The sequence below is a fragment of the Vicugna pacos genome, unplaced genomic scaffold, assembly GCF_048564905.1.
Source record: "Vicugna pacos unplaced genomic scaffold, VicPac4 scaffold_20, whole genome shotgun sequence".
In the NCBI taxonomy this organism is placed as follows: domain Eukaryota; kingdom Metazoa; phylum Chordata; class Mammalia; order Artiodactyla; family Camelidae; genus Vicugna; species Vicugna pacos.
The window spans coordinates 98667281-98811459 of record NW_027328741.1 but is presented as its reverse complement, the minus strand read 5'-3'; positions in this window follow the sequence as shown (position 1 = coordinate 98811459).

The following is a 144179-nucleotide window of genomic DNA, read 5'->3' as shown; positions in this document are numbered from 1 at the left end:
AAGCCATTCAGACCAAAATTCACCAAGCCCAGGTAAGCCTTTTCCCAGGTTTGGGCCTAGCTAGCAAGCACTTGCCCATCCCTCCCCTCCACTCACGCATCCATTTTGAAGTTTCAGTACCTGAGCGGCAATGAAGCCATTAGGAGAAGGGCAAGTCCCTCCTAGAACCAGAGTTCCTCCAGCTTCACACTCTGTGAACAACAGTGAACTCCTTAAAGGTCAAATAGTCTCGGCTGAAATAGATAGGAATTGAATAGTTAGCTCACACCTAGAAACGATGGCCTTCCGCTAGATTCAGCAAATGTTGTGTTTATGTCTTCCCTGGGGTGAAGGGAGTGTGGTAAGTGAGGGGAATCTTTGACTGAACTTGAATCTGTATTAGGCCTCAGTTTTTCAAGACAGTATAGGTAAATAGTACAAGTCAGAAAGTGAAGTGTACTGTAAAAGTCGCCAATGACATTAAAGACACAGCTTATGTGGATCGTCTTTCACTTGAGTCAAGCCCCCGGGGGCACTATATCATGTGGGTGCAGACTTGGTTGCGTTAAATGGCTTTACCCAACATGATCGGAAGATTAACTGTTCTCATCACTGATAGAAGAACACCTGGTTCTCCATAGACAAGCATAAGTGCAGCAGGGTTCTCCTAGCTATAATGCCTCTAGGTGCTTTTGGATTCAAACCTAAATGTATATATTTGGTTTGTTTCCTCTTGTATTTTCCTAGAGAGGGATGTTACCCCTTGAAATGCCAACATTGGCCAGTAGGTGACAAATAGGACTAAAGGGCACCACATGCCCAAGTGTATCCAAGGTTGGGGGTTATTTTATGTTTCCAATAATTATTTCATGGTTCCTGTTGGTCTCGGAGGCTTCAACCGTAAAGAGCTGACATGACCCCTTTAACAGTTTGGACTGCTAGTTTGCATTCTATCTGTCTAGGTTTTCCGTAGAGCTGACACAATGTTACCAAAATTGACAAGTCTGGCTTCTAGGTCGATTTAGTGTGTTTCAAAAAATAACTTCATTTTCGTATAACTCCCAAAACATGGAAATGAATTCTGTTAAAATTATTAAAGACTGCAAATGAGATATCAACACAATGTCAAAACAGGTTTCTTTGGACAACCCCTCCCACCACGGCTGTATAGAAACCAAGAGCTAAGCAAATATCACATTTCTGTGAAATGTATCTGGATAGTGTTGATTCATCGATGCCCAGTTGGCAGAGAAGAAGTGCAACCTGCACTCACGCGCTCGCTTGTACAGAGAAATGTAAAACTCCACTCACCCAGCCTTTGGCACAGGACACTTGCCGAAGAGAGGTCTGTTACTTCCAAAGACAGGATGAGGCCTCAGGACACCTGGAAGCAGGAGAAGGCAAAGCAGGGAATGGAAACCAGTGCAGGGTCTGACCAACAAGGGTGAAACCCTGTTTAACTTGGACGCACCCTCTCAAGCGGACAGGAGGCATGAGATTGAAGGTGATGTGCTGAGATTTACAAGAGTGCACAGCAGATGCTTGGCTGACAGAACTCAAAGAAAGCAGCGCAAAATATCCCCACAGTTGATTCTGAGACCAAGATCCGTGATGCCAAATTACAGTTAGCAGGAGCATCGGTAAGTGAGGTATAGGGCTACGGTTGATGGCATACGCTGAGTCTCAGGGATCTGGAGTGCATTGTGGGATGTCGTGGGTCTAATCAAGAGAGCAAACCGAACAGTGTACCAATGATAAATCAACCACACTGATCGCGCGGTTGAGATTACCGATATGTCCCATGGCCACACCCAGTGCATCTGCAGGACAAGGGACCAATTGGGCATTTTGCCAATAGAGCACGTGTGGGGCTGAATCAGAGCTATCGTGCATCTGGTCTGAGGGATCCAGGGGGCCTTGGGTTTGAAATCAGAATGAAAAGCCTTAGGATCTGCTACATTCATAACCTGGGCTGGGATTATGGTTTGGTTTGAGGCACAGGATGCGCAACAGCTCTGTGGTGGCCTTCGTGCACCCGTGCCACAAGGATGATAAGACAAGGTAGAGTGGTCCAAGTCCACAGCGTGAGAAGAGGAAGCATTTCCTTCAGCACTATCTCCCAAAATCGGATGCTACATTTTGGATGGCACCGGCACGGTACGGCAGCGAGGACACCAAGGTCGGTCTGCGGGATCATTCCAGCAAGCCCTGATTTGTGACATCCATGGATGTGCTTCCACTGGTGTTTCAGTAGACAGAGAAGCTCTGGGAAGAACTGCTTTCATTGGGACATTCCCGTGGCACTACAAAGCACAAGCGCACTCTCAGTTTGCTGTTTTGGAAACACTCCAAAATGAGATAGAGCAGAATGCAGAGCTGAGAACTTTTAGAATCCTCATTTCCACAAGAGGCCGTGTCCTGCACACTTTCAGAATTGTGAGATAAGCGTAATCAAAATGAAGTTATGCTAATCGAAATAGTATGGGTTGTTCATCACAACAAATGCAACACCAGCAATTGGAGATATACCAGTCAACACACACAGGAAGAGAATATGGCATCAATGTCTAGGAGAAATTGTCCTCACAGAAATCCCTTGGAATTGCGTAGAGACAAGAGTCTAAAATTTTCACTTAACATAGCCCTAAAAATCTACATTATATACCTGATATTACCTGACCAGTAGAGATGAAGAAGTACAGTAAAAGAAATAGGAAGTACCATTTTCAGTTCCAAAGATATTGAAGGCCCAAAAGATAAGCTTTCAAACAACTAGACTTCAAAACGCTATGCAGACCAAGTGTTGAAAATAGAGGTCAGGAAAACACTGAAGAACAAAAGGGTCTCAGAATCACAAAAGGCAGAATACCAGAAAAGGGGAAGGGAAAGTCTAAAGACGAGCCAAAAGATATCAGAAAACTCAGTGGATGTGATAATATCAGGGCTAAAATTCAGTCCTTAGCAGACTAGATAATGCAGAGGGACACATGAATGACTGTGAAGACAGGGGAACAGAAATCCCTCGGTCAGATTCAGACATAGGAAAGCAAGTGCAAAACAATGAAAATATTGCTGTTGTATCCTGGGTTAAGACAGGGCATGAAAGACTAGAATTCATAAGAGTCCCAGATGGAAAAGCAAGAGATAAAGAAATAAAATATGTCTGAAAATTTATCTGTAGAAATATCAGACTGAAACTTGTTGAAAGCCAAGAAAAAATCATCTATGCGAATTCAGGAATTACACAGCATCCAAAGGAGGTGGAATCCCAATAGACCTACAAGCAGCTGTATGATTCCAATCAACAAAGTTCACGAATATCACAGTGATTTAAAATGCACCTGGAGGAAACAACATAGTCACAAGGGAACCTCCAGAGGGGTTTCAGCTTATAACTCGGCAGCAATATTGCAGGACAGGGAGGAGTGCCAGGACACAGACCATATCCTGAATGGCCAAATGCTGCCACCTAGGGTAGCCTATGCCACATGACCACCATTTCTAATAACGGCAGAGCTAGAGCAATCCACAGACCGGCAAATCATAAAAGAATTCAGCAGTTCAAAACTTCTTCTAAAAGGAAGGTTGAGAATACTCCCCGGAATAGAAAAGCAGCAAGATGAAATGGAAAGAAGAAAACCATTATTGGAAATGCAAGAAGAGCATGAGTGGCAAAGAAGAAACAAGAAGAAGGCAAGGAGGACATCAAAACCTTAAAGATTGGAGAGGGAAGCAGGAAATCATAGGTGATTGGAAGCACTCTCTTAAGTGAATCAGCTTATTTGACTCTCTGTTTGAAGCGAAAGGAGAGATGCATGTCCTGACGTGTTTGCAAAACAAGCGAGAAGCAGACCAACAAAGAATCAAACCAACAAACATGCACCAAAATGGTACGGTTGGCTGACATATACCATGGGAAACATGATTATTCAAAAGAAAATACTCAAGGTGATGTCAAGGATCATTCAGCACGCATCGACCCAGTATCGCGGCTTGCATGTATTCAGCACACTTGTATTCGGAAATCAGAGGCGCGCATTCATATTCGTAAATATAGATTCATAAGAGCATATCGTGACCTCACCCAAATGCCGATTTGGAATCCAATGGATTCCTAGTCCGTGATGTAGTCTTGTATGTCTTCCAACAGGATGAAGGAATGCCATATTCTACGCTACGTAGAGAAGAATTGTAAGAAGCCTATAACAAAGGCAAGTAGCTCTGCCAAAGTGTACTAAGAGCAAAAGAGACAGACAGTAAAGTGCACATTGGGGTTGGTTTCATTTCTTGGAATTTCAGCCCCCATGAAACCAATAGATCCATGTCCTGAGATTGTGGGTTTTTCAGCAGAAATCATGCGACGCATATGTATTCCGGTTGTACGGATATTATAGGAACATAAGTCTCCTTTACTGGATCTCTGTGTACTGTGAACTCTTAGAAAGTTTAAAGACGTGTGAAACCTTCAACTGAAAAGGGACACACTTCTCTCCATTGGTACTGTGCATACAGATCTGAACAAAAGGAAAGAGGGAAGAAGAAAGGCCCATGGGACACTAGTGGGCAGAACCACATTTACTTTAGGAACCTCTCGTCGGATGCAGCCCCTCCCCCAACACTGACAAGATGCAGCAGCCATTGGGGATGGCAGTTACTGGTTGGATTCCAGGTGGAATGTTGGTGTGTTCCACGAGGCTTGTTGTGGCTGTTGGATCCTAGGTAACCGGGCCGAGTTCTGTGGGTGGATCAGTTTGATGGAGGGGCTGCAGGCCTCTGTGGAGCTTGGCTTAGGTGTTTGGTCCGGGAAGCTGTGTAAGTTCGAGATACTTCTGCTGCCCAAAGACCTGAGTTCACAGGTCAGTTTCCAGAACCTGAAAGGGCAGACAGTGGAAGATCTGCCTGTCATCAGCTTACTGGTGAGGCTCCGAGGTACTTTCAGACTTGCCCAGTCCTGGTGAAGTCGACTTTAGGGGAGTCACGAAGAGAAGCTGGCCGAAAAGCTGGCTGCACGGATTGAGGAGAGATGCGAACACATGGATGAGAGATGTTCTGCTACAATGGAGAATACTGGCGTGGAGACAGCTGTAGAGGATACCAGGCTCAAAAGACATTCAGGAGACATATTGAACCTCGCTGATACTGGCAGAAACATACGGAGTGCCAACGTGGACTTGAGGAAGTTCCTCAATTCTCTTCTCCAAGAACGGGTCCAAGGTCCCTGACGTGTGCAAGAGAAGAGATGGCAGAGATGATCAAAACGCTCCTGTTCTTGGAAGAGGTCGTGAGAATCCACACGTCCCAAGGGGCCTTCCCAAGCCATTCAGACCAAAATTCACCAAGCCCAGGTAAGCCTTTTCCCAGGTTTGGGCCTAGCTAGCAAGCACTTGCCCATCCCTCCCCTCCACTCACGCATCCATTTTGAAGTTTCAGTACCTGAGCGGCAATGAAGCCATTAGGAGAAGGGCAAGTCCCTCCTAGAACCAGAGTTCCTCCAGCTTCACACTCTGTGAACAACAGTGAACTCCTTAAAGGTCAAATAGTCTCGGCTGAAATAGATAGGAATTGAATACTTAGCTCACACCTAGAAACGATGGCCTTCCGCTAGATTCAGCAAATGTTGTGTTTATGTCTTCCCTGGGGTGAAGGGAGTGTGGTAAGTGAGGGGAATCTTTGACTGAACTTGAATCTGTATTAGGCCTCAGTTTTTCAAGACAGTATAGGTAAATAGTACAAGTCAGAAAGTGAAGTGTACTGTAAAAGTCGCCAATGACATTAAAGACACAGCTTATGTGGATCGTCTTTCACTTGAGTCAAGCCCCCGGGGGCACTATATCATGTGGGTGCAGACTTGGTTGCGTTAAATGGCTTTACCCAACATGATCGGAAGATTAACTGTTCTCATCACTGATAGAAGAACACCTGGTTCTCCATAGACAAGCATAACTGCAGCAGGGTTCTCCTAGCTATAATGCCTCTAGGTGCTTTTGGATTCAAACCTAAATGTATATATTTGGTTTGTTTCCTCTTGTATTTTCCTAGAGAGGGATGTTACCCCTTGAAAAGCCAACATTGGCCAGTAGGTGACAAATAGGACTAAAGGGCACCACATGCCCAAGTGTATCCAAGGTTGGGGGTTATTTCATGTTTCCAATAGTTATTTCATGGTTCCTGTTGGTCTCGGAGGCTTCAACCGTAAAGAGCTGACATGTCCCCTTTAACAGTTTGGACTGCTAGTTTGCATTCTATCTGTCTAGGTTTTCCGTAGAGCTGACAAAATGTTACCAAAATTGACAAGTCTGGCTTCTAGGTCGATTTAGTGTGTTTCAAAATATAACTTCATTTTCGTATAACTCCCAAAACATGGAAATGAATTCTGTTAAAATTCTTAAAGACTGCAAATGAGATATCAACACAATGTCAAAACAGGTTTCTTTGGACAACCCCTCCCACCACGGCTGTATAGAAACCAAGAGCTAAGCAAATATCACATTTCTGTGAAATGTATCTGGATAGTGTTGATTCATCGATGCCCAGTTGGCAGAGAAGAAGTGCAACCTGCACTCACGCGCTCGCTTGTACAGAGAAATGTAAAACTCCACTCACCCAGCCTTTGGCACAGGACACTTGCCGAAGAGAGGTCTGTTACTTCCAAAGACAGGATGAGGCCTCAGGACACCTGGAAGCAGGAGAAGGCAAAGCAGGGAATGGAAACCAGTGCAGGGTCTGACCAACAAGGGTGAAACCCTGTTTAACTTGGACGCACCCTCTCAAGCGGACAGGAGGCATGAGATTGAAGGTGATGTGCTGAGATTTACAAGAGTGCACAGCAGATGCTTGGCTGACAGAACTCAAAGAAACCAGCGCAAAATATCCCCACAGTTGATTCTGAGACCAAGATCCGTGATGCCAAATTACAGTTAGCAGGGGCATCGGTAAGTGAGGTATTGGGCTACGTTTGATGGCATACGCTGAGTCTCAGGGATCTGGAGTGCATTGTGGGATGTGGTGGGTCTAATCAAGAGAGCAAACCGAACAGTGTACCAATGATAAATCAACCACACTGGTCGCGCGGTTGAGATTACCGATATGTCCCATGGCCACACCCATTCCATCTGCAGGACCAGGGACCAATTGTGCATTTTGCCAATAGAGCACGTGTGGGGCTGAATTAGAGCTATCGTGCATCTGGTCTGAGGGATCCAGGGGGCCTTGGGTTTGAAATCAGAATGAAAAGCCTTAGGATCTGCTACATTCATAACCTGGGCTGGGATTATGGTTTGGTTTGAGGCACAGGATGCGCAACAGCTCTGTGGTGGCCTTCGTGCACACGTGCCACAAGGATGATAGAACAAGGTAGAGTGGTCCAAGTCCACAGCGTGAGAAGAGGAAGCATTTCCTTCAGCACTATCTCCCAAAATCGGATGCTACATTTTGGATGGCACCGGCACGGTACGGCAGCGAGGACACCCAGGTCGGTCTGCGGGATCATTCCAGCAGGCCCTGATGTGTGACATCCATGGATGTGCTTCCACAGGTGTTTCAGTAGACAGAGAAGCTCTGGGAAGAACTGCTTTCATTGGGACATTCCCGTGGCACTACAAAGCACAAGCGCACTCTCAGTTTGCTGTTTTGGAAACACTCCAAAATGACATAGAGCAGAATGCAGAGATGAGAACCTTTAGAATCCTCATTTCCACAAGAGGCCGTGTCCTGCGCACTTTCAGAATTGTGAGATAAGCGTAATCAAAATGAAGTTATGCTAATCGAAATAGTATGGGTTGTTCACCACAACAAATGCAACACCAGCAATTGGAGATATACCAGACAACACACACAGGAAGAGAATATGGCATCAATGTCTAGGAGAAATTGTCCTCACAGAAATCCCTTGGAATTGCGTAGAGACAAGAGTCTAAAATTTTCACTTAACATAGCCCTAAAAATCTACATTAGATACCTGATATTACCTGACCAGTAGAGATGAAGAAGTACAGTAAAAGAAATAGGAAGTACCATTTTCAGTTCCAAAGATATTGAAGGCCCAAAAGATAAGCTTTCATACAACTAGACGGCAAAACGCTATGCAGTCCAAGTGTTGAAAATGGAGGTCAGGAAAACACTGAATAACAAAAGAGTCTCAGAATCACAAAAGGCAGAATACCAGAAAAGGGGAAGAGAAAGTCTAAAGACGAGCCAAAACATATCAGAAAACTCAGTGGATGTGATAATATCAGTTCTAAAATTCAGTCCTTAGCAGACTAGATAATGCAGAGGGACGCGTGAATGACTGTGAAGACAGGGGAACAGAAATCCCTCGGTCAGATTCGGACATAGGAAAGCAAGTGCAAAACAATGAAGATATTGCTGTTGTATCCTGGGTTAAGACAGGGCATGAAAGACTAGAATTCATAAGAGTCCCAGATGGAAAAGCAAGAGATAAAGAAATAAAATATGTCTGAAAATTTATCTGTAGAAATATCAGACTGAAACTTGTTGAAAGCCAAGAAAAAATCATCTATGCGAATTCAGAAATTACACAGCATCCAAAGGAGGTGGAATCCCAATAGACCTACCAGCAGCTGTATGATTCCATTCAACAAAGTTCACGAATATCACAGTGATTTAAAATGCACCTGGAGGAAACAACATAGTCACAAGGGAACCTCCAGAGGGGTTTCAGCTTATAACTCGGCAGCAATATTGCAGGACAGGGAGGAGTGCCAGGACACAGACCATATCCTGAATGGCCAAAGGCTGCCACCTTGGGTAGCCTATGCCACATGACCACCATTTCTAATAACGGCAGAGCTAGAGCAATCCACAGACCGGCAAATCATAAAAGAATTCAGCAGTTCAAAACTTCTTCTAAAAGGAAGGTTGAGAACACTCCCCGGAATAGAAAAGCAGCAAGATGAAATGGAAAGAAGAAAACCATTTTTGGAAATGCAAGAAGAGCATGAGTGGCAAAGAAGAAACAAGAAGAAGGCAAGGAGGACATCAAAACCTTAAAGATTGGAGAGGGAAGCAGGAAATCTTAGGTGATTGGAAGCACTCTCTTAAGTGAATCAGCTTATTTGACTCTCTGTTTGAAGCGAAAGGAGAGATGCATGTCCTGACGTGTTTGCAAAACAAGCGAGAAGCAGACCAACAAAGAATCAAACCAACAAACATGCACCAAAATGGTACGGTTGGCTGACATATACCATGGGAAACATGATTATTCAAAAGAAAATACTCAAGGTGATGTCAAGGATCATTCAGCACGCATCGACCCAGTATCGCGGCTTGCATGTACTCAGCACACTTGTATTCGGAAATCAGAGGCGTGCATTCATATTCGTAAATATAGATTCATAAGAGCATATCGTGACCTCACCCAAATGCCGATTTGGAATCCAATGGATTCCTAGTCCGTGATGTAGTCTTGTATGTCTTCCAACAGGATGAAGGAATGCCATATTCTACGCTACGTAGAGAAGAATTGTAAGAAGCCTATAACAAAGGCAAGTAGCTCTGCCAAAGTGTACTAAGAGCAAAAGAGACAGACAGTAAAGTGCACATTGGGGTTGGTTTCATTTCTTGGAAATTCAGCCCCCATGAAACCAATAGATCCATGTCCTGAGAGTGTGGGTTTTTCAGCAGAAATCATGTGACGCATATGTATTCCGGTTGTATGGATATTATAGGAACATAAGTCTCTTTACTGGGTCTCTGTGTACTGTGAACTCTTAGAAAGTTTAAAGACGTGTGAAACCTTCAACTGAAAAGGGACACACTTCTCTCCATTGGTACTGTGCATACAGATCTGAACAAAAGGAAAGAGGGAAGAAGAAAGGCCCATGGGATGCTAGTGGGCAGAACCACATTTACTTTAGGAACCTCTCGTCGGATGCAGCCCCTCCCCCAACACTGACAAGATGCAGCAGCCATTGGGATGGCAGTTACCGGTTGGATTCCAGGTGGAATGTTGGTGTGTTCCACGAGGCTTGTTGTGGCTGTTGGATCCTAGGTAACCGGGCCGAGTTCTGTGGGTGGATCAGTGTGATGGAGGGGCTGCAGGCCTCTGTGGAGCTTGGCTTAGGTGTTTGGTCCGGGAAGCTGTGTAAGTTCGAGATACTTCTGCTGCCCAAAGACCTGAGTTCACAGGTCAGTTTCCAGAACCTGAAAGGGCAGACAGTGGAAGATCTGCCTGTCATCAGCTTACTGGTGTGGCTCTGAGGTACTTTCCGACTTGCCCAGTCCTGGTGAAGTCGACTTTAGGGGAGTCACGAGGAGAAGCTGGCCGAAAAGCTGGCTGCACGGATTGAGGAGAGATGCGAACACATGGATGAGAGATGTTCTGCTACAATGGAGAATACTGGCGTGGAGACAGCTGTAGAGGATACCAGGCTCAAAAGACATTCAGGAGACATATTGAACCTCGCTGATACTGGCAGAAACATACGAAGTGCCAACGTGGACTTGAGGAAGTTCCTCAATTCTCTTCTCCAAGAACGGGTCCAAGGTCCCTGACGTGTGCAAGAGAAGAGATGGCAGAGATGATCAAAACGCTCCTGTTCTTGGAAGAGGTCGTGAGAATCCACACGTCCCAAGGGGCCTTCCCAAGCCATTCAGACCAAAATTCACCAAGCCCAGGTAAGCCTTTTCCCAGGTTTGGGCCTAGCTAGCAAGCACTTGCCCTTCCCTCCCCTCCACTCACGCATCCATTTTGAAGGTTCAGTACCTGAGCGGCAATGAAGCCATTAGGAGAAGGGCAAGTCCCTCCTAGAACCAGAGTTCCTCCAGCTTCACACTCTGTGAACAACAGTGAACTCCTTAAAGGTCAAATATTCTCGGCTGAAATAGATAGGAATTGAATACTTAGCTCACACCTAGAAACGATGGCCTTCCGCTAGATTCAGCAAATGTTGTGTTTATGTCTTCCCTGGGGTGAAGGGAGTGTGGTAAGTGAGGGGAATATTTGACTGAACTTGAATCTGTATTAGGCCTCAGTTTTTCAAGACAGTATAGGTAAATAGTACAAGTCAGAAAGTGAAGTGTACTGTAAAAGTCGCCAATGACATTAAAGACACAGCTTATGTGGATCGTCTTTCACTTGAGTCAAGCCCCCGGGGGCACTATATCATGTGGGTGCAGACTTGGTTGCGTTAAATGGCTTTACCCAACATGATCGGAAGATTAACTGTTCTCATCACTGATAGAAGAACACCTGGTTCTCCATAGACAAGCATAACTGCAGCAGGGTTCTACTAGCTATAATGGCTCTAGGTGCTTTTGGATTCAAACCTAAATGTATATATTTGGTTTGTTTCCTCTTGTATTTTCCTAGAGAGGGATGTTACCCCTTGAAATTCCAACATTGGCCAGTAGGTGACAAATAGGACTAAAGGGCACCACATGCCCAATTGTATCCAAGGTTGGGGGTTATTTCATGTTTCCAATAGTTATTTCATGGTTCCTGTTGGTCTCGGAGGCTTCAACCGTAAAGAGCTGACATGACCCCTTTAACAGTTTGGACTGCTAGATTGCATTCTATCTGTCTAGGTTTTCCGTAGAGCTGACCAAATGTTACCAAAATTGACAAGTCTGGCTTCTAGGTCGATTTAGTGTGTTTCAAAAAATAACTTCATTTTCGTATAACTCCCAAAACATGGAAATGAATTCTGTTAAAATTCTTAAAGACTGCAAATGAGATATCAACACAATGTCAAAACAGGTTTCTTTGGACAACCCCTCCCACCACGGCTGTATAGAAACCAAGAGCTAAGCAAATATCACATTTCTGTGAAATGTATCTGGATAGTGTTGATTAATCGATGCCCAGTTGGCAGAGAAGAAGTGCAACCTGCACTCACGTGCTCCCTTGTACAGAGAAATGTAAAATTCCACTCACCCAGCCTTTGGCACAGGACAGTTGCCGAACAGAGGTCTGTTACTTTCAAAGACAGGATGAGGCCTCAGGACACCTGGAAGCAGGAGAAGGCAAAGCAGGGAAGGGAAACCAGGGCAGGGTCTGACCAACAATGGTGAAACCCTGTTTAACTTGGACGCACCCTCTCAAGCGGACAGGAGGCATGAGATTGAAGGTGATGTGCTGAGATTTACAAGAGTGCACAGCAGATGCTTGGCTGACAGAACTCAAAGAAACCAGCGCAAAATATCCCCACAGTTGATTCTGAGACCAAGATCCGTGATGCCAACTTACAGTTAGCAGGGGCATCGGTAAGTGAGGTATAGGGCTACGGTTGATGGCATACGCTGAGTCTCAGGGATCTGGAGTGCGTTGTGGGATGTGGTGGGTCTAAACAAGAGAGCAAACCGAACAGTGTACCAATGATAAATCAACCACACTGGTCGCGCGGTTGAGATTACCGATATGTCCCATGGCCACACTCAGTGCATCTGCAGGACCAGGGACCAATTGGGCATTTTGCCAATAGAGCACGTGTGGGGCTGAATCAGAGCTATCGTGCATCTGGTCTGAGGGATCCAGGGGGCCTTGGGTTTGAAATCAGAATGAAAAGCCTTAGGATCTGCTACATTCATAACCTGGGCTGGGATTATGGTTTGGTTTGAGGCACAGGATGCGCAACAGCTCTGTGGTGGCCTTCGTGCACCCGTGCCACAAGGATGATAGGACAAGGTAGAGTGGTCCAAGTCCACAGCGTGAGAAGAGGAAGCATTTCCTTCAGCACTATCTCCCAAAATCGGATGCTACATTTTGGATGGCACCGGCACGGTACGGCAGCGAGGACACCCAGGTCGGTCTGCGGGATCATTCCAGCAGGCCCTGATGTGTGACATCCATGGATGTGCTTCCACAGGTGTTTCAGTAGACAGAGAAGCTCTGGGAAGAACTGCTTTCATTGGGACATTCCCGTGGCACTACAAAGCACAAGCGCACTCTCAGTTTGCTGGTTTGGAAACACTCCAAAATGACATAGAGCAGAATGCAGAGCTGAGAACCTTTAGAATCCTCATTTCCACAAGAGGCCGTGTCCTGCGCACTTTCAGAATTGTGAGATAAGCGTAATCAAAATGAAGTTATGCTAATCGAAATAGTATGGTTTGTTCATCACAACAAATGCAACACCAGCAATTGGAGATATACCAGACAACACACACAGGAAGAGAATATGGCATCAATGTCTAGGAGAAATTGTCCTCACAGAAATCCCTTGGAATTGCGTAGAGACAAGAGTCTAAAATTTTCACTTAACATAGCCCTAAAAATCTACATTAGATACCTGATATTACCTGACCAGTAGAGATGAAGAAGTACAGTAAAAGAAATAGGAAGTACCATTTTCAGTTCCAAAGATATTGAAGGCCCAAAAGATAAGCTTTCAAACAACTAGACTGCAAAACGCTATGCAGTCCAAGTGTTGAAAATGGAGGTCAGGAAAACACTGAAGAACAAAAGGGTCTCAGAATCACAAAAGGCAGAATACCAGAAAAGGGGAAGAGAAAGTCTAAAGACGAGCCAAAAGATATCAGAAAACTCAGTGGATGTGATAATATCAGGGCTAAAATTCAGTCCTTAGCAGACTAGATAATGCAGAGGGACGCGTGAATGACTGTGAAGACAGGGGAACAGAAATCCCTCGGTCAGATTCGGACATAGGAAAGCAAGTGCAAAACAATGAAAATATTGCTGTTGTATCCTGGGTTAAGACAGGGCATGAAAGACTAGAATTCATAAGAGTCCCAGATGGAAAAGCAAGAGATAAAGAAATAAAATATGTCTGAAAATTTATCTGTAGAAATATCAGAATGAAACTTGTTGAAAGCCAAGAAAAAATCATCTATGCGAATTCAGGAATTACACAGCATCCAAAGGAGGTGGAATCCCAATAGACCTACAAGCAGCTGTATGATTCCAATCAACAAAGTTCACGAATATCACAGTGATTTACAATGCACCTGGAGGAAACAACATAGTCACAAGGGAACCTCCAGAGGGGTTTCAGCTTATAACTCGGCAGCAATATTGCAGGACAGGGAGGAGTGCCAGGACACAGACCATATCCTGAATGGCCAAAGGCTGCCACCTAGGGTAGCCTATGCCATATGACCACCATTTCTAATAACGGCAGAGCTAGAGCAATCCACAGACCGGCAAATCATAAAAGAATTCAGCAGTTCAAAACTTCTTCTAAAAGGAAGGTTGAGAATACTCCCCGGAATAGAAAAGCATCAAGATGAAATGGAAAGAAGAAAGCCATTATTGGAAATGCAAGAAGAGCATGAGTGGCAAAGAAGAAACAAGAAGAAGGCAAGGAGGACATCAAAACCTTAAAGATTGGAGAGGGAAGCAGGAAATCATAGGTGATTGGAAGCACTCTCTTAAGTGAATCAGCTTATTTGACTCTCTGTTTGAAGCGAAAGGAGAGATGCATATCCTGACGTGTTTGCAAAACAAGCGAGAAGCAGACCAACAGAGAATCAAACCAACAAACATGCACCAAAATGGTACGGTTGGCTGACATATACCATGGGAAGCATGATTATTCAAAAGAAAATACTCAAGGTGATGTCAAGGATCATTCAGCACGCATCGACACAGTATTGCGGCTTGCATGTACTCAGAACACTTGTATTCGGAAATCAGAGGCGTGCATTCATATTCGTAAATATAGATTCATAAGAGCATATCGTGACCTCACCTAAATGCCGATTTGGAATCCAATGGTTTCCTAGTCCGTGATGTAGTCTTTTATGTATTCCAAAAGAATGAAGGAATGCCATATTATACGCTACGTAGAGAAGAATTGTAAGAAGCCTATAACAAAGGCAAGTAGCTCTGCCAAAGTGTACTAAGAGCAAAAGAGACAGACACTAACGTGCACATTGGGGTTGGTTTCATTTCTTGGAAATTCAGCTCCCATGAAACCAATAGATCCATGTCCTGAGAGTGTGGGTTTTTCAGCAGAAATCATGCGACGCATATGTATTCCGGTTGTACGGATATTATAGGAACATAAGTCTCCTTTACTGGGTCTCTGTGTACTGTGAACTCTTAGAAAGTTTAAAGACGTGTGAAACCTTCAACTGAAAAGGGACACACTTCTCTCCATTGGTACTGTGCATACAGATCTGAACAAAAGGAAAGAGGGAAGAAGAAAGGCCCATGGGACGCTAGTGGGCAGAACCACATTGACTTTAGGAACCTCTCGTCGGATGCAGCCCCTCCCCCAACACTGACAAGCTGCAGCAGCCATTGGGGATGGCAGTTACCGGTTGGATTCCAGGTGGAATGTTGGTGTGTTCCACGAGGCTTGTTGTGGCTGTTGGATCCTAGGTAACCGGGCCGAGTTCTGTGGGTGGATCAGTGTGATGGAGGGGCTGCAGGCCTCTGTGGAGCTTGGCTTAGGTGTTTGGTCCGGGAAGCTGTGTAAGTTCGAGATACTTCTGCTGCCCAAAGACCTGAGTTCACAGGTCAGTTTCCAGAACCTGAAAGGGCAGACAGTGGAAGATCTGCCTGTCATCAGCTTACTGGTGAGGCTCCGAGGTACTTTCAGACTTGCCCAGTCCTGGTGAAGTCGACTTTAGGGGAGTCACGAAGAGAAGCTGGCCGAAAAGCTGGCTGCACGGATTGAGGAGAGATGCGAACACATGGATGAGAGATGTTCTGCTACAATGGAGAATACTGGCGTGGAGACAGCTGTAGAGGATACCAGGCTCAAAAGACATTCAGGAGACATATTGAACCTCGCTGATACTGGCAGAAACATACGGAGTGCCAACGTGGACTTGAGGAAGTTCCTCAATTCTCTTCTCCAAGAACGGGTCCAAGGTCCCTGACGTGTGCAAGAGAAGAGATGGCAGAGATGATCAAAACGCTCCTGTTCTTGGAAGAGGTCGTGAGAATCCACACGTCCCAAGGGGCCTTCCCAAGCCATTCAGACCAAAATTCACCAAGCCCAGGTAAGCCTTTTCCCAGGTTTGGGCCTAGCTAGCAAGCACTTGCCCTTCCCTCCCCTCCACTCACGCATCCATTTTGAAGGTTCAGTACCTGAGCGGCAATGAAGCCATTAGGAGAAGGGCAAGTCCCTCCTAGAATCAGAGTTCCTCCAGCTTCACACTCTGTGAACAACAGTGAACTCCTTAAAGGTCAAATAGTCTCGGCTGAAATAGATAGGAATTGAATACTTAGCTCACACCTAGAAACGATGGCCTTCCGCTAGATTCAGCAAATGTTGTGTTTATGTCTTCCCTGGGGTGAAGGGAGTGTGGTAAGTGAGGGGAATCTTTGACTGAACTTGAATCTGTATTAGGCCTCAGTTTTTCAAGACAGTATAGGTAAATAGTACAAGTCAGAAAGTGAAGTGTACTGTAAAAGTCGCCAATGACATTAAAGACACAGCTTATGTGGATCGTCTTTCACTTGAGTCAAGCCCCCGGGGGCACTATATCATGTGGGTGCAGACTTGGTTGCGTTAAATGTCTTTACCCAACATGATCGGAAGATTAACTGTTCTCATCACTGATAGAAGAACACCTGGTTCTCCATAGACAAGCATAACTGCAGCAGGGTTCTCCTAGCTATAATGCCTCTAGGTGCTTTTGGATTCAAACCTAAATGTATATATTTGGTTTGTTTCCTCTTGTATTTTCCTAGAGAGGGATGTTACCCCTTGAAAAGCCAACATTGGCCAGTAGGTGACAAATAGGACTAAAGGGCACCACATGCCCAAGTGTATCCAAGGTTGGGGGTTATTTCATGTTTCCAATAGTTATTTCATGGTTCCTGTTGGTCTCGGAGGCTTCAACCGTAAAGAGCTGACATGTCCCCTTTAACAGTTTGGACTGCTAGTTTGCATTCTATCTGTCTAGGTTTTCCGTAGAGCTGACAAAATGTTACCAAAATTGACAAGTCTGGCTTCTAGGTCGATTTAGTGTGTTTCAAAATATAACTTCATTTTCGTATAACTCCCAAAACATGGAAATGAATTCTGTTAAAATTCTTAAAGACTGCAAATGAGATATCAACACAATGTCAAAACAGGTTTCTTTGGACAACCCCTCCCACCACGGCTGTATAGAAACCAAGAGCTAAGCAAATATCACATTTCTGTGAAATGTATCTGGATAGTGTTGATTCATCGATGCCCAGTTGGCAGAGAAGAAGTGCAACCTGCACTCACGCGCTCGCTTGTACAGAGAAATGTAAAACTCCACTCACCCAGCCTTTGGCACAGGACACTTGCCGAAGAGAGGTCTGTTACTTCCAAAGACAGGATGAGGCCTCAGGACACCTGGAAGCAGGAGAAGGCAAAGCAGGGAATGGAAACCAGTGCAGGGTCTGACCAACAAGGGTGAAACCCTGTTTAACTTGGACGCACCCTCTCAAGCGGACAGGAGGCATGAGATTGAAGGTGATGTGCTGAGATTTACAAGAGTGCACAGCAGATGCTTGGCTGACAGAACTCAAAGAAACCAGCGCAAAATATCCCCACAGTTGATTCTGAGACCAAGATCCGTGATGCCAAATTACAGTTAGCAGGGGCATCGGTAAGTGAGGTATTGGGCTACGGTTGATGGCATACGCTGAGTCTCAGGGATCTGGAGTGCATTGTGGGATGTGGTGGGTCTAATCAAGAGAGCAAACCGAACAGTGTACCAATGATAAATCAACCACACTGGTCGCGCGGTTGAGATTACCGATATGTCCCATGGCCACACCCATTCCATCTGCAGGACCAGGGACCAATTGGGCATTTTGCCAATAGAGCACGTGTGGGGCTGAATCAGAGCTATCGTGCATCTGGTCTGAGGGATCCAGGGGGCCTTGGGTTTGAAATCAGAATGAAAAGCCTTAGGATCTGCTACATTCATAACCTGGGCTGGGATTATGGTTTGGTTTGAGGCACAGGATGCGCAACAGCTCTGTGGTGGCCTTCGTGCACACGTGCCACAAGGATGATAGAACAAGGTAGAGTGGTCCAAGTCCACAGCGTGAGAAGAGGAAGCATTTCCTTCAGCACTATCTCCCAAAATCGGATGCTACATTTTGGATGGCACCGGCACGGTACGGCAGCGAGGACACCCAGGTCGGTCTGCGGGATCATTCCAGCAGGCCCTGATGTGTGACATCCATGGATGTGCTTCCACAGGTGTTTCAGTAGACAGAGAAGCTCTGGGAAGAACTGCTTTCATTGGGACATTCCCGTGGCACTACAAAGCACAAGCGCACTCTCAGTTTGCTGTTTTGGAAACACTCCAAAATGACATAGAGCAGAATGCAGAGATGAGAACCTTTAGAATCCTCATTTCCACAAGAGGCCGTGTCCTGCGCACTTTCAGAATTGTGAGATAAGCGTAATCAAAATGAAGTTATGCTAATCGAAATAGTATGGGTTGTTCACCACAACAAATGCAACACCAGCAATTGGAGATATACCAGACAACACACACAGGAAGAGAATATGGCATCAATGTCTAGGAGAAATTGTCCTCACAGAAATCCCTTGGAATTGCGTAGAGACAAGAGTCTAAAATTTTCACTTAACATAGCCCTAAAAATCTACATTAGATACCTGATATTACCTGACCAGTAGAGATGAAGAAGTACAGTAAAAGAAATAGGAAGTACCATTTTCAGTTCCAAAGATATTGAAGGCCCAAAAGATAAGCTTTCATACAACTAGACGGCAAAACGCTATGCAGTCCAAGTGTTGAAAATGGAGGTCAGGAAAACACTGAATAACAAAAGAGTCTCAGAATCACAAAAGGCAGAATACCAGAAAAGGGGAAGAGAAAGTCTAAAGACGAGCCAAAACATATCAGAAAACTCAGTGGATGTGATAATATCAGTTCTAAAATTCAGTCCTTAGCAGACTAGATAATGCAGAGGGACGCGTGAATGACTGTGAAGACAGGGGAACAGAAATCCCTCGGTCAGATTCGGACATAGGAAAGCAAGTGCAAAACAATGAAGATATTGCTGTTGTATCCTGGGTTAAGACAGGGCATGAAAGACTAGAATTCATAAGAGTCCCAGATGGAAAAGCAAGAGATAAAGAAATAAAATATGTCTGAAAATTTATCTGTAGAAATATCAGACTGAAACTTGTTGAAAGCCAAGAAAAAATCATCTATGCGAATTCAGAAATTACACAGCATCCAAAGGAGGTGGAATCCCAATAGACCTACCAGCAGCTGTATGATTCCATTCAACAAAGTTCACGAATATCACAGTGATTTAAAATGCACCTGGAGGAAACAACATAGTCACAAGGGAACCTCCAGAGGGGTTTCAGCTTATAACTCGGCAGCAATATTGCAGGACAGGGAGGAGTGCCAGGACACAGACCATATCCTGAATGGCCAAAGGCTGCCACCTTGGGTAGCCTATGCCACATGACCACCATTTCTAATAACGGCAGAGCTAGAGCAATCCACAGACCGGCAAATCATAAAAGAATTCAGCAGTTCAAAACTTCTTCTAAAAGGAAGGTTGAGAACACTCCCCGGAATAGAAAAGCAGCAAGATGAAATGGAAAGAAGAAAACCATTTTTGGAAATGCAAGAAGAGCATGAGTGGCAAAGAAGAAACAAGAAGAAGGCAAGGAGGACATCAAAACCTTAAAGATTGGAGAGGGAAGCAGGAAATCTTAGGTGATTGGAAGCACTCTCTTAAGTGAATCAGCTTATTTGACTCTCTGTTTGAAGCGAAAGGAGAGATGCATGTCCTGACGTGTTTGCAAAACAAGCGAGAAGCAGACCAACAAAGAATCAAACCAACAAACATGCACCAAAATGGTACGGTTGGCTGACATATACCATGGGAAACATGATTATTCAAAAGAAAATACTCAAGGTGATGTCAAGGATCATTCAGCACGCATCGACCCAGTATCGCGGCTTGCATGTACTCAGCACACTTGTATTCGGAAATCAGAGGCGTGCATTCATATTCGTAAATATAGATTCATAAGAGCATATCGTGACCTCACCCAAATGCCGATTTGGAATCCAATGGATTCCTAGTCCGTGATGTAGTCTTGTATGTCTTCCAACAGGATGAAGGAATGCCATATTCTACGCTACGTAGAGAAGAATTGTAAGAAGCCTATAACAAAGGCAAGTAGCTCTGCCAAAGTGTACTAAGAGCAAAAGAGACAGACAGTAAAGTGCACATTGGGGTTGGTTTCATTTCTTGGAAATTCAGCCCCCATGAAACCAATAGATCCATGTCCTGAGAGTGTGGGTTTTTCAGCAGAAATCATGTGACGCATATGTATTCCGGTTGTATGGATATTATAGGAACATAAGTCTCTTTACTGGGTCTCTGTGTACTGTGAACTCTTAGAAAGTTTAAAGACGTGTGAAACCTTCAACTGAAAAGGGACACACTTCTCTCCATTGGTACTGTGCATACAGATCTGAACAAAAGGAAAGAGGGAAGAAGAAAGGCCCATGGGATGCTAGTGGGCAGAACCACATTTACTTTAGGAACCTCTCGTCGGATGCAGCCCCTCCCCCAACACTGACAAGATGCAGCAGCCATTGGGATGGCAGTTACCAGTTGGATTCCAGGTGGAATGTTGGTGTGTTCCACGAGGCTTGTTGTGGCTGTTGGATCCTAGGTAACCGGGCCGAGTTCTGTGGGTGGATCAGTGTGATGGAGGGGCTGCAGGCCTCTGTGGAGCTTGGCTTAGGTGTTTGGTCCGGGAAGCTGTGTAAGTTCGAGATACTTCTGCTGCCCAAAGACCTGAGTTCACAGGTCAGTTTCCAGAACCTGAAAGGGCAGACAGTGGAAGATCTGCCTGTCATCAGCTTACTGGTGTGGCTCTGAGGTACTTTCCGACTTGCCCAGTCCTGGTGAAGTCGACTTTAGGGGAGTCACGAGGAGAAGCTGGCCGAAAAGCTGGCTGCACGGATTGAGGAGAGATGCGAACACATGGATGAGAGATGTTCTGCTACAATGGAGAATACTGGCGTGGAGACAGCTGTAGAGGATACCAGGCTCTAAAGACATTCAGGAGACATATTGAACCTCGCTGATACTGGCAGAAACATACGAAGTGCCAACGTGGACTTGAGGAAGTTCCTCAATTCTCTTCTCCAAGAACGGGTCCAAGGTCCCTGACGTGTGCAAGAGAAGAGATGGCAGAGATGATCAAAACGCTCCTGTTCTTGGAAGAGGTCGTGAGAATCCACACGTCCCAAGGGGCCTTCCCAAGCCATTCAGACCAAAATTCACCAAGCCCAGGTAAGCCTTTTCCCAGGTTTGGGCCTAGCTAGCAAGCACTTGCCCTTCCCTCCCCTCCACTCACGCATCCATTTTGAAGGTTCAGTACCTGAGCGGCAATGAAGCCATTAGGAGAAGGGCAAGTCCCTCCTAGAACCAGAGTTCCTCCAGCTTCACACTCTGTGAACAACAGTGAACTCCTTAAAGGTCAAATATTCTCGGCTGAAATAGATAGGAATTGAATACTTAGCTCACACCTAGAAACGATGGCCTTCCGCTAGATTCAGCAAATGTTGTGTTTATGTCTTCCCTGGGGTGAAGGGAGTGTGGTAAGTGAGGGGAATATTTGACTGAACTTGAATCTGTATTAGGCCTCAGTTTTTCAAGACAGTATAGGTAAATAGTACAAGTCAGAAAGTGAAGTGTACTGTAAAAGTCGCCAATGACATTAAAGACACAGCTTATGTGGATCGTCTTTCACTTGAGTCAAGCCCCCGGGGGCACTATATCATGTGGGTGCAGACTTGGTTGCGTTAAATGGCTTTACCCAACATGATCGGAAGATTAACTGTTCTCATCACTGATAGAAGAACACCTGGTTCTCCATAGACAAGCATAACTGCAGCAGGGTTCTACTAGCTATAATGGCTCTAGGTGCTTTTGGATTCAAACCTAAATGTATATATTTGGTTTGTTTCCTCTTGTATTTTCCTAGAGAGGGATGTTACCCCTTGAAATTCCAACATTGGCCAGTAGGTGACAAATAGGACTAAAGGGCACCACATGCCCAATTGTATCCAAGGTTGGGGGTTATTTCATGTTTCCAATAGTTATTTCATGGTTCCTGTTGGTCTCGGAGGCTTCAACCGTAAAGAGCTGACATGACCCCTTTAACAGTTTGGACTGCTAGATTGCATTCTATCTGTCTAGGTTTTCCGTAGAGCTGACCAAATGTTACCAAAATTGACAAGTCTGGCTTCTAGGTCGATTTAGTGTGTTTCAAAAAATAACTTCATTTTCGTATAACTCCCAAAACATGGAAATGAATTCTGTTAAAATTCTTAAAGACTGCAAATGAGATATCAACACAATGTCAAAACAGGTTTCTTTGGACAACCCCTCCCACCACGGCTGTATAGAAACCAAGAGCTAAGCAAATATCACATTTCTGTGAAATGTATCTGGATAGTGTTGATTAATCGATGCCCAGTTGGCAGAGAAGAAGTGCAACCTGCACTCACGTGCTCCCTTGTACAGAGAAATGTAAAACTCCACTCACCCAGCCTTTGGCACAGGACAGTTGCCGAACAGAGGTCTGTTACTTTCAAAGACAGGATGAGGCCTCAGGACACCTGGAAGCAGGAGAAGGCAAAGCAGGGAAGGGAAACCAGGGCAGGGTCTGACCAACAATGGTGAAACCCTGTTTAACTTGGACGCACCCTCTCAAGCGGACAGGAGGCATGAGATTGAAGGTGATGTGCTGAGATTTACAAGAGTGCACAGCAGATGCTTGGCTGACAGAACTCAAAGAAACCAGCGCAAAATATCCCCACAGTTGATTCTGAGACCAAGATCCGTGATGCCAACTTACAGTTAGCAGGGGCATCGGTAAGTGAGGTATAGGGCTACGGTTGATGGCATACGCTGAGTCTCAGGGATCTGGAGTGCGTTGTGGGATGTGGTGGGTCTAATCAAGAGAGCAAACCGAACAGTGTACCAATGATAAATCAACCACACTGGTCGCGCGGTTGAGATTACCGATATGTCCCATGGCCACACCCAGTGCATCTGCAGGACCAGGGACCAATTGGGCATTTTGCCAATAGAGCACGTGTGGGGCTGAATCAGAGCTATCGTGCATCTGGTCTGAGGGATCCAGGGGGCCTTGGGTTTGAAATCAGAATGAAAAGCCTTAGGATCTGCTACATTCATAACCTGGGCTGGGATTATGGTTTGGTTTGAGGCACAGGATGCGCAACAGCTCTGTGGTGGCCTTCGTGCACCCGTGCCACAAGGATGATAGGACAAGGTAGAGTGGTCCAAGTCCACAGCGTGAGAAGAGGAAGCATTTCCTTCAGCACTATCTCCCAAAATCGGATGCTACATTTTGGATGGCACCGGCACGGTACGGCAGCGAGGACACCCAGGTCGGTCTGCGGGATCATTCCAGCAGGCCCTGATGTGTGACATCCATGGATGTGCTTCCACAGGTGTTTCAGTAGACAGAGAAGCTCTGGGAAGAACTGCTTTCATTGGGACATTCCCGTGGCACTACAAAGCACAAGCGCACTCTCAGTTTGCTGGTTTGGAAACACTCCAAAATGACATAGAGCAGAATGCAGAGCTGAGAACCTTTAGAATCCTCATTTCCACAAGAGGCCGTGTCCTGCGCACTTTCAGAATTGTGAGATAAGCGTAATCAAAATGAAGTTATGCTAATCGAAATAGTATGGTTTGTTCATCACAACAAATGCAACACCAGCAATTGGAGATATACCAGACAACACACACAGGAAGAGAATATGGCATCAATGTCTAGGAGAAATTGTCCTCACAGAAATCCCTTGGAATTGCGTAGAGACAAGAGTCTAAAATTTTCACTTAACATAGCCCTAAAAATCTACATTAGATACCTGATATTACCTGACCAGTAGAGATGAAGAAGTACAGTAAAAGAAATAGGAAGTACCATTTTCAGTTCCAAAGATATTGAAGGCCCAAAAGATAAGCTTTCAAACAACTAGACTGCAAAACGCTATGCAGTCCAAGTGTTGAAAATGGAGGTCAGGAAAACACTGAAGAACAAAAGGGTCTCAGAATCACAAAAGGCAGAATACCAGAAAAGGGGAAGAGAAAGTCTAAAGACGAGCCAAAAGATATCAGAAAACTCAGTGGATGTGATAATATCAGGGCTAAAATTCAGTCCTTAGCAGACTAGATAATGCAGAGGGACGCGTGAATGACTGTGAAGACAGGGGAACAGAAATCCCTCGGTCAGATTCGGACATAGGAAAGCAAGTGCAAAACAATGAAAATATTGCTGTTGTATCCTGGGTTAAGACAGGGCATGAAAGACTAGAATTCATGAGTCCCAGATGGAAAAGCAAGAGATAAAGAAATAAAATATGTCTGAAAATTTATCTGTAGAAATATCAGAATGAAACTTGTTGAAAGCCAAGAAAAAATCATCTATGCGAATTCAGGAATTACACAGCATCCAAAGGAGGTGGAATCCCAATAGACCTACAAGCAGCTGTATGATTCCAATCAACAAAGTTCACGAATATCACAGTGATTTACAATGCACCTGGAGGAAACAACATAGTCACAAGGGAACCTCCAGAGGGGTTTCAGCTTATAACTCGGCAGCAATATTGCAGGACAGGGAGGAGTGCCAGGACACAGACCATATCCTGAATGGCCAAAGGCTGCCACCTAGGGTAGCCTATGCCATATGACCACCATTTCTAATAACGGCAGAGCTAGAGCAATCCACAGACCGGCAAATCATAAAAGAATTCAGCAGTTCAAAACTTCTTCTAAAAGGAAGGTTGAGAATACTCCCCGGAATAGAAAAGCATCAAGATGAAATGGAAAGAAGAAAGCCATTATTGGAAATGCAAGAAGAGCATGAGTGGCAAAGAAGAAACAAGAAGAAGGCAAGGAGGACATCAAAACCTTAAAGATTGGAGAGGGAAGCAGGAAATCATAGGTGATTGGAAGCACTCTCTTAAGTGAATCAGCTTATTTGACTCTCTGTTTGAAGCGAAAGGAGAGATGCATATCCTGACGTGTTTGCAAAACAAGCGAGAAGCAGACCAACAGAGAATCAAACCAACAAACATGCACCAAAATGGTACGGTTGGCTGACATATACCATGGGAAGCATGATTATTCAAAAGAAAATACTCAAGGTGATGTCAAGGATCATTCAGCACGCATCGACACAGTATTGCGGCTTGCATGTACTCAGAACACTTGTATTCGGAAATCAGAGGCGTGCATTCATATTCGTAAATATAGATTCATAAGAGCATATCGTGACCTCACCTAAATGCCGATTTGGAATCCAATGGTTTCCTAGTCCGTGATGTAGTCTTTTATGTATTCCAAAAGAATGAAGGAATGCCATATTATACGCTACGTAGAGAAGAATTGTAAGAAGCCTATAACAAAGGCAAGTAGCTCTGCCAAAGTGTACTAAGAGCAAAAGAGACAGACACTAACGTGCACATTGGGGTTGGTTTCATTTCTTGGAAATTCAGCTCCCATGAAACCAATAGATCCATGTCCTGAGAGTGTGGGTTTTTCAGCAGAAATCATGCGACGCATATGTATTCCGGTTGTACGGATATTATAGGAACATAAGTCTCCTTTACTGGGTCTCTGTGTACTGTGAACTCTTAGAAAGTTTAAAGACGTGTGAAACCTTCAACTGAAAAGGGACACACTTCTCTCCATTGGTACTGTGCATACAGATCTGAACAAAAGGAAAGAGGGAAGAAGAAAGGCCCATGGGACGCTAGTGGGCAGAACCACATTGACTTTAGGAACCTCTCGTCGGATGCAGCCCCTCCCCCAACACTGACAAGCTGCAGCAGCCATTGGGGATGGCAGTTACCGGTTGGATTCCAGGTGGAATGTTGGTGTGTTCCACGAGGCTTGTTGTGGCTGTTGGATCCTAGGTAACCGGGCCGAGTTCTGTGGGTGGATCAGTGTGATGGAGGGGCTGCAGGCCTCTGTGGAGCTTGGCTTAGGTGTTTGGTCCGGGAAGCTGTGTAAGTTCGAGATACTTCTGCTTCCCAAAGACCTGAGTTCACAGGTCAGTTTCCAGAACCTGAAAGGGCAGACAGTGGAAGATCTGCCTGTCATCAGCTTACTGGTGAGGCTCCGAGGTACTTTCAGACTTGCCCAGTCCTGGTGAAGTCGACTTTAGGGGAGTCACGAAGAGAAGCTGGCCGAAAAGCTGGCTGCACGGATTGAGGAGAGATGCGAACACATGGATGAGAGATGTTCTGCTACAATGGAGAATACTGGCGTGGAGACAGCTGTAGAGGATACCAGGCTCAAAAGACATTCAGGAGACATATTGAACCTCGCTGATACTGGCAGAAACATACGGAGTGCCAACGTGGACTTGAGGAAGTTCCTCAATTCTCTTCTCCAAGAACGGGTCCAAGGTCCCTGACGTGTGCAAGAGAAGAGATGGCAGAGATGATCAAAACGCTCCTGTTCTTGGAAGAGGTCGTGAGAATCCACACGTCCCAAGGGGCCTTCCCAAGCCATTCAGACCAAAATTCACCAAGCCCAGGTAAGCCTTTTCCCAGGTTTGGGCCTAGCTAGCAAGCACTTGCCCTTCCCTCCCCTCCACTCACGCATCCATTTTGAAGGTTCAGTACCTGAGCGGCAATGAAGCCATTAGGAGAAGGGCAAGTCCCTCCTAGAATCAGAGTTCCTCCAGCTTCACACTCTGTGAACAACAGTGAACTCCTTAAAGGTCAAATAGTCTCGGCTGAAATAGATAGGAATTGAATACTTAGCTCACACCTAGAAACGATGGCCTTCCGCTAGATTCAGCAAATGTTGTGTTTATGTCTTCCCTGGGGTGAAGGGAGTGTGGTAAGTGAGGGGAATCTTTGACTGAACTTGAATCTGTATTAGGCCTCAGTTTTTCAAGACAGTATAGGTAAATAGTACAAGTCAGAAAGTGAAGTGTACTGTAAAAGTCGCCAATGACATTAAAGACACAGCTTATGTGGATCGTCTTTCACTTGAGTCAAGCCCCCGGGGGCACTATATCATGTGGGTGCAGACTTGGTTGCGTTAAATGTCTTTACCCAACATGATCGGAAGATTAACTGTTCTCATCACTGATAGAAGAACACCTGGTTCTCCATAGACAAGCATAACTGCAGCAGGGTTCTCCTAGCTATAATGCCTCTAGGTGCTTTTGGATTCAAACCTAAATGTATATATTTGGTTTGTTTCCTCTTGTATTTTCCTAGAGAGGGATGTTACCCCTTGAAATGCCAACATTGGCCAGTAGGTGACAAATAGGACTAAAGGGCACCACATGGCCAAGTGTATCCTAGGTTGGGGGTTATTTCATGTTTCCAATAGTTATTTCATGGTTCCTGTTGGTCTCAGAGGCTTCAATCGTAAAGAGCTGACATGACCCCTTTAATAGTTTTTACTGCTAGTTTGCATTCTATCTATCTAGGTTTTCCGTAGAGCTGACAAAATGTTACCAAAATTGACAAGTCTGGCTTCTATGTCCATTTAGTGTGTTTCAAAAAATAACTTCATTTTCGTATAACTCCCAAAACATGGAAATGAATTCTGTTAAAATTCTTAAAGACTGCAAATGAGATATCAACACAATGTCAAAACAGTTTTCTTTGGACATCCCCTCCCACCACGGCTGTATAGAAACCAAGAGCTTAGCAAATATCACATTTCTGTGAAATGTATCTGGATAGTGTTGATTCATCGATGCCCAGTTGGCAGAGAAGAAGTGCAACCTGCACTCACGTGCTCCCTTGTACAGAGAAATGTAAAATTCCACTCACCCAGCCTTTGGCACAGGACACTTGCCGAAGAGAGGTCTGTTACTTCCAAAGACAGGATGAGGCCTCAGGACACCTGGAAGCAGGAGAAGGCAAATCAGGGAATGGAAACCAGTGCAGGGTCTGACCAACAAGGGTGAAACCCTGTTTAACTTGGACGCACCCTCTCAAGCGGACAGGAGACATGAGATTGAAGGTGATGTGCTGAGATTTACAAGAGTGCACAGCAGATGCTTGGCTGACAGAACTCAAAGAAACCAGCGCAAAATATCCCCACAGTTGATTCTGAGACCAAGATCCGTGATGCCAACTTACAGTTAGCAGGGGCATCGGTAAGTGAGGTATAGGGCTACGGTTGATGGCATACGCTGAGTCTCAGGGATCTGGAGTGCGTTGTGGGATGTGGTGGGTCTAATCAAGAGAGCAAACCGAACAGTGTACCAATGATAAATCAACCACACTGGTCGCGCGGTTGAGTTTACCGATATGTCCCATGGCCACACCCAGTGCATCTGCAGGACCAGGGACCAATTGGGCATTTTGCCAATAGAGCACGTGTGGGGCTGAATCAGAGCTATCGTGCATCTGGTCTGAGGGATCCAGGGGGCCTTGGGTTTGAAATCAGAATGAAAAGCCTTAGGATCTGCTACATTCATAACCTGGGCTGGGATTATGGTTTGGTTTGAGGCACAGGATGCGCAACAGCTCTGTGGTGGCCTTCGTGCACCCGTGCCACAAGGATGATAGGACAAGGTAGAGTGGTCCAAGTCCACAGCGTGAGAAGAAGAAGCATTTCCTTCAGCACTATCTCCCAAAATCGGATGCTACATTTTGGATGGCACCGGCACGGTACGGCAGCGAGGACACCAAGGTCGGTCTGCGGGATCATTCCAGCAGGCCCTGATGTGTGACATCCATGGATGTGCTTCCACTGGTGTTTCAGTAGACAGAGAAGCTCTGGGAAGAACTGCTTTCATTGGGACATTCCCGTGGCACTACAAAGCACAAGCGCACTCTCAGTTTGCTGGTTTGGAAACACTCCAAAATGACATAGAGCAGAATGCAGAGATGAGAACCTTTAGAATCCTCATTTCCACAAGAGGCCGTGTCCTGCGCACTTTCAGAATTGTGAGATAAGCGTAATCAAAATGAAGTTATGCTAATCGAAATAGTATGGGTTGTTCATCACAACAAATGCAACACCAGCAATTGGAGATATACCAGACAACACACACAGGAACAGAATATGGCATCAATGTCTAGGAGAAATTGTCCTCACAGAAATCCCTTGGAATTGCGTAGAGACAAGAGTCTAAAATTTTCACTTAACATAGCCCTAAAAATCTACATTTGATACCTGATATTACCTGACCAGTAGAGATGAAGAAGTACAGTAAAAGAAATAGGAAGTACCATATTCAGTTCCAAAGATATTGAAGGCCCAAAAGATAAGCTTTCAAACAACTAGACTGCAAAACGCTATGCAGTCCAAATGTTGAAAATGGAGGTCAGGAATACACTGAAGAACAAAAGGGTCTCAGAATCACAAAAGGCAGAATACCAGAAAATGGGAAGAGAAAGTCTAAAGACGATCCAAAAGATATCAGAAAACTCAGTGGATGTGATAATATCAGGGCTAAAATTCAGTCCTTAGCAGACTAGATAATGCAGAGGGACGCGTGAATGACTGTGAAGACAGGGGAACAGAAATCCCTCGGTCAGATTCGGACATAGGAAAGCAAGTGCAAAACAATGAAAATATTGCTGTTGTATCCTGGGTTAAGACAGGGCATGAAAGACTAGAATTCATAAGAGTCCCAGATGGAAAAGCAAGAGATAAAGAAATAAAATATGTCTGAAAATTTATCTGTAGAAATATCAGACTGAAACTTGTTGAAAGCCAAGAAAAAATCATCTATGCGAATTCAGGAATTACACAGCATCCAAAGGAGGTGGAATCCCAATAGACCTACAAGCAGCTGTATGATTCCAATCAACAAAGTTCACGAATATCACAGTGATTTACAATGCACCTGGAGGAAACAACATAGTCACAAGGGAACCTCCAGAGGGGTTTCAGCTTATAACTCGGCAGCAATATTGCAGGACAGGGAGGAGTGCCAGGACACAGACCATATCCTGAATGGCCAAAGGCTGCCACCTAGGGTAGCCTATGCCATATGACCACCATTTCTAATAACGGCAGAGCTAGAGCAATCCACAGACCGGCAAATCATAAAAGAATTCAGCAGTTCAAAACTTCTTCTAAAAGGAAGGTTGAGAATACTCCCCGGAATAGAAAAGCATCAAGATGAAATGGAAAGAAGAAAGCCATTATTGGAAATGCAAGAAGAGCATGAGTGGCAAAGAAGAAACAAGAAGAAGGCAAGGAGGACATCAAAACCTTAAAGATTGGAGAGGGAAGCAGGAAATCATAGGTGATTGGAAGCACTCTCTTAAGTGAATCAGCTTATTTGACTCTCTGTTTGAAGCGAAAGGAGAGATGCATATCCTGACGTGTTTGCAAAACAAGCGAGAAGCAGACCAACAAAGAATCAAACCAACAAACATGCACCAAAATGGTACGGTTGGCTGACATATACCATGGGAAGCATGATTATTCAAAAGAAAATACTCAAGGTGATGTCAAGGATCATTCAGCACGCATCGACCCAGTATTGCGGCTTGCATGTACTCAGAACACTTGTATTCGGAAATCAGAGGCGTGCATTCATATTCGTAAATATAGATTCATAAGAGCATATCGTGACCTCACCTAAATGCCGATTTGGAATCCAATGGTTTCCTAGTCCGTGATGTAGACTTGTATGTCTTCCAACAGGATGAATGAATGCCATATTCTACGCTACGCAGAGAAGAATTGTAAGAAGCCTATAACAAAGGCAAGTAGCTCTGCCAAAGTGTACTAAGAGCAAAAGAGACAGACACTAACGTGCACATTGGGGTTGGTTTCATTTCTTGGAAATTCAGCTCCCATGAAACCAATAGATCCATGTCCTGAGAGTGTGGGTTTTTCAGCAGAAATCATGTGACGCATATGTATTCCGGTTGTACGGATATTATAGGAACATAAGTCTCCTTTACTGGGTCTCTGTGTACTGTGAACTCTTAGAAAGTTTAAAGACGTGTGAAACCTTCAACTGAAAAGGGACACACTTCTCTCCATTGGTACTGTGCATACAGATCTGAACAAAAGGAAAGAGGGAAGAAGAAAGGCCCATGGGACGCTAGTGGGCAGAACCACATTGACTTTAGGAACCTCTCGTCGGATGCAGCCCCTCCCCCAACACTGACAAGCTGCAGCAGCCATTGGGGATGGCAGTTACCGGTTGGATTCCAGGTGGAATGTTGGTGTGTTCCACGAGGCTTGTTGTGGCTGTTGGATCCTAGGTAACCGGGCCGAGTTCTGTGGGTGGATCAGTGTGATGGAGGGGCTGCAGGCCTCTGTGGAGCTTGGCTTAGGTGTTTGGTCCGGGAAGCTGTGTAAGTTCGAGATACTTCTGCTGCCCAAAGACCTGAGTTCACAGGTCAGTTTCCAGAACCTGAAAGGGCAGACAGTGGAAGATCTGCCTGTCATCAGCTTACTGGTGAGGCTCCGAGGTACTTTCAGACTTGCCCAGTCCTGGTGAAGTCGACTTTAGGGGAGTCACGAAGAGAAGCTGGCCGAAAAGCTGGCTGCACGGATTGAGGAGAGATGCGAACACATGGATGAGAGATGTTCTGCTACAATGGAGAATACTGGCGTGGAGACAGCTGTAGAGGATACCAGGCTCAAAAGACATTCAGGAGACATATTGAACCTCGCTGATACTGGCAGAAACATACGGAGTGCCAACGTGGACTTGAGGAAGTTCCTCAATTCTCTTCTCCAAGAACGGGTCCAAGGTCCCTGACGTGTGCAAGAGAAGAGATGGCAGAGATGATCAAAACGCTCCTGTTCTTGGAAGAGGTCGTGAGAATCCACACGTCCCAAGGGGCCTTCCCAAGCCATTCAGACCAAAATTCACCAAGCCCAGGTAAGCCTTTTCCCAGGTTTGGGCCTAGCTAGCAAGCACTTGCCCTTCCCTCCCCTCCACTCACGCATCCATTTTGAAGGTTCAGTACCTGAGCGGCAATGAAGCCATTAGGAGAAGGGCAAGTCCCTCCTAGAATCAGAGTTCCTCCAGCTTCACACTCTGTGAACAACAGTGAACTCCTTAAAGGTCAAATAGTCTCGGCTGAAATAGATAGGAATTGAATACTTAGCTCACACCTAGAAACGATGGCCTTCCGCTAGATTCAGCAAATGTTGTGTTTATGTCTTCCCTGGGGTGAAGGGAGTGTGGTAAGTGAGGGGAATCTTTGACTGAACTTGAATCTGTATTAGGCCTCAGTTTTTCAAGACAGTATAGGTAAATAGTACAAGTCAGAAATTGAAGTGTACTGTAAAAGTCGCCAATGACATTAAAGACACAGCTTATGTGGATCGTCTTTCACTTGAGTCAAGCCCCCGGGGGCACTATATCATGTGGGTGCAGACTTGGTTGCGTTAAATGGCTTTACCCAACATGATCGGAAGATTAACTGTTCTCATCACTGATAGAAGAACACCTGGTTCTCCATAGACAAGCATAACTGCAGCAGGGTTCTCCTAGCTATAATGCCTCTAGGTGCTTTTGGATTCAAACCTAAATGTATATATTTGGATTGTTTCCAATTGTATTTTCCTAGAGAGGGATGTTACCCCTTGAAATGCCAACATTAGCCAGTAGGTGACAAATAGGACTAAAGGGCACCACATGCCCAAGTGTATCCAAGGTTGGGGGTTATTTCAGGTTTCCAATAGTTATTTCATGGTTCCTGTTGGTCTCGGAGGCTTCAACCGTAAAGAGCTGACATGACCCCTTTAACAGTTTGGACTGTTAGTTTGCATTCTATCTGTCTAGGTTTTCCGTAGAGCTGACCAAATGTTACCAAAATTGACAAGTCTGGCTTCTAGGTCGATTTAGTGTGTTTCAAAAAATAACTTCATTTTCGTATAACTCCCAAAACATGGAAATGAATTCTGTTAAAATTCTTAAAGACTGCAAATGAGATATCAACACAATGTCAAAAGAGGTTTCTTTGGACAACCCCTCCCACCACGGCTGTATAGAAACCAAGAGCTAAGCAAATATCACATTTCTGTGAAATGTATCTGGATAGTGTTGATTCATCGATGCCCAGTTGGCAGAGAAGAAGTGCAACCTGCACTCACGCGATCCCTTGTACAGAGAAATGTAAAACTCCACTCACCCAGCCTTTGGCACAGGACACTTGCCGAAGAGAGGTCTGTTACTTCCAAAGACAGGATGAGGCCTCAGGACACCTGGAAGCAGGAGAAGGCAAAACAGGGAATGGAAACCAGTGCAGGGTCTGACCAACAAGGGTGAAACCCTGTTTAACTTGGACGCACCCTCTCAAGCGGACAGGAGGCATGAGATTGAAGGTGATGTGCTGAGATTTACAAGAGTGCACAGCAGATGCTTGGCTGACAGAACTCAAAGAAACCAGCGCAACATATCCCCACAGTTGATTCTGAGACCAAGATCCGTGATGCCAAATTACAGTTAGCAGGGGCATCGGTAAGTGAGGTATAGGGCTACGGTTGATGGCATACGCTGAGTCTCAGGGATCTGGAGTGCGTTGTGGGATGTGGTGGGTCTAAACAAGAGAGCAAACCGAACAATGTACCAATGATAAATCAACCACACTGGTCGCGCGGTTGAGATTACCGATATGTCCCATGGCCACACCCAGTGCATCTGCAGGACCAGGGACCAATTGGGCATTTTGCCAATAGAGCACTTGTGGGGCTGAATCAGAGCTATCGTGCATCTGGTCTGAGGGATCCAGGGGGCCTTGGGTTTGAAATCAGAATGAAAAGCCTTAGGATCTGCTACATTCATAACCTGGGCTGGGATTATGGTTTGGTTTGAGGCACAGGATGCGCAACAGCTCTGTGGTGGCCTTCGTGCACCCGTGCCACAAGGATGATAGGACAAGGTAGAGTGGTCCAAGTCCACAGCGTGAGAAGAGGAAGCATTTCCTTCAGCACTATCTCCCAAAATCGGATGCTACATTTTGGATGGCACAGGCACGGTACGGCAGCGAGGACACCAAGGTCGGTCTGCGGGATCATTCCAGCAGGCCCTGATGTGTGACATCCATTGATGTGCTTCCAATGGTGTTTTAGTAGACAGAGAAGCTCTGGGAAGAACTGCTTTCATTGGGACATTCCCGTGGCACTACAAAGCACAAGCGCACTCTCAGTTTGCTGTTTTGGAAACACTCCAAAATGACATAGAGCAGAATGCAGAGATGAGAACCTTTAGAATCCTCATTTCCACAAGAGGCCGTGTCCTGCGCACTTTCAGAATTGTGAGATAAGCCTAATCAAAATGAAGTTATGTTAATCGAAATAGTATGGGTTGTTCATCACAACAAATGCAACACCAGCCATTGGAGATATACCAGACAACACACACAGGAACAGAATATGGCATCAATGTCTAGGAGAAATTGTCCTCACAGAAATCCCTTGGAATTGCGTAGAGACAAGAGTCTAAAATTTTCACTTAACATAGCCCTAAAAATCTACATTAGATACCTGATATTACCTGACCAGTAGAGATGAAGAAGTACAGTAAAAGAAATAGGAAGTACCATTTTCAGTTCCAAAGATATTGAAGGCCCAAAAGATAAGCTTTCAAACAACTAGACTGCAAAACGCTATGCAGTCCAAGTGTTGAAAATCGAGGTCAGGAAAACACTGAAGAACAAAAGGGTCTCAGAATCACAAAAGGCAGAATACCAGAAAAGGGGAAGAGAAAGTCTAAAGACAAGCCAAAAGATATCACAAAACTCAGTGGATGTGATAATATCAGGGCTAATATTCAGTCCTTAGCAGACTAGATAATGCAGAGGGACGCGTGAATGACTGTGAAGACAGGGGAACAGAAATCCCTCGGTCATATTCGGACATAGGAAAGCAACTGCAAAACAATGAAAATATTGCTGTTGTATCCTGGGTTAAGACAGGGCATGAAAGACTAGAAATCATAAGAGTCCCAGATGGAAAAGCAAGAGATAAAGAAATAAAATATGTCTGAAAATTTATCTGTAGAAATATCAGACTGAAACTTGTTGAAAGCCAAGACAAAATCATCTATGCGAATTCAGGAATTACACAGCATCCAAAGGACGTTGAATCCCAATAGACCTACCAACAGCTGTATGATTCCTATCAACAAAGTTCACGAATATCAGAATGATTTAAAATGCACCTGGAGGAAACAACATAGTCACAAGGGAACCTCCAGAGGGGTTTCAGCTTATAACTCGGCAGCAATATTGCAGGACAGGGAGGAGTGCCAGGACACAGACCATATCCTGAATGGCCAAAGGCTGCCACCTAGGGTAGCCTATGCCACATGACCACCATTTCTAATAACGGCAGAGCTAGAGCAATCCACAGACCGGCAAATCATAAAAGAATTCAGCAGTTCAAAACTTCTTCTAAAAGGAAGGTTGAGAAAACTCCCCGGAATAGAAAAGCAGCAAGATGAAATGGAAAGAAGAAAACCATTATTGGAAATGCAAGAAGAGCATGAGTGGCAAAGAAGAAACAAGAAGAAGGCAAGGAGGACATCAAAACCTTAAAGATTGGAGAGGGAAGCAGGAAATCTTAGGTGATTGGAAGCACTCTCTTAAGTGAATCAGCTTATTTGACTCTCTGTTTGAAGCGAAAGGAGAGATGCATGTCCTGACGTGTTTGCAAAACAAGCGAGAAGCAGACCAACAAAGAATCAAACCAACAAACATGCACCAAAATGGTACGGTTGGCTGACATATACCATGGGAAACAAGATTATTCAAAAGAAAATACTCAAGGTGATGTCAAGGATCATTCAGCACGCATCGACCCAGTATCGCGGATTGCATGTACTCAGCACACTTGTATTCGGAAATCAGAGGCGTGCATTAATATTCGTAAATATAGATTCATAAGAGCATATCGTGACCTCACCCAAATGCCGATTTGGAATCCAATGGATTCCTAGTCCGTGATGTAGTCTTGTATGTCTTCCAACAGGATGAAGGAATGCCATATTCTACGCTACGTAGAGAAGAATTGTAAGAAGCCTATAACAAAGGCAAGTAGCTCTGCCAAAGTGTACTAAGAGCAAAAGAGACAGACAGTAAAGTGCACATTGGGGTTGGTTTCATTTCTTGGAAATTCAGCCCCCATGAAACCAATAGATCCATGTCCTGAGAGTGTGGGTTTTTCAGCAGAAATCATGTGACGCATATGTATTCCGGTTGTATGGATATTATAGGAACATAAGTCTCCTTTACTGGGTCTCTGTGTACTGTGAACTCTTAGAAAGTTTAAAGACGTGTGAAACCTTCAACTGAAAAGGGACACACTTCTCTCCATTGGTACTGTGCATACAGATCTGAACAAAAGGAAAGAGGGAAGAAGAAAGGCCCATGGGATGCTAGTGGGCAGAACCACATTTACTTTAGGAACCTCTCGTCGGATGCAGCCCCTCCCCCAACACTGACAAGATGCAGCAACCATTGGGATGGCAGTTACCGGTTGGATTCCAGGTGGAATGTTGGTGTGTTCCACGAGGCTTGTTGTGGCTGTTGGATCCTAGGTAACCGGGCCGAGTTCTGTGGGTGGATCAGTGTGATGGAGGGGCTGCAGGCCTCTGTGGAGCTTGGCTTAGGTGTTTGGTCCGGGAAGCTGTGTAAGTTCGAGATACTTCTGCTTCCCAAAGACCTGAGTTCACAGGTCAGTTTCCAGAACCTGAAAGGGCAGACAGTGGAAGATCTGCCTGTCATCAGCTTACTGGTGAGGCTCTGAGGTACTTTCCGTCTTGCCCAGTCCTGGTGAAGTCGACTTTAGTGGAGTCACGAAGAGAAGCTGGCCGAAAAGCTGGCTGCACGGATTGAGGAGAGATGCGAACACATGGATGAGAGATGTTCTGCTACAATGGAGAATACTGGCGTGGAGACAGCTGTAGAGGATACCAGGCTCAAAAGACATTCAGGAGACATATTGAACCTCGCTGATACTGGCAGAAACATACGGAGTGCCAACGTGGACTTGAGGAAGTTCCTCAATTCTCTTCTCCAAGAACGGGTCCAAGGTCCCTGACGTGTGCAAGAGAAGAGATGGCAGAGATGATCAAAACGCTCCTGTTCTTGGAAGAGGTCGTGAGAATCCACACGTCCCAAGGGGCCTTCCCAAGCCATTCAGACCAAAATTCACCAAGCCCAGGTAAGCCTTTTCCCAGGTTTGGGCCTAGCTAGCAAGCACTTGCCCTTCCCTCCCCTCCACTCACGCATCCATTTTGAAAGTTCAGTACCTGAGCGGCAATGAAGCCATTAGGAGAAGGGCAAGTCCCTCCTAGAATCAGAGTTCCTCCAGCTTCACACTCTGTGAACAACAGTGAACTCCTTAAAGGTCAAATAGTCTCGGCTGAAATAGATAGGAATTGAATACTTAGCTCACACCTAGAAACGATGGCCTTCCGCTAGATTCAGCAAATGTTGTGTTTATGTCTTCCCTGGGGTGAAGGGAGTGTGGTAAGTGAGGGGAATCTTTGACTGAACTTGAATCTGTATTAGGCCTCAGTTTTTCAAGACAGTATAGGTAAATAGTACAAGTCAGAAAGTGAAGTGTACTGTAAAAGTCGCCAATGACATTAAAGACACAGCTTATGTGGATCGTCTTTCACTTGAGTCAAGCCCCCGGGGGCACTATATCATGTGGGTGCAGACTTGGTTGCGTTAAATGGCTTTACCCAACATGATCGGAAGATTAACTGTTCTCATCACTGATAGAAGAACACCTGGTTCTCCATAGACAAGCATAACTGCAGCAGGGTTCTCCTAGCTATAATGCCTCTAGGTGCTTTTGGATTCAAACCTAAATGTATATATTTGGTTTGTTTCCTCTTGTATTTTCCTAGAGAGGGATGTTACCCCTTGAAATGCCAACATTGGCCAGTAGGTGACAAATAGGACTAAAGGGCACCACATGCCCAAGTGTATCCAAGGTTGGGGGTTATTTCATGTTTCCAATAGTTATTTCATGGTTCCTGTTGGTCTCGGAGGCTTCAACCGTAAAGAGCTGACATGACCCCTTTAACAGTTTGGACTGCTAGTTTGCATTCTATCTGTCTAGCTTTTCCGTAGAGCTGACAAAATGTTACCAAAATTGACAAGTCTGGCTTCTAGGTCGATTTAGTGTGTTTCAAAAAATAACTTCATTTTCGTATAACTCCCAAAACATGGAAATGAATTCTGTTAAAATTCTTAAAGACTGCAAATGAGATATCAACACAATGTCAAAACAGGTTTCTTTGGAAAACCCCTCCCACCACGGCTGTATAGAAACCAAGAGCTAAGCAAATATCACATTTCTGTGAAATGTATCTGGATAGTGTTGATTCATCGATGCCCAGTTGGCAGAGAAGAAGTGCAACCTGCACTCACGTGCTCCCTTGTACAGAGAAATGTAAAATTCCACTCACCCAGCCTTTGGCACAGGACACTTGCCGAACAGAGGTCTGTTACTTCCAAAGACAGGATGAGGCCTCAGGACACCTGGAAGCAGGAGAAGGCAAAGCAGGGAAGGGAAACCAGGGCAGGGTCTGACCAAAAAGTGTGAAACCCTGTTTAACTTGGACGCACCCTCTCAAGCGGACAGGAGGCATGAGATTGAAGGTGATGTGCTGAGATTTACAAGAGTGCACAGCAGATGCTTGGCTGACAGAACTCAAAGAAACCAGCGCAAAATAACCCCACAGTTGATTCTGAGACCAAGATCCGTGATGCCAACTTACAGTTAGCAGGGACATCGGTAAGTGAGGTATAGGGCTACGGTTGATGGCATACGCTGAGTCTCAGGGATCTGGAGTGCGTTGTGGGATGTGGTGGGTCTAATCAAGAGAGCAAACCGAACAGTGTACCAATGATAAATCAACCACACTGGTCGCGCGGTTGAGTTTACCGATATGTCCCATGGCCACACCCAGTGCATCTGCAGGACCAGGGACCAATTGGGCATTTTGCCAATAGAGCACGTGTGGGGCTGAATCAGAGCTATCGTGCATCTGGTCTGAGGGATCCAGGGGGCCTTGGGTTTGAAATCAGAATGAAAAGCCTTAGGATCTGCTACATTCATAACCTGGGCTGGGATTATGGTTTGGTTTGAGGCACAGGATGCGCAACAGCTCTGTGGTGGCCTTCGTGCACCCGTGCCACAAGGATGATAGAACAAGGTAGAGTGGTCCAAGTCCACAGCGTGAGAAGAGGAAGCATTTCCTTCAGCACTATCTCCCAAAATCGGATGCTACATTTTGGATGGCACCGGCACGGTACGGCAGCGAGGACACCAAGGTCGGTCTGCGGGATCATTCCAGCAGGCCCTGATGTGTGACATCCATGGATGTGCTTCCAATGGTGTTTTAGTAGACAGAGAAGCTCTGGGAAGAACTGCTTTCATTGGGACATTCCCGTGGCACTACAAAGCACAAGCGCACTCTCAGTTTGCTGTTTTGGAAACACTCCAAAATGACATAGAGCAGAATGCAGAGCTGAGAACCTTTAGAATCCTCATTTCCACAAGAGGCCGTGTCCTGTGCACTTTCAGAATTGTGAGATAAGCGTAATCAAAATGAACTTATGCTAATCGAAATAGTATCGGTTGTTCATCACAACAAATGCAACACCAGCAATTGGAGATATACCAGACAACACACACAGGAACAGAATATGGCATCAATGTCTAGGAGGAATTGTCCTCACAGAAATCCCTTGGAATTGCGTAGAGACAAGAGTCTAAAATTTTCACTTAACATAGCCCTAAAAATCTACATTAGATACCTGATATTACCTGACCAGTAGAGATGAAGAAGTACAGTAAAAGAAATAGGAAGTACCATTTTCAGTTCCAAAGATATTGAAGGCCCAAAAGATAAGCTTTCAAACAACTAGACTGCAAAACGCTATGCAGTCCAAGTGTTGAAAATGGAGGTCAGGAAATCACTGAAGAACAAAAGGATCTCAGAATCACAAAAGGCAGAATACCAGAAAAGGGGAAGAGAAAGTCTAAAGACGAGCCAAAACATATCAGAAAACTCAGTGGATGTGATAATATCAGGGCTAAAATTCAGTCCTTAGCAGACTAGATAATGCAGAGGGACGCGTGAATGACTGTGAAGACAGGGGAACAGAAATCCCTCGGTCAGATTCGGACATAGGAAAGCAAGTGCAAAACAATGAAAATATTGCTGTTGTATCCTGGGTTAAGACAGGGCATGAAAGACTAGAATTCATAAGAGTCCCAGATGGAAAAGCAAGAGATAAAGAAATAAAATATGTCTGAAAATTTATCTGTAGAAATATCAGACTGAAACTTGTTGAAAGCCAAGAAAATTCTTCTATGCGAATTCAGGTATTACACAGCATCCAAAGGAGTTGGAATCCCAATAGACCTACAAGCAGCTGTATGATTCCAATCAACAAAGTTCACGAATATCACAGTGATTTAAAATGCACCTGGAGGAAACAACATAGTCACAAGGGAACCTCCAGAGGGGTTTCAGCTTATAACTCGGCAGCAATATTGCAGGCCAGGGAGGAGTGCCAGGACACAGACCATATCCTGAATGGCCAAAGGCTGCCACCTAGGGTAGCCTATGCCACATGACCACCATTTCTAATAACGGCAGAGCTAGAGCAATCCACAGACCGGCAAATCATAAAAGAATTCAGCAGTTCAAAACTTCTTATAAAAGGAAGGTTGAGAACACTCCCCGGAATAGAAAAGCAGCAAGATGAAATGGAAAGAAGAAAACCATTATTGGAAATGCAAGAAGAGCATGAGTGGCAAAGAAGAAACAAGAAGAAGGCAAGGAGGACATCAAAACCTTAAAGATTGTAGAGGGAAGCAGGAAATCTTAGGTGATTGGAAGCACTCTCTTAAGTGAATCAGCTTATTTGACTCTCTGTTTGAAGCGAAAGGAGAGATGCATGTCCTGACGTGTTTGCAAAACAAGCGAGAAGCAGACCAACAAAGAATCAAACCAACAAACATGCACCAAAATGGTACGGTTGGCTGACATATACCATGGGAAACATGATTATTCAAAAGAAAATACTCAAGGTGATGTCAAGGATCATTCAGCACGCATCGACCCAGTATTGCGGCTTGCATGTACTCAGCACACTTGTATTCGGAAATCAGAGGCGTGCATTCATATTCGTAAATATAGATTCATAAGAGCATATCGTGACCTCACCCAAATGCCGATTTGGAATCCACTGGATTCCTAGTCCGTGATGTAGTCTTGTATGACTTCCAACAGGATGAAGGAATGCCATATTCTACGCTACGTAGAGAAGAATTGTAAGAAGCCTATAACAAAGGCAAGTAGCTCTGCCAAAGTGTACTAAGAGCAAAAGAGACAGACAGTAAAGTGCACATTGGGGTTGGTTAAATTTCTTGGAAATTCAGCCCCCATGAAACAAATAGATCCATGTCCTGAGAGTGTGGGTTTTTCAGCAGAAATCATGCGACGCATATGTATTCCGGTTGTACGGATATTATAAGAACATAAGTCTCCTTTACTGGGTCTCTGTGTACTGTGAACTCTTAGAAAGTTTAAAGACGTGTGAAACCTTCAACTGAAAAGGGACACACTTCTCTCCATTGGTACTGTGCATACAGATCTGAACAAAAGGAAAGAGGGAAGAAGAAAGGCCCATGGGACGCTAGTGGGCAGAACCACATTTACTTTAGGAACCTCTCGTCGGATGCAGCCCCTCCCCCAACACTGACAAGATGCAGCAGCCATTGGGGATGGCAGTTACCGGTTGGATTCCAGGTGGAATGTTGGTGTGTTCCACGAGGCTTGTTGTGGCTGTTGGATCCTAGGTAACCGGGCCGAGTTCTGTGGGTGGATCAGTGTGATGGAGGGGCTGCAGGCCTCTGTGGAGCTTGGCTTAGGTGTTTGGTCCGGGAAGCTGTGTAAGTTCGAGATACTTCTGCTGCCCAAAGACCTGAGTTCACAGGTCAGTTTCCAGAACCTGAAAGGGCAGACAGTGGAAGATCTGCCTGTCATCAGCTTACTGGTGAGGCTCCGAGGTACTTTCCGACTTGCCCAGTCCTGGTGAAGTCGACTTTAGGGGAGTCACGAAGAGAAGCTGGCCGAAAAGCTGGCTGCACGGATTGAGGAGAGATGCGAACACATGGATGAGAGATGTTCTGCTACAATGGAGAATACTGGCGTGGAGACAGCTGTAGAGGATACCAGGCTCAAAAGACATTCAGGAGACATATTGAACCTCGCTGATACTGGCAGAAACATACGGAGTGCCAACGTGGACTTGAGGAAGTTCCTCAATTCTCTTCTCCAAGAACGGGTCCAAGGTCCCTGACGTGTGCAAGAGAAGAGATGGCAGAGATGATCAAAACGCTCCTGTTCTTGGAAGAGGTCGTGAGAATCCACACGTCCCAAGGGGCCTTCCCAAGCCATTCAGACCAAAATTCACCAAGCCCAGGTAAGCCTTTTCCCAGGTTTGGGCCTAGCGAGCAAGCACTTGCCCTTCCCTCCCCTCCAATCACGCATCCATTTTGAAGGTTCAGTACCTGAGCGGCAATGAAGCCATTAGGAGAAGGGCAAGTCCCTCCTAGAATCAGAGTTCCTCCAGCTTCACACTCTGTGAACAACAGTGATCTCCTTAAAGGTCAAATAGTCTCGGCTGAAATAGATAGGAATTGAATAGTTAGCTCACACCTAGAAACGATGGCCTTCCGCTAGATTCAGCAAATGTTGTGTTTATGTCTTCCCTGGGGTGAAGGGAGTGTGGTAAGTGAGGGGAATCTTTGACTGAACTTGAATCTGTATTAGGCCTCAGTTTTTCAAGACAGTATAGGTAAATAGTACAAGTCAGAAAGTGAAGTGTACTGTAAAAGTCGCCAATGACTTTAAAGACACAGCTTTTGTGGATCGTCTTTCACTTGAATCAAGCCCCCGGGGGCACTATATCATGTGGGTGCAGACTTGGTTGCGTTAAATGGCTTTACCCAACATGATCGGAAGATTAACTGTTCTCATCACTGATAGAAGAACACCTGGTTCTCCATAGACAAGCATAACTGCAGCAGGGTTCTCCTAGCTATAATGCCTCTAGGTGCTTTTGGATTCAAACCTAAATGTATATATTTGGTTTGTTTCCTCTTGTATTTTCCTAGAGAGGGATGTTACCCCTTGAAATGCCAACATTGGCCAGTCAGTGACAAATAGGACTAAAGGGCACCACATGCCCAAGTGTATCCAAGGTTGGGGGTTATTTCATGTTTCCAATAGTTATTTCATGGTTCCTGTTGTTCTCGGAGGCTTCAACCGTAAAGAGCTGACATGACCCCTTTAACAGTTTGGACTGCTAGTTTGCATTCTATCTGTCTAGGTTTTCCGTAGAGCTGACCAAATGTTACCAAAATTGACAAGTCTGGCTTCTAGGTCGATTTAGTGTGTTTCAAAAAATAACTTCATTTTCGTATAACTCCCAAAACATGGAAATGAATTCTGTTAAAATTCTTAAAGACTGCAAATGAGATATCAACAGAATGTCAAAACAGGTTTCTTTGGACAACCCCTCCCACCACGGCTGTATAGAAACCAAGAGCTAAGCAAATATCACATTTCTGTGAAATGTATCTGGATAGTGTTGATTCATCGATGCCCAGTTGGCAGAGAAGAAGTGCAACCTGCACTCACGCGCTCCCTTGTACAGAGAAATGTAAAACTCCACTCACCCAGCCTTTGGCACAGGACACTTGCCGAAGAGAGGTCTGTTACTTCCAAAGACAGGATGAGGCCTCAGGACACCTGGAAGCAGGAGAAGGCAAAGCAGGGAATGGAAACCAGTGCAGGGTCTGACCAACAAGGGTGAAACCCTGTTTAACTTGGACGCACCCTCTCAAGCGGACAGGAGACATGAGATTGAAGGTGATGTGCTGAGATTTACAAGAGAGCACAGCAGATGCTTGGCTGACAGAACTCAAAGAAACCAGCGCAAAATATCCCCACAGTTGATTCTGAGACCAAGATCCGTGATGCCAAATTACAGTTAGCAGGAGCATCGGTAAGTGAGGAATAGGGCTATGGTTGATGGCATACGCTGAGTCTCAATGATCTGGAGTGCGTTGTGGGATGTGGTGGGTCTAATCAAGAGAGCAAACCGAACAGTGTACCAATGATAAATCAACCACACTGGTCGCGCGGTTGAGATTACCGATATGTCCCATGGCCACACCCAGTGCATCTGCAGGACCAGGGACCAATTGGGCATTTTGCCAATAGAGCACGTGTGGGGCTGAATCAGAGCTATCGTGCATCTGGTCTGAGGGATGCAGGGGGCCTTGGGTTTGAAATCAGAATGAAAAGCCTTAGGATCTGCTACATTCATAACCTGGGCTGGGATTATGGTTTGGTTTGAGGCACAGGATGCACAAGAGCTCTGAGGTGGCCTTCGTGCAACCGTGCCACAAGGATGATAGGACAAGGTAGAGTGGTCCAAGTCCACAGCGTGAGAAGAGGAAGCATTTTCTTCAGCACTATCTCCCAAAATCGGATGCTACATTTTGGATGGCACCGGCACGGTACGGCAGCGAGGACACCAAGGTCGGTCTGCGGGATCATTCCAGCAGGCCCTGATTTGTGACATCCATGGATGTGCTTCCACTGGTGTTTCAGTAGACACAGAAGCTCTGGGAAGAACTGCTTTCATTGGGACATTCCCGTGGCACTACAAAGCACAAGCGCACTCTCAGTTTGCTGTTCTGCAAACACTCCAAAATGACACAGAGCAGAATGCAGAGCTGAGAACCTTTAGAATCCTCATTTCCACAAGAGGCCGTGTCCTGCGCACTTTCAGAATTGTGAGATAAGCCTAATCAATATGAAGTTATGCTAATCGAAATACTATGGGTTGTTCATCACAACAAATGCAACACCAGCAATTGGAGATATACCAGACAACACACACAGGAACAGAATATGGCATCAATGTCTAGGAGAAATTGTCCTCACAGAAATGCCTTGGAATTCCGTAGAGACAAGAGTCTAAAATTTTCACTTAACATAGCCCTAAAATTCTACATTAGATACCTGATATTACCTGACCAGTAGAGATGAAGAAGTACAGTAAAAGAAATAGGAAGTACCATTTTCAGTTCCAAAGATATTGAAGGCCTAAAAGATAAGCTTTCAAACTACTAGAATGCAAAACGCTATGCAGTCCAAGTGTTGAAAATGGAGGTCAGGAAAACACTGAATAACAAAAGAGTCTCAGAATCACAAAAGGAAGAATACCAGAAAAGGGGAAGAGAAAGTCTAAAGACGAGCCAAAACATATCAGAAAACTCAGTGGATGTGATAATATCAGGGCTAAAATTCAGTACTCAGCAGACTAGATAATGCAGAGGGACGCGTGAATGACTGTGAAGACAGGGGAACAGAAATCCCTCGGTCAGATTCGGACATAGGAAAGCAAGTGCAAAACAATGAAAATATTGCTGTTGTATCCTGGGTTAAGACAGGGCATGAAAGACTAGAAATCATAAGAGTCCCAGATGGAAAAGCAAGAGATAAAGAAATAAAATATGTCTGAAAATTTATCTGTAGAAATATCAGTCTGAAAATTGTTGAAAGCCAAGAAAAAATCATCTATGCGAATTCAGGAATTACACAGCATCCAAAGGAGGTGGAATCCCAATAGACCTACCAGCAGCTGTATGATTTCATTCAACAAAGTTCACGAATATCACATTGATTTAAAATGCACCTGGAGGAAACAACATAGTCACAAGGGAACCTCCAGAGGGGTTTCAGCTTATAAATCGGCAGCAATATTGCAGGACAGGGAGGAGTGCCAGGACACAGACCATATCCTGAATGGCCAAATGCTGCCACCTAGTGTAGCCTATGCCTCATGACCACCATTTCTAATAACGGCAGAGCTAGAGCAATCCACAGACCGGCAAAACATAAAAGAATTCAGCAGTTCAAAACTTCTTCTAAAAGGAAGGTTGAGAATACTCCCTGGAATAGAAAAGCAGCAAGATGAAATGGAAAGAAGAAAACCATTATTGGAAATGCAAGAAGAGCATGAGTGGCAAAGAAGAAACAAGAAGAAGGCAAGGAGGACAGCAAAACCTTAAAGATTGGAGAGGGAAGCAGGAAATCTTAGGTGATTGGAAGCACTCTCTTAAGTGAATCAGCTTATTTGACTCTCTGTTTGAAGCGAAAGGAGAGATGCATGTCCTGACATGTTTGCAAAACAAGCGAGAAGCAGACCAACAAAGAATCAAACCAACAAACATGCACCAAAATGGTACGGTTGGCTGACATATACCATGGGAAACATGATTATTCAAAAGAAAATACTCAAGGTGATGTCAAGGATCATTCAGCACGCATCGACCCAGTATTGCGGCTTGCATGTACACAGCACACTTGTATTCGGAAATCAGAGGCGTGCATTAATATTCGTAAATATAGATTCATAAGAGCATATCGTGACCTCACCCAAATGCCGATTTGGAATCCAATGGATTCCTATTCCGTGATGTAGTCTTGTATGTCTTCCAAAAGAATGAATGAATGCCATATTCTACGCTACATAGAGAAAAATTGTAAGAAGCCTATAACAAAGGCAAGTAGCTCTGCCAAAATGTACTAAGAGCAAAAGAGACAGACACTAACGTGCACATTGGGGTTGGTTTCATTTCTTGGAAATTCAGCCCCCATGAAACCAATAGATCCATGTCCTGAGAGTGTGGGTTTTTCAGCAGAAATCATGCGACGCATATGTATTCCGGTTGTACGGATATTATAGGAACATAAGTCTCCTTTACTGGGTCTCTGTGTACTGTGAACTCTTAGAAAGTTTAAAGACGTGTGAAACCTTCAACTGAAAAGGGACACACTTCTCTCCATTGGTACTGTGCATACAGATCTGAACAAAAGGAAAGAGGGAAGAAGAAAGTCCCATGGGACGCTAGTGGGCAGAACCACATTGACTTTAGGAACCTCTCGTCGGATGCAGCCCCTCCCCCAACACTGACAAGATGCAGCAGCCATTGGGGATGGCAGTTACCGGTTGGATTCCAGGTGGAATGTTGGTGTGTTCCACGAGGCTTGTTATGGCTGTTGGATCCTAGGTAACCGGGCCGAGTTCTGTGGGTGGATCAGTGTGATGGAGGGTCTGCAGGCCTCTGTGGAACTTGGCTTAGGTGTTTGGTCCGGGAAGCTGTGTAAGTTCGAGATACTTCTGCTGCCCAAAGACCTGAGTTCACAGGTCAGTTTCCAGAACCTGAAAGGGCAGACAGTGGAAGATCTGCCTGTCATCAGCTTACTGGTGAGGCTCCGAGGTACTTTCAGACTTGCCCAGTCCTGGTGAAGTCGACTTTAGGGGAGTCACGAAGAGAAGCTGGCCGAAAAGCTGGCTGCACGGATTGAGGAGAGATGCGAACACATGGATGAGAGATGTTCTGCTACAATGGAGAATACTGGCGTGGAGACAGCTGTAGAGGATACCAGGCTCAAAAGACATTCAGGAGACATATTGAACCTCACTGATACTGGCAGAAACATACGGAGTGCCAACGTGGACTTGAGGAAGTTCCTCAATTCTCTTCTCCAAGAACGGGTCCAAGGTCCCTGACGTGTGCAAGAGAAGAGATGGCAGAGATGATCAAAACGCTCCTGTTCTTGGAAGAGGTCGTGAGAATCCACACGTCCCAAGGGGCCTTCCCAAGCCATTCAGACCAAAATTCACCAAGCCCAGGTAAGCCTTTTCCCAGGTTTGGGCCTAGCTAGCAAGCACTTGCCCTTCCCTCCCCTCCACTCACGCATCCATTTTGAAGGTTCAGTACCTGAGCGGCAATGAAGCCATTAGGAGAAGGGCAAGTCCCTCCTAGAATCAGAGTTCCTCCAGCTTCACACTCTGTGAACAACAGTGAACTCCTTAAAGGTCAAATAGTCTCGGCTGAAATAGATAGGAATTGAATAGTTAGCTCACACCTAGAAACGATGGCCTTCCGCTAGATTCAGCAAATGTTGTGTTTATGTCTTCCCTGGGGTGAAGGGAGTGTGGTAAGTGAGGGGAATCTTTGACTGAACTTGAATCTGTATTAGGCCTCAGTTTTTCAAGACAGTATAGGTAAATAGTACAAGTCAGAATGTGAAGAGTACTGTAAAAGTCACCAATGACATTAAAGACACAGCTTATGTGGATCGTCTTTCACTTGAGTCAAGCCCCCGGGGGCACTATATCATGTGGGTTCAGACTTGGTTGCGTTAAATGGCTTTACCCAACATGATCGGAAGATTAACTGTTCTCATCACTGATAGAAGAACACCTGGTTCTCCATAGACAAGCATAACTGCAGCAGGGTTCTCCTAGCTATAATGCCTCTAGGTGCTTTTGGATTCAAACCTAAATGTATATATTTGGTTTGTTTCCTCTTGTATTTTCCTAGAGAGGGATGTTACCCCTTGAAAAGCCAACATTGGCCAGTAGGTGACAAATAGGACTAAAGGGCACCACATGCCCAATTGTATCCAAGGTTGGGGGTTATTTCATGTTTCCAATAGTTATTTCATGGTTCCTGTTGGTCTCGGCGGCTTCAACCATAAAGAGCTGACATGACCCCTTTAACAGTTTGGACTGCTAGTTTGCATTTTATCTGTCTAGGTTTTCCGTAGAGCTGACAAAATTTTACCAAAATTGACAAGTCTGGCTTCTAGGTCGATTTAGTGTGTTTCAAATAATAAATTCATTTTCGTATAACTCCCAAAACATGGAAATGAATTCTTTTAAACTTCTTAAAGACTGCAAATGAGATATCAACACAATGTCAAAACAGGTTTCTTTGGACAAACCCTCCCACCACGGCTGTATAGAAACCAAGAGCTAAGCAAATATCACATTTCTGTGAAATGTATCTGGATAGTGTTGATTCATCGATGCCCAGTTGGCAGAGAAGAAGTGCAACCTGCACTCATGCGCTCCCTTGTACAGAGAAATGTAAAACTCCACTCACCCAGCCTTTGGCACAGGACACTTGCCGAAGAGAGGTCTGTTACTTCCAAAGACAGGATGAGGCCTCAGGACACCTGGAAGCAGGAGAAGGCAAAGCAGGGAATGGAAACCAGTGCAGGGTCTGACCAACAAGGGTGAAACCCTGTTTAACTTGGACGCACCCTCTCAAGCGGACAGGAGACATGAGATTGAAAGTGATGTGCTGAGATTTACAAGAGTGCACAGCAGATGCTTGGCTGACAGAACTCAAAGAAACCAGCGCAAAATATCCCCACAGTAGATTCTGAGACCAAGATCCGTGATGCCAAATTACAGTTAGCAGGGGCATCGGTAAGTGAGGTATAGGGCTACGGTTGATGGCATACGCTGAGTCTCAGGGATCTGGAGTGCGTTGTGGGATGTGGTGGGTCTAATCAAGAGAGCAAACCGAACAGTGTACCAATGATAAATCAACCACACTGTTCGCGTGGTTGAGATTACCGATATGTCCCATGGCCACACCCAGTGCATCTGCAGGACCAGGGACCAATTGGGCATTTTGCCAATAGAGCACGTGTGGGGCTGAATCAGAGCTTTCGTGCATCTGGTCTGAGGGATCCAGAGGGCCTTGGGTTTGAAATCAGAATGAAAAGCCTTAGGATCTGCTACATTCATAACCTGGGCTGGGATTATGGTTTGGTTTGAGGCGCAGGATGCGCAACAGCTCTGTGGTGGCCTTCGTGCACCCGTGCCACAAGGATGATAGGACAAGGTAGAGTGGTCCAAGTCCACAGCGTGAGAAGGGGAAGCATTTCTTTCAGCACTATCTCCCAAAATCGGATGCTACATTTTGGATGGCACCGGCACGGTACGGCAGCGAGGACACCAAGGTCGGTCTGCGGGATCATTCCAGCAGGCCCTGATTTGTGACATCCATGGATGTGCTTCCACTGGTGTTTCAGTAGACAGAGACACTCTGGGAAAAACTGCTTTCATTGGGACATTCCCGTGGCACTACAAAGCACAAGCGCACTCTCAGTTTGCTGTTTTGGAAACACTCCAAAATGACATAGAGCAGAATGCAGAGCTGAGAACCTTTAAAAGCTTCATTTCCACAAGAGGCCGTGTCCTGCGCACTTTCAGAATTGTGAGATAAGCATTATCAAAATGAAGTTATGCAAATCGAAATAGTATTGGTTTTTCATCAAAACTAATGCAACAACAGCAATTGGAGATATACCAGACAACACACACAGGAACACGATATGGCATCAATGTCTAGGAGAAATTGTCCGCACAGAAATCCCATGGAATTGCGTAGAGCCAAAAGTCTAAAATTTTCACTTAACAAAGCCCTAGAAGTCCACATTGCATACCTGATATTACCTGAGCAGTAGAGGTGAAGAAGTACAGTAAAAGAAACAGGAAGTACCATTTTCAGTTCCAAAGATATTGAAGGCCCAAAAGATAAGCTTTCAAACAACTAGACTGCAAAACGCTATCCAGACCATGTGTTGAAAACGGAGGTCAGGAAATCACTGAAAAACAACAGTGTCTCAGAATCACATAAGGCAGAATACCGGAAAAGGGGAAGAGAAAGTCTAAAGACGAGCCAAAAAATATCAGGAAACTCAATGGATGTGATAATATCAGGGCTAAAATTTAGTCGTAAGCAGACTAGATAATGCAGAGGGACGCGTGAATGGCTGTGAAGGCATGGGATCAGAAAAACCTCGGTCAGAAGCAGACATAGGAAAGCAAGTGCAAAGCAATGTAAACATTGCTGTTGAACCCTGGGTTAAGACAGGGCATGAAAGACTAGAATTCATAAGGGTCCCAGATGGAAAAGCAAGAGATAAGGAAACAAAAAATGTCTGAAAATTTATCTGTAGAAAAATCAGACTGAAACTTCCTGAAAGCCAAGAAAGAATCATGTATGCGAATTCAGGAATTACACAGCATCCAAAGGAGGTGGAATCCCAATAGACCTACCAGCAGCTGTATGATTCAAATCAACAAAGCTCACGAATATCACAGTGATTTAAAATGCACCTGGAGGAAACAACATAGTCACAAGGGAACCTCAAGAGGGGATTCAGCTGATATCTCGGCAGCAATATTGCAGGAGAGGGAGGAGTGCCAGGACACAGACCATATCCTGAATGGCCAAATGCTGCCACCTAGGGGAGCCTATGCCACATGACCGCCAGTCCTAATAACGGCAGAGCTAGAAAATTCCACAAACCGGCAAATCTTAAAAGAATTCAGCAGTTCAAAACTTATCCTACAAGAATGGTTGAGAAATCTACCCTGAATAGAAAAGCAGCAAGATGAAATGGAAAGAAGAAACCATTATTGGAAATGCAAGAAGAGCAGGAGTGGCAAAGAAGAAACAAGAAGAAGGCAAGGAGGACATCAAAACCCTAAAGATGGGAGAGGGAAGCAGGAAATCATAGGTGATTGGAAGCACTCTGTTAAGTGAATCAGCTTATTTGACTCTCTGTTTCATGCTTAAGGAGAGATGCATGGCCTGTCGTGTTTGCAATACAAGCGAGAAGCAGACCAACAAAGAATCAAACCAACAAGCAAACACCAAAATGGTACGGTTGGCTGATATTTACCAAGGGAACCATGATTATTCAAAAGAAAATACTTAAGGTGATGTCAAGGATCATTCAGCATGCATCGACCCATTATCGCGGCTTGCATGTACTCAGCACACTTGTATTCGGAGGCGTGCATTCATATTCGTAAATTTTGATTCATAAGAACATATCGTGACCTAACCCTAATGCCGATTTGGAATCAAATGGATTCCTAGTCCGTGATGTAGACTTGTATGTCTTCCAACAGGATGAAGGAATGCCATATTCTAGGCTACGTAGAGAAGAATTGTAAGAAGCCTATAACAAAGGCAAGTAGCTCTGCCAAAGTGTACTAAGAGCAAAAGAGACTGACAGCAAAGTGCACATTGGGGTTGGTTTCATTTCTTGGAATTTCAGCCCCCATGAAACCAATGGATCCATGTCCTGAGAGTGCGGGTGTTTCAGCAGAAATCAGGCGACGCATATGTGTTCCGGGTGTACGGATATTATAGGAACATAAGTCTCCTTTAGTGGGTCTCTGTGTACTGTGAACTGTTAGAAAGTTTAAAGACGTGTGAAACCATCAACTGAAAAGGGACACACTTCCCTCCATTGGTACTGTGCATAGAGATCTGAACAAAAGGAAAGAGGGAAGAAGAAAGGCCCATGGGACGCTAGTGGGTAGAATCACATTTACCTTAGGAACTTCTCGTCGGATGCAGCCCCTCCCCCAACACTGACAAGATGCAGCAGCCATTGGGGATGGCAGTTAGCGGTTGGATTCCAGGTGGAATGTTGGTGTGTACCGCGAGGCTTGTTGTGGCTGTTGGATCCTAGGTAACCGGGCAGAGTTCTGTGGGTGGATCAGTGTGATGGAGGGGCTGCCGCCCTCTGTGGAGCTTGGCTTAGGTGTTTGGTCCGGGAAGCTGTGTAAGTTCGAGATACTGCTGCTGCCCAAAGACCTGAGGTCACAGGTCAGTTTCCAGAACCTGAAAGGGCAGACAGTGGAAGATCTGCCTGTCATCAGCTTACTGGTGAGGCTCCGAGGTACTTTCAGACTTGCCCAGTCCTGGTGAAGTCAACTTTAGGGGAGACATGAAGAGAAGCTGGCCGAAAAGCTGGCTGAACGGATTGAGGAGAGATGCGAACACATGGATGAGAGATGTTCTGCTACAATGGAGAATACTGGCGTGGAGACAGCTGTAGAGGATACCAGGCTCAAAAGACATTCATGAGACATATTGAACCTCGCTGATACTGGCAGAAACATACGGAGTGCCAACGTGGACTTGAGGAAGTTCCTCAATTCTCTTCTCCAAGAACGGGTCCAAGGTCCCTGACGTCTGCAAGAGAAGAGATGGCAGAGATGATCAAAACGCTCCTGTTCTTGGAAGAGGTCATGGGAATCCACACTTCCCAAGGGGCCTTCCCAAGCCATTCAGACCAGAATTCACCAAGCCCAGGTAAGCCTTTTCCCAGGTTTGGGCCTAGCTAGCAAGCACTTGCCTTCCCTCCCCTCCACACAGGCATCCATTTTGAAGGATCAGTAGCTGAGCTGCAATGAAGCCATTACGAGTAAAACAAGCCCCTCCTAGAATCAGAGTTCCTCCAGCTTCACACTCTGTGAACAACAGTGAACTCCTTAAAGGTCCAATAAACTTGGCTGAAATAGATAGGAATTGAATACTTAGCTCACACCTAGAAACGATGGCCTTCCGCTAGATTCAGCAAATGTTGTGTTTATGTCTTCCCTGGGGTGAAGGGAGTGTGGTAAGAGAGGGGAATCTGACTGAACTTGAATCTGTATTAGGCCTCAATTTTTCAAGACAGTATAGGTAAATAGTACAAGTCAGAAAGAGAACTGTACTGTAAAAGTCGCCAATGATATAAAAGACACAGCTTATGTGGATCGTCTTTCACTTGAGTCAAGCCCCCGTGGGCACTATATCATGCGGGTGCAGACTTGGTTGCGTTAAATGGCTTTACCCAACATGATCGGATGATTAAGCGTTCTCATCACTGATAGAAGAACACCTGGTTCTCCATAGACTAGCATAATTGCAGCAGGGTTCTCCTAGCTAGAATGCCTCTAGGTGCTTTTGGTTTCAAACCTACATGTATATATTTGGTTTCTTTCCTCTTGTATTTTCCTAGAGAGGGATGTTACCCCTTGAAATGCCAATATTGGCCAGTAGGTGTCATTGGGAGTAAAGGGCACCAATGCACAAGTGTATCCAAGTTTGGGGGTTATTTCAAGTTTCCAATAGTTATTTCATGGTACCTGTTGGTTTCGGAGGCTTCAACCGTAAAGAGCCGACATGAACCCTTTAACAGTTTGGACTGCCAATTTGCATTCCATCTGTCTAGGTTTTCCGTCGAGCTGACAAAATGTTACCAAAATTGACAAGTCTGGCTTCTAGGTCGATTGAGTGTGTTTCAAAAAATAACTTCATTTCCGTATAACTCCCAAAACATGTAAATGAATTCTTTTAAACTTCTTAAAGACTGCAAATGAGATATCAACACAATGTCAAAACAGGTGTATTCGGACCATCCCTCCCACCACGGCTGTATAGAAACAAAGAGCTAAGCAAATATCACATTTCTGTGAAATGTATCTGGATAGTGTTGATTCATCGATGCCCAGTTGGCAGAGAAGAAGTGCAACCTGCACTCACTCGCTCCCATGAACAGAGCAATGGAAACATCCACTCACCCAGCCCTTGGCACAGGACACTTGCCGAAGAGAGGTCAGTTACTTCCAAAGACAGGATGAGGCCTCAGGACACCTGGAAGCAGGAGAAGGCAAAGCAGGAAATGGAATCCAGTGAGGGTCTGACCCCTGGTGATGGAGCAACAAGGGTGAAACTCTGTTTAACTTGGACGCACACTCTCAAGCGGACAGGAGACATGGGATAGAAGGTGATGTGCTGAGATTTACAAGAGTGCACAGCAGATGCTTGGCTGACAGAACTCAAAGAAACCAGCGCAAAATATCCCCACAGTTGATTCGGAGTCCAAGATCCCAGCTGCCACATTTGAGGTAGCAGAGGCAACGTTCTGTGAGGGATAGGGCTACGAATGATGGCACACGCTGAGTCTCAGGGATCTGGAGTGCATTGTGGGATGTGGTGGGTCGAATCAAGAGAGCAAACCAAAATGTGTACCAATGATAAAGCATCAAAACTGGTCACGTGGTTGAGATTACCAATATGTCCCATGGCCACACCCAGTGCATCTGCAGGACCAGGGACCAATTGGGCATTTTGCCAATAGAGCACGTGTGGGGCTGAATCAGAGATATCGTTCATCTGGTCTGAGGGATCCAGGGGGCCTTGGTTTTGAAATCAGAATGAAAAGCCTTAGGATCTGCTACATTCATAACCTGGGCTGGGATTATGGTTTGGTTTGAGGCACAGGATGCGCAACAGCTGTGTGGTTGCCTTCGTGCACCCGTGCCACAAGGATGAGAGGACAAGGAAGAGTGGTCCAAGTCCACAGCGTTAGAAGAGGAAGCATTACCTACAGCCTTATCTCCCTAAAGCGGATGCTACATTTTGGATGGCACCAGCACGGTACGGCACCGAGGACACCAAGGTAGGTCTGCGGGATCATTCCAGCAGGCCCTGATATGTGACATCCATAGATATGCTTCCACTGGTGTTTCTGTAGACAGAGAAGCTCTGAGAAGAACTGCTTTCATTGGCACATTCCCGTGGAACTACAAAGCACAAGCGCACTCTCAGTTTGCTGTTTTGGAAACACTCCAAAATGACATAGAGCAGAATGCAGAGCTGAGAAACTTTAAAAGCTTCATTTCCACAAGAGGAAGTGTCCTGCGCACTTTCAGAATTGTGAGATAAGCATTATCAAAATGAAGTTATGCAAATCGAAATAGTATTGGTTTTTCATCAAAACTAATGCAACAACAGCAATTGGAGATATACCAGACAACACACACAGGAACACGATATGGCATCAATGTCTAGGAGAAATTGTCCGCACAGAAATCCCATGGAATTGCGTAGAGCCAAAAGTCTAAAATTTTCACTTAACAAAGCCCTAGAAGTCCACATTACATACCTGATATTACCTGAGCAGTAGAGGTGAAGAAGTACAGTAAAAGAAACAGGAAGTACCATTTTCAGTTCCAAAGATATTGAAGGCCCAAAAGATAAGCTTTCAAACAACTAGACTGCAAAACGCTATCCAGACCATGTGTTGAAAACGGAGGTCAGGAAATCACTGAAAAACAACAGTGTCTCAGAATCACATAAGGCAGAATACCGGAAAAGGGGAAGAGAAAGTCTAAAGACGAGCCAAAAAATATCAGGAAACTCAATGGATGTGATAATATCAGGGCTAAAATTTAGTCGTAAGCAGACTAGATAATGCAGAGGGACGCGTGAATGGCTGTGAAGGCATGGGATCAGAAAAACCTCGGTCAGAAGCAGACATAGGAAAGCAAGTGCAAAGCAATGTAAACATTGCTGTTGAACCCTGGGTTAAGACAGGGCATGAAAGACTAGAATTCATAAGGGTCCCAGATGGAAAAGCAAGAGATAAGGAAACAAAAAATGTCTGAAAATTTATCTGTAGAAAAATCAGACTGAAACTTCCTGAAAGCCAAGAAAGAATCATGTATGCGAATTCAGGAATTACACAGCATCCAAAGGAGGTGGAATCCCAATAGACCTACCAGCAGCTGTATGATTCAAATCAACAAAGCTCACGAATATCACAGTGATTTAAAATGCACCTGGAGGAAACAACATAGTCACAAGGGAACCTCAAGAGGGGATTCAGCTGATATCTCGGCAGCAATATTGCAGGAGAGGGAGGAGTGCCAGGACACAGACCATATCCTGAATGGCCAAATGCTGCCACCTAGGGGAGCCTATGCCACATGACCGCCAGTCCTAATAACGGCAGAGCTAGAAAATTCCACAAACCGGCAAATCTTAAAAGAATTCAGCAGTTCAAAACTTATCCTACAAGAATGGTTGAGAAATCTACCCTGAATAGAAAAGCAGCAAGATGAAATGGAAAGAAGAAACCATTATTGGAAATGCAAGAAGAGCAGGAGTGGCAAAGAAGAAACAAGAAGAAGGCAAGGAGGACATCAAAACCCTAAAGATGGGAGAGGGAAGCAGGAAATCATAGGTGATTGGAAGCACTCTGTTAAGTGAATCAGCTTATTTGACTCTCTGTTTCATGCTTAAGGAGAGATGCATGGCCTGTCGTGTTTGCAATACAAGCGAGAAGCAGACCAACAAAGAATCAAACCAACAAGCAAACACCAAAATGGTACGGTTGGCTGATATTTACCAAGGGAACCATGATTATTCAAAAGAAAATACTTAAGGTGATGTCAAGGATCATTCAGCATGCATCGACCCATTATCGCGGCTTGCATGTACTCAGCACACTTGTATTCGGAGGCGTGCATTCATATTCGTAAATTTTGATTCATAAGAACATATCGTGACCTAACCCTAATGCCGATTTGGAATCAAATGGATTCCTAGTCCGTGATGTAGACTTGTATGTCTTCCAACAGGATGAAGGAATGCCATATTCTAGGCTACGTAGAGAAGAATTGTAAGAAGCCTATAACAAAGGCAAGTAGCTCTGCCAAAGTGTACTAAGAGCAAAAGAGACTGACAGCAAAGTGCACATTGGGGTTGGTTTCATTTCTTGGAATTTCAGCCCCCATGAAACCAATGGATCCATGTCCTGAGAGTGCGGGTGTTTCAGCAGAAATCAGGCGACGCATATGTGTTCCGGGTGTACGGATATTATAGGAACATAAGTCTCCTTTAGTGGGTCTCTGTGTACTGTGAACTGTTAGAAAGTTTAAAGACGTGTGAAACCATCAACTGAAAAGGGACACACTTCCCTCCATTGGTACTGTGCATAGAGATCTGAACAAAAGGAAAGAGGGAAGAAGAAAGGCCCATGGGACGCTAGTGGGTAGAATCACATTTACCTTAGGAACTTCTCGTCGGATGCAGCCCCTCCCCCAACACTGACAAGATGCAGCAGCCATTGGGGATGGCAGTTAGCGGTTGGATTCCAGGTGGAATGTTGGTGTGTACCGCGAGGCTTGTTGTGGCTGTTGGATCCTAGGTAACCGGGCAGAGTTCTGTGGGTGGATCAGTGTGATGGAGGGGCTGCCGCCCTCTGTGGAGCTTGGCTTATGTGTTTGGTCCGGGAAGCTGTGTAAGTTCGAGATACTGCTGCTGCCCAAAGACCTGAGGTCACAGGTCAGTTTCCAGAACCTGAAAGGGCAGACAGTGGAAGATCTGCCTGTCATCAGCTTACTGGTGAGGCTCCGAGGTACTTTCAGACTTGCCCAGTCCTGGTGAAGTCAACTTTAGGGGAGACACGAAGAGAAGCTGGCCGAAAAGCTGGCTGAACGGATTGAGGAGAGATGCGAACACATGGATGAGAGATGTTCTGCTACAATGGAGAATACTGGCGTGGAGACAGCTGTAGAGGATACCAGGCTCAAAAGACATTCATGAGACATATTGAACCTCGCTGATACTGGCAGAAACATACGGAGTGCCAACGTGGACTTGAGGAAGTTCCTCAATTCTCTTCTCCAAGAACGGGTCCAAGGTCCCTGACGTCTGCAAGAGAAGAGATGGCAGAGATGATCAAAACGCTCCTGTTCTTGGAAGAGGTCATGGGAATCCACACTTCCCAAGGGGCCTTCCCAAGCCATTCAGACCAGAATTCACCAAGCCCAGGTAAGCCTTTTCCCAGGTTTGGGCCTAGCTAGCAAGCACTTGCCTTCCCTCCCCTCCACACAGGCATCCATTTTGAAGGATCAGTAGCTGAGCTGCAATGAAGCCATTACGAGTAAAACAAGCCCCTCCTAGAATCAGAGTTCCTCCAGCTTCACACTCTGTGAACAACAGTGAACTCCTTAAAGGTCCAATAAACTTGGCTGAAATAGATAGGAATTGAATACTTAGCTCACACCTAGAAACGATGGCCTTCCGCTAGATTCAGCAAATGTTGTGTTTATGTCTTCCCTGGGGTGAAGGGAGTGTGGTAAGAGAGGGGAATCTGACTGAACTTGAATCTGTATTAGGCCTCAATTTTTCAAGACAGTATAGGTAAATAGTACAAGTCAGAAAGAGAACTGTACTGTAAAAGTCGCCAATGATATAAAAGACACAGCTTATGTGGATCGTCTTTCACTTGAGTCAAGCCCCCGTGGGCACTATATCATGCGGGTGCAGACTTGGTTGCGTTAAATGGCTTTACCCAACATGATCGGATGATTAAGCGTTCTCATCACTGATAGAAGAACACCTAGTTCTCCATAGACTAGCATAATTGCAGCAGGGTTCTCCTAGCTAGAATGCCTCTAGGTGCTTTTGGATTCAAACCTACATGTATATATTTGGTTTCTTTCCTCTTGTATTTTCCTAGAGAGGGATGTTACCCCTTGAAATGCCAATATTGGCCAGTAGGTGTCATTGGGAGTAAAGGGCACCAATGCACAAGTGTATCCAAGTTTGGGGGTTATTTCAAGTTTCCAATAGTTATTTCATGGTTCCTGTTGGTTTCGGAGGCTTCAACCGTAAAGAGCCGACATGAACCCTTTAACAGTTTGGACTGCCAATTTGCATTCTATCTGTCTAGGTTTTCCGTCGAGCTGACAAAATGTTACCAAAATTGACAAGTCTGGCTTCTAGGTCGATTGAGTGTGTTTCAAAAAATAACTTCATTTCCGTATAACTCCCAAAACATGTAAATGAATTCTTTTAAACTTCTTAAAGACTGCAAATGAGATATCAACACAATGTCAAAAGAGGTGTATTCGGACCATCCCTCCCACCACGTCTGTATAGAAACAAAGAGCTAAGCAAATATCACATTTCTGTGAAATGTATCTGGATAGTGTTGATTCATCGATGCCCAGTTGGCAGAGAAGAAGTGCAACCTGCACTCACTCGCTCCCATGAACAGAGCAATGGAAACATCCACTCACCCAGCCCTTGGCACAGGACACTTGCCGAAGAGAGGTCAGTTACTTCCAAAGACAGGATGAGGCCTCAGGACACCTGGAAGCAGGAGAAGGCAAAGCAGGAAATGGAATCCAGTGAGGGTCTGACCCCTGGTGATGGAGCAACAAGGGTGAAACTCTGTTTAACTTGGACGCACACTCTCAAGCGGACAGGAGACATGGGATAGAAGGTGATGTGCTGAGATTTACAAGAGTGCACAGCAGATGCTTGGCTGACAGAACTCAAAGAAACCAGCGCAAAATATCCCCACAGTTGATTCGGAGTCCAAGATCCCAGCTGCCACATTTGAGGTAGCAGAGGCAACGTTCTGTGAGGGATAGGGCTACGAATGATGGCACACGCTGAGTCTCAGGGATCTGGAGTGCATTGTGGGATGTGGTGGGTCGAATCAAGAGAGCAAACCAAAATGTGTACCAATGATAAAGCATCAAAACTGGTCACGTGGTTGAGATTACCAATATGTCCCATGGCCACACCCAGTGCATCTGCAGGACCAGGGACCAATTGGGCATTTTGCCAATAGAGCACGTGTGGGGCTGAATCAGAGATATCGTTCATCTGGTCTGAGGGATCCAGGGGGCCTTGGTTTTGAAATCAGAATGAAAAGCCTTAGGATCTGCTACATTCGTAACCTGGGCTGGGATTATGGTTTGGTTTGAGGCACAGGATGCGCAACAGCTGTGTGGTTGCCTTCGTGCACCCGTGCCACAAGGATGAGAGGACAAGGAAGAGTGGTCCAAGTCCACAGCGTTAGAAGAGGAAGCATTACCTACAGCCTTATCTCCCTAAAGCGGATGCTACATTTTGGATGGCACCAGCACGGTACGGCACCGAGGACACCAAGGTAGGTCTGCGGGATCATTCCAGCAGGCCCTGATATGTGACATCCATAGATATGCTTCCACTGGTGTTTCTGTAGACAGAGAAGCTCTGAGAAGAACTGCTTTCATTGGCACATTCCCGTGGAACTACAAAGCACAAGCGCACTCTCAGTTTGCTGTTTTGGAAACACTCCAAAATGACATAGAGTAGAATGCAGAGTTGAGAACCTTTAAAAGCTTCATTTCCACAAGAGGAAGTGTCCTGCACACTTTCAGAATTGTGAGATAAGCATTATCAAAATGAAGTTATGCAAATCGAAATAGTATTGGTTTTTCATCAAAACTAATGCAACAACAGCAATTGGAGATATACCAGACAACACACACAGGAACACGATATGGCATCAATGTCTAGGAGAAATTGTCCGCACAGAAATCCCATGGAATTGCGTAGAGCCAAAAGTCTAAAATTTTCACTTAACAAAGCCCTAGAAGTCCACATTACATACCTGATATTACCTGAGCAGTAGAGGTGAAGAAGTACAGTAAAAGAAACAGGAAGTACCATTTTCAGTTCCAAAGATATTGAAGGCCCAAAAGATAAGCTTTCAAACAACTAGACTGCAAAACGCTATCCAGACCATGTGTTGAAAATGGAGGTCAGGAAATCACTGAAAAACAACAGTGTCTCAGAATCACATAAGGCAGAATACCGGAAAAGGGGAAGAGAAAGTCTAAAGACGAGCCAAAAAATATCAGGAAACTCAATGGATGTGATAATATCAGGGCTAAAATTTAGTCGTAAGCAGACTAGATAATGCAGAGGGACGCGTGAATGACTGTGAAGACATGGGATCAGAAAAACCTCGGTCAGAAGCAGACATAGGAAAGCAAGTGCAAAGCAATGTAAACATTGCTGTTGAACCCTGGGTTAAGACAGGGCATGAAAGACTAGAATTCATAAGGGTCCCAGATGGAAAAGCAAGAGATAAGGAAACAAAAAATGTCTGAAAATTTATCTGTAGAAAAATCAGACTGAAACTTCCTGAAAGCCAAGAAAGAATCATGTATGCGAATTCAGGAATTACACAGCATCCAAAGGAGGTGGAATCCCAATAGACCTACCAGCAGCTGTATGATTCAAATCAACAAAGCTCACGAATATCACAGTGATTTAAAATGCACCTGGAGGAAACAACATAGTCACAAGGGAACCTCAAGAGGGGATTCAGCTGATATCTCGGCAGCAATATTGCAGGAGAGGGAGGAGTGCCAGGACACAGACCATATCCTGAATGGCCAAATGCTGCCACCTAGGGGAGCCTATGCCACATGACCGCCATTCCTAATAACGGCAGAGCTAGAAATTTCCACAAACCGGCAAATCTTAAAAGAATTCAGCAGTTCAAAACTTATCCTACAAGAATGGTTGAGAAATCTACCCTGAATAGAAAAGCAGCAAGATGAAATGGAAAGAAGAAACCATTATTGGAAATGCAAGAAGAGCAGGAGTGGCAAAGAAGAAACAAGAAGAAGGCAAGGAGGACATCAAAACCCTAAAGATGGGAGAGGGAAGCAGGAAATCATAGGTGATTGGAAGCACTCTCTTAAGTGAATCAGCTTATGTGACTCTCTGTTTCAAGCTTAAGGAGAGATGCATGGCCTGTCGTGTTTGCAATACAAGCGAGAAGCAGACCAACAAAGAATCAAACCAACAAGCAAACACCAAAATGGTACGGTTGGCTGATATTTACCAAGGGAACCATGATTATTCAAAAGAAAATACTTAAGGTGATGTCAAGGATCATTCAGCATGCATCGACCCATTATCGCGGCTTGCATGTACTCAGCACACTTGTATTCGGAGGCGTGCATTCATATTCGTAAATTTTGATTCATAAGAACATATCGTGACCTAACCCTAATGCCGATTTGGAATCAAATGGATTCCTAGTCCGTGATGTAGACTTGTATGTCTTCCAACAGGATGAAGGAATGCCATATTCTAGGCTACGTAGAGAAGAATTGTAAGAAGCCTATAACAAAGGCAAGTAGCTCTGCCAAAGTGTACTAAGAGCAAAAGAGACTGACAGCAAAGTGCACATTGGGGTTGGTTTCATTTCTTGGAATTTCAGCCCCCATGAAACCAATGGATCCATGTCCTGAGAGTGCGGGTGTTTCAGCAGAAATCAGGCGACGCATATGTGTTCCGGGTGTACGGATATTATAGGAACATAAGTCTCCTTTAGTGGGTCTCTGTGTACTGTGAACTGTTAGAAAGTTTAAAGACGTGTGAAACCATCAACTGAAAAGGGACACACTTCCCTCCATTGGTACTGTGCATAGAGATCTGAACAAAAGGAAAGAGGGAAGAAGAAAGGCCCATGGGACGCTAGTGGGTAGAATCACATTTACCTTAGGAACTTCTCGTCGGATGCAGCCCCTCCCCCAACACTGACAAGATGCAGCAGCCATTGGGGATGGCAGTTAGCGGTTGGATTCCAGGTGGAATGTTGGTGTGTACCGCGAGGCTTGTTGTGGCTGTTGGATCCTAGGTAACCGGGCAGAGTTCTGTGGGTGGATCAGTGTGATGGAGGGGCTGCCGCCCTCTGTGGAGCTTGGCTTAGGTGTTTGGTCCGGGAAGCTGTGTAAGTTCGAGATACTGCTGCTGCCCAAAGACCTGAGGTCACAGGTCAGTTTCCAGAACCTGAAAGGGCAGACAGTGGAAGATCTGCCTGTCATCAGCTTACTGGTGAGGCTCCGAGGTACTTTCAGACTTGCCCAGTCCTGGTGAAGTCAACTTTAGGGGAGACACGAAGAGAAGCTGGCCGAAAAGCTGGCTGAACGGATTGAGGAGAGATGCGAACACATGGATGAGAGATGTTCTGCTACAATGGAGAATACTGGCGTGGAGACAGCTGTAGAGGATACCAGGCTCAAAAGACATTCATGAGACATATTGAACCTCGCTGATACTGGCAGAAACATACGGAGTGCCAACGTGGACTTGAGGAAGTTCCTCAATTCTCTTCTCCAAGAACGGGTCCAAGGTCCCTGACGTCTGCAAGAGAAGAGATGGCCGAGATGATCAAAACGCTCCTGTTCTTGGAAGAGGTCATGGGAATCCACACTTCCCAAGGGGCCTTCCCAAGCCATTCAGACCAGAATTCACCAAGCCCAGGTAAGCCTTTTCCCAGGTTTGGGCCTAGCTAGCAAGCACTTGCCTTCCCTCCCCTCCACACAGGCATCCATTTTGAAGGATCAGTAGCTGAGCTGCAATGAAGCCATTACGAGTAAAACAAGCCCCTCCTAGAATCAGAGTTCCTCCAGCTTCACACTCTGTGAACAACAGTGAACTCCTTAAAGGTCCAATAAACTTGGCTGAAATAGATAGGAATTGAATACTTAGCTCACACCTAGAAACGATGGCCTTCCGCTAGATTCAGCAAATGTTGTGTTTATGTCTTCCCTGGGGTGAAGGGAGTGTGGTAAGAGAGGGGAATCTGACTGAACTTGAATCTGTATTAGGCCTCAATTTTTCAAGACAGTATAGGTAAATAGTACAAGTCAGAAAGAGAACTGTACTGTAAAAGTCGCCAATGATATAAAAGACACAGCTTATGTGGATCGTCTTTCACTTGAGTCAAGCCCCCGTGGGCACTATATCATGCGGGTGCAGACTTGGTTGCGTTAAATGGCTTTACCCAACATGATCGGATGATTAAGCGTTCTCATCACTGATAGAAGAACACCTGGTTCTCCATAGACTAGCATAATTGCAGCAGGGTTCTCCTAGCTAGAATGCCTCTAGGTGCTTTTGGATTCAAACCTACATGTATATATTTGGTTTCTTTCCTCTTGTATTTTCCTAGAGAGGGATGTTACCCCTTGAAATGCCAATATTGGCCAGTAGGTGTCATTGGGAGTAAAGGGCACCAATGCACAAGTGTATCCAAGTTTGGGGGTTATTTCAAGTTTCCAATAGTTATTTCATGGTTCCTGTTGGTTTCGGAGGCTTCAACCGTAAAGAGCCGACATGAACCCTTTAACAGTTTGGACTGCCAATTTGCATTCTATCTGTCTAGGTTTTCCGTCGAGCTGACAAAATGTTACCAAAATTGACAAGTCTGGCTTCTAGGTCGATTGAGTGTGTTTCAAAAAATAACTTCATTTCCGTATAACTCCCAAAACATGTAAATGAATTCTTTTAAACTTCTTAAAGACTGCAAATGAGATATCAACACAATGTCAAAAGAGGTGTATTCGGACCATCCCTCCCACCACGGCTGTATAGAAACAAAGAGCTAAGCAAATATCACATTTCTGTGAAATGTATCTGGATAGTGTTGATTCATCGATGCCCAGTTGGCAGAGAAGAAGTGCAACCTGCACTCACTCGCTCCCATGAACAGAGCAATGGAAACATCCACTCACCCAGCCCTTGGCACAGGACACTTGCCGAAGAGAGGTCAGTTACTTCCAAAGACAGGATGAGGCCTCAGGACACCTGGAAGCAGGAGAAGGCAAAGCAGGAAATGGAATCCAGTGAGGGTCTGACCCCTGGTGATGGAGCAACAAGGGTGAAACTCTGTTTAACTTGGACGCACACTCTCAAGCGGACAGGAGACATGGGATAGAAGGTGATGTGCTGAGATTTACAAGAGTGCACAGCAGATGCTTGGCTGACAGAACTCAAAGAAACCAGCGCAAAATATCCCCACAGTTGATTCGGAGTCCAAGATCCCAGCTGCCACATTTGAGGTAGCAGAGGCAACGTTCTGTGAGGGATAGGGCTACGAATGATGGCACACGCTGAGTCTCAGGGATCTGGAGTGCATTGTGGGATGTGGTGGGTCGAATCAAGAGAGCAAACCAAAATGTGTACCAATGATAAAGCATCAAAACTGGTCACGTGGTTGAGATTACCAATATGTCCCATGGCCACACCCAGTGCATCTGCAGGACCAGGGACCAATTGGGCATTTTGCCAATAGAGCACGTGTGGGGCTGAATCAGAGATATCGTTCATCTGGTCTGAGGGATCCAGGGGGCCTTGGTTTTGAAATCAGAATGAAAAGCCTTAGGATCTGCTACATTCATAACCTGGGCTGGGATTATGGTTTGGTTTGAGGCACAGGATGCGCAACAGCTGTGTGGTTGCCTTCGTGCACCCGTGCCACAAGGATGAGAGGACAAGGAAGAGTGGTCCAAGTCCACAGCGTTAGAAGAGGAAGCATTACCTACAGCCTTATCTCCCTAAAGCGGATGCTACATTTTGGATGGCACCAGCACGGTACGGCACCGAGGACACCAAGGTAGGTCTGCGGGATCATTCCAGCAGGCCCTGATATGTGACATCCATAGATATGCTTCCACTGGTGTTTCTGTAGACAGAGAAGCTCTGAGAAGAACTGCTTTCATTGGCACATTCCCGTGGAACTACAAAGCACAAGCGCACTCTCAGTTTGCTGTTTTGGAAACACTCCAAAATGACATAGAGTAGAATGCAGAGTTGAGAACCTTTAAAAGCTTCATTTCCACAAGAGGAAGTGTCCTGCACACTTTCAGAATTGTGAGATAAGCATTATCAAAATGAAGTTATGCAAATCGAAATAGTATTGGTTTTTCATCAAAACTAATGCAACAACAGCAATTGGAGATATACCAGACCACACACACAGGAACACGATATGGCATCAATGTCTAGGAGAAATTGTCCGCACAGAAATCCCATGGAATTGCGTAGAGCCAAAAGTCTAAAATTTTCACTTAACAAAGCCCTAGAAGTCCACATTACATACCTGATATTACCTGAGCAGTAGAGGTGAAGAAGTACAGTAAAAGAAACAGGAAGTACCATTTTCAGTTCCAAAGATATTGAAGGCCCAAAAGATAAGCTTTCAAACAACTAGACTGCAAAACGCTATCCAGACCATGTGTTGAAGATGGAGGTCAGGAAATCACTGAAAAACAACAGTGTCTCAGAATCACATAAGGCAGAATACCGGAAAAGGGGAAGAGAAAGTCTAAAGACGAGCCAAAAAATATCAGGAAACTCAATGGATGTGATAATATCAGGGCTAAAATTTAGTCGTAAGCAGACTAGATAATGCAGAGGGACGCGTGAATGACTGTGAAGACATGGGATCAGAAAAACCTCGGTCAGAAGCAGACATAGGAAAGCAAGTGCAAAGCAATGTAAACATTGCTGTTGAACCCTGGGTTAAGACAGGGCATGAAAGACTAGAATTCATAAGGGTCCCAGATGGAAAAGCAAGAGATAAGGAAACAAAAAATGTCTGAAAATTTATCTGTAGAAAAATCAGACTGAAACTTCCTGAAAGCCAAGAAAGAATCATGTATGCGAATTCAGGAATTACACAGCATCCAAAGGAGGTGGAATCCCAATAGACCTACCAGCAGCTGTATGATTCAAATCAACAAAGCTCACGAATATCACAGTGATTTAAAATGCACCTGGAGGAAACAACATAGTCACAAGGGAACCTCAAGAGGGGATTCAGCTGATATCTCGGCAGCAATATTGCAGGAGAGGGAGGAGTGCCAGGACACAGACCATATCCTGAATGGCCAAATGCTGCCACCTAGGGGAGCCTATGCCACATGACCGCCAGTCCTAATAACGGCAGAGCTAGAAAATTCCACAAACGGGCAAATCTTAAAAGAATTCAGCAGTTCAAAACTTATCCTACAAGAATGGTTGAGAAATCTACCCTGAATAGAAAAGCAGCAAGATGAAATGGAAAGAAGAAACCATTATTGGAAATGCAAGAAGAGCAGGAGTGGCAAAGAAGAAACAAGAAGAAGGCAAGGAGGACATCAAAACCCTAAAGATGGGAGAGGGAAGCAGGAAATCATAGGTGATTGGAAGCACTCTCTTAAGTGAATCAGCTTATTTGACTCTCTGTTTCAAGCTTAAGGAGAGATGCATGGCCTGTCCTGTTTGCAATACAAGCGAGAAGCAGACCAACAAAGAATCAAACCAACAAACAAACACCAAAATGGTACGGTTGGCTGATATTTACCAAGGGAACCATGATTATTCAAAAGAAAATACTTAAGGTGATGTCAAGGATCATTCAGCATGCATCGACCCATTATCGCGGCTTGCATGTACTCAGCACACTTGTATTCGGAGGCGTGCATTCATATTCGTAAATTTTGATTCATAAGAACATATCGTGACCTAACCCTAATGCCGATTTGGAATCAAATGGATTCCTAGTCCGTGATGTAGACTTGTATGTCTTCCAACAGGATGAAGGAATGCCATATTCTAGGCTACGTAGAGAAGAATTGTAAGAAGCCTATAACAAAGGCAAGTAGCTCTGCCAAAGTGTACTAAGAGCAAAAGAGACTGACAGCAAAGTGCACATTGGGGTTGGTTTCATTTCTTGGAATTTCAGCCCCCATGAAACCAATGGATCCATGTCCTGAGAGTGCGGGTGTTTCAGCAGAAATCAGGCGACGCATATGTGTTCCGGGTGTACGGATATTATAGGAACATAAGTCTCCTTTAGTGGGTCTCTGTGTACTGTGAACTGTTAGAAAGTTTAAAGACGTGTGAAACCATCAACTGAAAAGGGACACACTTCCCTCCATTGGTACTGTGCATAGAGATCTGAACAAAAGGAAAGAGGGAAGAAGAAAGGCCCATGGGACGCTAGTGGGTAGAATCACATTTACCTTAGGAACTTCTCGTCGGATGCAGCCCCTCCCCCAACACTGACAAGATGCAGCAGCCATTGGGGATGGCAGTTAGCGGTTGGATTCCAGGTGGAATGTTGGTGTGTACCGCGAGGCTTGTTGTGGCTGTTGGATCCTAGGTAACCGGGCAGAGTTCTGTGGGTGGATCAGTGTGATGGAGGGGCTGCCGCCCTCTGTGGAGCTTGGCTTAGGTGTTTGGTCCGGGAAGCTGTGTAAGTTCGAGATACTGCTGCTGCCCAAAGACCTGAGGTCACAGGTCAGTTTCCAGAACCTGAAAGGGCAGACAGTGGAAGATCTGCCTGTCATCAGCTTACTGGTGAGGCTCCGAGGTACTTTCAGACTTGCCCAGTCCTGGTGAAGTCAACTTTAGGGGAGACACGAAGAGAAGCTGGCCGAAAAGCTGGCTGAACGGATTGAGGAGAGATGCGAACACATGGATGAGAGATGTTCTGCTACAATGGAGAATACTGGCGTGGAGACAGCTGTAGAGGATACCAGGCTCAAAAGACATTCATGAGACATATTGAACCTCGCTGATACTGGCAGAAACATACGGAGTGCCAACGTGGACTTGAGGAAGTTCCTCAATTCTCTTCTCCAAGAACGGGTCCAAGGTCCCTGACGTCTGCAAGAGAAGAGATGGCCGAGATGATCAAAACGCTCCTGTTCTTGGAAGAGGTCATGGGAATCCACACTTCCCAAGGGGCCTTCCCAAGCCATTCAGACCAGAATTCACCAAGCCCAGGTAAGCCTTTTCCCAGGTTTGGGCCTAGCTAGCAAGCACTTGCCTTCCCTCCCCTCCACACAGGCATCCATTTTGAAGGATCAGTAGCTGAGCTGCAATGAAGCCATTACGAGTAAAACAAGCCCCTCCTAGAATCAGAGTTCCTCCAGCTTCACACTCTGTGAACAACAGTGAACTCCTTAAAGGTCCAATAAACTTGGCTGAAATAGATAGGAATTGAATACTTAGCTCACACCTAGAAACGATGGCCTTCCGCTAGATTCAGCAAATGTTGTGTTTATGTCTTCCCTGGGGTGAAGGGAGTGTGGTAAGAGAGGGGAATCTGACTGAACTTGAATCTGTATTAGGCCTCAATTTTTCAAGACAGTATAGGTAAATAGTACAAGTCAGAAAGAGAACTGTACTGTAAAAGTCGCCAATGATATAAAAGACACAGCTTATGTGGATCGTCTTTCACTTGAGTCAAGCCCCCGTGGGCACTATATCATGCGGGTGCAGACTTGGTTGCGTTAAATGGCTTTACCCAACATGATCGGATGATTAAGCGTTCTCATCACTGATAGAAGAACACCTGGTTCTCCATAGACTAGCATAATTGCAGCAGGGTTCTCCTAGCTAGAATGCCTCTAGGTGCTTTTGGATTCAAACCTACATGTATATATTTGGTTTCTTTCCTCTTGTATTTTCCTAGAGAGGGATGTTACCCCTTGAAATGCCAATATTGGCCAGTAGGTGTCATTGGGAGTAAAGGGCACCAATGCACAAGTGTATCCAAGTTTGGGGGTTATTTCAAGTTTCCAATAGTTATTTCATGGTTCCTGTTGGTTTCGGAGGCTTCAACCGTAAAGAGCCGACATGAACCCTTTAACAGTTTGGACTGCCAATTTGCATTCTATCTGTCTAGGTTTTCCGTCGAGCTGACAAAATGTTACCAAAATTGACAAGTCTGGCTTCTAGGTCGATTGAGTGTGTTTCAAAAAATAACTTCATTTCCGTATAACTCCCAAAACATGTAAATGAATTCTTTTAAACTTCTTAAAGACTGCAAATGAGATATCAACACAATGTCAAAAGAGGTGTATTCGGACCATCCCTCCCACCACGGCTGTATAGAAACAAAGAGCTAAGCAAATATCACATTTCTGTGAAATGTATCTGGATAGTGTTGATTCATCGATGCCCAGTTGGCAGAGAAGAAGTGCAACCTGCACTCACTCGCTCCCATGAACAGAGCAATGGAAACATCCACTCACCCAGCCCTTGGCACAGGACACTTGCCGAAGAGAGGTCAGTTACTTCCAAAGACAGGATGAGGCCTCAGGACACCTGGAAGCAGGAGAAGGCAAAGCAGGAAATGGAATCCAGTGAGGGTCTGACCCCTGGTGATGGAGCAACAAGGGTGAAACTCTGTTTAACTTGGACGCACACTCTCAAGCGGACAGGAGACATGGGATAGAAGGTGATGTGCTGAGATTTACAAGAGTGCACAGCAGATGCTTGGCTGACAGAACTCAAAGAAACCAGCGCAAAATATCCCCACAGTTGATTCGGAGTCCAAGATCCCAGCTGCCACATTTGAGGTAGCAGAGGCAACGTTCTGTGAGGGATAGGGCTACGAATGATGGCACACGCTGAGTCTCAGGGATCTGGAGTGCATTGTGGGATGTGGTGGGTCGAATCAAGAGAGCAAACCAAAATGTGTACCAATGATAAAGCATCAAAACTGGTCACGTGGTTGAGATTACCAATATGTCCCATGGCCACACCCAGTGCATCTGCAGGACCAGGGACCAATTGGGCATTTTGCCAATAGAGCACGTGTGGGGCTGAATCAGAGATATCGTTCATCTGGTCTGAGGGATCCAGGGGGCCTTGGTTTTGAAATCAGAATGAAAAGCCTTAGGATCTGCTACATTCATAACCTGGGCTGGGATTATGGTTTGGTTTGAGGCACAGGATGCGCAACAGCTGTGTGGTTGCCTTCGTGCACCCGTGCCACAAGGATGAGAGGACAAGGAAGAGTGGTCCAAGTCCACAGCGTTAGAAGAGGAAGCATTACCTACAGCCTTATCTCCCTAAAGCGGATGCTACATTTTGGATGGCACCAGCACGGTACGGCACCGAGGACACCAAGGTAGGTCTGCGGGATCATTCCAGCAGGCCCTGATATGTGACATCCATAGATATGCTTCCACTGGTGTTTCTGTAGACAGAGAAGCTCTGAGAAGAACTGCTTTCATTGGCACATTCCCGTGGAACTACAAAGCACAAGCGCACTCTCAGTTTGCTGTTTTGGAAACACTCCAAAATGACATAGAGTAGAATGCAGAGTTGAGAACCTTTAAAAGCTTCATTTCCACAAGAGGAAGTGTCCTGCACACTTTCAGAATTGTGAGATAAGCATTATCAAAATGAAGTTATGCAAATCGAAATAGTATTGGTTTTTCATCAAAACTAATGCAACAACAGCAATTGGAGATATACCAGACCACACACACAGGAACACGATATGGCATCAATGTCTAGGAGAAATTGTCCGCACAGAAATCCCATGGAATTGCGTAGAGCCAAAAGTCTAAAATTTTCACTTAACAAAGCCCTAGAAGTCCACATTACATACCTGATATTACCTGAGCAGTAGAGGTGAAGAAGTACAGTAAAAGAAACAGGAAGTACCATTTTCAGTTCCAAAGATATTGAAGGCCCAAAAGATAAGCTTTCAAACAACTAGACTGCAAAACGCTATCCAGACCATGTGTTGAAGATGGAGGTCAGGAAATCACTGAAAAACAACAGTGTCTCAGAATCACATAAGGCAGAATACCGGAAAAGGGGAAGAGAAAGTCTAAAGACGAGCCAAAAAATATCAGGAAACTCAATGGATGTGATAATATCAGGGCTAAAATTTAGTCGTAAGCAGACTAGATAATGCAGAGGGACGCGTGAATGACTGTGAAGACATGGGATCAGAAAAACCTCGGTCAGAAGCAGACATAGGAAAGCAAGTGCAAAGCAATGTAAACATTGCTGTTGAACCCTGGGTTAAGACAGGGCATGAAAGACTAGAATTCATAAGGGTCCCAGATGGAAAAGCAAGAGATAAGGAAACAAAAAATGTCTGAAAATTTATCTGTAGAAAAATCAGACTGAAACTTCCTGAAAGCCAAGAAAGAATCATGTATGCGAATTCAGGAATTACACAGCATCCAAAGGAGGTGGAATCCCAATAGACCTACCAGCAGCTGTATGATTCAAATCAACAAAGCTCACGAATATCACAGTGATTTAAAATGCACCTGGAGGAAACAACATAGTCACAAGGGAACCTCAAGAGGGGATTCAGCTGATATCTCGGCAGCAATATTGCAGGAGAGGGAGGAGTGCCAGGACACAGACCATATCCTGAATGGCCAAATGCTGCCACCTAGGGGAGCCTATGCCACATGACCGCCAGTCCTAATAACGGCAGAGCTAGAAAATTCCACAAACGGGCAAATCTTAAAAGAATTCAGCAGTTCAAAACTTATCCTACAAGAATGGTTGAGAAATCTACCCTGAATAGAAAAGCAGCAAGATGAAATGGAAAGAAGAAACCATTATTGGAAATGCAAGAAGAGCAGGAGTGGCAAAGAAGAAACAAGAAGAAGGCAAGGAGGACATCAAAACCCTAAAGATGGGAGAGGGAAGCAGGAAATCATAGGTGATTGGAAGCACTCTCTTAAGTGAATCAGCTTATTTGACTCTCTGTTTCAAGCTTAAGGAGAGATGCATGGCCTGTCCTGTTTGCAATACAAGCGAGAAGCAGACCAACAAAGAATCAAACCAACAAACAAACACCAAAATGGTACGGTTGGCTGATATTTACCAAGGGAACCATGATTATTCAAAAGAAAATACTTAAGGTGATGTCAAGGATCATTCAGCATGCATCGACCCATTATCGCGGCTTGCATGTACTCAGCACACTTGTATTCAGAGGCGTGCATTCATATTCGTAAATTTTGATTCATAAGAACATATCGTGACCTAACCCTAATGCCGATTTGGAATCAAATGGATTCCTAGTCCGTGATGTAGACTTGTATGTCTTCCAACAGGATGAAGGAATGCCATATTCTAGGCTACGTAGAGAAGAATTGTAAGAAGCCTATAACAAAGGCAAGTAGCTCTGCCAAAGTGTACTAAGAGCAAAAGAGACTGACAGCAAAGTGCACATTGGGGTTGGTTTCATTTCTTGGAATTTCAGCCCCCATGAAACCAATGGATCCATGTCCTGAGAGTGCGGGTGTTTCAGCAGAAATCAGGCGACGCATATGTGTTCCGGGTGTACGGATATTATAGGAACATAAGTCTCCTTTACTGGGTCTCTGTGTACTGTGAACTGTTAGAAAGTTTAAAGACGTGTGAAACCATCAACTGAAAAGGGACACACTTCCCTCCATTGGTACTGTGCATAGAGATCTGAACAAAAGGAAAGAGGGAAGAAGAAAGGCCCATGGGACGCTAGTGGGTAGAATCACATTTACCTTAGGAACTTCTCGTCGGATGCAGCCCCTCCCCCAACACTGACAAGATGCAGCAGCCATTGGGGATGGCAGTTAGCGGTTGGATTCCAGGTGGAATGTTGGTGTGTACCGCGAGGCTTGTTGTGGCTGTTGGATCCTAGGTAACCGGGCAGAGTTCTGTGGGTGGATCAGTGTGATGGAGGGGCTGCCGCCCTCTGTGGAGCTTGGCTTAGGTGTTTGGTCCGGGAAGCTGTGTAAGTTCGAGATACTGCTGCTGCCCAAAGACCTGAGGTCACAGGTCAGTTTCCAGAACCTGAAAGGGCAGACAGTGGAAGATCTGCCTGTCATCAGCTTACTGGTGAGGCTCCGAGGTACTTTCAGACTTGCCCAGTCCTGGTGAAGTCAACTTTAGGGGAGACACGAAGAGAAGCTGGCCGAAAAGCTGGCTGAACGGATTGAGGAGAGATGCGAACACATGGATGAGAGATGTTCTGCTACAATGGAGAATACTGGCGTGGAGACAGCTGTAGAGGATACCAGGCTCAAAAGACATTCATGAGACATATTGAACCTCGCTGATACTGGCAGAAACATACGGAGTGCCAACGTGGACTTGAGGAAGTTCCTCAATTCTCTTCTCCAAGAACGGGTCCAAGGTCCCTGACGTCTGCAAGAGAAGAGATGGCCGAGATGATCAAAACGCTCCTGTTCTTGGAAGAGGTCATGGGAATCCACACTTCCCAAGGGGCCTTCCCAAGCCATTCAGACCAGAATTCACCAAGCCCAGGTAAGCCTTTTCCCAGGTTTGGGCCTAGCTAGCAAGCACTTGCCTTCCCTCCCCTCCACACAGGCATCCATTTTGAAGGATCAGTAGCTGAGCTGCAATGAAGCCATTACGAGTAAAACAAGCCCCTCCTAGAATCAGAGTTCCTCCAGCTTCACACTCTGTGAACAACAGTGAACTCCTTAAAGGTCCAATAAACTTGGCTGAAATAGATAGGAATTGAATACTTAGCTCACACCTAGAAACGATGGCCTTCCGCTAGATTCAGCAAATGTTGTGTTTATGTCTTCCCTGGGGTGAAGGGAGTGTGGTAAGAGAGGGGAATCTGACTGAACTTGAATCTGTATTAGGCCTCAATTTTTCAAGACAGTATAGGTAAATAGTACAAGTCAGAAAGAGAACTGTACTGTAAAAGTCGCCAATGATATAAAAGACACAGCTTATGTGGATCGTCTTTCACTTGAGTCAAGCCCCCGTGGGCACTATATCATGCGGGTGCAGACTTGGTTGCGTTAAATGGCTTTACCCAACATGATCGGATGATTAAGCGTTCTCATCACTGATAGAAGAACACCTGGTTCTCCATAGACTAGCATAATTGCAGCAGGGTTCTCCTAGCTAGAATGCCTCTAGGTGCTTTTGGATTCAAACCTACATGTATATATTTGGTTTCTTTCCTCTTGTATTTTCCTAGAGAGGGATGTTACCCCTTGAAATGCCAATATTGGCCAGTAGGTGTCATTGGGAGTAAAGGGCACCAATGCACAAGTGTATCCAAGTTTGGGGGTTATTTCAAGTTTCCAATAGTTATTTCATGGTTCCTGTTGGTTTTGGAGGCTTCAACCGTAAAGAGCCGACATGAACCCTTTAACAGTTTGGACTGCCAATTTGCATTCTATCTGTCTAGGTTTTCCGTCGAGCTGACAAAATGTTACCAAAATTGACAAGTCTGGCTTCTAGGTCGATTGAGTGTGTTTCAAAAAATAACTTCATTTCCGTATAACTCCCAAAACATGTAAATGAATTCTTTTAAACTTCTTAAAGACTGCAAATGAGATATCAACACAATGTCAAAAGAGGTGTATTCGGACCATCCCTCCCACCACGGCTGTATAGAAACAAAGAGCTAAGCAAATATCACATTTCTGTGAAATGTATCTGGATAGTGTTGATTCATCGATGCCCAGTTGGCAGAGAAGAAGTGCAACCTGCACTCACTCGCTCCCATGAACAGAGCAATGGAAACATCCACTCACCCAGCCCTTGGCACAGGACACTTGCCGAAGAGAGGTCAGTTACTTCCAAAGACAGGATGAGGCCTCAGGACACCTGGAAGCAGGAGAAGGCAAAGCAGGAAATGGAATCCAGTGAGGGTCTGACCCCTGGTGATGGAGCAACAAGGGTGAAACTCTGTTTAACTTGGACGCACACTCTCAAGCGGACAGGAGACATGGGATAGAAGGTGATGTGCTGAGATTTACAAGAGTGCACAGCAGATGCTTGGCTGACAGAACTCAAAGAAACCAGCGCAAAATATCCCCACAGTTGATTCGGAGTCCAAGATCCCAGCTGCCACATTTGAGGTAGCAGAGGCAACGTTCTGTGAGGGATAGGGCTACGAATGATGGCACACGCTGAGTCTCAGGGATCTGGAGTGCATTGTGGGATGTGGTGGGTCGAATCAAGAGAGCAAACCAAAATGTGTACCAATGATAAAGCATCAAAACTGGTCACGTGGTTGAGATTACCAATATGTCCCATGGCCACACCCAGTGCATCTGCAGGACCAGGGACCAATTGGGCATTTTGCCAATAGAGCACGTGTGGGGCTGAATCAGAGATATCGTTCATCTGGTCTGAGGGATCCAGGGGGCCTTGGTTTTGAAATCAGAATGAAAAGCCTTAGGATCTGCTACATTCATAACCTGGGCTGGGATTATGGTTTGGTTTGAGGCACAGGATGCGCAACAGCTGTGTGGTTGCCTTCGTGCACCCGTGCCACAAGGATGAGAGGACAAGGAAGAGTGGTCCAAGTCCACAGCGTTAGAAGAGGAAGCATTACCTACAGCCTTATCTCCCTAAAGCGGATGCTACATTTTGGATGGCACCAGCACGGTACGGCACCGAGGACACCAAGGTAGGTCTGCGGGATCATTCCAGCAGGCCCTGATATGTGACATCCATAGATATGCTTCCACTGGTGTTTCTGTAGACAGAGAAGCTCTGAGAAGAACTGCTTTCATTGGCACATTCCCGTGGAACTACAAAGCACAAGCGCACTCTCAGTTTGCTGTTTTGGAAACACTCCAAAATGACATAGAGTAGAATGCAGAGTTGAGAACCTTTAAAAGCTTCATTTCCACAAGAGGAAGTGTCCTGCACACTTTCAGAATTGTGAGATAAGCATTATCAAAATGAAGTTATGCAAATCGAAATAGTATTGGTTTTTCATCAAAACTAATGCAACAACAGCAATTGGAGATATACCAGACAACACACACAGGAACACGATATGGCATCAATGTCTAGGAGAAATTGTCCGCACAGAAATCCCATGGAATTGCGTAGAGCCAAAAGTCTAAAATTTTCACTTAACAAAGCCCTAGAAGTCCACATTACATACCTGATATTACCTGAGCAGTAGAGGTGAAGAAGTACAGTAAAAGAAACAGGAAGTACCATTTTCAGTTCCAAAGATATTGAAGGCCCAAAAGATAAGCTTTCAAACAACTAGACTGCAAAACGCTATCCAGACCATGTGTTGAAGATGGAGGTCAGGAAATCACTGAAAAACAACAGTGTCTCAGAATCACATAAGGCAGAATACCGGAAAAGGGGAAGAGAAAGTCTAAAGACGAGCCAAAAAATATCAGGAAACTCAATGGATGTGATAATATCAGGGCTAAAATTTAGTCGTAAGCAGACTAGATAATGCAGAGGGACGCGTGAATGACTGTGAAGACATGGGATCAGAAAAACCTCGGTCAGAAGCAGACATAGGAAAGCAAGTGCAAAGCAATGTAAACATTGCTGTTGAACCCTGGGTTAAGACAGGGCATGAAAGACTAGAATTCATAAGGGTCCCAGATGGAAAAGCAAGAGATAAGGAAACAAAAAATGTCTGAAAATTTATCTGTAGAAAAATCAGACTGAAACTTCCTGAAAGCCAAGAAAGAATCATGTATGCGAATTCAGGAATTACACAGCATCCAAAGGAGGTGGAATCCCAATAGACCTACCAGCAGCTGTATGATTCAAATCAACAAAGCTCACGAATATCACAGTGATTTAAAATGCACCTGGAGGAAACAACATAGTCACAAGGGAACCTCAAGAGGGGATTCAGCTGATATCTCGGCAGCAATATTGCAGGAGAGGGAGGAGTGCCAGGACACAGACCATATCCTGAATGGCCAAATGCTGCCACCTAGGGGAGCCTATGCCACATGACCGCCAGTCCTAATAACGGCAGAGCTAGAAAATTCCACAAACGGGCAAATCTTAAAAGAATTCAGCAGTTCAAAACTTATCCTACAAGAATGGTTGAGAAATCTACCCTGAATAGAAAAGCAGCAAGATGAAATGGAAAGAAGAAACCATTATTGGAAATGCAAGAAGAGCAGGAGTGGCAAAGAAGAAACAAGAAGAAGGCAAGGAGGACATCAAAACCCTAAAGATGGGAGAGGGAAGCAGGAAATCATAGGTGATTGGAAGCACTCTCTTAAGTGAATCAGCTTATTTGACTCTCTGTTTCAAGCTTAAGGAGAGATGCATGGCCTGTCGTGTTTGCAATACAAGCGAGAAGCAGACCAACAAAGAATCAAACCAACAAACAAACACCAAAATGGTACGGTTGGCTGATATTTACCAAGGGAACCATGATTATTCAAAAGAAAATACTTAAGGTGATGTCAAGGATCATTCAGCATGCATCGACCCATTATCGCGGCTTGCATGTACTCAGCACACTTGTATTCGGAGGCGTGCATTCATATTCGTAAATTTTGATTCATAAGAACATATCGTGACCTAACCCTAATGCCGATTTGGAATCAAATGGATTCCTAGTCCGTGATGTAGACTTGTATGTCTTCCAACAGGATGAAGGAATGCCATATTCTAGGCTACGTAGAGAAGAATTGTAAGAAGCCTATAACAAAGGCAAGTAGCTCTGCCAAAGTGTACTAAGAGCAAAAGAGACTGACAGCAAAGTGCACATTGGGGTTGGTTTCATTTCTTGGAATTTCAGCCCCCATGAAACCAATGGATCCATGTCCTGAGAGTGCGGGTGTTTCAGCAGAAATCAGGCGACGCATATGTGTTCCGGGTGTACGGATATTATAGGAACATAAGTCTCCTTTAGTGGGTCTCTGTGTACTGTGAACTGTTAGAAAGTTTAAAGACGTGTGAAACCATCAACTGAAAAGGGACACACTTCCCTCCATTGGTACTGTGCATAGAGATCTGAACAAAAGGAAAGAGGGAAGAAGAAAGGCCCATGGGACGCTAGTGGGTAGAATCACATTTACCTTAGGAACTTCTCGTCGGATGCAGCCCCTCCCCCAACACTGACAAGATGCAGCAGCCATTGGGGATGGCAGTTAGCGGTTGGATTCCAGGTGGAATGTTGGTGTGTACCGCGAGGCTTGTTGTGGCTGTTGGATCCTAGGTAACCGGGCAGAGTTCTGTGGGTGGATCAGTGTGATGGAGGGGCTGCCGCCCTCTGTGGAGCTTGGCTTAGGTGTTTGGTCCGGGAAGCTGTGTAAGTTCGAGATACTGCTGCTGCCCAAAGACCTGAGGTCACAGGTCAGTTTCCAGAACCTGAAAGGGCAGACAGTGGAAGATCTGCCTGTCATCAGCTTACTGGTGAGGCTCCGAGGTACTTTCAGACTTGCCCAGTCCTGGTGAAGTCAACTTTAGGGGAGACACGAAGAGAAGCTGGCCGAAAAGCTGGCTGAACGGATTGAGGAGAGATGCGAACACATGGATGAGAGATGTTCTGCTACAATGGAGAATACTGGCGTGGAGACAGCTGTAGAGGATACCAGGCTCAAAAGACATTCATGAGACATATTGAACCTCGCTGATACTGGCAGAAACATACGGAGTGCCAACGTGGACTTGAGGAAGTTCCTCAATTCTCTTCTCCAAGAACGGGTCCAAGGTCCCTGACGTCTGCAAGAGAAGAGATGGCCGAGATGATCAAAACGCTCCTGTTCTTGGAAGAGGTCATGGGAATCCACACTTCCCAAGGGGCCTTCCCAAGCCATTCAGACCAGAATTCACCAAGCCCAGGTAAGCCTTTTCCCAGGTTTGGGCCTAGCTAGCAAGCACTTGCCTTCCCTCCCCTCCACACAGGCATCCATTTTGAAGGATCAGTAGCTGAGCTGCAATGAAGCCATTACGAGTAAAACAAGCCCCTCCTAGAATCAGAGTTCCTCCAGCTTCACACTCTGTGAACAACAGTGAACTCCTTAAAGGTCCAATAAACTTGGCTGAAATAGATAGGAATTGAATACTTAGCTCACACCTAGAAACGATGGCCTTCCGCTAGATTCAGCAAATGTTGTGTTTATGTCTTCCCTGGGGTGAAGGGAGTGTGGTAAGAGAGGGGAATCTGACTGAACTTGAATCTGTATTAGGCCTCAATTTTTCAAGACAGTATAGGTAAATAGTACAAGTCAGAAAGAGAACTGTACTGTAAAAGTCGCCAATGATATAAAAGACACAGCTTATGTGGATCGTCTTTCACTTGAGTCAAGCCCCCGTGGGCACTATATCATGCGGGTGCAGACTTGGTTGCGTTAAATGGCTTTACCCAACATGATCGGATGATTAAGCGTTCTCATCACTGATAGAAGAACACCTGGTTCTCCATAGACTAGCATAATTGCAGCAGGGTTCTCCTAGCTAGAATGCCTCTAGGTGCTTTTGGATTCAAACCTACATGTATATATTTGGTTTCTTTCCTCTTGTATTTTCCTAGAGAGGGATGTTACCCCTTGAAATGCCAATATTGGCCAGTAGGTGTCATTGGGAGTAAAGGGAACCAATGCACAAGTGTATCCAAGTTTGGGGGTTATTTCAAGTTTCCAATAGTTATTTCATGGTTCCTGTTGGTTTCGGAGGCTTCAACCGTAAAGAGCCGACATGAACCCTTTAACAGTTTGGACTGCCAATTTGCATTCCATCTGTCTAGGTTTTCCGTCGAGCTGACAAAATGTTACCAAAATTGACAAGTCTGGCTTCTAGGTCGATTGAGTGTGTTTCAAAAAATAACTTCATTTTCGTATAACTCCCAAAACATGTAAATGAATTCTTTTAAACTTCTTAAAGACTGCAAATGAGATATCAACACAATGTCAAAAGAGGTGTATTCGGACCATCCCTCCCACCACGGCTGTATAGAAACAAAGAGCTAAGCAAATATCACATTTCTGTGAAATGTATCTGGATAGTGTTGATTCATCGATGCCCAGTTGGCAGAGAAGAAGTGCAACCTGCACTCACTCGCTCCCATGAACAGAGCAATGGAAACATCCACTCACCCAGCCCTTGGCACAGGACACTTGCCGAAGAGAGGTCAGTTACTTCCAAAGACAGGATGAGGACTCAGGACACCTGGAAGCAGGAGAAGGCAAAGCAGGAAATGGAATCCAGTGAGGGTCTGACCCCTGGTGATGGAGCAACAAGGGTGAAACTCTGTTTAACTTGGACGCACACTCTCAAGCGGACAGGAGACATGGGATAGAAGGTGATGTGCTGAGATTTACAAGAGTGCACAGCAGATGCTTGGCTGACAGAACTCAAAGAAACCAGCGCAAAATATCCCCACAGTTGATTCGGAGTCCAAGATCCCAGCTGCCACATTTGAGGTAGCAGAGGCAACGTTCTGTGAGGGATAGGGCTACGAATGATGGCACACGCTGAGTCTCAGGGATCTGGAGTGCATTGTGGGATGTGGTGGGTCGAATCAAGAGAGCAAACCAAAATGTGTACCAATGATAAAGCATCAAAACTGGTCACGTGGTTGAGATTACCAATATGTCCCATGGCCACACCCAGTGCATCTGCAGGACCAGGGACCAATTGGGCATTTTGCCAATAGAGCACGTGTGGGGCTGAATCAGAGATATCGTTCATCTGGTCTGAGGGATCCAGGGGGCCTTGGTTTTGAAATCAGAATGAAAAGCCTTAGGATCTGCTACATTCATAACCTGGGCTGGGATTATGGTTTGGTTTGAGGCACAGGATGCGCAACAGCTGTGTGGTTGCCTTCGTGCACCCGTGCCACAAGGATGAGAGGACAAGGAAGAGTGGTCCAAGTCCACAGCGTTAGAAGAGGAAGCATTACCTACAGCATTATCTCCCTAAAGCGGATGCTACATTTTGGATGGCACCAGCACGGTACGGCACCGAGGACACCAAGGTAGGTCTGCGGGATCATTCCAGCAGGCCCTGATATGTGACATCCATAGATATGCTTCCACTGGTGTTTCTGTAGACAGAGAAGCTCTGAGAAGAACTGCTTTCATTGGCACATTCCCGTGGAACTACAAAGCACAAGCGCACTCTCAGTTTGCTGTTTTGGAAACACTCCAAAATGACATAGAGCAGAATGCAGAGCTGAGAACCTTTAAAAGCTTCATTTCCACAAGAGGAAGTGTCCTGCGCACTTTCAGAATTGTGAGATAAGCATTATCAAAATGAAGTTATGCAAATCGAAATAGTATTGGTTTTTCATCAAAACTAATGCAACAACAGCAATTGGAGATATACCAGACAACACACACAGGAACACGATATGGCATCAATGTCTAGGAGAAATTGTCCGCACAGAAATCCCATGGAATTGCGTAGAGCCAAAAGTCTAAAATTTTCACTTAACAAAGCCCTAGAAGTCCACATTACATACCTGATATTACCTGAGCAGTAGAGGTGAAGAAGTACAGTAAAAGAAACAGGAAGTACCATTTTCAGTTCCAAAGATATTGAAGGCCCAAAAGATAAGCTTTCAAACAACTAGACTGCAAAACGCTATCCAGACCATGTGTTGAAAATGGAGGTCAGGAAATCACTGAAAAACAACAGTGTCTCAGAATCACATAAGGCAGAATACCGGAAAAGGGGAAGAGAAAGTCTAAAGACGAGCCAAAAAATATCAGGAAACTCAATGGATGTGATAATATCAGGGCTAAAATTTAGTCGTAAGCAGACTAGATAATGCAGAGGGACGCGTGAATGACTGTGAAGACATGGGATCAGAAAAACCTCGGTCAGAAGCAGACATAGGAAAGCAAGTGCAAAGCAATGTAAACATTGCTGTTGAACCCTGGGTTAAGACAGGGCATGAAAGACTAGAATTCATAAGGGTCCCAGATGGAAAAGCAAGAGATAAGGAAACAAAAAATGTCTGAAAATTTATCTGTAGAAAAATCAGACTGAAACTTCCTGAAAGCCAAGAAAGAATCATGTATGCGAATTCAGGAATTACACAGCATCCAAAGGAGGTGGAATCCCAATAGACCTACCAGCAGCTGTATGATTCAAATCAACAAAGCTCACGAATATCACAGTGATTTAAAATGCACCTGGAGGAAACAACATAGTCACAAGGGAACCTCAAGAGGGGATTCAGCTGATATCTCGGCAGCAATATTGCAGGAGAGGGAGGAGTGCCAGGACACAGACCATATCCTGAATGGCCAAATGCTGCCACCTAGGGGAGCCTATGCCACATGACCGCCAGTCCTAATAACGGCAGAGCTAGAAAATTCCACAAACGGGCAAATCTTAAAAGAATTCAGCAGTTCAAAACTTATCCTACAAGAATGGTTGAGAAATCTACCCTGAATAGAAAAGCAGCAAGATGAAATGGAAAGAAGAAACCATTATTGGAAATGCAAGAAGAGCAGGAGTGGCAAAGAAGAAACAAGAAGAAGGCAAGGAGGACATCAAAACCCTAAAGATGGGAGAGGGAAGCAGGAAATCATAGGTGATTGGAAGCACTCTCTTAAGTGAATCAGCTTATTTGACTCTCTGTTTCAAGCTTAAGGAGAGATGCATGGCCTGTCGTGTTTGCAATACAAGCGAGAAGCAGACCAACAAAGAATCAAACCAACAAACAAACACCAAAATGGTACGGTTGGCTGATATTTACCAAGGGAACCATGATTATTCAAAAGAAAATACTTAAGGTGATGTCAAGGATCATTCAGCATGCATCGACCCATTATCGCGGCTTGCATGTACTCAGCACACTTGTATTCGGAGGCGTGCATTCATATTCGTAAATTTTGATTCATAAGAACATATCGTGACCTAACCCTAATGCCGATTTGGAATCAAATGGATTCCTAGTCCGTGATGTAGACTTGTATGTCTTCCAACAGGATGAAGGAATGCCATATTCTAGGCTACGTAGAGAAGAATTGTAAGAAGCCTATAACAAAGGCAAGTAGCTCTGCCAAAGTGTACTAAGAGCAAAAGAGACTGACAGCAAAGTGCACATTGGGGTTGGTTTCATTTCTTGGAATTTCAGCCCCCATGAAACCAATGGATCCATGTCCTGAGAGTGCGGGTGTTTCAGCAGAAATCAGGCGACGCATATGTGTTCCGGGTGTACGGATATTATAGGAACATAAGTCTCCTTTAGTGGGTCTCTGTGTACTGTGAACTGTTAGAAAGTTTAAAGACGTGTGAAACCATCAACTGAAAAGGGACACACTTCCCTCCATTGGTACTGTGCATAGAGATCTGAACAAAAGGAAAGAGGGAAGAAGAAAGGCCCATGGGACGCTAGTGGGTAGAATCACATTTACCTTAGGAACTTCTCGTCGGATGCAGCCCCTCCCCCAACACTGACAAGATGCAGCAGCCATTGGGGATGGCAGTTAGCGGTTGGATTCCAGGTGGAATGTTGGTGTGTACCGCGAGGCTTGTTGTGGCTGTTGGATCCTAGGTAACCGGGCAGAGTTCTGTGGGTGGATCAGTGTGATGGAGGGGCTGCCGCCCTCTGTGGAGCTTGGCTTAGGTGTTTGGTCCGGGAAGCTGTGTAAGTTCGAGATACTGCTGCTGCCCAAAGACCTGAGGTCACAGGTCAGTTTCCAGAACCTGAAAGGGCAGACAGTGGAAGATCTGCCTGTCATCAGCTTACTGGTGAGGCTCCGAGGTACTTTCAGACTTGCCCAGTCCTGGTGAAGTCAACTTTAGGGGAGACACGAAGAGAAGCTGGCCGAAAAGCTGGCTGAACGGATTGAGGAGAGATGCGAACACATGGATGAGAGATGTTCTGCTACAATGGAGAATACTGGCGTGGAGACAGCTGTAGAGGATACCAGGCTCAAAAGACATTCATGAGACATATTGAACCTCGCTGATACTGGCAGAAACATACGGAGTGCCAACGTGGACTTGAGGAAGTTCCTCAATTCTCTTCTCCAAGAACGGGTCCAAGGTCCCTGACGTCTGCAAGAGAAGAGATGGCCGAGATGATCAAAACGCTCCTGTTCTTGGAAGAGGTCATGGGAATCCACACTTCCCAAGGGGCCTTCCCAAGCCATTCAGACCAGAATTCACCAAGCCCAGGTAAGCCTTTTCCCAGGTTTGGGCCTAGCTAGCAAGCACTTGCCTTCCCTCCCCTCCACACAGGCATCCATTTTGAAGGATCAGTAGCTGAGCTGCAATGAAGCCATTACGAGTAAAACAAGCCCCTCCTAGAATCAGAGTTCCTCCAGCTTCACACTCTGTGAACAACAGTGAACTCCTTAAAGGTCCAATAAACTTGGCTGAAATAGATAGGAATTGAATACTTAGCTCACACCTAGAAACGATGGCCTTCCGCTAGATTCAGCAAATGTTGTGTTTATGTCTTCCCTGGGGTGAAGGGAGTGTGGTAAGAGAGGGGAATCTGACTGAACTTGAATCTGTATTAGGCCTCAATTTTTCAAGACAGTATAGGTAAATAGTACAAGTCAGAAAGAGAACTGTACTGTAAAAGTCGCCAATGATATAAAAGACACAGCTTATGTGGATCGTCTTTCACTTGAGTCAAGCCCCCGTGGGCACTATATCATGCGGGTGCAGACTTGGTTGCGTTAAATGGCTTTACCCAACATGATCGGATGATTAAGCGTTCTCATCACTGATAGAAGAACACCTGGTTCTCCATAGACTAGCATAATTGCAGCAGGGTTCTCCTAGCTAGAATGCCTCTAGGTGCTTTTGGATTCAAACCTACATGTATATATTTGGTTTCTTTCCTCTTGTATTTTCCTAGAGAGGGATGTTACCCCTTGAAATGCCAATATTGGCCAGTAGGTGTCATTGGGAGTAAAGGGCACCAATGCACAAGTGTATCCAAGTTTGGGGGTTATTTCAAGTTTCCAATAGTTATTTCATGGTTCCTGTTGGTTTCGGAGGCTTCAACCGTAAAGAGCCGACATGAACCCTTTAACAGTTTGGACTGCCAATTTGCATTCTATCTGTCTAGGTTTTCCGTCGAGCTGACAAAATGTTACCAAAATTGACAAGTCTGGCTTCTAGGTCGATTGAGTGTGTTTCAAAAAATATCTTCATTTTCGTATAACTCCCAAAACATGTAAATGAATTCTTTTAAACTTCTTAAAGACTGCAAATGAGATATCAACACAATGTCAAAACAGGTGTATTCGGACCATCCCTCCCACCACGGCTGTATAGAAACAAAGAGCTAAGCAAATATCACATTTCTGTGAAATGTATCTGGATAGTGTTGATTCATCGATGCCCAGTTGGCAGAGAAGAAGTGCAACCTGCACTCACTCGCTCCCATGAACAGAGCAATGGAAACATCCACTCACCCAGCCCTTGGCACAGGACACTTGCCGAAGAGAGGTCTGTTACTTCCAAAGACAGGATGAGGCCTCAGGACACCTGGAAGCAGGAGAAGGCAAAGCAGGAAATGGAATCCAGTGAGGGTCTGACCCCTGGTGATGGAGCAACAAGGGTGAAACTCTGTTTAACTTGGACGCACACTCTCAAGCGGACAGGAGACATGGGATAGAAGGTGATGTGCTGAGATTTACAAGAGTGCACAGCAGATGCTTGGCTGACAGAACTCAAAGAAACCAGCGCAAAATATCCCCACAGTTGATTCGGAGTCCAAGATCCCAGCTGCCACATTTGAGGTAGCAGAGGCAACGTTCTGTGAGGGATAGGGCTACGAATGATGGCACACGCTGAGTCTCAGGGATCTGGAGTGCATTGTGGGATGTGGTGGGTCGAAGCAAGAGAGCAAACCAAAATGTGTACCAATGATAAAGCATCAAAACTGGTCACGTGGTTGAGATTACCAATATGTCCCATGGCCACACCCAGTGCATCTGCAGGACCAGGGACCAATTGGGCATTTTGCCAATAGAGCACGTGTGGGGCTGAATCAGAGATATCGTTCATCTGGTCTGAGGGATCCAGGGGGCCTTGGTTTTGAAATCAGAATGAAAAGACTTAGGATCTGCTACATTCATAACCTGGGCTGGGATTATGGTTTGGTTTGAGGCACAGGATGCGCAACAGCTGTGTGGTTGCCTTCGTGCACCCGTGCCACAAGGATGAGAGGACAAGGAAGAGTGGTCCAAGTCCACAGCGTTAGAAGAGGAAGCATTACCTACAGCCTTATCTCCCTAAAGCGGATGCTACATTTTGGATGGCACCAGCACTGTACGGCACCGAGGACACCAAGGTAGGTCTGCGGGATCATTCCAGCAGGCCCTGATATGTGACATCCATAGATATGCTTCCACTGGTGTTTCTGAAGACAGAGAAGCTCTGAGAAGAACTGCTTTCATTGGCACATTCCCGTGGAACTACAAAGCACAAACGCACTCTCAGTTTGCTGTTTTGGAAACACTCCAAAATGACATAGAGCAGAATGCAGAGCTGAGAACCTTTAAAAGCTTCATTTCCACAAGAGGAAGTGTCCTGCACACTTTCAGAATTGTGAGATAAGCATTATCAAAATGAAGTTATGCAAATCGAAATAGTATTGGTTTTTCATCAAAACTAATGCAACAACAGCAATTGGAGATATACCAGACAACACACACAGGAACACGATATGGCATCAATGTCTAGGAGAAATTGTCCGCACAGAAATCCCATGGAATTGCGTAGAGCCAAAAGTCTAAAATTTTCACTTAACAAAGCCCTAGAAGTCCACATTACATACCTGATATTACCTGAGCAGTAGAGGTGAAGAAGTACAGTAAAAGAAACAGGAAGTACCATTTTCAGTTCCAAAGATATTGAAGTCCCAAAAGATAAGCTTTCAAACAACTAGACTGCAAAACGCTATCCAGACCATGTGTTGAAAATGGAGGTCAGGAAATCACTGAAAAACAACAGTGTCTCAGAATCACATAAGGCAGAATACCGGAATAGGGGAAGAGAAAGTCTAAAGACGAGCCAAAAAATATCAGGAAACTCAATGGATGTGATAATATCAGTTCTAAAATTTAGTCGTAAGCAGACTAGATAATGCAGAGGGACGCGTGAATGACTGTGAAGACATGGGATCAGAAAAACCTCGGTCAGAAGCAGACATAGGAAAGCAAGTGCAAAGCAATGTAAACATTGCTGTTGAACCCTGGGTTAAGACAGGGCATGAAAGACTAGAATTCATAAGGGTCCCAGATGGAAAAGCAAGAGATAAGGAAACAAAAAATGTCTGAAAATTTATCTGTAGAAAAATCAGACTGAAACTTGCTGAAAGCCAAGAAAGAATCATGTATGCGAATTCAGGAATTACACAGCATCCAAAGGAGGTGGAATCCCAATAGACCTACCAGCAGCTGTATGATTCAAATCAACAAAGCTCACGAATATCACAGTGATTTAAAATGCACCTGGAGGAAACAACATAGTCACAAGGGAACCTCAAGAGGGGATTCAGCTGATATCTCGGCAGCAATATTGCAGGAGAGGGAGGAGTGCCAGGACACAGACCATATCCTGAATGGCCAAATGCTGCCACCTAGGGGAGCCTATGCCACATGACCGCCAGTCCTAATAACGGCAGAGCTAGAAAATTCCACAAACCGGCCAATCTTAAAAGAATTCAGCAGTTCAAAACTTATCCTACAAGAATGGTTGAGAAATCTACCCTGAATAGAAAAGCAGCAAGATGAAATGGAAAGAAGAAACCATTATTGGAAATGCAAGAAGAGCAGGAGTGGCAAAGAAGAAACAAGAAGAAGGCAAGGAGGACATCAAAACCCTAAAGATGGGAGAGGGAAGCAGGAAATCATAGGTGATTGGAAGCACTCTCTTAAGTGAATCAGCTTATTTGACTCTCTGTTTCAAGCTTAAGGAGAGATGCATGGCCTGTCCTGTTTGCAATACAAGCGAGAAGCAGACCAACAAAGAATCAAACCAACAAACAAACACCAAAATGGTACGGTTGGCTGATATTTACCAAGGGAACCATGATTATTCAAAAGAAAATACTTAAGGTGATGTCAAGGATCATTCAGCATGCATCGACCCATTATCGCGGCTTGCATGTACTCAGCACACTTGTATTCGGAGGCGTGCATTCATATTCGTAAATTTTGATTCATAAGAACATATCGTGACCTAACCCTAATGCCGATTTGGAATCAAATGGATTCCTAGTCCGTGATGTAGACTTGTATGTCTTCCAACAGGATGAAGGAATGCCATATTCTAGGCTACGTAGAGAAGAATTGTAAGAAGCCTATAACAAAGGCAAGTAGCTCTGCCAAAGTGTACTAAGAGCAAAAGAGACTGACAGCAAAGTGCACATTGGGGTTGGTTTCATTTCTTGGAATTTCAGCCCCCATGAAACCAATGGATCCATGTCCTGAGAGTGCGGGTGTTTCAGCAGAAATCAGGCGACGCATATGTGTTCCGGGTGTACGGATATTATAGGAACATAAGTCTCCTTTAGTGGGTCTCTGTGTACTGTGAACTGTTAGAAAGTTTAAAGACGTGTGAAACCATCAACTGAAAAGGGACACACTTCCCTCCATTGGTACTGTGCATAGAGATCTGAACAAAAGGAAAGAGGGAAGAAGAAAGGCCCATGGGACGCTAGTGGGTAGAATCACATTTACCTTAGGAACTTCTCGTCGGATGCAGCCCCTCCCCCAACACTGACAAGATGCAGCAGCCATTGGGGATGGCAGTTAGCGGTTGGATTCCAGGTGGAATGTTGGTGTGTACCGCGAGGCTTGTTGTGGCTGTTGGATCCTAGGTAACCGGGCAGAGTTCTGTGGGTGGATCAGTGTGATGGAGGGGCTGCCGCCCTCTGTGGAGCTTGGCTTAGGTGTTTGGTCCGGGAAGCTGTGTAAGTTCGAGATACTGCTGCTGCCCAAAGACCTGAGGTCACAGGTCAGTTTCCAGAACCTGAAAGGGCAGACAGTGGAAGATCTGCCTGTCATCAGCTTACTGGTGAGGCTCCGAGGTACTTTCAGACTTGCCCAGTCCTGGTGAAGTCAACTTTAGGGGAGACACGAAGAGAAGCTGGCCGAAAAGCTGGCTGAACGGATTGAGGAGAGATGCGAACACATGGATGAGAGATGTTCTGCTACAATGGAGAATACTGGCGTGGAGACAGCTGTAGAGGATACCAGGCTCAAAAGACATTCATGAGACATATTGAACCTCGCTGATACTGGCAGAAACATACGGAGTGCCAACGTGGACTTGAGGAAGTTCCTCAATTCTCTTCTCCAAGAACGGGTCCAAGGTCCCTGACGTCTGCAAGAGAAGAGATGGCAGAGATGATCAAAACGCTCCTGTTCTTGGAAGAGGTCATGGGAATCCACACTTCCCAAGGGGCCTTCCCAAGCCATTCAGACCAGAATTCACCAAGCCCAGGTAAGCCTTTTCCCAGGTTTGGGCCTAGCTAGCAAGCACTTGCCTTCCCTCCCCTCCACACAGGCATCCATTTTGAAGGATCAGTAGCTGAGCTGCAATGAAGCCATTACGAGTAAAACAAGCCCCTCCTAGAATCAGAGTTCCTCCAGCTTCACACTCTGTGAACAACAGTGAACTCCTTAAAGGTCCAATAAACTTGGCTGAAATAGATAGGAATTGAATACTTAGCTCACACCTAGAAACGATGGCCTTCCGCTAGATTCAGCAAATGTTGTGTTTATGTCTTCCCTGGGGTGAAGGGAGTGTGGTAAGAGAGGGGAATCTGACTGAACTTGAATCTGTATTAGGCCTCAATTTTTCAAGACAGTATAGGTAAATAGTACAAGTCAGAAAGAGAACTGTACTGTAAAAGTCGCCAATGATATAAAAGACACAGCTTATGTGGATCGTCTTTCACTTGAGTCAAGCCCCCGTGGGCACTATATCATGCGGGTGCAGACTTGGTTGCGTTAAATGGCTTTACCCAACATGATCGGATGATTAAGCGTTCTCATCACTGATAGAAGAACACCTGGTTCTCCATAGACTAGCATAATTGCAGCAGGGTTCTCCTAGCTAGAATGCCTCTAGGTGCTTTTGGATTCAAACCTACATGTATATATTTGGTTTCTTTCCTCTTGTATTTTCCTAGAGAGGGATGTTACCCCTTGAAATGCCAATATTGGCCAGTAGGTGTCATTGGGAGTAAAGGGCACCAATGCACAAGTGTATCCAAGTTTGGGGGTTATTTCAAGTTTCCAATAGTTATTTCATGGTTCCTGTTGGTTTCGGAGGCTTCAACCGTAAAGAGCCGACATGAACCCTTTAACAGTTTGGACTGCCAATTTGCATTCTATCTGTCTAGGTTTTCCGTCGAGCTGACAAAATGTTACCAAAATTGACAAGTCTGGCTTCTAGGTCGATTGAGTGTGTTTCAAAAAATAACTTCATTTTCGTATAACTCCCAAAACATGTAAATGAATTCTTTTAAACTTCTTAAAGACTGCAAATGAGATATCAACACAATGTCAAAAGAGGTGTATTCGGACCATCCCTCCCACCACGGCTGTATAGAAACAAAGAGCTAAGCAAATATCACATTTCTGTGAAATGTATCTGGATAGTGTTGATTCATCGATGCCCAGTTGGCAGAGAAGAAGTGCAACCTGCACTCACTCGCTCCCATGAACAGAGCAATGGAAACATCCACTCACCCAGCCCTTGGCACAGGACACTTGCCGAAGAGAGGTCTGTTACTTCCAAAGACAGGATGAGGCCTCAGGACACCTGGAAGCAGGAGAAGGCAAAGCAGGAAATGGAATCCAGTGAGGGTCTGACCCCTGGTGATGGAGCAACAAGGGTGAAACTCTGTTTAACTTGGACGCACACTCTCAAGCGGACAGGAGACATGGGATAGAAGGTGATGTGCTGAGATTTACAAGAGTGCACAGCAGATGCTTGGCTGACAGAACTCAAAGAAACCAGCGCAAAATATCCCCACAGTTGATTCGGAGTCCAAGATCCCAGCTGCCACATTTGAGGTAGCAGAGGCAACGTTCTGTGAGGGATAGGGCTACGAATGATGGCACACGCTGAGTCTCAGGGATCTGGAGTGCATTGTGGGATGTGGTGGGTCGAAGCAAGAGAGCAAACCAAAATGTGTACCAATGATAAAGCATCAAAACTGGTCACGTGGTTGAGATTACCAATATGTCCCATGGCCACACCCAGTGCATCTGCAGGACCAGGGACCAATTGGGCATTTTGCCAATAGAGCACGTGTGGGGCTGAATCAGAGATATCGTTCATCTGGTCTGAGGGATCCAGGGGGCCTTGGTTTTGAAATCAGAATGAAAAGCCTTAGGATCTGCTACATTCATAACCTGGGCTGGGATTATGGTTTGGTTTGAGGCACAGGATGCGCAACAGCTGTGTGGTTGCCTTCGTGCACCCGTGCCACAAGGATGAGAGGACAAGGAAGAGTGGTCCAAGTCCACAGCGTTAGAAGAGGAAGCATTACCTACAGCCTTATCTCCCTAAAGCGGATGCTACATTTTGGATGGCACCAGCACGGTACGGCACCGAGGACACCAAGGTAGGTCTGCGGGATCATTCCAGCAGGCCCTGATATGTGACATCCATAGATATGCTTCCACTGGTGTTTCTGTAGACAGAGAAGATCTGAGAAGAACTGCTTTCATTGGGACATTCCCGTGGAACTACAAAGCACAAGCGCACTCTCAGTTTGCTGTTTTGGAAACACTCCAAAATGACATAGAGCAGAATGCAGAGCTGAGAACCTTTAAAAGCTTCATTTCCACAAGAGGAAGTGTCCTGCGCACTTTCAGAATTGTGAGATAAGCATTATCAAAATGAAGTTATGCAAATCGAAATAGTATTGTTTTTTCATCAAAACTAATGCAACAACAGCAATTGGAGATATACCAGACTACACACACAGGAATACGATATGGCATCAATGTCTAGGAGAAATTGTCCGCACAGAAATCCCATGGAATTGCGTAGAGCCAAAAGTCTAAAATTTTCACTTAACAAAGCCCTAGAAGTCCACATTACATACCTGATATTACCTGAGCAGTAGAGGTGAAGAAGTACAGTAAAAGAAACAGGAAGTACCATTTTCAGTTCCAAAGATATTGAAGGCCCAAAAGATAAGCTTTCAAACAACTAGACTGCAAAACGCTATCCAGACCATGTGTTGAAAATGGAGGTCAGGAAATCACTGAAAAACAACAGTGTCTCAGAATCACATAAGGCAGAATACCGGAATAGGGGAAGAGAAAGTCTAAAGACGAGCCAAAAAATATCAGGAAACTCAATGGATGTGATAATATCAGGGCTAAAATTTAGTCGTAAGCAGACTAGATAATGCAGAGGGACGCGTGAATGACTGTGAAGACATGGGATCAGAAAAACCTCGGTCAGAAGCAGACATAGGAAAGCAAATGCAAAGCAATGTAAACATTGCTGTTGAACCCTGGGTTAAGACAGGGCATGAAAGACTAGAATTCATAAGGGTCCCAGATGGAAAAGCAAGAGATAAGGAAACAAAAAATGTCTGAAAATTTATCTGTAGAAAAATCAGACTGAAACTTGCTGAAAGCCAAGAAAGAATCATGTATGCGAATTCAGGAATTACACAGCATCCAAAGGAGGTGGAATCCCAATAGACCTACCAGCAGCTGTATGATTCAAATCAACAAAGCTCACGAATATCACAGTGATTTAAAATGCACCTGGAGGAAACAACATAGTCACAAGGGAACCTCAAGAGGGGATTCAGCTGATATCTCGGCAGCAATATTGCAGGAGAGGGAGGAGTGCCAGGACACAGACCATATCCTGAATGGCCAAATGCTGCCACCTAGGGGAGCCTATGCCACATGACCGCCATTCCTAATAACGGCAGAGCTAGAAATTTCCACAAACCGGCAAATCTTAAAAGAATTCAGCAGTTCAAAACTTATCCTACAAGAATGGTTGAGAAATCTACCCTGAATAGAAAAGCAGCAAGATGAAATGGAAAGAAGAAACCATTATTGGAAATGCAAGAAGAGCAGGAGTGGCAAAGAAGAAACAAGAAGAAGGCAAGGAGGACATCAAAACCCTAAAGATGGGAGAGGGAAGCAGGAAATCATAGGTGATTGGAAGCACTCTGTTAAGTGAATCAGCTTATTTGACTCTCTGTTTCATGCTTAAGGAGAGATGCATGGCCTGTCGTGTTTGCAATACAAGCGAGAAGCAGACCAACAAAAATCAAACCAACAAGCAAACACCAAAATGGTACGGTTGGCTGATATTTACCAAGGGAACCATGATTATTCAAAAGAAAATACTTAAGGTGATGTCAAGGATCATTCAGCATGCATCGACCCATTATCGCGGCTTGCATGTACTCAGCACACTTGTATTCGGAGGCGTGCATTCATATTCGTAAATTTTGATTCATAAGAACATATCGTGACCTAACCCTAATGCCGATTTGGAATCAAATGGATTCCTAGTCCGTGATGTAGACTTGTATGTCTTCCAACAGGATGAAGGAATGCCATATTCTAGGCTACGTAGAGAAGAATTGTAAGAAGCCTATAACAAAGGCAAGTAGCTCTGCCAAAGTGTACTAAGAGCAAAAGAGACTGACAGCAAAGTGCACATTGGGGTTGGTTTCATTTCTTGGAATTTCAGCCCCCATGAAACCAATGGATCCATGTCCTGAGAGTGCGGGTGTTTCAGCAGAAATCAGGCGACGCATATGTGTTCCGGGTGTACGGATATTATAGGAACATAAGTCTCCTTTAGTGGGTCTCTGTGTACTGTGAACTGTTAGAAAGTTTAAAGACGTGTGAAACCATCAACTGAAAAGGGACACACTTCCCTCCATTGGTACTGTGCATAGAGATCTGAACAAAAGGAAAGAGGGAAGAAGAAAGGCCCATGGGACGCTAGTGGGTAGAATCACATTTACCTTAGGAACTTCTCGTCGGATGCAGCCCCTCCCCCAACACTGACAAGATGCAGCAGCCATTGGGGATGGCAGTTAGCGGTTGGATTCCAGGTGGAATGTTGGTGTGTACCGCGAGGCTTGTTGTGGCTGTTGGATCCTAGGTAACCGGGCAGAGTTCTGTGGGTGGATCAGTGTGATGGAGGGGCTGCCGCCCTCTGTGGAGCTTGGCTTAGGTGTTTGGTCCGGGAAGCTGTGTAAGTTCGAGATACTGCTGCTGCCCAAAGACCTGAGGTCACAGGTCAGTTTCCAGAACCTGAAAGGGCAGACAGTGGAAGATCTGCCTGTCATCAGCTTACTGGTGAGGCTCCGAGGTACTTTCAGACTTGCCCAGTCCTGGTGAAGTCAACTTTAGGGGAGACACGAAGAGAAGCTGGCCGAAAAGCTGGCTGAACGGATTGAGGAGAGATGCGAACACATGGATGAGAGATGTTCTGCTACAATGGAGAATACTGGCGTGGAGACAGCTGTAGAGGATACCAGGCTCAAAAGACATTCATGAGACATATTGAACCTCGCTGATACTGGCAGAAACATACGGAGTGCCAACGTGGACTTGAGGAAGTTCCTCAATTCTCTTCTCCAAGAACGGGTCCAAGGTCCCTGACGTCTGCAAGAGAAGAGATGGCCGAGATGATCAAAACGCTCCTGTTCTTGGAAGAGGTCATGGGAATCCACACTTCCCAAGGGGCCTTCCCAAGCCATTCAGACCAGAATTCACCAAGCCCAGGTAAGCCTTTTCCCAGGTTTGGGCCTAGCTAGCAAGCACTTGCCTTCCCTCCCCTCCACACAGGCATCCATTTTGAAGGATCAGTAGCTGAGCTGCAATGAAGCCATTACGAGTAAAACAAGCCCCTCCTAGAATCAGAGTTCCTCCAGCTTCACACTCTGTGAACAACAGTGAACTCCTTAAAGGTCCAATAAACTTGGCTGAAATAGATAGGAATTGAATACTTAGCTCACACCTAGAAACGATGGCCTTCCGCTAGATTCAGCAAATGTTGTGTTTATGTCTTCCCTGGGGTGAAGGGAGTGTGGTAAGAGAGGGGAATCTGACTGAACTTGAATCTGTATTAGGCCTCAATTTTTCAAGACAGTATAGGTAAATAGTACAAGTCAGAAAGAGAACTGTACTGTAAAAGTCGCCAATGATATAAAAGACACAGCTTATGTGGATCGTCTTTCACTTGAGTCAAGCCCCCGTGGGCACTATATCATGCGGGTGCAGACTTGGTTGCGTTAAATGGCTTTACCCAACATGATCGGATGATTAAGCGTTCTCATCACTGATAGAAGAACACCTGGTTCTCCATAGACTAGCATAATTGCAGCAGGGTTCTCCTAGCTAGAATGCCTCTAGGTGCTTTTGGATTCAAACCTACATGTATATATTTGGTTTCTTTCCTCTTGTATTTTCCTAGAGAGGGATGTTACCCCTTGAAATGCCAATATTGGCCAGTAGGTGTCATTGGGAGTAAAGGGCACCAATGCACAAGTGTATCCAAGTTTGGGGGTTATTTCAAGTTTCCAATAGTTATTTCATGGTTCCTGTTGGTTTCGGAGGCTTCAACCGTAAAGAGCCGACATGAACCCTTTAACAGTTTGGACTGCCAATTTGCATTCTATCTGTCTAGGTTTTCCGTCGAGCTGACAAAATGTTACCAAAATTGACAAGTCTGGCTTCTAGGTCGATTGAGTGTGTTTCAAAAAATAACTTCATTTTCGTATAACTCCCAAAACATGTAAATGAATTCTTTTAAACTTCTTAAAGACTGCAAATGAGATATCAACACAATGTCAAAAGAGGTGTATTCGGACCATCCCTCCCACCACGGCTGTATAGAAACAAAGAGCTAAGCAAATATCACATTTCTGTGAAATGTATCTGGATAGTGTTGATTCATCGATGCCCAGTTGGCAGAGAAGAAGTGCAACCTGCACTCACTCGCTCCCATGAACAGAGCAATGGAAACATCCACTCACCCAGCCCTTGGCACAGGACACTTGCCGAAGAGAGGTCTGTTACTTCCAAAGACAGGATGAGGCCTCAGGACACCTGGAAGCAGGAGAAGGCAAAGCAGGAAATGGAATCCAGTGAGGGTCTGACCCCTGGTGATGGAGCAACAAGGGTGAAACTCTGTTTAACTTGGACGCACACTCTCAAGCGGACAGGAGACATGGGATAGAAGGTGATGTGCTGAGATTTACAAGAGTGCACAGCAGATGCTTGGCTGACAGAACTCAAAGAAACCAGCGCAAAATATCCCCACAGTTGATTCGGAGTCCAAGATCCCAGCTGCCACATTTGAGGTAGCAGAGGCAACGTTCTGTGAGGGATAGGGCTACGAATGATGGCACACGCTGAGTCTCAGGGATCTGGAGTGCATTGTGGGATGTGGTGGGTCGAATCAAGAGAGCAAACCAAAATGTGTACCAATGATAAAGCATCAAAACTGGTCACGTGGTTGAGATTACCAATATGTCCCATGGCCACACCCAGTGCATCTGCAGGACCAGGGACCAATTGGGCATTTTGCCAATAGAGCACGTGTGGGGCTGAATCAGAGATATCGTTCATCTGGTCTGAGGGATCCAGGGGGCCTTGGTTTTGAAATCAGAATGAAAAGCCTTAGGATCTGCTACATTCATAACCTGGGCTGGGATTATGGTTTGGTTTGAGGCACAGGATGCGCAACAGCTGTGTGGTTGCCTTCGTGCACCCGTGCCACAAGGATGAGAGGACAAGGAAGAGTGGTCCAAGTCCACAGCGTTAGAAGAGGAAACATTACCTACAGCATTATCTCCCTAAAGCGGATGCTACATTTTGGATGGCACCAGCACGGTACGGCACCGAGGACACCAAGGTAGGTCTGCGGGATCATTCCAGCAGGCCCTGATATGTGACATCCATAGATATGCTTCCACTGGTGTTTCTGTAGACAGAGAAGCTCTGAGAAGAACTGCTTCCATTGGGACATTCCCGTGGAACTACAAAGCACAAGCGCACTCTCAGTTTGCTGTTTTGGAAACACTCCAAAATGACATAGAGCAGAATGCAGAGCTGAGAACCTTTAAAAGCTTCATTTCCACAAGAGGAAGTGTCCTGCGCACTTTCAGAATTGTGAGATAAGCATTATCAAAATGAAGTTATGCAAATCGAAATAGTATTGGTTTTTCATCAAAACTAATGCAACAACAGCAATTGGAGATATACCAGACAACACACACAGGAACACGATATGGTATCAATGTCTAGGAGAAATTGTCCGCACAGAAATCCCATGGAATTGCGTAGAGCCAAAAGTCTAAAATTTTCACTTAACAAAGCCCTAGAAGTCCACATTACATACCTGATATTACCTGAGCAGTAGAGGTGAAGAAGTACAGTAAAAGAAACAGGAAGTACCATTTTCAGTTCCAAAGATATTGAAGGCCCAAAAGATAAGCTTTCAAACAACTAGTCTGCAAAACGCTATCCAGAACAAGTGTTGAAAATGAAGGTCAGGAAAACACTGAAGAACACCAGTATCTCAGAATCACAAAAGGCAGAATACCAGAAAAGGGGAAGAGAAAGTCTCAACTCGAGCCAAAAATATCAGGAAACTCAATGGTTGTGATAATATCAGGGCTAAAATTCAGTCCTTAGCAGACTAGATAATGCAGAGGGACGCGTGAATGACTGTGAAGACAGGGGAAGAGAAAAACCTCGGTCAGAAGCAGACATAGGAAAGCAAGTGCAAAGCAATGTAAACATTGCAGTTGAACCCTGGGTTAAGACAGGGCATGAAAGAATAGAAATCATGAGTCCCAGATGGAAAAGCAAGAGATAAAGAAACAAAAAATGTCTGAAAATTTATCTGTAGAAAAATCAGACTGAAACTTGCTGAAAGCCAAGAAAGAATCATCTATGCGAATTCAGGAATTACACAGCATCCGAAGGAGGTGGAATCCCAATAGACCTACCAGCAGCTGTATGATTCAAATCAACAAAGTTCACGAATATCCGAGTGATTTAAAATGCACCTGGAGGAAACAACATAGTCACAAGGAAACCTCCAGAGGGGTTTCAGCTGATATCTCGGCAGCAATATTGCAGGAGAGGGAGGAGTGCCAGGACACAGACCATATCCTGAATGGCCAAATGCTACCACCTTGGGTAGCCTATGCCACATGAACACCATTTCAAATAACGGCAGAGCTAGAGAATTCTACAGACCGGCAAATCTTAAAAGAATTCAGCAGTTCAAAAGTTTTTCTAAAAGAAAGGTTGAGAAAACTCCCCTGAATAGAAAAGCAGCAAGATGGAATGGAAAGAAGAAACCATTATTGGAAATGCAAGAAGAGCATGTGTGGCAGAGAAGAAAGAAGAAGAACTTAAGGAGGACATCAAAACCCTAAAGATGGGAGAGGGAAGCAGGAAATCATAGGTGATTGGAGCACTCTCTTAAGTGAATCAGCTTATTTGACTCTCTGTTTGAAGCGAAAGGAGAGATGCATGTCCTGACGTGTTTGCAAAACAAGCGAGAAGCAGACCAACAAAGAATCAAACCAACAAACATGCACCAAAATGGTACGGTTGGCTGACATATACCATGGGAAACATGATTATTCAAAAGAAAATACTCAAGGTGATGTCAAGGATCATTCAGCACGCATCGACCCAGTATCGTGGCTTGCATGTACTCAGCACACTTGTATTCGGAAATCAGAAGCGTGCATTCATATTCGTAAATTTTGATTCATAAGAGCATATCGTGACCTAACACTAATGCCGATTTGGAATCAAATGGTTTCCTAGTCCGTGATGTAGACTTGTATGTCTTCCAACAGGATGAAGGAATGCCATATTTTAGGCTACGTAGAGAAGAAATGTAAGAAGCCGATAACAAAGGCAAGTAGCTCTGCCAAAGTGTACTAAGTGCAAAAGAGACCGACAGCAAAGTGCACATTGGGGTTGGTTTCATTTCTTGGAATTTCAGCCCCCATGAATCCAATGGATCCATGTCCTGAGAGTGTGGGTGTTTCAGCAGAAATCAGGCGACGCATATGTATTCCGGGTGTACGGATCTTATAGGAACATAAGTCTCCTTTAGTGGGTCCCTGTGTACTGTGAACTGTTAGAAAGTTTAAAGACGTGTGAAACCATCAACTGAAAAGGGACACACTTCCCTCCATTGGTACGGTGCATAGAGCTCTGAACAAAAGGAAAGAGGGAAGAAGAAAGGCCCATGGGACGCTAGTGGGTAGAATCACATTTACCTTAGGAACTTCTCGTCGGATGCAGCCCCTCCCCCAACACTGACAAGATGCAGCAGCCATTGGGGATGGCAGTTAGCGGTTGGATTCCAGGTGGAATGTTGGTGTGTACCGCGAGGCTTGTTGTGGCTGTTGGATCCTAGGTAACCGGGCAGAGTTCTGTGGGTGGATCAGTGTGATGGAGGGGCTGCCGCCCTCTGTGGAGCTTGGCTTAGGTGTTTGGTCCGGGAAGCTGTGTAAGTTCGAGATACTGCTGCTGCCCAAAGACCTGAGGTCACAGGTCAGTTTCCAGAACCTGAAAGGGCAGACAGTGGAAGATCTGCCTGTCATCAGCTTACTGGTGAGGCTCCGAGGTACTTTCAGACTTGCCCAGTCCTGGTGAAGTCAACTTTAGGGGAGACACGAAGAGAAGCTGGCCGAAAAGCTGGCTGAACGGATTGAGGAGAGATGCGAACACATGGATGAGAGATGTTCTGCTACAATGGAGAATACTGGCGTGGAGACAGCTGTAGAGGATACCAGGCTCAAAAGACATTCATGAGACATATTGAACCTCGCTGATACTGGCAGAAACATACGGAGTGCCAACGTGGACTTGAGGAAGTTCCTCAATTCTCTTCTCCAAGAACGGGTCCAAGGTCCCTGACGTCTGCAAGAGAAGAGATGGCAGAGATGATCAAAACGCTCCTGTTCTTGGAAGAGGTCATGGGAATCCACACTTCCCAAGGGGCCTTCCCAAGCCATTCAGACCAGAATTCACCAAGCCCAGGTAAGCCTTTTCCCAGGTTTGGGCCTAGCTAGCAAGCACTTGCCTTCCCTCCCCTCCACACAGGCATCCATTTTGAAGGATCAGTAGCTGAGCTGCAATGAAGCCATTACGAGTAAAACAAGCCCCTCCTAGAATCAGAGTTCCTCCAGCTTCACACTCTGTGAACAACAGTGAACTCCTTAAAGGTCCAATAAACTTGGCTGAAATAGATAGGAATTGAATACTTAGCTCACACCTAGAAACGATGGCCTTCCGCTAGATTCAGCAAATGTTGTGTTTATGTCTTCCCTGGGGTGAAGGGAGTGTGGTAAGAGAGGGGAATCTGACTGAACTTGAATCTGTATTAGGCCTCAATTTTTCAAGACAGTATAGGTAAATAGTACAAGTCAGAAAGAGAACTGTACTGTAAAAGTCGCCAATGATATAAAAGACACAGCTTATGTGGATCGTCTTTCACTTGAGTCAAGCCCCCGTGGGCACTATATCATGCGGGTGCAGACTTGGTTGCGTTAAATGGCTTTACCCAACATGATCGGATGATTAAGCGTTCTCATCACTGATAGAAGAACACCTGGTTCTCCATAGACTAGCATAATTGCAGCAGGGTTCTCCTAGCTAGAATGCCTCTAGGTGCTTTTGGATTCAAACCTACATGTATATATTTGGTTTCTTTCCTCTTGTATTTTCCTAGAGAGGGATGTTACCCCTTGAAATGCCAATATTGGCCAGTAGGTGTCATTGGGAGTAAAGGGCACCAATGCACAAGTGTATCCAAGTTTGGGGGTTATTTCAAGTTTCCAATAGTTATTTCATGGTTCCTGTTGGTTTCGGAGGCTTCAACCGTAAAGAGCCGACATGAACCCTTTAACAGTTTGGACTGCCAATTTGCATTCTATCTGTCTAGGTTTTCCGTCGAGCTGACAAAATGTTACCAAAATTGACAAGTCTGGCTTCTAGGTCGATTGAGTGTGTTTCAAAAAATAACTTCATTTTCGTATAACTCCCAAAACATGTAAATGAATTCTTTTAAACTTCTTAAAGACTGCAAATGAGATATCAACACAATGTCAAAAGAGGTGTATTCGGACCATCCCTCCCACCACGGCTGTATAGAAACAAAGAGCTAAGCAAATATCACATTTCTGTGAAATGTATCTGGATAGTGTTGATTCATCGATGCCCAGTTGGCAGAGAAGAAGTGCAACCTGCACTCACTCGCTCCCATGAACAGAGCAATGGAAACATCCACTCACCCAGCCCTTGGCACAGGACACTTGCCGAAGAGAGGTCTGTTACTTCCAAAGACAGGATGAGGCCTCAGGACACCTGGAAGCAGGAGAAGGCAAAGCAGGAAATGGAATCCAGTGAGGGTCTGACCCCTGGTGATGGAGCAACAAGGGTGAAACTCTGTTTAACTTGGACGCACACTCTCAAGCGGACAGGAGACATGGGATAGAAGGTGATGTGCTGAGATTTACAAGAGTGCACAGCAGATGCTTGGCTGACAGAACTCAAAGAAACCAGCGCAAAATATCCCCACAGTTGATTCGGAGTCCAAGATCCCAGCTGCCACATTTGAGGTAGCAGAGGCAACGTTCTGTGAGGGATAGGGCTACGAATGATGGCACACGCTGAGTCTCAGGGATCTGGAGTGCATTGTGGGATGTGGTGGGTCGAATCAAGAGAGCAAACCAAAATGTGTACCAATGATAAAGCATCAAAACTGGTCACGTGGTTGAGATTACCAATATGTCCCATGGCCACACCCAGTGCATCTGCAGGACCAGGGACCAATTGGGCATTTTGCCAATAGAGCACGTGTGGGGCTGAATCAGAGATATCGTTCATCTGGTCTGAGGGATCCAGGGGGCCTTGGTTTTGAAATCAGAATGAAAAGCCTTAGGATCTGCTACATTCATAACCTGGGCTGGGATTATGGTTTGGTTTGAGGCACAGGATGCGCAACAGCTGTGTGGTTGCCTTCGTGCACCCGTGCCACAAGGATGAGAGGACAAGGAAGAGGGGTCCAAGTCCACAGCGTTAGAAGAGGAAGCATTACCTACAGCCTTATCTCCCTAAAGCGGATGCTACATTTTGGATGGCACCAGCACGGTACGGCACCGAGGACACCAAGGTAGGTCTGCGGGATCATTCCAGCAGGCCCTGATATGTGACATCCATAGATATGCTTCCACTGGTGTTTCTGTAGACAGAGAAGCTCTGAGAAGAACTGCTTTCATTGGGACATTCCCGTGGAACTACAAAGCACAAGCGCACTCACAGTTTGCTGTTTTGGAAACACTCCAAAATGACATAGAGCAGAATGCAGAGCTGAGAACCTTTAAAAGCTTCATTTCCACAAGAGGAAGTGTCCTGCGCACTTTCAGAATTGTGAGATAAGCATTATCAAAATGAAGTTATGCAAATCGAAATAGTATTGGTTTTTCATCAAAACTAATGCAACAACAGCAATTGGAGATATACCAGACTACACACACAGGAACACGATATGGCATCAATGTTTAGGAGAAATTGTCCGCACAGTAATCCCATGGAATTGCGTAGAGCCAAAAGTCTAAAATTTTCACTTAACAAAGCCCTAGAAGTCCACATTACATACCTGATATTACCTGAGCAGTAGAGGTGAAGAAGTACAGTAAAAGAAACAGGAAGTACCATTTTCAGTTCCAAAGATATTGAAGGCCCCAAAGATAAGCTTTCAAACAACTAGACTGCAAAACGCTATCCAGACCATGTGTTGAAAATGGAGGTCAGGAAATCACTGAAAAACAACAGTGTCTCAGAATCACATAAGGCAGAATACCGGAATAGGGGAAGAGAAAGTCTAAATACGAGCCAAAAAATATCAGGAAACTCAATGGATGTGATAATATCAGGGCTAAAATTTAGTCGTAAGCAGACTAGATAATGCAGAGGGACGCGTGAATGACTGTGAAGACATGGGATCAGAAAAACCTCGGTCAGAAGCAGACATAGGAAAGCAAGTGCAAAGCAATGTAAACATTGCTGTTGAACCCTGGGTTAAGACAGGGCATGAAAGACTAGAATTCATAAGGGTCCCAGATGGAAAAGCAAGAGATAAGGAAACAAAAAATGTCTGAAAATTTATCTGTAGAAAAATCAGACTGAAACTTCCTGAAAGCCAAGAAAGAATCATGTATGCGAATTCAGGAATTACACAGCATCCAAAGGAGGTGGATTCCCAATAGACCTACCAGCAGCTGTATGATTCAAATCAACAAAGCTCACGAATATCACAGTGATTTAAAATGCACCTGGAGGAAACAACATAGTCACAAGGGAACCTCAAGAGGGGATTCAGCTGATATCTCGGCAGCAATATTGCAGGAGAGGGAGGAGTGCCAGGACACAGACCATATCCTGAATGGCCAAATGCTGCCACCTAGGGGAGCCTATGCCACATGACCGCCAGTCCTAATAACGGCAGAGCTAGAAATTTCCACAAACCGGCAAATCTTAAAAGAATTCAGCAGTTCAAAACTTATCCTACAAGAATGGTTGAGAAATCTACCCTGAATAGAAAAGCAGCAAGATGAAATGGAAAGAAGAAACCATTATTGGAAATGCAAGAAGAGCAGGAGTGGCAAAGAAGAAACAAGAAGAAGGCAAGGAGGACATCAAAACCCTAAAGATGGGAGAGGGAAGCAGGAAATCATAGGTGATTGGAAGCACTCTCTTAAGTGAATCAGCTTATTTGACTCTCTGTTTCAAGCTTAAGGAGAGATGCATGGCCTGTCGTGTTTGCAATACAAGCGAGAAGCAGACCAACAAAGAATCAAACCAACAAGCAAACACCAAAATGGTACGGTTGGCTGATATTTACCAAGGGAACCATGATTATTCAAAAGAAAATACTTAAGGTGATGTCAAGGATCATTCAGCATGCATCGACCCATTATCGCGGCTTGCATGTACTCAGCACACTTGTATTCGGAGGCGTGCATTCATATTCGTAAATTTTGATTCATAAGAACATATCGTGACCTAACCCTAATGCCGATTTGGAATCAAATGGATTCCTAGTCCGTGATGTAGACTTGTATGTCTTCCAACAGGATGAAGGAATGCCATATTCTAGGCTACGTAGAGAAGAATTGTAAGAAGCCTATAACAAAGGCAAGTAGCTCTGCCAAAGTGTACTAAGAGCAAAAGAGACTGACAGCAAAGTGCACATTGGGGTTGGTTTCATTTCTTGGAATTTCAGCCCCCATGAAACCAATGGATCCATGTCCTGAGAGTGCGGGTGTTTCAGCAGAAATCAGGCGACGCATATGTGTTCCGGGTGTACGGATATTATAGGAACATAAGTCTCCTTTAGTGGGTCTCTGTGTACTGTGAACTGTTAGAAAGTTTAAAGACGTGTGAAACCATCAACTGAAAAGGGACACACTTCCCTCCATTGGTACTGTGCATAGAGATCTGAACAAAAGGAAAGAGGGAAGAAGAAAGGCCCATGGGACGCTAGTGGGTAGAATCACATTTACCTTAGGAACTTCTCGTCGGATGCAGCCCCTCCCCCAACACTGACAAGATGCAGCAGCCATTGGGGATGGCAGTTAGCGGTTGGATTCCAGGTGGAATGTTGGTGTGTACCGCGAGGCTTGTTGTGGCTGTTGGATCCTAGGTAACCGGGCAGAGTTCTGTGGGTGGATCAGTGTGATGGAGGGGCTGCCGCCCTCTGTGGAGCTTGGCTTAGGTGTTTGGTCCGGGAAGCTGTGTAAGTTCGAGATACTGCTGCTGCCCAAAGACCTGAGGTCACAGGTCAGTTTCCAGAACCTGAAAGGGCAGACAGTGGAAGATCTGCCTGTCATCAGCTTACTGGTGAGGCTCCGAGGTACTTTCAGACTTGCCCAGTCCTGGTGAAGTCAACTTTAGGGGAGACACGAAGAGAAGCTGGCCGAAAAGCTGGCTGAACGGATTGAGGAGAGATGCGAACACATGGATGAGAGATGTTCTGCTACAATGGAGAATACTGGCGTGGAGACAGCTGTAGAGGATACCAGGCTCAAAAGACATTCATGAGACATATTGAACCTCGCTGATACTGGCAGAAACATACGGAGTGCCAACGTGGACTTGAGGAAGTTCCTCAATTCTCTTCTCCAAGAACGGGTCCAAGGTCCCTGACGTCTGCAAGAGAAGAGATGGCAGAGATGATCAAAACGCTCCTGTTCTTGGAAGAGGTCATGGGAATCCACACTTCCCAAGGGGCCTTCCCAAGCCATTCAGACCAGAATTCACCAAGCCCAGGTAAGCCTTTTCCCAGGTTTGGGCCTAGCTAGCAAGCACTTGCCTTCCCTCCCCTCCACACAGGCATCCATTTTGAAGGATCAGTAGCTGAGCTGCAATGAAGCCATTACGAGTAAAACAAGCCCCTCCTAGAATCAGAGTTCCTCCAGCTTCACACTCTGTGAACAACAGTGAACTCCTTAAAGGTCCAATAAACTTGGCTGAAATAGATAGGAATTGAATACTTAGCTCACACCTAGAAACGATGGCCTTCCGCTAGATTCAGCAAATGTTGTGTTTATGTCTTCCCTGGGGTGAAGGGAGTGTGGTAAGAGAGGGGAATCTGACTGAACTTGAATCTGTATTAGGCCTCAATTTTTCAAGACAGTATAGGTAAATAGTACAAGTCAGAAAGAGAACTGTACTGTAAAAGTCGCCAATGATATAAAAGACACAGCTTATGTGGATCGTCTTTCACTTGAGTCAAGCCCCCGTGGGCACTATATCATGCGGGTGCAGACTTGGTTGCGTTAAATGGCTTTACCCAACATGATCGGATGATTAAGCGTTCTCATCACTGATAGAAGAACACCTGGTTCTCCATAGACTAGCATAATTGCAGCAGGGTTCTCCTAGCTAGAATGCCTCTAGGTGCTTTTGGATTCAAACCTACATGTATATATTTGGTTTCTTTCCTCTTGTATTTTCCTAGAGAGGGATGTTACCCCTTGAAATGCCAATATTGGCCAGTAGGTGTCATTGGGAGTAAAGGGCACCAATGCACAAGTGTATCCAAGTTTGGGGGTTATTTCAAGTTTCCAATAGTTATTTCATGGTTCCTGTTGGTTTCGGAGGCTTCAACCGTAAAGAGCCGACATGAACCCTTTAACAGTTTGGACTGCCAATTTGCATTCTATCTGTCTAGGTTTTCCGTCGAGCTGACAAAATGTTACCAAAATTGACAAGTCTGGCTTCTAGGTCGATTGAGTGTGTTTCAAAAAATAACTTCATTTTCGTATAACTCCCAAAACATGTAAATGAATTCTTTTAAACTTCTTAAAGACTGCAAATGAGATATCAACACAATGTCAAAAGAGGTGTATTCGGACCATCCCTCCCACCACGGCTGTATAGAAACAAAGAGCTAAGCAAATATCACATTTCTGTGAAATGTATCTGGATAGTGTTGATTCATCGATGCCCAGTTGGCAGAGAAGAAGTGCAACCTGCACTCACTCGCTCCCATGAACAGAGCAATGGAAACATCCACTCACCCAGCCCTTGGCACAGGACACTTGCCGAAGAGAGGTCAGTTACTTCCAAAGACAGGATGAGGCCTCAGGACACCTGGAAGCAGGAGAAGGCAAAGCAGGAAATGGAATCCAGTGAGGGTCTGACCCCTGGTGATGGAGCAACAAGGGTGAAACTCTGTTTAACTTGGACGCACACTCTCAAGCGGACAGGAGACATGGGATAGAAGGTGATGTGCTGAGATTTACAAGAGTGCACAGCAGATGCTTGGCTGACAGAACTCAAAGAAACCAGCGCAAAATATCCCCACAGTTGATTCGGAGTCCAAGATCCCAGCTGCCACATTTGAGGTAGCAGAGGCAACGTTCTGTGAGGGATAGGGCTACGAATGATGGCACACGCTGAGTCTCAGGGATCTGGAGTGCATTGTGGGATGTGGTGGGTCGAATCAAGAGAGCAAACCAAAATGTGTACCAATGATAAAGCATCAAAACTGGTCACGTGGTTGAGATTACCAATATGTCCCATGGCCACACCCAGTGCATCTGCAGGACCAGGGACCAATTGGGCATTTTGCCAATAGAGCACGTGTGGGGCTGAATCAGAGATATCGTTCATCTGGTCTGAGGGATCCAGGGGGCCTTGGTTTTGAAATCAGAATGAAAAGCCTTAGGATCTGCTACATTCATAACCTGGGCTGGGATTATGGTTTGGTTTGAGGCACAGGATGCGCAACAGCTGTGTGGTTGCCTTCGTGCACCCGTGCCACAAGGATGAGAGGACAAGGAAGAGTGGTCCTAGTCCACAGTGTTAGAAGAGGAAGCATTACCTACAGCCTTATCTCCCTAAAGCGGATGCTACATTTTGGATGGCACCAGCAGTGTACGGCACCGAGGACACCAAGGTAGGTCTGCGGGATCATTCCAGCAGGCCCTGATATGTGACATCCATAGATATGCTTCCACTGGTGTTTCTGTAGACAGAGAAGCTCTGAGAAGAACTGCTTTCATTGGCACATTCCCGTGGAACTACAAAGCACAAGCGCACTCTCAGTTTGCTGTTTTGGAAACACTCCAAAATGACATAGAGCAGAATGCAGAGCTGAGAACCTTTAAAAGCTTCATTTCCACAAGAGGAAGTGTCCTGCGCACTTTCAGAATTGTGAGATAAGCATTATCAAAATGAAGTTATGCAAATCGAAATAGTATTGGTTTTTCATCAAAACTAATGCAACAACAGCAATTGGAGATATACCAGACAACACACACAGGAACACGATATGGCATCAATGTCTAGGAGAAATTGTCCGCACAGAAATCCCATGGAATTGCGTAGAGCCAAAAGTCTAAAATTTTCACTTAACAAAGCCCTAGAAGTCCACATTACATACCTGATATTACCTGAGCAGTAGAGGTGAAGAAGTACAGTAAAAGAAACAGGAAGTACCATTTTCAGTTCCAAAGATATTGAAGGCCCAAAAGATAAGCTTTCAAACAACTAGACTGCAAAACGCTATCCAGACCATGTGTTGAAAATGGAGGTCAGGAAATCACTGAAAAACAACAGTGTCTCAGAATCACATAAGGCAGAATACCGGAAAAGGGGAAGAGAAAGTCTAAAGACGAGCCAAAAAATATCAGGAAACTCAATGGATGTGATAATATCAGGGCTAAAATTTAGTCGTAAGCAGACTAGATAATGCAGAGGGACGCGTGAATGACTGTGAAGACATGGGATCAGAAAAACCTCGGTCAGAAGCAGACATAGGAAAGCAAGTGCAAAGCAATGTAAACATTGCTGTTGAACCCTGGGTTAAGACAGGGCATGAAAGACTAGAATTCATAAGGGTCCCAGATGGAAAAGCAAGAGATAAGGAAACAAAAAATGTCTGAAAATTTATCTGTAGAAAAATCAGACTGAAACTTCCTGAAAGCCAAGAAAGAATCATGTATGCGAATTCAGGAATTACACAGCATCCAAAGGAGGTGGAATCCCTATAGACCTACCAGCAGCTGTATGATTCAAATCAACAAAGCTCACGAATATCACAGTGATTTAAAATGCACCTGGAGGAAACAACATAGTCACGAGGGAACCTCAAGAGGGGATTCAGCTGATATCTCGGCAGCAATATTGCAGGAGAGGGAGGAGTGCCAGGACACAGACCATATCCTGAATGGCCAAATGCTGCCACCTAGGGGAGCCTATGCCACATGACCGCCAGTCCTAATAACGGCAGAGCTAGAAATTTCCACAAACCGGCAAATCTTAAAAGAATTCAGCAGTTCAAAACTTATCCTACAAGAATGGTTGAGAAATCTACCCTGAATAGAAAAGCAGCAAGATGAAATGGAAAGAAGAAACCATTATTGGAAATGCAAGAAGAGCAGGAGTGGCAAAGAAGAAACAAGAAGAAGGCAAGGAGGACATCAAAACCCTAAAGATGGGAGAGGGAAGCAGGAAATCATAGGTGATTGGAAGCACTCTCTTAAGTGAATCAGCTTATTTGACTCTCTGTTTCAAGCTTAAGGAGAGATGCATGGCCTGTCGTGTTTGGAATACAAGCGAGAAGCAGACCAACAAAGAATCAAACCAACAAACAAACACCAAAATGGTACGGTTGGCTGATATTTACCAAGGGAACCATGATTATTCAAAAGAAAATACTTAAGGTGATGTCAAGGATCATTCAGCATGCATCGACCCATTATCGCGGCTTGCATGTACTCAGCACACTTGTATTCGGAGGCGTGCATTCATATTCGTAAATTTTGATTCATAAGAACATATCGTGACCTAACCCTAATGCCGATTTGGAATCAAATGGATTCCTAGTCCGTGATGTAGACTTGTATGTCTTCCAACAGGATGAAGGAATGCCATATTCTAGGCTACGTAGAGAAGAATTGTAAGAAGCCTATAACAAAGGCAAGTAGCTCTGCCAAAGTGTACTAAGAGCAAAAGAGACTGACAGCAAAGTGCACATTGGGGTTGGTTTCATTTCTTGGAATTTCAGCCCCCATGAAACCAATGGATCCATGTCCTGAGAGTGCGGGTGTTTCAGCAGAAATCAGGCGACGCATATGTGTTCCGGGTGTACGGATATTATAGGAACATAAGTCTCCTTTAGTGGGTCTCTGTGTACTGTGAACTGTTAGAAAGTTTAAAGACGTGTGAAACCATCAACTGAAAAGGGACACACTTCCCTCCATTGGTACTGTGCATAGAGATCTGAACAAAAGGAAAGAGGGAAGAAGAAAGGCCCATGGGACGCTAGTGGGTAGAATCACATTTACCTTAGGAACTTCTCGTCGGATGCAGCCCCTCCCCCAACACTGACAAGATGCAGCAGCCATTGGGGATGGCAGTTAGCGGTTGGATTCCAGGTGGAATGTTGGTGTGTACCGCGAGGCTTGTTGTGGCTGTTGGATCCTAGGTAACCGGGCAGAGTTCTGTGGGTGGATCAGTGTGATGGAGGGGCTGCCGCCCTCTGTGGAGCTTGGCTTAGGTGTTTGGTCCGGGAAGCTGTGTAAGTTCGAGATACTGCTGCTGCCCAAAGACCTGAGGTCACAGGTCAGTTTCCAGAACCTGAAAGGGCAGACAGTGGAAGATCTGCCTGTCATCAGCTTACTGGTGAGGCTCCGAGGTACTTTCAGACTTGCCCAGTCCTGGTGAAGTCAACTTTAGGGGAGACACGAAGAGAAGCTGGCCGAAAAGCTGGCTGAACGGATTGAGGAGAGATGCGAACACATGGATGAGAGATGTTCTGCTACAATGGAGAATACTGGCGTGGAGACAGCTGTAGAGGATACCAGGCTCAAAAGACATTCATGAGACATATTGAACCTCGCTGATACTGGCAGAAACATACGGAGTGCCAACGTGGACTTGAGGAAGTTCCTCAATTCTCTTCTCCAAGAACGGGTCCAAGGTCCCTGACGTCTGCAAGAGAAGAGATGGCCGAGATGATCAAAACGCTCCTGTTCTTGGAAGAGGTCATGGGAATCCACACTTCCCAAGGGGCCTTCCCAAGCCATTCAGACCAGAATTCACCAAGCCCAGGTAAGCCTTTTCCCAGGTTTGGGCCTAGCTAGCAAGCACTTGCCTTCCCTCCCCTCCACACAGGCATCCATTTTGAAGGATCAGTAGCTGAGCTGCAATGAAGCCATTACGAGTAAAACAAGCCCCTCCTAGAATCAGAGTTCCTCCAGCTTCACACTCTGTGAACAACAGTGAACTCCTTAAAGGTCCAATAAACTTGGCTGAAATAGATAGGAATTGAATACTTAGCTCACACCTAGAAACGATGGCCTTCCGCTAGATTCAGCAAATGTTGTGTTTATGTCTTCCCTGGGGTGAAGGGAGTGTGGTAAGAGAGGGGAATCTGACTGAACTTGAATCTGTATTAGGCCTCAATTTTTCAAGACAGTATAGGTAAATAGTACAAGTCAGAAAGAGAACTGTACTGTAAAAGTCGCCAATGATATAAAAGACACAGCTTATGTGGATCGTCTTTCACTTGAGTCAAGCCCCCGTGGGCACTATATCATGCGGGTGCAGACTTGGTTGCGTTAAATGGCTTTACCCAACATGATCGGATGATTAAGCGTTCTCATCACTGATAGAAGAACACCTGGTTCTCCATAGACTAGCATAATTGCAGCAGGGTTCTCCTAGCTAGAATGCCTCTAGGTGCTTTTGGATTCAAACCTACATGTATATATTTGGTTTCTTTCCTCTTGTATTTTCCTAGAGAGGGATGTTACCCCTTGAAATGCCAATATTGGCCAGTAGGTGTCATTGGGAGTAAAGGGCACCAATGCACAAGTGTATCCAAGTTTGGGGGTTATTTCAAGTTTCCAATAGTTATTTCATGGTTCCTGTTGGTTTCGGAGGCTTCAACCGTAAAGAGCCGACATGAACCCTTTAACAGTTTGGACTGCCAATTTGCATTCTATCTGTCTAGGTTTTCCGTCGAGCTGACAAAATGTTACCAAAATTGACAAGTCTGGCTTCTAGGTCGATTGAGTGTGTTTCAAAAAATAACTTCATTTTCGTATAACTCCCAAAACATGTAAATGAATTCTTTTAAACTTCTTAAAGACTGCAAATGAGATATCAACACAATGTCAAAAGAGGTGTATTCGGACCATCCCTCCCACCACGGCTGTATAGAAACAAAGAGCTAAGCAAATATCACATTTCTGTGAAATGTATCTGGATAGTGTTGATTCATCGATGCCCAGTTGGCAGAGAAGAAGTGCAACCTGCACTCACTCGCTCCCATGAACAGAGCAATGGAAACATCCACTCACCCAGCCCTTGGCACAGGACACTTGCCGAAGAGAGGTCAGTTACTTCCAAAGACAGGATGAGGCCTCAGGACACCTGGAAGCAGGAGAAGGCAAAGCAGGAAATGGAATCCAGTGAGGGTCTGACCCCTGGTGATGGAGCAACAAGGGTGAAACTCTGTTTAACTTGGACGCACACTCTCAAGCGGACAGGAGACATGGGATAGAAGGTGATGTGCTGAGATTTACAAGAGTGCACAGCAGATGCTTGGCTGACAGAACTCAAAGAAACCAGCGCAAAATATCCCCACAGTTGATTCGGAGTCCAAGATCCCAGCTGCCACATTTGAGGTAGCAGAGGCAACGTTCTGTGAGGGATAGGGCTACGAATGATGGCACACGCTGAGTCTCAGGGATCTGGAGTGCATTGTGGGATGTGGTGGGTCGAATCAAGAGAGCAAACCAAAATGTGTACCAATGATAAAGCATCAAAACTGGTCACGTGGTTGAGATTACCAATATGTCCCATGGCCACACCCAGTGCATCTGCAGGACCAGGGACCAATTGGGCATTTTGCCAATAGAGCACGTGTGGGGCTGAATCAGAGATATCGTTCATCTGGTCTGAGGGATCCAGGGGGCCTTGGTTTTGAAATCAGAATGAAAAGCCTTAGGATCTGCTACATTCATAACCTGGGCTGGGATTATGGTTTGGTTTGAGGCACAGGATGCGCAACAGCTGTGTGGTTGCCTTCGTGCACCCGTGCCACAAGGATGAGAGGACAAGGAAGAGTGGTCCAAGTCCACAGCGTTAGAAGAGGAAGCATTACCTACAGCCTTATCTCCCTAAAGCGGATGCTACATTTTGGATGGCACCAGCACGGTACGGCACCGAGGACACCAAGGTAGGTCTGCGGGATCATTCCAGCAGGCCCTGATATGTGACATCCATAGATATGCTTCCACTGGTGTTTCTGTAGACAGAGAAGATCTGAGAAGAACTGCTTTCATTGGGACATTCCCGTGGAACTACAAAGCACAAGCGCACTCTCAGTTTGCTGTTTTGGAAACACTCCAAAATGACATAGAGCAGAATGCAGAGCTGAGAACCTTTAAAAGCTTCATTTCCACAAGAGGAAGTGTCCTGCGCACTTTCAGAATTGTGAGATAAGCATTATCAAAATGAAGTTATGCAAATCGAAATAGTATTGTTTTTTCATCAAAACTAATGCAACAACAGCAATTGGAGATATACCAGACTACACACACAGGAATACGATATGGCATCAATGTCTAGGAGAAATTGTCCGCACAGAAATCCCATGGAATTGCGTAGAGCCAAAAGTCTAAAATTTTCACTTAACAAAGCCCTAGAAGTCCACATTACATACCTGATATTACCTGAGCAGTAGAGGTGAAGAAGTACAGTAAAAGAAACAGGAAGTACCATTTTCAGTTCCAAAGATATTGAAGGCCCAAAAGATAAGCTTTCAAACAACTAGACTGCAAAACGCTATCCAGACCATGTGTTGAAAATGGAGGTCAGGAAATCACTGAAAAACAACAGTGTCTCAGAATCACATAAGGCAGAATACCGGAAAAGGGGAAGAGAAAGTCTAAAGACGAGCCAAAAAATATCAGGAAACTCAATGGATGTGATAATATCAGGGCTAAAATTTAGTCGTAAGCAGACTAGATAATGCAGAGGGACGCGTGAATGACTGTGAAGACATGGGATCAGAAAAACCTCGGTCAGAAGCAGACATAGGAAAGCAAGTGCAAAGCAATGTAAACATTGCTGTTGAACCCTGGGTTAAGACAGGGCATGAAAGACTAGAATTCATAAGGGTCCCAGATGGAAAAGCAAGAGATAAGGAAACAAAAAATGTCTGAAAATTTATCTGTAGAAAAATCAGACTGAAACTTCCTGAAAGCCAAGAAAGAATCATGTATGCGAATTCAGGAATTACACAGCATCCAAAGGAGGTGGAATCCCAATAGACCTACCAGCAGCTGTATGATTCAAATCAACAAAGCTCACGAATATCACAGTGATTTAAAATGCACCTGGAGGAAACAACATAGTCACAAGGGAACCTCAAGAGGGGATTCAGCTGATATCTCGGCAGCAATATTGCAGGAGAGGGAGGAGTGCCAGGACACAGACCATATCCTGAATGGCCAAATGCTGCCACCTAGGGGAGCCTATGCCACATGACCGCCAGTCCTAATAACGGCAGAGCTAGAAATTTCCACAAACCGGCAAATCTTAAAAGAATTCAGCAGTTCAAAACTTATCCTACAAGAATGGTTGAGAAATCTACCCTGAATAGAAAAGCAGCAAGATGAAATGGAAAGAAGAAACCATTATTGGAAATGCAAGAAGAGCAGGAGTGGCAAAGAAGAAACAAGAAGAAGGCAAGGAGGACATCAAAACCCTAAAGATGGGAGAGGGAAGCAGGAAATCATAGGTGATTGGAAGCACTCTGTTAAGTGAATCAGCTTATTTGACTCTCTGTTTCATGCTTAAGGAGAGATGCATGGCCTGTCGTGTTTGCAATACAAGCGAGAAGCAGACCAACAAAGAATCAAACCAACAAGCAAACACCAAAATGGTACGGTTGGCTGATATTTACCAAGGGAACCATGATTATTCAAAAGAAAATACTTAAGGTGATGTCAAGGATCATTCAGCATGCATCGACCCATTATCGCGGCTTGCATGTACTCAGCACACTTGTATTCGGAGGCGTGCATTCATATTCGTAAATTTTGATTCATAAGAACATATCGTGACCTAACCCTAATGCCGATTTGGAATCAAATGGATTCCTAGTCCGTGATGTAGACTTGTATGTCTTCCAACAGGATGAAGGAATGCCATATTCTAGGCTACGTAGAGAAGAATTGTAAGAAGCCTATAACAAAGGCAAGTAGCTCTGCCAAAGTGTACTAAGAGCAAAAGAGACTGACAGCAAAGTGCACATTGGGGTTGGTTTCATTTCTTGGAATTTCAGCCCCCATGAAACCAATGGATCCATGTCCTGAGAGTGCGGGTGTTTCAGCAGAAATCAGGCGACGCATATGTGTTCCGGGTGTACGGATATTATAGGAACATAAGTCTCCTTTAGTGGGTCTCTGTGTACTGTGAACTGTTAGAAAGTTTAAAGACGTGTGAAACCATCAACTGAAAAGGGACACACTTCCCTCCATTGGTACTGTGCATAGAGATCTGAACAAAAGGAAAGAGGGAAGAAGAAAGGCCCATGGGACGCTAGTGGGTAGAATCACATTTACCTTAGGAACTTCTCGTCGGATGCAGCCCCTCCCCCAACACTGACAAGATGCAGCAGCCATTGGGGATGGCAGTTAGCGGTTGGATTCCAGGTGGAATGTTGGTGTGTACCGCGAGGCTTGTTGTGGCTGTTGGATCCTAGGTAACCGGGCAGAGTTCTGTGGGTGGATCAGTGTGATGGAGGGGCTGCCGCCCTCTGTGGAGCTTGGCTTAGGTGTTTGGTCCGGGAAGCTGTGTAAGTTCGAGATACTGCTGCTGCCCAAAGACCTGAGGTCACAGGTCAGTTTCCAGAACCTGAAAGGGCAGACAGTGGAAGATCTGCCTGTCATCAGCTTACTGGTGAGGCTCCGAGGTACTTTCAGACTTGCCCAGTCCTGGTGAAGTCAACTTTAGGGGAGACACGAAGAGAAGCTGGCCGAAAAGCTGGCTGAACGGATTGAGGAGAGATGCGAACACATGGATGAGAGATGTTCTGCTACAATGGAGAATACTGGCGTGGAGACAGCTGTAGAGGATACCAGGCTCAAAAGACATTCATGAGACATATTGAACCTCGCTGATACTGGCAGAAACATACGGAGTGCCAACGTGGACTTGAGGAAGTTCCTCAATTCTCTTCTCCAAGAACGGGTCCAAGGTCCCTGACGTCTGCAAGAGAAGAGATGGCAGAGATGATCAAAACGCTCCTGTTCTTGGAAGAGGTCATGGGAATCCACACTTCCCAAGGGGCCTTCCCAAGCCATTCAGACCAGAATTCACCAAGCCCAGGTAAGCCTTTTCCCAGGTTTGGGCCTAGCTAGCAAGCACTTGCCTTCCCTCCCCTCCACACAGGCATCCATTTTGAAGGATCAGTAGCTGAGCTGCAATGAAGCCATTACGAGTAAAACAAGCCCCTCCTAGAATCAGAGTTCCTCCAGCTTCACACTCTGTGAACAACAGTGAACTCCTTAAAGGTCCAATAAACTTGGCTGAAATAGATAGGAATTGAATACTTAGCTCACACCTAGAAACGATGGCCTTCCGCTAGATTCAGCAAATGTTGTGTTTATGTCTTCCCTGGGGTGAAGGGAGTGTGGTAAGAGAGGGGAATCTGACTGAACTTGAATCTGTATTAGGCCTCAATTTTTCAAGACAGTATAGGTAAATAGTACAAGTCAGAAAGAGAACTGTACTGTAAAAGTCGCCAATGATATAAAAGACACAGCTTATGTGGATCGTCTTTCACTTGAGTCAAGCCCCCGTGGGCACTATATCATGCGGGTGCAGACTTGGTTGCGTTAAATGGCTTTACCCAACATGATCGGATGATTAAGCGTTCTCATCACTGATAGAAGAACACCTGGTTCTCCATAGACTAGCATAATTGCAGCAGGGTTCTCCTAGCTAGAATGCCTCTAGGTGCTTTTGGATTCAAACCTACATGTATATATTTGGTTTCTTTCCTCTTGTATTTTCCTAGAGAGGGATGTTACCCCTTGAAATGCCAATATTGGCCAGTAGGTGTCATTGGGAGTAAAGGGCACCAATGCACAAGTGTATCCAAGTTTGGGGGTTATTTCAAGTTTCCAATAGTTATTTCATGGTTCCTGTTGGTTTCGGAGGCTTCAACCGTAAAGAGCCGACATGAACCCTTTAACAGTTTGGACTGCCAATTTGCATTCTATCTGTCTAGGTTTTCCGTCGAGCTGACAAAATGTTACCAAAATTGACAAGTCTGGCTTCTAGGTCGATTGAGTGTGTTTCAAAAAATAACTTCATTTTCGTATAACTCCCAAAACATGTAAATGAATTCTTTTAAACTTCTTAAAGACTGCAAATGAGATATCAACACAATGTCAAAAGAGGTGTATTCGGACCATCCCTCCCACCACGGCTGTATAGAAACAAAGAGCTAAGCAAATATCACATTTCTGTGAAATGTATCTGGATAGTGTTGATTCATCGATGCCCAGTTGGCAGAGAAGAAGTGCAACCTGCACTCACTCGCTCCCATGAACAGAGCAATGGAAACATCCACTCACCCAGCCCTTGGCACAGGACACTTGCCGAAGAGAGGTCAGTTACTTCCAAAGACAGGATGAGGCCTCAGGACACCTGGAAGCAGGAGAAGGCAAAGCAGGAAATGGAATCCAGTGAGGGTCTGACCCCTGGTGATGGAGCAACAAGGGTGAAACTCTGTTTAACTTGGACGCACACTCTCAAGCGGACAGGAGACATGGGATAGAAGGTGATGTGCTGAGATTTACAAGAGTGCACAGCAGATGCTTGGCTGACAGAACTCAAAGAAACCAGCGCAAAATATCCCCACAGTTGATTCGGAGTCCAAGATCCCAGCTGCCACATTTGAGGTAGCAGAGGCAACGTTCTGTGAGGGATAGGGCTACGAATGATGGCACACGCTGAGTCTCAGGGATCTGGAGTGCATTGTGGGATGTGGTGGGTCGAATCAAGAGAGCAAACCAAAATGTGTACCAATGATAAAGCATCAAAACTGGTCACGTGGTTGAGATTACCAATATGTCCCATGGCCACACCCAGTGCATCTGCAGGACCAGGGACCAATTGGGCATTTTGCCAATAGAGCACGTGTGGGGCTGAATCAGAGATATCGTTCATCTGGTCTGAGGGATCCAGGGGGCCTTGGTTTTGAAATCAGAATGAAAAGCCTTAGGATCTGCTACATTCATAACCTGGGCTGGGATTATGGTTTGGTTTGAGGCACAGGATGCGCAACAGCTGTGTGGTTGCCTTCGTGCACCCGTGCCACAAGGATGAGAGGACAAGGAAGAGTGGTCCTAGTCCACAGTGTTAGAAGAGGAAGCATTACCTACAGCCTTATCTCCCTAAAGCGGATGCTACATTTTGGATGGCACCAGCAGTGTACGGCACCGAGGACACCAAGGTAGGTCTGCGGGATCATTCCAGCAGGCCCTGATATGTGACATCCATAGATATGCTTCCACTGGTGTTTCTGTAGACAGAGAAGCTCTGAGAAGAACTGCTTTCATTGGCACATTCCCGTGGAACTACAAAGCACAAGCGCACTCTCAGTTTGCTGTTTTGGAAACACTCCAAAATGACATAGAGCAGAATGCAGAGCTGAGAACCTTTAAAAGCTTCATTTCCACAAGAGGAAGTGTCCTGCGCACTTTCAGAATTGTGAGATAAGCATTATCAAAATGAAGTTATGCAAATCGAAATAGTATTGGTTTTTCATCAAAACTAATGCAACAACAGCAATTGGAGATATACCAGACAACACACACAGGAACACGATATGGCATCAATGTCTAGGAGAAATTGTCCGCACAGAAATCCCATGGAATTGCGTAGAGCCAAAAGTCTAAAATTTTCACTTAACAAAGCCCTAGAAGTCCACATTACATACCTGATATTACCTGAGCAGTAGAGGTGAAGAAGTACAGTAAAAGAAACAGGAAGTACCATTTTCAGTTCCAAAGATATTGAAGGCCCAAAAGATAAGCTTTCAAACAACTAGACTGCAAAACGCTATCCAGACCATGTGTTGAAAATGGAGGTCAGGAAATCACTGAAAAACAACAGTGTCTCAGAATCACATAAGGCAGAATACCGGAAAAGGGGAAGAGAAAGTCTAAAGACGAGCCAAAAAATATCAGGAAACTCAATGGATGTGATAATATCAGGGCTAAAATTTAGTCGTAAGCAGACTAGATAATGCAGAGGGACGCGTGAATGACTGTGAAGACATGGGATCAGAAAAACCTCGGTCAGAAGCAGACATAGGAAAGCAAGTGCAAAGCAATGTAAACATTGCTGTTGAACCCTGGGTTAAGACAGGGCATGAAAGACTAGAATTCATAAGGGTCCCAGATGGAAAAGCAAGAGATAAGGAAACAAAAAATGTCTGAAAATTTATCTGTAGAAAAATCAGACTGAAACTTCCTGAAAGCCAAGAAAGAATCATGTATGCGAATTCAGGAATTACACAGCATCCAAAGGAGGTGGAATCCCTATAGACCTACCAGCAGCTGTATGATTCAAATCAACAAAGCTCACGAATATCACAGTGATTTAAAATGCACCTGGAGGAAACAACATAGTCACAAGGGAACCTCAAGAGGGGATTCAGCTGATATCTCGGCAGCAATATTGCAGGAGAGGGAGGAGTGCCAGGACACAGACCATATCCTGAATGGCCAAATGCTGCCACCTAGGGGAGCCTATGCCACATGACCGCCAGTCCTAATAACGGCAGAGCTAGAAAATTCCACAAACGGGCAAATCTTAAAAGAATTCAGCAGTTCAAAACTTATCCTACAAGAATGGTTGAGAAATCTACCCTGAATAGAAAAGCAGCAAGATGAAATGGAAAGAAGAAACCATTATTGGAAATGCAAGAAGAGCAGGAGTGGCAAAGAAGAAACAAGAAGAAGGCAAGGAGGACATCAAAACCCTAAAGATGGGAGAGGGAAGCAGGAAATCATAGGTGATTGGAAGCACTCTCTTAAGTGAATCAGCTTATTTGACTCTCTGTTTCAAGCTTAAGGAGAGATGCATGGCCTGTCGTGTTTGCAATACAAGCGAGAAGCAGACCAACAAAGAATCAAACCAACAAGCAAACACCAAAATGGTACGGTTGGCTGATATTTACCAAGGGAACCATGATTATTCAAAAGAAAATACTTAAGGTGATGTCAAGGATCATTCAGCATGCATCGACCCATTATCGCGGCTTGCATGTACTCAGCACACTTGTATTCGGAGGCGTGCATTCATATTCGTAAATTTTGATTCATAAGAACATATCGTGACCTAACCCTAATGCCGATTTGGAATCAAATGGATTCCTAGTCCGTGATGTAGACTTGTATGTCTTCCAACAGGATGAAGGAATGCCATATTCTAGGCTACGTAGAGAAGAATTGTAAGAAGCCTATAACAAAGGCAAGTAGCTCTGCCAAAGTGTACTAAGAGCAAAAGAGACTGACAGCAAAGTGCACATTGGGGTTGGTTTCATTTCTTGGAATTTCAGCCCCCATGAAACCAATGGATCCATGTCCTGAGAGTGCGGGTGTTTCAGCAGAAATCAGGCGACGCATATGTGTTCCGGGTGTACGGATATTATAGGAACATAAGTCTCCTTTAGTGGGTCTCTGTGTACTGTGAACTGTTAGAAAGTTTAAAGACGTGTGAAACCATCAACTGAAAAGGGACACACTTCCCTCCATTGGTACTGTGCATAGAGATCTGAACAAAAGGAAAGAGGGAAGAAGAAAGGCCCATGGGACGCTAGTGGGTAGAATCACATTTACCTTAGGAACTTCTCGTCGGATGCAGCCCCTCCCCCAACACTGACAAGATGCAGCAGCCATTGGGGATGGCAGTTAGCGGTTGGATTCCAGGTGGAATGTTGGTGTGTACCGCGAGGCTTGTTGTGGCTGTTGGATCCTAGGTAACCGGGCAGAGTTCTGTGGGTGGATCAGTGTGATGGAGGGGCTGCCGCCCTCTGTGGAGCTTGGCTTAGGTGTTTGGTCCGGGAAGCTGTGTAAGTTCGAGATACTGCTGCTGCCCAAAGACCTGAGGTCACAGGTCAGTTTCCAGAACCTGAAAGGGCAGACAGTGGAAGATCTGCCTGTCATCAGCTTACTGGTGAGGCTCCGAGGTACTTTCAGACTTGCCCAGTCCTGGTGAAGTCAACTTTAGGGGAGACACGAAGAGAAGCTGGCCGAAAAGCTGGCTGAACGGATTGAGGAGAGATGCGAACACATGGATGAGAGATGTTCTGCTACAATGGAGAATACTGGCGTGGAGACAGCTGTAGAGGATACCAGGCTCAAAAGACATTCATGAGACATATTGAACCTCGCTGATACTGGCAGAAACATACGGAGTGCCAACGTGGACTTGAGGAAGTTCCTCAATTCTCTTCTCCAAGAACGGGTCCAAGGTCCCTGACGTCTGCAAGAGAAGAGATGGCAGAGATGATCAAAACGCTCCTGTTCTTGGAAGAGGTCATGGGAATCCACACTTCCCAAGGGGCCTTCCCAAGCCATTCAGACCAGAATTCACCAAGCCCAGGTAAGCCTTTTCCCAGGTTTGGGCCTAGCTAGCAAGCACTTGCCTTCCCTCCCCTCCACACAGGCATCCATTTTGAAGGATCAGTAGCTGAGCTGCAATGAAGCCATTACGAGTAAAACAAGCCCCTCCTAGAATCAGAGTTCCTCCAGCTTCACACTCTGTGAACAACAGTGAACTCCTTAAAGGTCCAATAAACTTGGCTGAAATAGATAGGAATTGAATACTTAGCTCACACCTAGAAACGATGGCCTTCCGCTAGATTCAGCAAATGTTGTGTTTATGTCTTCCCTGGGGTGAAGGGAGTGTGGTAAGAGAGGGGAATCTGACTGAACTTGAATCTGTATTAGGCCTCAATTTTTCAAGACAGTATAGGTAAATAGTACAAGTCAGAAAGAGAACTGTACTGTAAAAGTCGCCAATGATATAAAAGACACAGCTTATGTGGATCGTCTTTCACTTGAGTCAAGCCCCCGTGGGCACTATATCATGCGGGTGCAGACTTGGTTGCGTTAAATGGCTTTACCCAACATGATCGGATGATTAAGCGTTCTCATCACTGATAGAAGAACACCTGGTTCTCCATAGACTAGCATAATTGCAGCAGGGTTCTCCTAGCTAGAATGCCTCTAGGTGCTTTTGGATTCAAACCTACATGTATATATTTGGTTTCTTTCCTCTTGTATTTTCCTAGAGAGGGATGTTACCCCTTGAAATGCCAATATTGGCCAGTAGGTGTCATTGGGAGTAAAGGGCACCAATGCACAAGTGTATCCAAGTTTGGGGGTTATTTCAAGTTTCCAATAGTTATTTCATGGTTCCTGTTGGTTTCGGAGGCTTCAACCGTAAAGAGCCGACATGAACCCTTTAACAGTTTGGACTGCCAATTTGCATTCTATCTGTCTAGGTTTTCCGTCGAGCTGACAAAATGTTACCAAAATTGACAAGTCTGGCTTCTAGGTCGATTGAGTGTGTTTCAAAAAATAACTTCATTTTCGTATAACTCCCAAAACATGTAAATGAATTCTTTTAAACTTCTTAAAGACTGCAAATGAGATATCAACACAATGTCAAAAGAGGTGTATTCGGACCATCCCTCCCACCACGGCTGTATAGAAACAAAGAGCTAAGCAAATATCACATTTCTGTGAAATGTATCTGGATAGTGTTGATTCATCGATGCCCAGTTGGCAGAGAAGAAGTGCAACCTGCACTCACTCGCTCCCATGAACAGAGCAATGGAAACATCCACTCACCCAGCCCTTGGCACAGGACACTTGCCGAAGAGAGGTCAGTTACTTCCAAAGACAGGATGAGGCCTCAGGACACCTGGAAGCAGGAGAAGGCAAAGCAGGAAATGGAATCCAGTGAGGGTCTGACCCCTGGTGATGGAGCAACAAGGGTGAAACTCTGTTTAACTTGGACGCACACTCTCAAGCGGACAGGAGACATGGGATAGAAGGTGATGTGCTGAGATTTACAAGAGTGCACAGCAGATGCTTGGCTGACAGAACTCAAAGAAACCAGCGCAAAATATCCCCACAGTTGATTCGGAGTCCAAGATCCCAGCTGCCACATTTGAGGTAGCAGAGGCAACGTTCTGTGAGGGATAGGGCTACGAATGATGGCACACGCTGAGTCTCAGGGATCTGGAGTGCATTGTGGGATGTGGTGGGTCGAATCAAGAGAGCAAACCAAAATGTGTACCAATGATAAAGCATCAAAACTGGTCACGTGGTTGAGATTACCAATATGTCCCATGGCCACACCCAGTGCATCTGCAGGACCAGGGACCAATTGGGCATTTTGCCAATAGAGCACGTGTGGGGCTGAATCAGAGATATCGTTCATCTGGTCTGAGGGATCCAGGGGGCCTTGGTTTTGAAATCAGAATGAAAAGCCTTAGGATCTGCTACATTCATAACCTGGGCTGGGATTATGGTTTGGTTTGAGGCACAGGATGCGCAACAGCTGTGTGGTTGCCTTCGTGCACCCGTGCCACAAGGATGAGAGGACAAGGAAGAGTGGTCCAAGTCCACAGCGTTAGAAGAGGAAGCATTACCTACAGCCTTATCTCCCTAAAGCGGATGCTACATTTTGGATGGCACCAGCACGGTACGGCACCGAGGACACCAAGGTAGGTCTGCGGGATCATTCCAGCAGGCCCTGATATGTGACATCCATAGATATGCTTCCACTGGTGTTTCTGTAGACAGAGAAGATCTGAGAAGAACTGCTTTCATTGGGACATTCCCGTGAAACTACAAAGCACAAGCGCACTCTCAGTTTGCTGTTTTGGAAACACTCCAAAATGACATAGAGCAGAATGCAGAGCTGAGAACCTTTAAAAGCTTCATTTCCACAAGAGGAAGTGTCCTGCGCACTTTCAGAATTGTGAGATAAGCATTATCAAAATGAAGTTATGCAAATCGAAATAGTATTGGTTTTTCATCAAAACTAATGCAACAACAGCAATTGGAGATATACCAGACTACACACACAGGAATACGATATGGCATCAATGTCTAGGAGAAATTGTCCGCACAGAAATCCCATGGAATTGCGTAGAGCCAAAAGTCTAAAATTTTCACTTAACAAAGCCCTAGAAGTCCACATTACATACCTGATATTACCTGAGCAGTAGAGGTGAAGAAGTACAGTAAAAGAAACAGGAAGTACCATTTTCAGTTCCAAAGATATTGAAGGCCCAAAAGATAAGCTTTCAAACAACTAGACTGCAAAACGCTATCCAGACCATGTGTTGAAAATGGAGGTCAGGAAATCACTGAAAAACAACAGTGTCTCAGAATCACATAAGGCAGAATACCGGAAAAGGGGAAGAGAAAGTCTAAAGACGAGCCAAAAAATATCAGGAAACTCAATGGATGTGATAATATCAGGGCTAAAATTTAGTCGTAAGCAGACTAGATAATGCAGAGGGACGCGTGAATGACTGTGAAGACATGGGATCAGAAAAACCTCGGTCAGAAGCAGACATAGGAAAGCAAGTGCAAAGCAATGTAAACATTGCTGTTGAACCCTGGGTTAAGACAGGGCATGAAAGACTAGAATTCATAAGGGTCCCAGATGGAAAAGCAAGAGATAAGGAAACAAAAAATGTCTGAAAATTTATCTGTAGAAAAATCAGACTGAAACTTCCTGAAAGCCAAGAAAGAATCATGTATGCGAATTCAGGAATTACACAGCATCCAAAGGAGGTGGAATCCCAATAGACCTACCAGCAGCTGTATGATTCAAATCAACAAAGCTCACGAATATCACAGTGATTTAAAATGCACCTGGAGGAAACAACATAGTCACAAGGGAACCTCAAGAGGGGATTCAGCTGATATCTCGGCAGCAATATTGCAGGAGAGGGAGGAGTGCCAGGACACAGACCATATCCTGAATGGCCAAATGCTGCCACCTAGGGGAGCCTATGCCACATGACCGCCAGTCCTAATAACGGCAGAGCTAGAAAATTCCACAAACCGGCCAATCTTAAAAGAATTCAGCAGTTCAAAACTTATCCTACAAGAATGGTTGAGAAATCTACCCTGAATAGAAAAGCAGCAAGATGAAATGGAAAGAAGAAACCATTATTGGAAATGCAAGAAGAGCAGGAGTGGCAAAGAAGAAACAAGAAGAAGGCAAGGAGGACATCAAAACCCTAAAGATGGGAGAGGGAAGCAGGAAATCATAGGTGATTGGAAGCACTCTGTTAAGTGAATCAGCTTATTTGACTCTCTGTTTCATGCTTAAGGAGAGATGCATGGCCTGTCGTGTTTGCAATACAAGCGAGAAGCAGACCAACAAAGAATCAAACCAACAAGCAAACACCAAAATGGTACGGTTGGCTGATATTTACCAAGGGAACCATGATTATTCAAAAGAAAATACTTAAGGTGATGTCAAGGATCATTCAGCATGCATCGACCCATTATCGCGGCTTGCATGTACTCAGCACACTTGTATTCGGAGGCGTGCATTCATATTCGTAAATTTTGATTCATAAGAACATATCGTGACCTAACCCTAATGCCGATTTGGAATCAAATGGATTCCTAGTCCGTGATGTAGACTTGTATGTCTTCCAACAGGATGAAGGAATGCCATATTCTAGGCTACGTAGAGAAGAATTGTAAGAAGCCTATAACAAAGGCAAGTAGCTCTGCCAAAGTGTACTAAGAGCAAAAGAGACTGACAGCAAAGTGCACATTGGGGTTGGTTTCATTTCTTGGAATTTCAGCCCCCATGAAACCAATGGATCCATGTCCTGAGAGTGCGGGTGTTTCAGCAGAAATCAGGCGACGCATATGTGTTCCGGGTGTACGGATATTATAGGAACATAAGTCTCCTTTAGTGGGTCTCTGTGTACTGTGAACTGTTAGAAAGTTTAAAGACGTGTGAAACCATCAACTGAAAAGGGACACACTTCCCTCCATTGGTACTGTGCATAGAGATCTGAACAAAAGGAAAGAGGGAAGAAGAAAGGCCCATGGGACGCTAGTGGGTAGAATCACATTTACCTTAGGAACTTCTCGTCGGATGCAGCCCCTCCCCCAACACTGACAAGATGCAGCAGCCATTGGGGATGGCAGTTAGCGGTTGGATTCCAGGTGGAATGTTGGTGTGTACCGCGAGGCTTGTTGTGGCTGTTGGATCCTAGGTAACCGGGCAGAGTTCTGTGGGTGGATCAGTGTGATGGAGGGGCTGCCGCCCTCTGTGGAGCTTGGCTTAGGTGTTTGGTCCGGGAAGCTGTGTAAGTTCGAGATACTGCTGCTGCCCAAAGACCTGAGGTCACAGGTCAGTTTCCAGAACCTGAAAGGGCAGACAGTGGAAGATCTGCCTGTCATCAGCTTACTGGTGAGGCTCCGAGGTACTTTCAGACTTGCCCAGTCCTGGTGAAGTCAACTTTAGGGGAGACACGAAGAGAAGCTGGCCGAAAAGCTGGCTGAACGGATTGAGGAGAGATGCGAACACATGGATGAGAGATGTTCTGCTACAATGGAGAATACTGGCGTGGAGACAGCTGTAGAGGATACCAGGCTCAAAAGACATTCATGAGACATATTGAACCTCGCTGATACTGGCAGAAACATACGGAGTGCCAACGTGGACTTGAGGAAGTTCCTCAATTCTCTTCTCCAAGAACGGGTCCAAGGTCCCTGACGTCTGCAAGAGAAGAGATGGCAGAGATGATCAAAACGCTCCTGTTCTTGGAAGAGGTCATGGGAATCCACACTTCCCAAGGGGCCTTCCCAAGCCATTCAGACCAGAATTCACCAAGCCCAGGTAAGCCTTTTCCCAGGTTTGGGCCTAGCTAGCAAGCACTTGCCTTCCCTCCCCTCCACACAGGCATCCATTTTGAAGGATCAGTAGCTGAGCTGCAATGAAGCCATTACGAGTAAAACAAGCCCCTCCTAGAATCAGAGTTCCTCCAGCTTCACACTCTGTGAACAACAGTGAACTCCTTAAAGGTCCAATAAACTTGGCTGAAATAGATAGGAATTGAATACTTAGCTCACACCTAGAAACGATGGCCTTCCGCTAGATTCAGCAAATGTTGTGTTTATGTCTTCCCTGGGGTGAAGGGAGTGTGGTAAGAGAGGGGAATCTGACTGAACTTGAATCTGTATTAGGCCTCAATTTTTCAAGACAGTATAGGTAAATAGTACAAGTCAGAAAGAGAACTGTACTGTAAAAGTCGCCAATGATATAAAAGACACAGCTTATGTGGATCGTCTTTCACTTGAGTCAAGCCCCCGTGGGCACTATATCATGCGGGTGCAGACTTGGTTGCGTTAAATGGCTTTACCCAACATGATCGGATGATTAAGCGTTCTCATCACTGATAGAAGAACACCTGGTTCTCCATAGACTAGCATAATTGCAGCAGGGTTCTCCTAGCTAGAATGCCTCTAGGTGCTTTTGGATTCAAACCTACATGTATATATTTGGTTTCTTTCCTCTTGTATTTTCCTAGAGAGGGATGTTACCCCTTGAAATGCCAATATTGGCCAGTAGGTGTCATTGGGAGTAAAGGGCACCAATGCACAAGTGTATCCAAGTTTGGGGGTTATTTCAAGTTTCCAATAGTTATTTCATGGTTCCTGTTGGTTTCGGAGGCTTCAACCGTAAAGAGCCGACATGAACCCTTTAACAGTTTGGACTGCCAATTTGCATTCTATCTGTCTAGGTTTTCCGTCGAGCTGACAAAATGTTACCAAAATTGACAAGTCTGGCTTCTAGGTCGATTGAGTGTGTTTCAAAAAATAACTTCATTTTCGTATAACTCCCAAAACATGTAAATGAATTCTTTTAAACTTCTTAAAGACTGCAAATGAGATATCAACACAATGTCAAAAAAGGTGTATTCGGACCATCCCTCCCACCACGGCTGTATAGAAACAAAGAGCTAAGCAAATATCACATTTCTGTGAAATGTATCTGGATAGTGTTGATTCATCGATGCCCAGTTGGCAGAGAAGAAGTGCAACCTGCACTCACTCGCTCCCATGAACAGAGCAATGGAAACATCCACTCACCCAGCCCTTGGCACAGGACACTTGCCGAAGAGAGGTCTGTTACTTCCAAAGACAGGATGAGGCCTCAGGACACCTGGAAGCAGGAGAAGGCAAAGCAGGAAATGGAATCCAGTGAGGGTCTGACCCCTGGTGATGGAGCAACAAGGGTGAAACTCTGTTTAACTTGGACGCACACTCTCAAGCGGACAGGAGACATGGGATAGAAGGTGATGTGCTGAGATTTACAAGAGTGCACAGCAGATGCTTGGCTGACAGAACTCAAAGAAACCAGCGCAAAATATCCCCACAGTTGATTCGGAGTCCAAGATCCCAGCTGCCACATTTGAGGTAGCAGAGGCAACGTTCTGTGAGGGATAGGGCTACGAATGATGGCACACGCTGAGTCTCAGGGATCTGGAGTGCATTGTGGGATGTGGTGGGTCGAATCAAGAGAGCAAACCAAAATGTGTACCAATGATAAAGCATCAAAACTGGTCACGTGGTTGAGATTACCAATATGTCCCATGGCCACACCCAGTGCATCTGCAGGACCAGGGACCAATTGGGCATTTTGCCAATAGAGCACGTGTGGGGCTGAATCAGAGATATCGTTCATCTGGTCTGAGGGATCCAGGGGGCCTTGGTTTTGAAATCAGAATGAAAAGCCTTAGGATCTGCTACATTCATAACCTGGGCTGGGATTATGGTTTGGTTTGAGGCACAGGATGCGCAACAGCTGTGTGGTTGCCTTCGTGCACCCGTGCCACAAGGATGAGAGGACAAGGAAGAGGGGTCCAAGTCCACAGCGTTAGAAGAGGAAGCATTACCTACAGCCTTATCTCCCTAAAGCGGATGCTACATTTTGGATGGCACCAGCACGGTACGGCACCGAGGACACCAAGGTAGGTCTGCGGGATCATTCCAGCAGGCCCTGATATGTGACATCCATAGATATGCTTCCACTGGTGTTTCTGTAGACAGAGAAGCTCTGAGAAGAACTGCTTTCATTGGGACATTCCCGTGGAACTACAAAGCACAAGCGCACTCACAGTTTGCTGTTTTGGAAACACTCCAAAATGACATAGAGCAGAATGCAGAGCTGAGAACCTTTAAAAGCTTCATTTCCACAAGAGGAAGTGTCCTGCGCACTTTCAGAATTGTGAGATAAGCATTATCAAAATGAAGTTATGCAAATCGAAATAGTATTGGTTTTTCATCAAAACTAATGCAACAACAGCAATTGGAGATATACCAGACTACACACACAGGAACACGATATGGCATCAATGTTTAGGAGAAATTGTCCGCACAGTAATCCCATGGAATTGCGTAGAGCCAAAAGTCTAAAATTTTCACTTAACAAAGCCCTAGAAGTCCACATTACATACCTGATATTACCTGAGCAGTAGAGGTGAAGAAGTACAGTAAAAGAAACAGGAAGTACCATTTTCAGTTCCAAAGATATTGAAGGCCCCAAAGATAAGCTTTCAAACAACTAGACTGCAAAACGCTATCCAGACCATGTGTTGAAAATGGAGGTCAGGAAATCACTGAAAAACAACAGTGTCTCAGAATCACATAAGGCAGAATACCGGAATAGGGGAAGAGAAAGTCTAAATACGAGCCAAAAAATATCAGGAAACTCAATGGATGTGATAATATCAGGGCTAAAATTTAGTCGTAAGCAGACTAGATAATGCAGAGGGACGCGTGAATGACTGTGAAGACATGGGATCAGAAAAACCTCGGTCAGAAGCAGACATAGGAAAGCAAGTGCAAAGCAATGTAAACATTGCTGTTGAACCCTGGGTTAAGACAGGGCATGAAAGACTAGAATTCATAAGGGTCCCAGATGGAAAAGCAAGAGATAAGGAAACAAAAAATGTCTGAAAATTTATCTGTAGAAAAATCAGACTGAAACTTCCTGAAAGCCAAGAAAGAATCATGTATGCGAATTCAGGAATTACACAGCATCCAAAGGAGGTGGATTCCCAATAGACCTACCAGCAGCTGTATGATTCAAATCAACAAAGCTCACGAATATCACAGTGATTTAAAATGCACCTGGAGGAAACAACATAGTCACAAGGGAACCTCAAGAGGGGATTCAGCTGATATCTCGGCAGCAATATTGCAGGAGAGGGAGGAGTGCCAGGACACAGACCATATCCTGAATGGCCAAATGCTGCCACCTAGGGGAGCCTATGCCACATGACCGCCAGTCCTAATAACGGCAGAGCTAGAAATTTCCACAAACCGGCAAATCTTAAAAGAATTCAGCAGTTCAAAACTTATCCTACAAGAATGGTTGAGAAATCTACCCTGAATAGAAAAGCAGCAAGATGAAATGGAAAGAAGAAACCATTATTGGAAATGCAAGAAGAGCAGGAGTGGCAAAGAAGAAACAAGAAGAAGGCAAGGAGGACATCAAAACCCTAAAGATGGGAGAGGGAAGCAGGAAATCATAGGTGATTGGAAGCACTCTCTTAAGTGAATCAGCTTATTTGACTCTCTGTTTCAAGCTTAAGGAGAGATGCATGGCCTGTCGTGTTTGCAATACAAGCGAGAAGCAGACCAACAAAGAATCAAACCAACAAGCAAACACCAAAATGGTACGGTTGGCTGATATTTACCAAGGGAACCATGATTATTCAAAAGAAAATACTTAAGGTGATGTCAAGGATCATTCAGCATGCATCGACCCATTATCGCGGCTTGCATGTACTCAGCACACTTGTATTCGGAGGCGTGCATTCATATTCGTAAATTTTGATTCATAAGAACATATCGTGACCTAACCCTAATGCCGATTTGGAATCAAATGGATTCCTAGTCCGTGATGTAGACTTGTATGTCTTCCAACAGGATGAAGGAATGCCATATTCTAGGCTACGTAGAGAAGAATTGTAAGAAGCCTATAACAAAGGCAAGTAGCTCTGCCAAAGTGTACTAAGAGCAAAAGAGACTGACAGCAAAGTGCACATTGGGGTTGGTTTCATTTCTTGGAATTTCAGCCCCCATGAAACCAATGGATCCATGTCCTGAGAGTGCGGGTGTTTCAGCAGAAATCAGGCGACGCATATGTGTTCCGGGTGTACGGATATTATAGGAACATAAGTCTCCTTTAGTGGGTCTCTGTGTACTGTGAACTGTTAGAAAGTTTAAAGACGTGTGAAACCATCAACTGAAAAGGGACACACTTCCCTCCATTGGTACTGTGCATAGAGATCTGAACAAAAGGAAAGAGGGAAGAAGAAAGGCCCATGGGACGCTAGTGGGTAGAATCACATTTACCTTAGGAACTTCTCGTCGGATGCAGCCCCTCCCCCAACACTGACAAGATGCAGCAGCCATTGGGGATGGCAGTTAGCGGTTGGATTCCAGGTGGAATGTTGGTGTGTACCGCGAGGCTTGTTGTGGCTGTTGGATCCTAGGTAACCGGGCAGAGTTCTGTGGGTGGATCAGTGTGATGGAGGGGCTGCCGCCCTCTGTGGAGCTTGGCTTAGGTGTTTGGTCCGGGAAGCTGTGTAAGTTCGAGATACTGCTGCTGCCCAAAGACCTGAGGTCACAGGTCAGTTTCCAGAACCTGAAAGGGCAGACAGTGGAAGATCTGCCTGTCATCAGCTTACTGGTGAGGCTCCGAGGTACTTTCAGACTTGCCCAGTCCTGGTGAAGTCAACTTTAGGGGAGACACGAAGAGAAGCTGGCCGAAAAGCTGGCTGAACGGATTGAGGAGAGATGCGAACACATGGATGAGAGATGTTCTGCTACAATGGAGAATACTGGCGTGGAGACAGCTGTAGAGGATACCAGGCTCAAAAGACATTCATGAGACATATTGAACCTCGCTGATACTGGCAGAAACATACGGAGTGCCAACGTGGACTTGAGGAAGTTCCTCAATTCTCTTCTCCAAGAACGGGTCCAAGGTCCCTGACGTCTGCAAGAGAAGAGATGGCAGAGATGATCAAAACGCTCCTGTTCTTGGAAGAGGTCATGGGAATCCACACTTCCCAAGGGGCCTTCCCAAGCCATTCAGACCAGAATTCACCAAGCCCAGGTAAGCCTTTTCCCAGGTTTGGGCCTAGCTAGCAAGCACTTGCCTTCCCTCCCCTCCACACAGGCATCCATTTTGAAGGATCAGTAGCTGAGCTGCAATGAAGCCATTACGAGTAAAACAAGCCCCTCCTAGAATCAGAGTTCCTCCAGCTTCACACTCTGTGAACAACAGTGAACTCCTTAAAGGTCCAATAAACTTGGCTGAAATAGATAGGAATTGAATACTTAGCTCACACCTAGAAACGATGGCCTTCCGCTAGATTCAGCAAATGTTGTGTTTATGTCTTCCCTGGGGTGAAGGGAGTGTGGTAAGAGAGGGGAATCTGACTGAACTTGAATCTGTATTAGGCCTCAATTTTTCAAGACAGTATAGGTAAATAGTACAAGTCAGAAAGAGAACTGTACTGTAAAAGTCGCCAATGATATAAAAGACACAGCTTATGTGGATCGTCTTTCACTTGAGTCAAGCCCCCGTGGGCACTATATCATGCGGGTGCAGACTTGGTTGCGTTAAATGGCTTTACCCAACATGATCGGATGATTAAGCGTTCTCATCACTGATAGAAGAACACCTGGTTCTCCATAGACTAGCATAATTGCAGCAGGGTTCTCCTAGCTAGAATGCCTCTAGGTGCTTTTGGATTCAAACCTACATGTATATATTTGGTTTCTTTCCTCTTGTATTTTCCTAGAGAGGGATGTTACCCCTTGAAATGCCAATATTGGCCAGTAGGTGTCATTGGGAGTAAAGGGCACCAATGCACAAGTGTATCCAAGTTTGGGGGTTATTTCAAGTTTCCAATAGTTATTTCATGGTTCCTGTTGGTTTCGGAGGCTTCAACCGTAAAGAGCCGACATGAACCCTTTAACAGTTTGGACTGCCAATTTGCATTCTATCTGTCTAGGTTTTCCGTCGAGCTGACAAAATGTTACCAAAATTGACAAGTCTGGCTTCTAGGTCGATTGAGTGTGTTTCAAAAAATAACTTCATTTTCGTATAACTCCCAAAACATGTAAATGAATTCTTTTAAACTTCTTAAAGACTGCAAATGAGATATCAACACAATGTCAAAAGAGGTGTATTCGGACCATCCCTCCCACCACGGCTGTATAGAAACAAAGAGCTAAGCAAATATCACATTTCTGTGAAATGTATCTGGATAGTGTTGATTCATCGATGCCCAGTTGGCAGAGAAGAAGTGCAACCTGCACTCACTCGCTCCCATGAACAGAGCAATGGAAACATCCACTCACCCAGCCCTTGGCACAGGACACTTGCCGAAGAGAGGTCTGTTACTTCCAAAGACAGGATGAGGCCTCAGGACACCTGGAAGCAGGAGAAGGCAAAGCAGGAAATGGAATCCAGTGAGGGTCTGACCCCTGGTGATGGAGCAACAAGGGTGAAACTCTGTTTAACTTGGACGCACACTCTCAAGCGGACAGGAGACATGGGATAGAAGGTGATGTGCTGAGATTTACAAGAGTGCACAGCAGATGCTTGGCTGACAGAACTCAAAGAAACCAGCGCAAAATATCCCCACAGTTGATTCGGAGTCCAAGATCCCAGCTGCCACATTTGAGGTAGCAGAGGCAACGTTCTGTGAGGGATAGGGCTACGAATGATGGCACACGCTGAGTCTCAGGGATCTGGAGTGCATTGTGGGATGTGGTGGGTCGAATCAAGAGAGCAAACCAAAATGTGTACCAATGATAAAGCATCAAAACTGGTCACGTGGTTGAGATTACCAATATGTCCCATGGCCACACCCAGTGCATCTGCAGGACCAGGGACCAATTGGGCATTTTGCCAATAGAGCACGTGTGGGGCTGAATCAGAGATATCGTTCATCTGGTCTGAGGGATCCAGGGGGCCTTGGTTTTGAAATCAGAATGAAAAGCCTTAGGATCTGCTACATTCATAACCTGGGCTGGGATTATGGTTTGGTTTGAGGCACAGGATGCGCAACAGCTGTGTGGTTGCCTTCGTGCACCCGTGCCACAAGGATGAGAGGACAAGGAAGAGTGGTCCAAGTCCACAGCGTTAGAAGAGGAAGCATTACCTACAGCCTTATCTCCCTAAAGCGGATGCTACATTTTGGATGGCACCAGCACGGTACGGCACCGAGGACACCAAGGTAGGTCTGCGGGATCATTCCAGCAGGCCCTGATATGTGACATCCATAGATATGCTTCCACTGGTGTTTCTGTAGACAGAGAAGCTCTGAGAAGAACTGCTTTCATTGGGACATTCCCGTGGAACTACAAAGCACAAGCGCACTCTCAGTTTGCTGTTTTGGAAACACTCCAAAATGACATAGAGCAGAATGCAGAGCTGAGAACCTTTAAAAGCTTCATTTCCACAAGAGGAAGTGTCCTGCGCACTTTCAGAATTGTGAGATAAGCATTATCAAAATGAAGTTATGCAAATCGAAATAGTATTGGTTTTTCATCAAAACTAATGCAACAACAGCAATTGGAGATATACCAGACAACACACACAGGAACACGATATGGCATCAATGTCTAGGAGAAATTGTCCGCACAGAAATCCCATGGAATTGCGTAGAGCCAAAAGTCTAAAATTTTCACTTAACAAAGCCCTAGAAGTCCACATTACATACCTGATATTACCTGAGCAGTAGAGGTGAAGAAGTACAGTAAAAGAAACAGGAAGTACCATTTTCAGTTCCAAAGATATTGAAGGCCCAAAAGATAAGCTTTCAAACAACTAGACTGCAAAACGCTATCCAGACCATGTGTTGAAAATGGAGGTCAGGAAATCACTGAAAAACAACAGTGTCTCAGAATCACATAAGGCAGAATACCGGAATAGGGGAAGAGAAAGTCTAAAGACGAGCCAAAAAATATCAGGAAACTCAATGGATGTGATAATATCAGGGCTAAAATTTAGTCGTAAGCAGACTAGATAATGCAGAGGGACGCGTGAATGACTGTGAAGACATGGGATCAGAAAAACCTCGGTCAGAAGCAGACATAGGAAAGCAAGTGCAAAGCAATGTAAACATTGCTGTTGAACCCTGGGTTAAGACAGGGCATGAAAGACTAGAATTCATAAGGGTCCCAGATGGAAAAGCAAGAGATAAGGAAACAAAAAATGTCTGAAAATTTATCTGTAGAAAAATCAGACTGAAACTTCCTGAAAGCCAAGAAAGAATCATGTATGCGAATTCAGGAATTACACAGCATCCAAAGGAGGTGGAATCCCAATAGACCTACCAGCAGCTGTATGATTCAAATCAACAAAGCTCACGAATATCACAGTGATTTAAAATGCACCTGGAGGAAACAACATAGTCACAAGGGAACCTCAAGAGGGGATTCAGCTGATATCTCGGCAGCAATATTGCAGGAGAGGGAGGAGTGCCAGGACACAGACCATATCCTGAATGGCCAAATGCTGCCACCTAGGGGAGCCTATGCCACATGACCGCCAGTCCTAATAACGGCAGAGCTAGAAAATTCCACAAACGGGCAAATCTTAAAAGAATTCAGCAGTTCAAAACTTATCCTACAAGAATGGTTGAGAAATCTACCCTGAATAGAAAAGCAGCAAGATGAAATGGAAAGAAGAAACCATTATTGGAAATGCAAGAAGAGCAGGAGTGGCAAAGAAGAAACAAGAAGAAGGCAAGGAGGACATCAAAACCCTAAAGATGGGAGAGGGAAGCAGGAAATCATAGGTGATTGGAAGCACTCTCTTAAGTGAATCAGCTTATTTGACTCTCTGTTTCAAGCTTAAGGAGAGATGCATGGCCTGTCGTGTTTGCAATACAAGCGAGAAGCAGACCAACAAAGAATCAAACCAACAAGCAAACACCAAAATGGTACGGTTGGCTGATATTTACCAAGGGAACCATGATTATTCAAAAGAAAATACTTAAGGTGATGTCAAGGATCATTCAGCATGCATCGACCCATTATCGCGGCTTGCATGTACTCAGCACACTTGTATTCGGAGGCGTGCATTCATATTCGTAAATTTTGATTCATAAGAACATATCGTGACCTAACCCTAATGCCGATTTGGAATCAAATGGATTCCTAGTCCGTGATGTAGACTTGTATGTCTTCCAACAGGATGAAGGAATGCCATATTCTAGGCTACGTAGAGAAGAATTGTAAGAAGCCTATAACAAAGGCAAGTAGCTCTGCCAAAGTGTACTAAGAGCAAAAGAGACTGACAGCAAAGTGCACATTGGGGTTGGTTTCATTTCTTGGAATTTCAGCCCCCATGAAACCAATGGATCCATGTCCTGAGAGTGCGGGTGTTTCAGCAGAAATCAGGCGACGCATATGTATTCCGGGTGTACGGATATTATAGGAACATAAGTCTCCTTTAGTGGGTCTCTGTGTACTGTGAACTGTTAGAAAGTTTAAAGACGTGTGAAACCATCAACTGAAAAGGGACACACTTCCCTCCATTGGTACTGTGCATAGAGATCTGAACAAAAGGAAAGAGGGAAGAAGAAAGGCCCATGGGACGCTAGTGGGTAGAATCACATTTACCTTAGGAACTTCTCGTCGGATGCAGCCCCTCCCCCAACACTGACAAGATGCAGCAGCCATTGGGGATGGCAGTTAGCGGTTGGATTCCAGGTGGAATGTTGGTGTGTACCGCGAGGCTTGTTGTGGCTGTTGGATCCTAGGTAACCGGGCAGAGTTCTGTGGGTGGATCAGTGTGATGGAGGGGCTGCCGCCCTCTGTGGAGCTTGGCTTAGGTGTTTGGTCCGGGAAGCTGTGTAAGTTCGAGATACTGCTGCTGCCCAAAGACCTGAGGTCACAGGTCAGTTTCCAGAACCTGAAAGGGCAGACAGTGGAAGATCTGCCTGTCATCAGCTTACTGGTGAGGCTCCGAGGTACTTTCAGACTTGCCCAGTCCTGGTGAAGTCAACTTTAGGGGAGACACGAAGAGAAGCTGGCCGAAAAGCTGGCTGAACGGATTGAGGAGAGATGCGAACACATGGATGAGAGATGTTCTGCTACAATGGAGAATACTGGCGTGGAGACAGCTGTAGAGGATACCAGGCTCAAAAGACATTCATGAGACATATTGAACCTCGCTGATACTGGCAGAAACATACGGAGTGCCAACGTGGACTTGAGGAAGTTCCTCAATTCTCTTCTCCAAGAACGGGTCCAAGGTCCCTGACGTCTGCAAGAGAAGAGATGGCAGAGATGATCAAAATGCTCCTGTTCTTGGAAGAGGTCATGGGAATCCACACTTCCCAAGGGGCCTTCCCAAGCCATTCAGACCAGAATTCACCAAGCCCAGGTAAGCCTTTTCCCAGGTTTGGGCCTAGCTAGCAAGCACTTGCCTTCCCTCCCCTCCACACAGGCATCCATTTTGAAGGATCAGTAGCTGAGCTGCAATGAAGCCATTACGAGTAAAACAAGCCCCTCCTAGAATCAGAGTTCCTCCAGCTTCACACTCTGTGAACAACAGTGAACTCCTTAAAGGTCCAATAAACTTGGCTGAAATAGATAGGAATTGAATACTTAGCTCACACCTAGAAACGATGGCCTTCCGCTAGATTCAGCAAATGTTGTGTTTATGTCTTCCCTGGGGTGAAGGGAGTGTGGTAAGAGAGGGGAATCTGACTGAACTTGAATCTGTATTAGGCCTCAATTTTTCAAGACAGTATAGGTAAATAGTACAAGTCAGAAAGAGAACTGTACTGTAAAAGTCGCCAATGATATAAAAGACACAGCTTATGTGGATCGTCTTTCACTTGAGTCAAGCCCCCGTGGGCACTATATCATGCGGGTGCAGACTTGGTTGCGTTAAATGGCTTTACCCAACATGATCGGATGATTAAGCGTTCTCATCACTGATAGAAGAACACCTGGTTCTCCATAGACTAGCATAATTGCAGCAGGGTTCTCCTAGCTAGAATGCCTCTAGGTGCTTTTGGATTCAAACCTACATGTATATATTTGGTTTCTTTCCTCTTGTATTTTCCTAGAGAGGGATGTTACCCCTTGAAATGCCAATATTGGCCAGTAGGTGTCATTGGGAGTAAAGGGCACCAATGCACAAGTGTATCCAAGTTTGGGGGTTATTTCAAGTTTCCAATAGTTATTTCATGGTTCCTGTTGGTTTCGGAGGCTTCAACCGTAAAGAGCCGACATGAACCCTTTAACAGTTTGGACTGCCAATTTGCATTCTATCTGTCTAGGTTTTCCGTCGAGCTGACAAAATGTTACCAAAATTGACAAGTCTGGCTTCTAGGTCGATTGAGTGTGTTTCAAAAAATAACTTCATTTTCGTATAACTCCCAAAACATGTAAATGAATTCTTTTAAACTTCTTAAAGACTGCAAATGAGATATCAACACAATGTCAAAACAGGTGTATTCGGACCATCCCTCCCACCACGGCTGTATAGAAACAAAGAGCTAAGCAAATATCACATTTCTGTGAAATGTATCTGGATAGTGTTGATTCATCGATGCCCAGTTGGCAGAGAAGAAGTGCAACCTGCACTCACTCGCTCCCATGAACAGAGCAATGGAAACATCCACTCACCCAGCCCTTGGCACAGGACACTTGCCGAAGAGAGGTCTGTTACTTCCAAAGACAGGATGAGGCCTCAGGACACCTGGAAGCAGGAGAAGGCAAAGCAGGAAATGGAATCCAGTGAGGGTCTGACCCCTGGTGATGGAGCAACAAGGGTGAAACTCTGTTTAACTTGGACGCACACTCTCAAGCGGACAGGAGACATGGGATAGAAGGTGATGTGCTGAGATTTACAAGAGTGCACAGCAGATGCTTGGCTGACAGAACTCAAAGAAACCAGCGCAAAATATCCCCACAGTTGATTCGGAGTCCAAGATCCCAGCTGCCACATTTGAGGTAGCAGAGGCAACGTTCTGTGAGGGATAGGGCTACGAATGATGGCACACGCTGAGTCTCAGGGATCTGGAGTGCATTGTGGGATGTGGTGGGTCGAATCAAGAGAGCAAACCAAAATGTGTACCAATGATAAAGCATCAAAACTGGTCACGTGGTTGAGATTACCAATATGTCCCATGGCCACACCCAGTGCATCTGCAGGACCAGGGACCAATTGGGCATTTTGCCAATAGAGCACGTGTGGGGCTGAATCAGAGATATCGTTCATCTGGTCTGAGGGATCCAGGGGGCCTTGGTTTTGAAATCAGAATGAAAAGCCTTAGGATCTGCTACATTCATAACCTGGGCTGGGATTATGGTTTGGTTTGAGGCACAGGATGCGCAACAGCTGTGTGGTTGCCTTCGTGCACCCGTGCCACAAGGATGAGAGGACAAGGAAGAGGGGTCCAAGTCCACAGCGTTAGAAGAGGAAGCATTACCTACAGCCTTATCTCCCTAAAGCGGATGCTACATTTTGGATGGCACCAGCACGGTACGGCACCGAGGACACCAAGGTAGGTCTGCGGGATCATTCCAGCAGGCCCTGATATGTGACATCCATAGATATGCTTCCACTGGTGTTTCTGTAGACAGAGAAGCTCTGAGAAGAACTGCTTTCATTGGGACATTCCCGTGGAACTACAAAGCACAAGCGCACTCTCAGTTTGCTGTTTTGGAAACACTCCAAAATGACATAGAGCAGAATGCAGAGCTGAGAACCTTTAAAAGCTTCATTTCCACAAGAGGAAGTGTCCTGCGCACTTTCAGAATTGTGAGATAAGCATTATCAAAATGAAGTTATGCAAATCGAAATAGTATTGGTTTTTCATCAAAACTAATGCAACAACAGCAATTGGAGATATACCAGACAACACACACAGGAACACGATATGGCATCAATGTCTAGGAGAAATTGTCCGCACAGAAATCCCATGGAATTGCGTAGAGCCAAAAGTCTAAAATTTTCACTTAACAAAGCCCTAGAAGTCCACATTACATACCTGATATTACCTGAGCAGTAGAGGTGAAGAAGTACAGTAAAAGAAACAGGAAGTACCATTTTCAGTTCCAAAGATATTGAAGGCCCAAAAGATAAGCTTTCAAACAACTAGACTGCAAAACGCTATCCAGACCATGTGTTGAAAATGGAGGTCAGGAAATCACTGAAAAACAACAGTGTCTCAGAATCACATAAGGCAGAATACCGGAAAAGGGGAAGAGAAAGTCTAAAGACGAGCCAAAAAATATCAGGAAACTCAATGGATGTGATAATATCAGGGCTAAAATTTAGTCGTAAGCAGACTAGATAATGCAGAGGGACGCGTGAATGACTGTGAAGACATGGGATCAGAAAAACCTCGGTCAGAAGCAGACATAGGAAAGCAAGTGCAAAGCAATGTAAACATTGCTGTTGAACCCTGGGTTAAGACAGGGCATGAAAGACTAGAATTCATAAGGGTCCCAGATGGAAAAGCAAGAGATAAGGAAACAAAAAATGTCTGAAAATTTATCTGTAGAAAAATCAGACTGAAACTTCCTGAAAGCCAAGAAAGAATCATGTATGCGAATTCAGGAATTACACAGCATCCAAAGGAGGTGGAATCCCAATAGACCTACCAGCAGCTGTATGATTCAAATCAACAAAGCTCACGAATATCACAGTGATTTAAAATGCACCTGGAGGAAACAACATAGTCACAAGGGAACCTCAAGAGGGGATTCAGCTGATATCTCGGCAGCAATATTGCAGGAGAGGGAGGAGTGCCAGGACACAGACCATATCCTGAATGGCCAAATGCTGCCACCTAGGGGAGCCTATGCCACATGACCGCCAGTCCTAATAACGGCAGAGCTAGAAATTTCCACAAACCGGCAAATCTTAAAAGAATTCAGCAGTTCAAAACTTATCCTACAAGAATGGTTGAGAAATCTACCCTGAATAGAAAAGCAGCAAGATGAAATGGAAAGAAGAAACCATTATTGGAAATGCAAGAAGAGCAGGAGTGGCAAAGAAGAAACAAGAAGAAGGCAAGGAGGACATCAAAACCCTAAAGATGGGAGAGGGAAGCAGGAAATCATAGGTGATTGGAAGCACTCTGTTAAGTGAATCAGCTTATTTGACTCTCTGTTTCATGCTTAAGGAGAGATGCATGGCCTGTCGTGTTTGCAATACAAGCGAGAAGCAGACCAACAAAGAATCAAACCAACAAGCAAACACCAAAATGGTACGGTTGGCTGATATTTACCAAGGGAACCATGATTATTCAAAAGAAAATACTTAAGGTGATGTCAAGGATCATTCAGCATGCATCGACCCATTATCGCGGCTTGCATGTACTCAGCACACTTGTATTCGGAGGCGTGCATTCATATTCGTAAATTTTGATTCATAAGAACATATCGTGACCTAACCCTAATGCCGATTTGGAATCAAATGGATTCCTAGTCCGTGATGTAGACTTGTATGTCTTCCAACAGGATGAAGGAATGCCATATTCTAGGCTACGTAGAGAAGAATTGTAAGAAGCCTATAACAAAGGCAAGTAGCTCTGCCAAAGTGTACTAAGAGCAAAAGAGACTGACAGCAAAGTGCACATTGGGGTTGGTTTCATTTCTTGGAATTTCAGCCCCCATGAAACCAATGGATCCATGTCCTGAGAGTGCGGGTGTTTCAGCAGAAATCAGGCGACGCATATGTGTTCCGGGTGTACGGATATTATAGGAACATAAGTCTCCTTTAGTGGGTCTCTGTGTACTGTGAACTGTTAGAAAGTTTAAAGACGTGTGAAACCATCAACTGAAAAGGGACACACTTCCCTCCATTGGTACTGTGCATAGAGATCTGAACAAAAGGAAAGAGGGAAGAAGAAAGGCCCATGGGACGCTAGTGGGTAGAATCACATTTACCTTAGGAACTTCTCGTCGGATGCAGCCCCTCCCCCAACACTGACAAGATGCAGCAGCCATTGGGGATGGCAGTTAGCGGTTGGATTCCAGGTGGAATGTTGGTGTGTACCGCGAGGCTTGTTGTGGCTGTTGGATCCTAGGTAACCGGGCAGAGTTCTGTGGGTGGATCAGTGTGATGGAGGGGCTGCCGCCCTCTGTGGAGCTTGGCTTAGGTGTTTGGTCCGGGAAGCTGTGTAAGTTCGAGATACTGCTGCTGCCCAAAGACCTGAGGTCACAGGTCAGTTTCCAGAACCTGAAAGGGCAGACAGTGGAAGATCTGCCTGTCATCAGCTTACTGGTGAGGCTCCGAGGTACTTTCAGACTTGCCCAGTCCTGGTGAAGTCAACTTTAGGGGAGACACGAAGAGAAGCTGGCCGAAAAGCTGGCTGAACGGATTGAGGAGAGATGCGAACACATGGATGAGAGATGTTCTGCTACAATGGAGAATACTGGCGTGGAGACAGCTGTAGAGGATACCAGGCTCAAAAGACATTCATGAGACATATTGAACCTCGCTGATACTGGCAGAAACATACGGAGTGCCAACGTGGACTTGAGGAAGTTCCTCAATTCTCTTCTCCAAGAACGGGTCCAAGGTCCCTGACGTCTGCAAGAGAAGAGATGGCAGAGATGATCAAAACGCTCCTGTTCTTGGAAGAGGTCATGGGAATCCACACTTCCCAAGGGGCCTTCCCAAGCCATTCAGACCAGAATTCACCAAGCCCAGGTAAGCCTTTTCCCAGGTTTGGGCCTAGCTAGCAAGCACTTGCCTTCCCTCCCCTCCACACAGGCATCCATTTTGAAGGATCAGTAGCTGAGCTGCAATGAAGCCATTACGAGTAAAACAAGCCCCTCCTAGAATCAGAGTTCCTCCAGCTTCACACTCTGTGAACAACAGTGAACTCCTTAAAGGTCCAATAAACTTGGCTGAAATAGATAGGAATTGAATACTTAGCTCACACCTAGAAACGATGGCCTTCCGCTAGATTCAGCAAATGTTGTGTTTATGTCTTCCCTGGGGTGAAGGGAGTGTGGTAAGAGAGGGGAATCTGACTGAACTTGAATCTGTATTAGGCCTCAATTTTTCAAGACAGTATAGGTAAATAGTACAAGTCAGAAAGAGAACTGTACTGTAAAAGTCGCCAATGATATAAAAGACACAGCTTATGTGGATCGTCTTTCACTTGAGTCAAGCCCCCGTGGGCACTATATCATGCGGGTGCAGACTTGGTTGCGTTAAATGGCTTTACCCAACATGATCGGATGATTAAGCGTTCTCATCACTGATAGAAGAACACCTGGTTCTCCATAGACTAGCATAATTGCAGCAGGGTTCTCCTAGCTAGAATGCCTCTAGGTGCTTTTGGATTCAAACCTACATGTATATATTTGGTTTCTTTCCTCTTGTATTTTCCTAGAGAGGGATGTTACCCCTTGAAATGCCAATATTGGCCAGTAGGTGTCATTGGGAGTAAAGGGCACCAATGCACAAGTGTATCCAAGTTTGGGGGTTATTTCAAGTTTCCAATAGTTATTTCATGGTTCCTGTTGGTTTCGGAGGCTTCAACCGTAAAGAGCCGACATGAACCCTTTAACAGTTTGGACTGCCAATTTGCATTCTATCTGTCTAGGTTTTCCGTCGAGCTGACAAAATGTTACCAAAATTGACAAGTCTGGCTTCTAGGTCGATTGAGTGTGTTTCAAAAAATAACTTCATTTTCGTATAACTCCCAAAACATGTAAATGAATTCTTTTAAACTTCTTAAAGACTGCAAATGAGATATCAACACAATGTCAAAAGAGGTGTATTCGGACCATCCCTCCCACCACGGCTGTATAGAAACAAAGAGCTAAGCAAATATCACATTTCTGTGAAATGTATCTGGATAGTGTTGATTCATCGATGCCCAGTTGGCAGAGAAGAAGTGCAACCTGCACTCACTCGCTCCCATGAACAGAGCAATGGAAACATCCACTCACCCAGCCCTTGGCACAGGACACTTG